General features: G+C 45.7%; 1 protein-coding gene and 1 long non-coding RNA gene across 4 annotated transcripts; one reads left to right on the top strand and one right to left on the bottom strand.

The window, feature by feature from the left end:
* Positions 1 to 34012: 34012 nt before the first annotated feature.
* SIX2 (SIX homeobox 2) lies at positions 34013 to 38228 on the bottom strand. Of its 2 annotated transcripts, none has more exons than XM_065929347.1 (2): positions 37404 to 38228; positions 34013 to 35295 (listed from the first exon to the last, which is right to left on the bottom strand). In XM_065929347.1, the coding sequence occupies exons 1-2, from the start codon at positions 37967 to 37969 to the stop codon at positions 34965 to 34967; spliced, it is 897 nt and encodes a 298-aa protein (XP_065785419.1). In that variant the 5' UTR covers positions 37970 to 38228; the 3' UTR covers positions 34013 to 34964. The 2 variants fall into 2 exon arrangements, with proteins under 2 accessions (XP_065785419.1, XP_065785420.1); XM_065929348.1 differs by having other exon boundaries at positions 37410 to 38228.
* Positions 38229 to 39327: 1099 nt separating this feature from the next.
* Positions 39328 to 111123, top strand: LOC136164421 (uncharacterized). 2 transcript variants are annotated; one of them, XR_010662351.1, is made up of 3 exons: positions 39328 to 39551; positions 40515 to 40581; positions 107995 to 111123. It is a non-coding gene; the product is annotated as an uncharacterized lncRNA (long non-coding RNA). The 2 variants fall into 2 exon arrangements; XR_010662350.1 differs by lacking the exon at positions 107995 to 111123 and adding an exon at positions 55121 to 55712.
* Positions 111124 to 144179: the final 33056 nt, after the last annotated feature.

Below are 144179 nucleotides of genomic sequence, written 5' to 3'. Positions count from 1 at the left end.
CCTCTTTCTGGAGTTCCCCATGCCAGGCCCCTGCAGGCGGGAGAACCATCACCCCGGCCTTCCCCGCCCGGCTCAGCAGCAGATGCAGGCACCTCCTGCTTTGTTTCCCATCCTTGAGACGAGCAGCTGCCGCACTAATCGCCACCAGCAGGGGGTCCCGGCCGAGCTCACACCCCTCCTGCCGCTTAGGAGGCGGCCCAGGGGGGGAGGTTTTCAGGAGCCGAGTGAGCTAAGCCAGCTTTGAGCATTATTCCAGGAATTTTAAACACTCGTTAAAGGCTTTGCCGTGTCTCACTTCAGTACACATCATGCTCCAGTTACTGCTCGGAGCCGCAGGGGCATCTGCCTGGGCAGCACTTATCAATATTTTAGCACGAGAAAGGCAAATGATGTTGAAACATTGAACTATATTTCCATCTGCTCAAGCTGAAATGGGACAAGCACAGCTCAGGAAATGGAATACCTCCTCCCCAGCTGCCTCGGAAGCAGTGATACCCACCAGTCCGGCTTCTGCCCCTGCCTCAGTTTCTCCTTCACCTCCCTCTCCCCTTGGTCCTCTGTTCATAGCTTGTGGGCAAAGTTTAAGGCGCTTGATGTCAGGTTTGTTGGGAGAACGAAGAATCCGAGAGTGTGCCCTCCTGTTGTTACAATGTGCCTCACCCATCGATTCAGAGAGAAAAGCAGGGCCCAGTGTCTCCTGCTCCCCTGTGGTGTCAGGGGATGATATTTCCGTCCCTTATGTTGGCCTGGCTCAGGTGCCTGCCGAATGCCCTCCTGCAGCCAGACCCACAGATGGGTGGTTAGACCTGAAAAAGGAATGCACAGCATAAACAGGTGGACACAAATAAAGCCTTTTTAGTATACTCTCCTTTCCCCTGGAATAAAACAGAACTTACTGGCAGGAAAGAATCTTGAGAAATATTGATGTTCTGTTGTCTCAAAGGATTTGAGAGATTTCTAGGGTGTGGAGACCAGGGATAGCTGTCATGGTCCCTGAGACTGGACATCTCAGATGATTTAGTGATCCCCTCAAGACAAGGCGCATGGAGTAGACCCACTAGCAGGGGCCCCGAGAGAGTCACAGGATTCAGGGAAAATGGAATTCCCCACTCTTTTTGTCCCTAGCCCTAAAGCAGAATGAGAGACTGCTTCCTCCCAGCTTCCCTCAGACTTATCTTTTTGCAGTTTCTCCTCTTTGAGGCCGTTCTGTTTAATTGGAGTCATCTACAGGGCTTCCCTGTGGGCTCAGATGGTAAAGGGTCTGCCCACCATGTGGGAGACCCAGGTTCGATCCCTGGGCTGGGAAGATCCCCTGGAGAAGGGAAAGTCTATTCACTTAGGTATTCTTGCCTGAAGAATCCACGGACAGAGGAGCCTGGCAGTCTATAGTCCATGGGATTGCAGAGAGTCAGACATGACTGGGCGATGAAGAATTACTTACACACAGATGTAGGGATGGTGGGGTGGTGAAGGGCATGTGGCAAGAGGTGGGGTCAGAGCCTGAAGCCCCCAGGACTCACTCTGCTGAGAAGGGCACTGTGGACTGGATTCATACCTTAGGGCTTTCGGTATATACTTTTGTCTCGGGGTTTAATTCTCCCTGGCTCCCATGTGGTGGTCAGGCTGATGGTAACTTGAGAAGGGGCTTCCATTGTGGCAGCGGCAGCTGAGGATTAAGGCCCATGGCTATCGTGAGAGATCACGGGCTATGAGAGCCAAAGACCCACTGATTTTATCCATCCCTCTGCTGGCAGACAAGACCACTCACATCCCCAGCCAGATGGAGGAAAAGTGGTTTTCAAAGTCTTCAAAAATGGGTCCTCTTCCTTGGTCAGGGAAGAGGACAGAGGAGGAAAAATAGCTAGGAGCATTTGAACCAAATGTGCAAGTGCTAAATGACATCACCAACAGTCACCTCTGAGGTCCGATAGCCAGTAGTCAAGGCCATTGCTAACATCCTGGAGAAGAAAATTCTTTGCAGGCATTTGTGCCTGGGTGAGCCTGGTGGGGCGGTGACAAATGCTCAGCCCTGCAGGAATTTGGAGAGGCTGCCCAAGCCGTGTAAACATGAGGACCTATTTGTAAATTTTAAAATGTACTGTGTTTACTTCTATCAGGAAAGAGTGCTCTTTATCCTCACCGTCTCTCAAGACCTATGATTAATGTTAAAATGTTGAAAAGACCTAGCCTCTTACCCTACCTTGATCATAGGAGATGGGGCTGGTAAGGGGGCAAGAAAAGAGTGCCCTTTGGAAGATGTGCGAACAAGCCTATAACAGGGTCATGGTGGGCCTTGGTCTACAAGGGGTCCACCCAGCATGCCCCATTAAGGCACCAGGCAGAACGCTTAAGAAGGACTCATAAAAGAAGGCAGAGGGAATCAGTCAGTGCATTGGCTGTTGACAACCTATGTGAACCTGAATTGGAATATAGCATGAGTTAAGATCTGAGTTATTCAGAGATCAGAAGGTTACTCAGGGTTGCAGGCATCTTGAGAATCAAGTTATATGGCTGCCGCCTTAGCAGGCGGCATCCATCACTAATAACCTCAGACCATTTTTTCTATAGGCACTAGGGTCACAGAGTCTAGCATCTGTGACAATGTTTAAGCTCTTAGCAAATCTAATCAGCCCTGAGAAAAGGGCCCAAGGTTTAGGAATAGGAGCACTTTGATCCACTCCAACTCCCCGTCATTCCCCACTGCAGGGAATATGCAGTCAGGACACAATCCTTATTGCACTGGGGCTCTCAAAATGAACTCCCTTTGACCTTCACCTCTGATCTGGGAGTCAGTCCATTCCTCTTTCCAAAGGTTGGAAGCTGCTGGAAGCAAACAAGGCCACAGAAGCATGAATGAGCCACACCTGTCCACCCCCAGATGTCTGCCTGTCACTGCGAGAAAACAGCTCCTGCGGGGTTTTCTGAACACTCATCAGCTTGCAAAGTGACCCAACCCCAGATGCCCAGGCTGGTACAGGCTTGGAGGAGTTGGTGCAAGAATGCAGGGCAAAAGTTCTGGGTGAGGAAGGAGAGAGGGGATCTCTGGAGAGTCACTAATCCCCCACTGAGGCTGTCCCTGGAGCCTGGCTGATGTGTGGTTCTATGCTGGGCTCTGGAGTGGTGGCTCATGGGGTGACTGGGACCCAGAGAATTGGAGAAGTCATCAGTCTGCTGGCTGTGTGCTCTCTCTCCCATGTTCCTGTCCTCGGGAGCTAGCATGGAGCAGTAAACAGCTCCATGGGATGCCCGTGAACCTGGCCCCCTTGGTGCCCCCTGCAGGGCAAGCATTCCACAGCGATGGTGGTTCTGGTTCCAGGGTCTCCACGTGCCATGCTCAGTCACTCAGTTGTGTCCGACTCTGTGACCCCATGCACCATAGCCTGCCAGACTCCTCTGTCCAGAGAATTTTTCCAGGAAAAAATACTGGAGTGGGGTGCCATTTCCTACTCAGGGGATCTTCCCGACCCAAGGATCGAACTCACATCTCTTGTGTGTCCTGCATTGGCAGGCAGATCCTTTACCACTAATGCCACGTGGAAAGCCTTTTGCTATGGGAACCTATATTTTTAATAGAGATGAGCCTCAAAGACAAGGAATTTTGACAGGTAAGTGTTAGTATTTTATACATCTTGGAGGTGATTTTGATGGGGGTTTCCATTAGGGACCCTTAAGTCCTTAATACATACACTCTTTTGCCTGGGAAGTGCTGACTGGCAGTTCAAGGTTTGTTCTGAAGACCAGATGGACTCTCAGGTAGGACAGGCAGAGGAATGAGTTGGAAAAGTGCTAGAAAATCCCCTCTGCCTCCAAAGATTCCCTTGCCTAACCTGCCATCCCCTCCTTAAATCCCACCATGGAGCATTACCTAAGTCTTTGGGCAAATGTTGTCCTCTCCAGAAAATCCTAACAAGGCAGCTCTCTCTGTAGAGTCCATCTCTCTTTCCAGAGGTTGGAAGCCGCTGGAAGCAAAAACTGTCATTTCATTCCACCCAGGACCCACCTGCCTGTGAAATGGACTGCACCCCTGTACCTTCCCACTCCCAGGAGCCCAGTCCTCCCCCTTTCTCCACAGGCCAGTCCAGGGCCACCAACTCCTATCTTCTGAAGCAATCCTTTGGGAGAGTGAGGGTGACATTTCCTCTTTCTCTTTCTTTGCCATCCTGCTGCCAGTCTCCTCCCAGCCCAGAATTTAGGGAAAAGGCATGGGGAGCCAGACTCTCTGCCCCCTCCCGGCGCTGTTGCCAGGAAGTGTCGGGAACGGCTATGCCGCCCTGCCCCTCGCGCCAGGCACTAGGATGAAAGAAACCCCAGAATGGCAGTTTGGGATTATCTAGTGCCCTGGGCCAGAAAGGCTCCCTGTGAGGATTAGTGGCTTCCTCTTGAAAAAGCCGCAGCCACTCTCTCAGACAATACCTCCTCTTTTGCAGATCTCCGGCCCCCTCTCCTAACCAAGGAGCTCTGGGTCCTCTGCTGTGAATCTGCAGAGGACAGCTTATCTTAGGAGAGGTGATGGGGAACTCACCACCTCTGAAGGTAGCCCACTCCATCTCCAGTTTTTCTAGACAGTTCTATTATTTTTGTACTGGCTGATGCAGAAACTCTGCTGTTTTTCCCATGGGTCATGGTTCAAAGCCTGCAGCTCCATCCAGGGCAGTGAAGCTTTATATAATCCTTTACTCCAGGGACAGAGAAAGAGTGCTTGCTCCAAGCTCCCCCCTCCACAGAATTCTGGAGCACCCACTGGCCACAGGATATCACTCTTCCTAATGAGGGGAGACTTTCAGGATTGTTGTCCTCAGTAAACCTCCCACCGCTCCTCCAGTGGCCCCTGCTGTTCCCTCAGACACCTATCAACTTTCTTTTCCATTCAGCCATCACTCCAGCCAGGTTCATGTCATCCCAGGTGCTTGTGCACGTACTGAGTGTGGCTTCTGTGAGTTTCCTCATAGTCCCTGGCACTCTGAACCCTCAGCCACAAGTGCTTGTCCTAGAACCCCTCACTAGGTTCTGCTAAGCCCCTCTACCTCTTTCCCCATCAACTTAAAGCCTGGGTCCCAACCACCAGCCCAGCCACTGCAGGGGCAGTGGCCCGGAGTCCATAGCAAAGGGCCAACAGGGTATGTCTTTGGAAGCAGAATCCACAGCCTTTCTCACTGAGCCTGTCTGAACCCCAAACTTCAGAGTGTGTATTTTTTTATTGTGGTAAAATATATGTAACATAAGCTTCTCCATTTGAATCATTTTTCGGTGCACAGTTCAGTGACATTGAATACATTCACAATGCTGTGCAGTCATCACCACCATCCATCTCCAGAGCTTTGTCATCACCCCCCCTCTATATCCATGAAGCACTGACTCCCCATTCCTCTCTTTGCCCATTCCTTGGCAACCATGATTCATTTTGTAGCTCTGTGAATTTGAATACGATAGGCACCTCTGCAAAGTGGAATCACATGGTGTTTGGCCTTTTGTGATGGGCTTATTTCACATGTTTTCAAGGTCATCCATGTTGTAACATGTATCAGAATTTCACTCATTGTTAAGGCTGAATTCCAACATTCCTTGTGTGCGTTGTATTCATTGTATGCAGGTATCACATTCTGTTGATACCTTCATCCACTGATGGACACTTGGGTTATTTGCACCTTTTTGTTATTGTGAATAATACTTCTATGAACTTGTGGACAAGTATCTGTTTGCAACCAGAGTGTGTATTTTACATGCTTCCCACAGGGCCCCTCCCTCTGCCCCTGTAACATACACTACGTTCCTATAAAATGGGGAATTCTCCCATGGCAGGGCAGGAACCTCTTCAATGATGGTAAAACTTGCGCTGCTTTGCATCTTGTCAAGGGCTTCTCAGGTGGTGCAGTGGTAAAGAATTCACCTGCCAATGCAAGAGATGTGGGTTCAATCCCTGGGTCAGAAAGATCCCCTGGAGTAGGAAATGACAACCCACTTTAGTATTGTTGCCTGGAAAATTACATGGAAAAGAGGAGCCTGGTGGTCTACAGTCCATGGGGTCACAAAGAGTCAGACGTGACTAAGAACACACACACACACACACACATAACTCTTTTTAGGGAATTAAAAAAACCTACTGTGTATTTAAAGCCTATCAAGTATAAGCCCAGTATTGGAGTAGATATACAAGCTGCCTGTTTTCATATGTGGCACTTTTATGTATTATGTTGGGATTTTTTTCTAGATTGGACTGGTAGATACTATGCTTGAAGTTGGGCTGTCATTTTTATAACTGCCTTGGTATTTTATCATCATATTTATCACTTTGTATATATAAAATCAGATACATATATTTATAGAACAGTAAGAAGACATATTTAATGTGTCTTATTTTTAACTAAATAAGAATACATCAATAAAAATGATTAAAATAAAAAATCCAAGCATCCAATGTATTTATCATTCCAGTACTGAGCTTACACTTGGCTTTCTTTAAAAACACAGTAGGACTTTTTGACTCCCCAAAATGTGTTGATGTAATGCCAATGTCCTCATGTTCTTACCTCCTGCCTTCAGAATCTTCATAAGGGCTTTGATTAATCAGTGTGTGATACCAACTAGGGAGTCTGGCATTTTGCATGGGACATCTTAACCCAAAGCAATGGATCTGCAGTGAAGGAATTTCAGACATTAGCTCTGGGCAGAAGAGAGGTTTGCAGTGAAGAGTTCTTCTCAAATTGTGCCTCTTATTTTGACAGACCCAGAAATTCCAGACTAGGGGAGCAATAAGGTTACTTATTCCATCCCCTCTTTCACCCCCCCAGTTCTCTTGATCTCACCTTCCTCTGCCTGAATACCTCCAGTGCCTAAGATATACCATCACCACTGAAGCCAGCCCACAGCATCTCTGGACTCCCCTCTGAAGAGCTCTTCCTTCCCAAGTCAATGACTCTTTCCCTGTTGCTTCCATTATGGGTTCATTATCTACTCCTTGGAGCTCTTTGGGACTGTCAGCTCCTTTTTCCAACCACAGCACCCCCTTGCATGTTACAGGCCAGTACCCAGTTGCCCTGAGGCTGAATGTGAAAGTCTTAGTTGCTCAGTCATGTCCGACTCTCTGGGACCCTATGGACTGTAGCCCGCAAGGCTCCTCTATCCATGGTATTCTCCAGGCAAGAATACTGGAGTGGGTTGCCATGCCCTCCTCCAGGGGATCCTTTCAAACCAGAGTCTCCTGCATTGCAGGCACAGAACATCCTGTTTTTCTTAAATGTTAATTCTAGAACTCCATGCCCAGACCTGACTTAGGACTTCAGTCCAGCAGCAGCCACAGGGATCTGGTTGGCCCTGTTCCACTCTTAGTCTTGAGAGTGAAAGCAGTGCTGAGAGCAGGGTGTGGGGGAGGGAGGGAAAGGCACCAGCTGCTGTTGACTGCCAACAGTTGTTGACCAGGCTCTGCGATCAGCTTTGTACATGTATTATCCTATTTAGTCTATTAGGCCCACTTCTTAGATGGGAAAACTGAGACTATGTGAAGTTAAAGTTCTAAGACTCCTGACAGGAGTTTGGGGTAAGCACAAGCCACTGCAATCTCACTTTTTGAATAAAAGTAGCAGTAACTCCTCTATTTCCCTAAAACAGGAAGTGAAGGGAGAGAGAGTAGGTGGTCCTTATATCCTCAGAAAACCTACGGGACTCTCTGAGATGGGAGTGTGGGAAGGGGGAACTGCACTGATTCAGGGAGAAGCTACTGGCTGTTGGCAGGACCCTACCTGGTGTGGGCTGGAGCAGCCCCCCAGGGCTGGTCTAGCCTGTCTCCCAGACCCCGTGGGAATCCAGCCTCTCAGCCTGGCCCTCAGGGACTGTGGAGTCAGCTGCCTAGGTTGTTACCTGGCTTTCAGCTCTGTTTTCAGCATATCTGGCACTTGTCTCTCTGAGCTGGAGCCAGAGGAGCTCAGGAAATGTTAGAGGTAATACACACATACGTGCACGCGTGCACATACACACACTGGAAGATTCCTTACTGGGTGTGGAGTTGGGGGGGATGTCCACATTTGGTTGGGGCTTGGCTATTGTACCCATCAAGTTAACAGGAGAAAGAGCAGAAAGTGGGGGATATTGAGGCTCCTGTCTGGTTCCTATCTCTTCAACGCCTCTGTGTCCCACTCAGTAATGGGTCAGGGTCCTGGCAAGGATATATAATTCCCCAATAAAGTAAGAAGAGGGTCTGGGGACTTCCCTGGTGGTCTATTGGCTAAGACTCTGAACTCTCAATGCAGGGGGCTGGGGTTCAATCCCTGGTTGGGTAACTAGATCCCATATGCTGCAACTAAGACCAGACACAGTCAAATAAATAAAAAATTTTTTAAAGAAAAGGATCTGAATAAGCTGAACCGGAATCAGAGTTGCCAGGCTATCTCCAGGGGGAGAGATGCCCCTTCTGACTTTCTGGCTGCCTCTTTCTTGCCCGCTTTGTGGGTGACTCACCCACATTGTGGGTGACCCACTGGGGTGGATGTGGACCTATAGCCTGGACCCAATGAGCTGATTGCCTTGTTTCCCAGGTTGGGACGTTCTCACTGATGCTCATGATTCTGCTTTTCCTTGTTCTTACAGATGGAGTCACTGAAGAAGCTAGGAGCCAATTTAGGAGGGGACAGCAGAGGGGCCGTTCAGACCATGGTGGCTGGTGTTCCCTCGGCCAGCAGCTGGAGTTAGAGTCTTCCATGGGATCCTGCATGGGTGCTCACTGGGTCTGCAGTAGGGCTTGCTTGGGTTCATGGTCCATCTGCTTGGAGATGCAATTTCTTCTTTGTAAATGAGAGTGATGATTCCCACCTTGTGGGTCTGTTACTAATAGGAAATGGAGCAAAACACCAAGCAAGTTCTTAGCACTTAGTAGGTGCTCAATAAATAATGGTTATTGTGATTCTTGTAACTATTATTTTTGCTCTGTCTATTATTATCCTCTGGCACATTCTGTCTTTGGGGATGACCAGGGAGGCCCTGGGTTCAGGAGCTCTTGTGTCACAATTTCCTAGCTCTAACTCCTTCTGACACCTGGCACATCTACATCCTCATGGATTATGTATTTTTTTTTTTTGGTCTTTGGGCAGTGTAATTACTCACAATTTTTATTTTCACAAGTTTTCTGATATATAGATTAGTTTCATAATCAGAAAAAAGGTTATCACAACATATTGCTTAACAAAAACAATTGTAAAACTAATATAGAACATTTGCTGTTTAAAAATATATATGTACATAAAAATACTAAGATAAAAATAAAGTGCAAAACTACTTTATTTGAGTAGTGAAATTGTAAACTTTTATTGTTTTCTAAATTTCTTATAATAAAAACATTACCTTTGTAGAATGAAATTATGTAAAAAGGGGGAAGGTTCTTGCCTGCTTTACCAGGAAGGGCGTTGTCCTTTGTGGCAAGCCTGCTTCTTCTCCTAAGTGCCCCAGTTTGGCTAGTGGTCCCTCGTCCCCCAATATGTGGAGTCACCCCGGATCCTCCCTCTCCCTCCGCCCAATGTGAGACCCACCTCCAAGTCCAGCTGCCCAACTGCAGGAAGGGTCAGTCAGTGGCTTCCCTGCACCTGGAGTGTTTTCACAAGAGTCCTGAACAGGTAAGTATTTAGCACAAAATTTTTGTTTATAGACTTCCCTGGTGGCTCAGATGGTAAAGAATGTGCCTGCAATACAAGAGACTTGGATTCGATCCCTGGGTTGGGAAGATCCCCTGAAGAAGGGAATGGCTACCCACTCCTGTATTCTTGCCTGGAGAATTCCATGGACAGAGGAGCCTGGCGAGTCACAGTCCGTGGGGTTGCAAAGAGTCGGACACGACTGAGCAACCAACACTTTCACTTGGGACTTCGCTGGTGGCTCAGATGGTAAAGAATCAGCCTGCAATGCAGGAGACCCAGGATTGAAGTCTCTCTCTCCTATATGGAGGGCCTAAGGGCCACATTCTCTGCTTCTTTTAAGGCAGTTATCAAGGGTGGATGGATAGGCAGGAAAGAGGCCATGGAAAAGCACTGTGGCTCTTTGGTCTAGCAACAGAGCCCTCACCCTCTCTAAACTTTAAGTGAACCTTCCATCACCCCTCTAGAGCACTCAGGAAAACGGAGGGACCGTGTCTTCCTTCCGTAGGATGTGTCGATCCCAGGCCCAGAAAGGATAGGGGACTTGCCTAAAGACACAGAGCGCATAAAAGGATTAAAACATCGGAATGCAGGACATTGAGGAAACTGATGTTGCCAGGGCCTCCTAGTTCTCAGACAAAGCTTCAGTGTGTTTCTCTGGAACCAGAAAGAGCGGGTGGGGTGACAAGGGGATGACACAGAGCTTTGGGGGCTGCTCTCAAAGCCACAGGTTTGGGAAACCGGTCTCAACACCCACACATAGGAGAAGGGAAGAAACACAGTCAAAGCGAGTCCCAGACAATCTTTGGCTAAGAAACATGTTGGAACAAATATCGTATATTAATGCATATATATGGAATCTAGAAAAATGGTACAGATGATCCTATTTGCAGGGCAGGAATAGAGATGTGGATGTAGAGAAAAGGACTTGCAGACACAGAGGGGGGAGGAGAGGGTGGGACGAATTGAGGAGTAGCACTGACACATATAAACTACCGTGTGTAAATAGCTAGCTAATGGGAAGGTGCCGTATAGCACAGGGAACTCAGCTGGGTGCTCTGTGATGACCTAGAAGGGTGGGATGGGGAAGCCGTGGGAGGGGGCTTCCAAGGGAGCGGCTATAACTATACTTATGGCTGATTCATGCGGGAGTCAACATAACACTGTAAAGCAATTATATTCCAATTAAAAATAAAAGAAAAATATGATGGAAAGAACTATTCTAGGGAAGATTTCTATATGACACTGTCTCCTCTGACGAGGCACTGCGGCGTCCTCTGTTCAGGCAGGAAGCCTGGCCCCTCAAACGAGGCATAATCAGGCCCTCTTTGGCGAAGCTGAAGATACCCAGTGAGCTGTTCATAAATGCACAGAATTGGGCATTGCAAGGAAGGAGATTTAGGAGGAGCAAGAAGACTGGGGCAAGGGGGCAGAAGATGGAGGAGGTGTGGTCAGGCAGAAATAACGAAGATTGACAGGGAGGGAGAGGGTGATGGTGTGTGGCCACTGGAACAAGGGTAGGTGTAAACAGCCACGATGGCTGGTGTTTACTAAGCATCCAGGGGGTGCCAACAGCCATGCAAAGTAGATACTATAGTCATTTTACAGATGAAGAGTCAGGTTCTGGGAGGTCAAATAAATCACCCAAATTCACAGTGGCAGAATCAGTGTGGAGCTCAAGTCTAAGTGATCCCAGACCCCAGGTTCTTCCCTCAATGCCACATGGAGAAAAACACTGGGTTTGGATCTGGGAACCACAGTGACAGGATCTGTGAGCCTGGAGGGGGGATAAAGAAGGGTTTTACGACATGGGCAAATGTTTCAACTGCCACCTCCATAGACACACACCCTCAGTCCCATTCCTTCAAATGGTTGGAAAATGCAGGATTTGGGAGTAGAGAAACCAGCTTCATCTTCCCAATTGTTGAGTGGACGACCTCTCTGTCATAAAATTATTACCTCCATCAAGTCTCCCAAATAGTGTATCACACACGTTAGTCCTTAATAAACCATCTGATGCCTGAGAGAAGTTAATCATGTTTTTGATGATATATCAACATCACTGTTGATATTGTCACTGCTTATTCCAAACTGAGCTGGTGAGGTTTTTAAGAGGCCTAATCTAACCAGAGTGTGAACAGCATAGATGGCCATTTTGTCTGAAGCTTACCTCTAGGTCATCACCCCATCCACACCTCTCCTTGCCCATCCAACTGGTGACATCACTTCTCTCAAACTTTCCCCTGGAAGGAAACTCTGAATTCTTCTTGAGAATGAATTGCACACCCTAAGAACAAGATTTGAGCTGTTTTTTTTTTTTTTTTTTTGCTATAGTTCCTGCTTCCCATCCCTCTTCCTTCCTCTGCAGCCTGACTAACATTTTCATGTTAAAAAAAAAAATGCAGGGGACCTCAAAGGAAACCAATCATGTTGAAATACAGTGATCAAAATGTTTTTTAAAGTAGTGATATAGTAGTATATGTACTTCTGCATTAATCGATTAAATGATAAGATCTTCCAGCAGGACTAACAACCATTGGAGTTGAAGCAGTGATATGTATGGAAGATACTTGTTAGACTGTGATGGGATTTGAAAGTATCTGTTATCATGGCTACTTGTCTGCTTATGTTTGTAACTTAAGAAAAGGTGGAAATCTCAATGAGAAGTTAGTGAAGATAAAGATGTCATTTTTTTCCGCCGAAGTCAAAGACTCCTTGGAATCTTATCCATTAATCTCTTGTCGGGGAGGGAAGGAGGGATCTGTGTATTCCAAGTTTGAAACGTCTGTTTTATAGTGGTCTTTTCACATGGGAACCTACTAAAAATGCAAATCTCCCCTCAACTCTGCCCCTCCATGAAAATTTAGTGAGTCAAAAACTCTGGGGTGCGGAGATTTCCCTGCTGATTAGGAGTCTGCATTTTCAATGCAGGGAGTCTGGGTTTGATCCCTTGTCAAGGAACTAGATCCCACATGCTGCAGCTGAGACCTTGTGCAGTAAATAAATAAAAATATAATAAATAAATTTCTTAAAAAAAACAACCAGCATGGGACCTGTCAGTATGAGTTTGAACAGCATTTGGGTGGGTCTGATACGTGCTCATGTTTGAGAACCCCTGTCATAAAGTGGGAGTGAAAGTGAAAGTGTTAGTTGCTCAGTCATGTCTGCGACTCCGGGGACTGTGGCCCACCAGGCTTCTCTGTCCTTGGAATTCTTCAGGCAATAATACTGGAGCAGGTGGCCATTCCCTTTTCCAGGGGATCTTCCCAGCCTAGGGATCAAAGCCAGGTCTTCTGTATTACAGGCAGACTCTTCATCATTTGCACCACCAGGGAAGCCTCGTCATGGAGCTGGGAAGGACACAATTTCTGAAGTGGACTGCATGGCCAAGGTGGCCCCTTCCCCACGATCAATCCTCCTCTGTTTTCTCTGTCTGCTTCCTCCAGACCAACTCTTAACCTGAGGTGAGCTGGTGGTGTGGAGTTTAAAAATCCAAGATTCTTGTTAACCCATAACGAAGGGCTACAGTGCAGCTTCTGTCACAGTGCAGAATAAAATACAGCTATAGGAACAGCAGCAAAGATTTTGCTCCTTTATGTACATAAAAAATAATTGGTCTTCTGATTATCTCCATAAAAGTGAGAAAACTTGGTTGGCTTATAAGCACCTTTATTAGCACTAGGGAATCATTAGATACCCTTAATAGCTTTCTAATGATCCTTAGAGGAGGGAACCATTTTCAAGGCATCTGCTGGCCGTTACTGGGTCATTATGGAGCCTTTTGGACCTGGTCCAGACAGAATGGTGCACTGGCAAACTGATCAGGGTGGGTATGGGTTTTGGATCCCTTGCTGGTGGAGGCGATCCATGGCTCACCAGTTCGTCTCTTCCTTCAGAACCACAGATGTGTCCTTCCTGAAAACTCAGAGAAGAGGACCCTGACCATGGTGGGCTCACAGGGAGGGCTGTCTATTTGAGTTGAGGGCAACCTCAGAGGAGCTAACCCTCCTCTGGCCCTACCTTGTTTTTAAAAAAAAAAAAATTTTTTTTTATGTGAACCAATTTTAAAGTCTTTATTGAACTTGTTACAATATTGCTTCTGTTGTTCCTGTTATGGTTTTTTAGTGAAGCAGGTGGGATCTTAGCTCCCCTACCGGGGATCAAACCCATACCCTCTGCATTGGGAGGTGACGTCTTAACCTCTGGACAGCCAGGGAAGTCCCTGGTCCTATCTTTTTAAGGGAGGTGGGCATGTTCATCCTATCCCCATCTCCTTTGAGAAGGTCTGCTAGGTCTACAACATTAGTTCTCCTGCCCCAAGAGCCCAGGTTTTGAAAGGCTGAAAGCATATTAATAAGCTGGACTGTGGTCTCCCACCTGTCTGGGATGTGGCTCCCCTGCAGGCCTTGAGTCTCTGGGAGACTGAATTTTAGGGCAAGTGTATGAGGAACAGAGGAGAAGGCAATGGCACCCCACTCCGGTACTCTTGCCTGGAAAATCCCATGGACAGAGGAGTCTGGTTGACTGTAGACATGGGGTCACTAAGAGTGGGAAACGACTGAGCGACTTCTTTCACTTTTCACTTTCATGCATTGGAGAAGGAAATGGCAACCCACTCCAGTGTTCTTGCCTGGAGAATCCCAGGGACGGGGGAGCCTGGTGGGCTGCTGTCTATGGGGTCGCACAGAGTCGGGCAGACTGCAGCAGCAGCAGCCGGGAGGAACGGAACCAGCAAGCAAAGGGAAGCAAGTCTATGTTTCTCCAGCAGGTGGCACCATAACTTAACCTTCTGGTGCTTCCATGGACAGCGAAGGTTGCTCTGAATTTGCAAACCAGGAATGTAAGTCGCCACCTGGGACTCCCCTTCTCAGTATTTGGGGCTTTGATAACCCTTAGGACAGCAAACTAATTCCAACCAGCTTTCTTCACATCACTCTCCTCCCCATACCCGCGATATTTCTGATTCGTTATCTCAGCTTCATAAACAAACCTGTCAAGAAATATTTATTGTCTTAAACCTCCTGAAGCCCTGAGGAGGAATTGGGGCAAGTCCTAACTATGCTCTCCATCACCCTAAAATTCTGGAGTTTTCTCCCGAACACCCCCAGTCTCCCTGTAGAAAGATCTGCTTTCCAGATGTAGAGTTTCAATCTAATTTTCAACTTAATAATGAGACCGCTTGCGTGGCTGACACTCTCACATCCTGGGGGCTGGGGAGGCGGCGAGGAGAACATGCCCTGGATTGAACTCTGCCTTTGGGAAGATGAAACCCTGACCAACCAGTCATCCACAGCAGCATACATTTATGCCATGTTACGTCAAGTACAACTCCTCCTCCTTTTATAGAATCTCAGAATTAATTCACCTAACTCAGCTGTTCAACCAACGCATGGTTGTAGTGTGATAACTCAAGGGAAGTTGAGTCCCTTTCCAGTTTGCAGATGATGTCATATATCTTTAAAAACTTTTTAAACCATGGGAGATACATGGGTGAAGAGACTTGCCCAAGGATTCCCAGCTCCTCTGTGGCAGGATGTAAGCAATGACACCCGACTTCCAGCCGAGCCCTCTCCCATGACCAGCTCCTCCCAATCCCCCTTGGCAAAGTCTGTCCGGTTCTTACCTCTTACTGAACACTGCCCACAATCGTTCCCTTCAGTGTGGTCTGTTCCACTGTTTGGTAGCTATGATTTTTGAGAAACACTTTCCTTATTGTCTGGTTATTCTCTGCTGTATAACAACTACCTCCAAATTTAGTGACTTAAAAAAGTAACCACGTTGAACCCTTCTACACTGCTGTTGAGAATGTAAATTGGTGCAGCCACTAGGGAAAACAGTATGGAGGTTCCTTAAAAATTAAAAATAGAGCTATTATATGCTCCAGCAATCTCTCTCTTGGGCATATGTCTAGTGAAAAACAAAATTCGAAAAGATACATGTACCCCAATGTTCACTGCAGCCCCATTTACAATAGTTAAGACATGGAAGCAACATAAATGTCCATCAACAGATAAATGGATAAAGAAAGATATGACATATAAATATACATACACACACACAGTGGAATACTATGCAGTCATAAAAAGGAATGAAATAATGCCATTTGCAGCAACATGGATGAACCTAGAGATCATCATAGTAAGTAAAGTCAGAGAGAGAAAGACAAATATCACATGACATTCCCTTACATGTGGAATCTAAAAAAAATGATACAAATGAACTTATTCACAAAACAGAAACAGCCTCACAGGGACTTCCCTGATGGCTCAGAGGGTAAGACTCCAAGCTCCCAATGCAGGGGGGCCCAGGTTTGATCCTTGGTTGGGGAACTAGATCCCACATGCTACAACTAAGAGTTCGCAGGCCAGAACTAAAGATCGTGTATGCTGCAATGAAGGCCAAAGATCCTGCATGCTACCACTGAGACACAGTCCAGACAAGATTGCAAAAAAAGAAACAGACTCACAGCCTTAGAAAACAAACTTAGGGTTACCAAAGGGGAAGGCTGGGGAAGGGATAAATTAGGAATTTAGAGGTAACATGTATATACTACTATATATAAAATAATCAACAAGGATTCTACTGCGTAGCACAGAGAACCCCACTCAGTATTCTGTACTAACCTATATGGGAAAAGAATCTGAAAAAGAATAGACATGTATACCTGGATCACTTTGCTACAGCAAAGGTATACAAACCTGAAACTAACACAACATTATAAGTCAGCCACGTGTGCATGTGTACTCAGGTGCTCAGTTGTGCCAACCCTCTGTGGCCCCATGGACTGTAGCTCGCCCATCAGGCTCCTCTGTCCCTGGAATTCTCCAGGCAAGATACTGGAGTGGGTTGTCATTTTCTACTCCAAGGAATCTTCCTGATTCGGGATCAAACCTGAGTCTCCTGTGTCTCCTGCATTGGCAGGTGGGTTCTTTACCACTGTGCCGCCTGGGAAGCCTCGATCAACGGTATCATAATATAAAATAAAGATTAAAAAACAACAGCCACATTCTTATATCTCATGATCTCATGTGTCGGGAACTCAGAGATCACTTGCCTGGCTGATTCTTCTGTTCCGTGTGGCATTGACTGAGGTCCTACAGTGGCATTTAGTTGACCTGTGGGCTGGTCTGCAGGGTGAGGGCAGCTTTTCTTGTATGTCTGGCTCCTTGGCCTGGGCTGGACCTATCAGAGCCCCTTTTGGGGCTCCAGCATGTGGCCTCAGGGAAATAGGGCATTTTACACCAAAGCTTAGAGCTCTACAAGTGAGGGTTCTGGTGATGAAGGTGGAAGTTTTATGGCCTTTTATGATCATAAAAGTCACATAATTCCCCTTCTACTGTATCCTACTGGTTGAAGTAGTCAGAGGCCCCATCCAGTTTCTAGGGGGAAAGGAGATAAATTCTGCCTCTTGGTGGAAGAGGTGTAAAAAAATTTGCCACCATGTTTTGAACCTACTACATTTAGTGAATCAAAATGAGCTTTTCTAAATCTGCCTCTAGCTCTACACTCCTTCTCTATTCAAATTACTCTGTCTTCAATTCACAAAATAATCCATTAGGGGTGAGACAAGAAAATAACAGAACTTACATTCATATTTTAATTTTACCTATAAAATTTTAAATGGAGCTTTACTAATATTTCACATATGGATTGAGGGGCTTCCCTGTGACTCAGTGGTAAAGAATCTACCAGTCAATGCAGGAGACACAAGTTCCACCCCTGATCCTGGAAGATCCCACATGTCGCAGAGTACCTAAGGCCATGCACCTCAACTATTGACTCTGTGCTCTAGAGCCTGCGAGCCACAACTATTGAGCCCATGTGCTCCAACTGCTGAAGCTCCCTGGAGCCCATGCTCCACAACAAGAGAAGCCATTGTAATGAGAAGCCAGTGCACCACAGCTAGAGAAAAGCCCACACAGCAATGAAGAGCCAGCATAGCCAAAAATAAATAAATCAGTAAAAATTTAAAAAATATTATATAGATTGAGGCTGGTACCTACCTTCAGATCTTGTTTCAGGTGGAGATATGTTACCTGCTGTCTACAAGATCCTCTGAAGGAAGAGCTGATGTTCCCCAAAATGATTGTCAGCAAGGCCCTTAATCATTTGTCTTCCTTGTGTTAGAGAAATGCTTGAGTGCCAGGATGCTCATTGCAAGATTTAAGCAAGTTACTCATGCCCAGTGGTTGAAGAAGCTCAAGAGAGTTTTGCAAATAATCTTCAGATTGAAAAACTAAACAATTAATAATGCAAGATAACAATGGGGGGAAAAGAAAACAACAATTCTTACCATTTGACTCAACAGTCATTCTCCTTGCTATTTACCCAAAGGAACTGAAAAATATGTTCATGCAGAAAACTGCACACGGATGTTTATAGCTACTTAATTCATAATTGCCATAACTTGGAAGCAACTGAGGTGTCCTTCAATGGGTGAGTGGGTAAATAAACTGTGGTACATCCAGACAATGCAATATTATGCAGCATTAAAAAGATGTGCTATCAAGCCATGGAGAGCCATGGGTAAACTTAAACTAATATTGCTAAGTGAAAGAAGTCAATCTGAAAAGGGTATACACTGCATGATTCCAGCTATATGATATTCCTAAAAAAGGAAAACTGTAACAATAGTGAAAAGATCAGGGATTGGAGGAGGTGGGCAGGATGAATTGCGGGAGTGCAGAGGATTTTCAGGGCAGCGAAACTACTCTGCATAATACTATAATGGTGGATACATACCCATATACACTTGTGCAAACTCATACAAAGTACAGCATTGAAAGTGAACTCTGAATGATGGGCTCTGGGTGATAATGATGCATCCGTGAGGGAGACTATGCTTGTGTTGGGGAAGAGAGTATGTGGGAAATTTCTGTATCTTCTGGTCAATTATATTGTGAACCTAAAACTGCTCTGAAAATAGTTTATTAAAAATATATATTCTAGGGACTTCCATGGTGGTCCAGTGGTTAAGACGCTGCACTTCCAATACACGAGATGCAGGTTCAATCCCTGTTTGGGGAACTAAGATCTCACATACTGAGGAGCCTGCCTGCCTTGGCAAAGACCCAGCACAGTCAAAAAAAAAAAAAAGAATAAAAAATTTTAATATATATATATATTCTAATGGCAAATCAGTGACATTTTACCTGATGACACTTCATCTGGTGACACTTCATCTGCTATGTTATTGGGTAAAAACAAGGATATTCTAATCAGGACAGAAACAATCAAACTTATCAAGGACTACTTGAAATATGATTTGTATCCATTATTGTTATTGATGTCTTGTTAAAAAATAAGATTTTTAGAACGTTATATTCAAATTTATACATCATTCAGCTCACATTATTTTTGTTTTCTAATGTACAGAATAAGTATACAATATACTTAAAATAAACAAATGGAGCATGATCAAATGTTTTTGATCTGATATAGCATATGAATAATAAATTTTAGAGACCAGTGAAATATATTTATGGAACATGTACTACATGTGCATACTATGCTAAATACTAATGATGCAAAAAACTTGTAAGGTCTTTGCTTTCATGCATTTTGGAAGGAAAGATAGGAAATGTTAAAAAAAAAGTAGTTGGGGTGAAGTTACATGACAGAATTGTTTACAAACTAGAGTAAGTGTAGGTCAGTTCTTGGGGGAGACTCAGGTAGGTCTTCACAGAGGAGGTGACGTATAATCTGGGGTCAGAGTGAAACCCTCAGCTCTGCAACCAATGGTAGATGGCAGATACCTGCCTTCTGGTTCCACCTCGTCATTGAACCTTCTCCAGCTGTTTTGGATTCTGGACACAGGGATCAATTTTGCCCACAGTGTGCCAGAGAGCAGGAAGGAGAATATTCCAACTCCCTTCATGGTGACACTTGGAGCTACAGCATACACCCCATGAGGGCAGGGCCTACCTCTGGCACGTGTTTATGAACTGGGACTTGGTACGATGCCCGGCACATCAGTGACTCTTGATCAACGTTGTGCAACTGAACTGCATTGACCTTCTTAGCTAGACAAGCTCATTGGTTAACATCTTTGGAGAGGAGTTAGTAATAATCCCTATGCCTTCACCTTCAGCTCCCCAACCCACAAATTTAGACTATTATGTACCTCCAGTCGCTTATTTGCTTGCCTCAGTTTACCAGTTGCTGGTCTGCCTATTCTTGAGCCTTCATGAGATCTTCCTGAATTTGTTCTCAGCCTCTGAGTCCTTCACTCCCTATCAGAGCACAGTGTCACTTGCAAAACTAGCAGCTTCACCATGGCCCTCCAGATCATTTATAAAAATGAAGTAGTTTTGGTATTGATTTTACAGCCTGGGAAATGTTCCAAAAGCTCATCACAGCCCCCACCACTACCATTGCTATCAAGGAACATCTGTGGATTTTTAAATCTCTTTCCGGGGTATGTCAGCCTGAGAAGGACCCGAAATAAAAGTGGGAACATATCTGGTAGCCTCTTGGGTCCAGACAAATTCATCTAGGCATAGGAGGAGCTGGAAATTTTCTTTTTTCTTTTTTGGAAACTTTATTTGGTTGCCTGGACTATGTTGAACTTATGCTTTCACAAGTGCATGCATGGGGACAGCATGCACTGGAGAACTATGAGTTACAACTTCTCAGTTAAGCCACTTCTTTGCCTTAGGCAATACTTTGAATGGAGTCATTCAAGTTTTCTGCACTTTTGTGAAATAGGCATGGTCAAATCATACTACACCTCAGAGATATATTGAAAGAAGAAAAGCAAACTACACAAGTAAAAGAGTCATAGGGTTCTGGGAAGGAATATTATACTCTCTGAATTTGGAAAGGTAGTTTTTAGTTAGAATTAGATATACCTACACATGTGAGAAACCCATGGGATTAGTCGCTTAAATAAAATAGGGATTTATTTCTCGTTTATATTAAGGAAATCTGGAGTAGGAGGTTTAGGGCTAGACTACCTACTCCAAAGTCATATTAGATTCAGGCTCCTTCTGTTTGACTGCTCCACCAACCTCAGCATGTTGCCTCATGGTCCAAGATGGCTGTGCTAACTCCGGCCATCGCATCTATATTCCTGTCAGCAAGAAGGAGGAAGGGAGAATAAAGGGATCATCTTCCTTGAAAAATACTTCCAAAAGTTTACATAGAACACTTCCAATAATGTTCGTTAGCCAAAACTTACTTATGTGGTATGTCTAGCTGCAAGAGAGGCCAGAAAATGTAGTCTCTATTCTGGGCAGCATTTGAGCAGCTACAGATTGCAAGTTCTATCACTAACAAAGGTGTGGAGACTAAATAACAAGGGTCAATAGCAGATGGTGCTGAGGTGGGAAGGTATAGTATATTACCAGAAAGTAAATGATATTAATAGCCTACTGGGCATACATACAAAGTACTAAAGAGTGTGAAAAATAATTCTTTATATTTTTCCCCTTGGGTCACCTGGTCAGTCTATCTTGGGCTTACTCTAGACAATCATCAGGAAGTGTAATATTTGCCAGAGTTCTCCAGAGAAAAAGCTGCTTCCCTGGTGACTCTGATGGTAAAGAATCTGCCGGCAATGCAGGAGACCTGGGTTTGATCCCTGGGTCAGGAAGATCCCCTGGAGAAGGAAATGGCTACCCACCGCAGTATTCTTGCCTGGAGAATTCTATGGACAGAGAAGCCTGGAGGGCTACAGACCATGGGGTCACAAAGAATCAGACTTGACTGAGTGACTGTCACTGTCATTGTCCAGAGAAACAGAATCAAGGGAGGCCATATCATATAAACAGATTTAGTACCCTCTGGTAACCACTACTCTGTTCTCTGTATCTATGTGTTGGTTTTCATTTGTTTTTTTCATTTATTTCATTTTTGGTTGTTCTTTATATTACACATATAAGTGAAATCATACGGTATTTGTCTTTTTCCATCTGATGTCTTTTACTTACCATATACCCTCAAGTTCTACGTTGTTGCAAATGGCAATATTTTATTTAAAAATTAAAAATTTTTTTTTATTTTTTTAATGACTGAATAATATTGTATTGTATATATATACCACATCTTCTTTACTCATTCACCTATTGGTGCGCACCTAGGTTGCTTCCATATCTTGGTATTGTAAATAATGCTGGGATAAACATAGGGGTGCATATACCTTTCCAAATAAGTGTTTATGGGTTTCTTTGAAGAAATATTCAGAAGTAGGACAGATGTATTATATGAGAGTTCTATTCTATTTTTTCAGGATCTCTATGCTGTCTTCCATAGTGGCTGCACCAATTTACATTCCCATCAACAATGTACAAGGATTCCTTTTTCTCCACCTCTTTGCCAATGCTTACTATTTCTTGCCTTTTTGATAACAGTCATTCTAACAAGTGTGACATGATAACTTACGGCCATTTCAATTTTCATCAGAAATAATGTTTATTCAGATATCTGTCTATCTTGTGGCCCAGTCAAGCTTCACATGAAATTAAAACCATCAGAAGCCTACCCTTTGTCAACTTGGCATATATATCTCCTTAAACCAAACTTAATGGGCAAGTTAAGACAATAACCAGGTCACAGTTCAAAGCATGATTCAACTATCCTGAGTACGATTGAAAATGCACCAACCCCATCCCCAAAGAGGAGGAAAAATCCTTGAACTATGTTCACTCCTCTCCTTGATATCCCATAACTTAAATACTATGATGTAAAGTTAACAAAATTTATAAGCTATAATATAGGTCAATGCATCTTATGCTATGTGATTAGGAAATAAGAGAGGAAAAAACCCAAAGACATTTGCTTAATATATATGCATGTGTATGTGCTCAGTTGCTCAGTTGTGTCCGACTCTTTGAGACCCCAAGGACTGTAGCCCACCAGGCTCTTCTGTCCATGGGATTTTCCAGGCAAGAATACTGGAGTGGGCTGCCATTTCCTACTCCAGGGGATCTTCCCTACCCGGGATCGAACCCGCGTCTCTTGCATCTGCTGCATTTGACAGGCAGATCTTTTATTACTGCACCACCTGGGACGGCCAGTATATATGCATGCATTTGCATGCTCAGTCACTTCACTTGTGTCTAGCTCTTTGCGATCTATGGACTATAGCCTTCCAGGTTCTTCCGTATGAGATTCTTCAGGCAAGAATACTGGAGTGGGTTGCTAAGCCCTCCTCCAGGGGATCTTCCTGACCCAGGGACAGAACCCATGTCTCCTGCATCTCCTGCATTGCAGGTGAGTTCTTTACCACTGAGCCACTGTGGAAGCCCAATATATATGCATATATTACACACAAAAATATGAATAGCAAAATAAGGATGAAATACTCTTGACAACTATAATCCTCATTTCTCTAACTGGTCACATAGTTGGAGCTGGTATTCATAATTACCTTCTTCCATTACCCATTCGAACCCTTTGCCTTCGGCTAGGACTTCTGCTGGTCATAGTTCTTTCACTGGTGGGGTGATTCCTCAAGGCTCTGGGCCCTTAGTAGTCTTGCCTGGTCTAGGTGGTTGTGGTTTTCCACTGACCTTAATTACAAGCCACGGTACTACTAAGAGATGAGCTAAGGGATCTGCTGTATCCCAGGACATCCTTTTCCTTACCTCTGGAGTGCGGGAGCAGTCCAACTTCCGCTTGGCAATCAGGACCAGTTACCACAGCCAGCACAGTAACTCCCTCCTTTGCCTGTTGATTCAGAGGCATGAGGAGCCCAAAGTGGGCAGGTGGCTGTCTTAACTTCCAGTTCAGTGGAATCGTTGTTTTGTTTCCTGGTGGAAGCATTTCTCCTTCTGGAAGTAAGACCTCTAGTAGAGCATCATGTTACGGAAACAGAAAGCAGAAACTTTCCTTGTGGGTCACTAGGAGGAAGAGTGAGTGGTGGCATTCCCATTTCTACCCCTTGATTCCCAGACCTGTGAATTCTGGATATGGGAGAAACAGCACCATAAATGGATGCAGATTCAGAGCATATACAGCTTTCTCAGGAACCTTGCCCCAGTCATTGCTATCCAGCTAGTGTTGTAACTAAATGTTCAAAGGATCATTCTACCTTTCTATCAAGTCAGCTTCTTCAGGATGACGGGGGACATGGTAAGGTCAGTGAATCTTATGAGCATGGATCTATTGCTGCACTTCTTTTGTGTTGAGTGTATTCCCTGACCAGAAGCAATGCTGCATGGAATACTATGATGGTGACTAAGGCATTCTACAAGCCCATGGATGGTTGTTTTGGAAGGGAAAGTAAACCCATATCCCGAGTAAGTGTCTATTCCAGTAGAACACTGTTGGTGAGAATGTTAACTGGTGCAGCCACTGTGGAAAACAGTATGCAGTTTTCTCAAAAGACTAAAAATAGAACTACCGTATGACACAGCAATTCAACTCCTGGGTATATATCTGGAAAAGCCAAAAACACAAATTCAAAAAGATACATGCACTCCAATGTTCATAGCAGCACTGTTTACAGTAGTCAATATATGAAAACAACCTAAGTGTCCATTAAAAGACAAATGGATGAAGAAGACGTGAGATATATATGTGAAAGTCACTCAGTCATGTCCGACTCTTTGAGATCCCATGGACTATATAGTCCATGGAATTCTCCAGGCCAGAATACTGGAGTGGGTAGCCGTTCCCTTCTCCAGGAGATCTTCCCAACCCAGGGATGGAACCTACGTCTCCCACATTGCAGGCAGATTCTTTACCAGCTGCCACCAGGAAAGCCCATATATAGTTGTTGATGTTTAGTCTCTCAGTCATGTCCAACTCTTTGTGATCCCATGGACTACAGTCCACCAGGTTCCTCTGTCCATGGGATTTCTCAGGCAAGAATCCTGGAGTGGGTTGCCATTTCTTTCTCCAGGGCATCTTCCTGGTTCAGGGATCGAACCTACATCTCCTGCATTAGCAGGTGGGTTCTTTACCCCTGAACCACCAGGGAAGCCTGGTAAATATATGTAATGGAACACTACTCAGCCATAAAAACAGAATGAAATCTTGCCATTTTCAGCAACATGATGGACTTGGAGGGTATTATGCTAGATGAAATGTCAGACAGAGAAAGACAAATACTATATGATATCATTTATATGTGGAATCTGAAAGATATAAGAAACTAGTGAATATAAACAACAACAACAACAAAACCAGTCTCACAGATACAGAGAACAAATTAGTGGTCACCAGTGGGGAGGGGAGAGGGAGATGGGACAAGATAGGGATAGGGGATTAAGAAGTAAAAATTATTCTGTATAAAATAAGCTACAAGGGCATATCGTACAACACAGGGAATATAGCCAATATTTTATAATAAATATAAATGGAGCATAACATTAAAAATTGCGAATCACTGTTTGGACACCTATAAAATATAATATTGTACAGGAACTAAACTTCAATTTAAAAAAAGATTCTTGGAACTTCCCTGGAAAACCAGTGTGTAAGACTCCACACTTCCATTGCCAGTGGTGTGGGTTTGATCCCTGGTTGGGGAACTAAGATTCTGCATACAGTGTATCCAAAGAGATTGTCTTGACGGTTTGATTATGATATGTTTCACTGTGGCTGTCTCTGAATTTATATTACATGAAGTTTATTGAGCTTGGATATGTAAATTAATGTTTTTCCTCAAATTTGGAAAGTTTTTAGCCATTATTTCTTCAAATAGTCTTCCTGCCCTTTTCTCGCTCCTCTTCTTCAGGGAGCTCCCAGTATGCATAGGTTGGTATGCTCACTGGTCCCCTGCAGGTCTCATAGACATTGTTCATTTTTTTTCATTCTTTTTTCTGTTGCTCAGACTGGATAATTTTGTTGGCTGATTTTTTCTCCTGTCAGCTCAAAACTGTTATTGACTCCCTCTAGTAATTGTTTTCATTTTATTTATTGTAATTTTCAATTCCAAAATTTCTATTTCATTTCTTTTTGTAGTTCTGATTTCTTTATTGATATTCTCTATTTGGTGTGACATAGTTCTCATGCTTTCTTTTAGTTCTTTAGACATAATTTCTTTTAACTCTTTGAGCATATTTCAAATGGGTGATTTAGGACTTCACTGATGGTTCAGAGGTTAAGAATCCGCCTGCCAATGCAGGGGACACAGGTTCAATTCCTGGTCTGGGAAGATTCCATAGGCCAAGGGGCAACTAAGCTCATGTGCCACAACTACTGAGCCCGTGCTCTAGAGCCTGGGCTCTGAAATGAGAGAAGCCATTGAAATGAGAAGCTCACACACTGCAACTAGAACGTAGCCCCTGATCTCCACAACTAGAGAAAGCCCAGCGCAGCCATGAATAAATAAACAAAAATTTTAAAAACAGATGACTTACAGTGTCCATCTTGTAAGTCAATGTCTGGACTTCTTCAGGGCAACAACAAAGTAGGAAGAGCTTGGGTTTGCATCAATCTTAAAATGCCTACATAGATGTTAATCTGCGAGAGAAATGATCTTCTATTATGCTTAAGCCACTCTGATTTGTTTTTTTTTTTTATCACGTTTAGCTAAACCTTGCCCTAATTAATATACTATGAAGCAGATGAGGAAACTGAGGCCCAGAGAAGTGAAGTGACCTATAATGTAAGAGTGGTATCTCCATGTGTATTCCTCACCCCAGAAAAACCAAGACAAGCAAGACAAAAAACAAAAAACAGTACTCTAACTCACAATTGTAAAAAAAAATAAATATAGATGCACGAAAAGGGAAAACTTACAGAATACAGATCTCTCTGTTTTAAAATCACTGAGGACTGACTAACTATAAAGAATCAGTAAATCTGTTTCCTGGGATATTTTTCTGGTCACACAGGTAGCTTCATTTCCCAATTTCCCTTGCAGTTTACTTGATCAAATGACTAAGTTCCGTTCCATGGAATGCAAGTGGAAGTGATGTGTACCACTCCAAACTCACCCCCTCACCTCACCCACCCCTCCCATGCCTGTCTTTCATGCTTCTTACCCATATGGCAACTGAATACAGAAGACTTTAAGGGTAGAGCCACCTGAAAAGGAAGGCTTGGTCCCTGAATCACCCCATGGGAAACCACCTGTTGCCCAGAAATGTCCTACTAGACTGTTATGTATGTGGATGAGAAATAAACTCTTGTTTTGGGATTTATCTACAAACATGTAATACAGTTTCTTTTCCTGGTCTTTGCCTCAGCTCCATCTGGATTGGAAGCTGGCTTGTGTTGGGTAGATTTTGAGCCTGGGGCACACTTTTGTTGACATAGCTACCAGGTATGGTGACATTTTGATTCTTTCCTGGTCTCAAGTTTGGTGCCCAACACATTCCAGCTGCTTCTGGATGATGTGGCATTACCTACCTGTGCCTCCCTGCCCCCTCTTGCTTCCTGATCTCTAGGGAAGGAAGACTGCCTAACCCTGGATACTGTGTCTTGGCTCCACCCATTCTGGACCTTCATCCTTTCTCTGAAGTCTTGTCTATTTAATATTCCTACTAAATATTTATCTGCCTTTGGGCTGATTGCTTAACCTAGTTCTTTAAAGAATAATAAGTAAATGATTTTATCTATAGCTCTGAACTGACACCAGGGTCTAGTCTTTCAGAGTAAATAGAACTCTTGATTATCTTTCCATTTTCTTCAGTTAAAAAAAAAAAGCTACATCCCTTTGGGGATCACCCACAAAATTCAGTATTCACCTGCTGTGGAAATCTCTGGCTCACAACTCATTTGCTGGGAGCCTTAACTGACAGGCCCAGTGAGAGAGCAAAACTCAAGTTCTCAGCTCTGCCTGCTTCCTTTGGGTAAGGTTTGGAAGTGGCCTGTCAGAACAGATCCCTTTCTTTCAGTGGTTAGGCATTCCTTTCAATGATTTCAGGGATGGTTTGTTCTGATTTTGAGATACATTTAAGTCTCTGTAGCAGCATCTGGAGCTCCATGATGATGGCCATCTCTCTGCACCCTTCCCCAATCCCAGGGGAACAATCTCTATTCTTTGGGCTGGTTTGGTGTCTGCTTTTTCCCCCTAAAGGAAATCAACCCTGATTATTCATGGGAAGGACTGATGCTGAAGCTTCAATACTTTGGTCACCTGATACGAAGAGTTGACTCATTGGAAAAGACCCTAATGCTGGGAAAGATTGAGAGCAAAAGGAGAAGAGGGCGGCAGAGGATGAGACGGTCAGATAGCATCACTGACTCAATGGATATGAATCTGAACAAACTCCTGGAGATAGGGAGGACAGGAAAACCTGGAGTGCTGCAGTCCATGGGGTCACAGAGTCGGACACGATTTAGTGAGTGAACAACAACAATTTCCCCCAAACTCAAGAAGCCACCTCAACAACAGAATGCAGAAGAAAGAGTCTCCTGTAACTGTGGGGCCTCAGGAAAGTCACTCATACCACCTTCCTTGGTCTCCCATCATCACCTGTCACCTGGGAAGAATTCCTTTCCTAGTTACTCATTTAGGGAGTGAACAGTGAACGGGAGACCACTGAGTACTGGACAAACACTAGCAATACCTGTATTATTTTGCTTTTAGAGTCGATTCTGCCTCATCCTGTTTCTAATCCCCTTCAGCTCCCTAGCCTGTCCCACCAGGGCCTGCTCTTCCCTTAGGAGGAGGGAGTGACTCATAGGACCAGACTGGCTTCCTTAATTAAGCTGAGCCCACTCATTCACTTGGACTAGCAATCTCCCTCCTCGGTTCAGGTGTCTCAGGGCAGCTTTTCAGGGTCGCCAGTGGCTCTGCTTGGGGACAACAGGGTATTGCACACACCTTATCTTGAAACTGACAGAATCACTTAGCTCGGGTGGAATCTGAGCGCTTGCACCATCTACAGCTCCGCGGGTGAAGGGAATGGGGGCTTCCAGGGGGGCTGATGGGTGTGCGTTGGGGAAGCGGGGGAGGAGCCGGACTGGGATGGGTCCGAAGCGCTCTGGTCTTTGAAAAAGCGTCTGTGCTCCGCCTCCTTTCTAACCTCCTTGCACCCCAGCAGTAAACCTGTGTTAATAGAATGATGCTTTTTATTTATCGCCCACCAGAGAGCCCAGTCTGCAGCACAGGATTAATGGAGGTGGGGCTGGAGGCGGACAAAGAGGAGAGCGTCCCACCCAACACTCAGGTCTCAGCCCTCAGGGTCCCCAATCAGCCTCACTGTCCCTATCAGAATGGCAGAGACGAGGCCCGAGTCTCAGGAGGGTGAAGAGGGAAGCGGCAGCAGATTGACCCTAGGACCCCGAGGATCTATCTTTTCCATCTAGTAACCCGCGCTGGTCGAAATCTGCTTTGAGGTACTCGACGGTGCTTCAAAACTACATGGAAGAGCGCAAGTGAGGGAACGGGGTAAATACGCAGGGGGTCGAGGGGATAAACGCTTGCACTGCGCTTGGGCGGGTCACTGGGACTGCGAACCCCGATGCCGCAGCTCGCTCCGGCGGCAGAGGGCTGCCTCCGATCCCCGGGAAGCATCTGCGACCGTCCCGGCCACCGGAGGACCCCGGGGCTAGGCGCCGCTCCAATGCCTGGCCCCGCGCAAACGGGCGCCGCATACTGGCAAGGACCAAGTTCAAATGCCGGTCCCACCGCTGTAAACGTGTCTGACTCTGGGCAAGTTCCCGAACCTGGCGTCTCAGTTTCATGTATCAGTAATAATAGCTTCTTTGTGTGGCCTCTGTGAGAATTAAACAGATACCAGGCGTGTAAAGTGCCTGATGCGGAGTGAGCGTTCAAGAAAGGAAAAGTATGACCTGTTACTCTGGGCACCAGGGAAGCCACCAACACCGATCCGCGTCGCCGTGGCCCAGGGCGAGTTACCCGGATGATTCTGCCAGCAATGAGCTTTGGAACTAATGAGAGGTCCTGGCTGGGAAGCCAACACAAACCCTTGGAAAAACCCTGAAGGAAGGGAGTCGAGGGCCCGCAGCTCTGCAAGGCCCGCCCCCGCGGCTGCTCTCGCTTTCCTGTCCGACCCGTCGTTCTCTTTACAGGACCTCGGGCGACTGGGCTGACTCCCCGGCCGGGGCAACCGAGGCAGCACAGCCAGCAGACTGCAGGATCTCAGGCGTGGGCTGGTCGGGCCTGAGTGCCCAGGCCCCGCCGAGGCGAAGCGCCCCGCCCAGCCCCCAGCCCCCAGCCCCCAGCCCCCAGCCCCGAGCCCGGATGTTGGTGGCGTTGCGCGTGGTTTTTATCGCCCGCGGTGCGTCCCCAGCGTTCCGGCTCCTGGGCCTACCCGCGCCGCTAGCTGAAGGTCCAGAGAAAGAGGGCTGCACAGTCCCGCGGGCCCCTGCTCCCCGGAGCTCAGGCCCCAGAGCCTCGTGTCATCTCCAGCAGCGCGCGGGTCACTTGTCTGCGAAAGCCGGTCGCGCCGGGCCTGGCATCAAGCGCGCGGCTGGGTCTTCGAAGGCCGCAGCCGCCCGAAAGCAGCTTGCCAGAGTCCCGGCGCCGCACCCTAGTCAAACAGTGAGGACGCACGGGGTACTGCGGCAGGGCCGGGCGGCTGGTAGTTCTGTATTTAGCCCTGGCCTTTGCCAGGGCTGCTAGCATCCTAAAGAAGGCGTCCCTTGTGCCAGCCTGTCGGGTTCGTGCGCCCTTCAAGAAAGGGAGCCTTTGGGGCGACTAGGGCGCCTGTCGGGCCTCGCAAAGGGGTCTTTCTTCGGGCGCATCCGCAAGGTCTTTAGTCTCTCACCTAGCGCGGAAGCAACCCTGCTTTTGTGATTGAGGAGCACCGGTGGGGAAAACTCACCCCCTTGAAGGGCACCCATTCAGATCCTCTCCTCTCCGATTCCACCCAGGAGAAACCTTTTTTTGAGTTTCAGCCGCACAGGGACCCACGGAGTTTCGAGAAGAGGCTCCGGAGAAGAGGCACGCGAGGCCTTGACCCTGACACAGGGACTCCAGATCTTTCCGGGCTCCATTGCGCCCCCTCCCCCGCCACCCCCGGCAGCAGCAACCCAGCCCCCCTCTTTTCCTCCCCACTCAGGCTGCCTGCGTCCAGCAGCGTGTCCAGGAATCAGGACCAATTCTGGCAGGGTTGGGTTCCCGCGGCGCGAGAGGAGAGGCGGGTTCTCCTCCAGCCCCAGGCGCCTCTATTCACAAGCCGCATTCTGGGCTCCTCCAAGTGCCGTGGGCAGCTCAGTGGCTCACCCACTCACCTATGTACGCAAAAGAGCTGCCGTCTCAAGGCGCACCGGCTCGTTTTTCCACCCTGTTGAGCTCACACACTCTTATGAGCCTTCTCACATCTGGCAGTACATCCTCACGCACTGAGTCGCTTTCCTCTCTAGCCTCTTTAGTCAACTCCGAGTGCCAAGGGTACCTGAGCCGCAGCGTTGGGATGGGTGACGCGAAAAAAAGGAAGGGGCCCAGTCATGAGCCCAAGACCTGCATCCTCCACCCACCCCTCAATATGAGAACGTTCAACACATCTCCTGTCTAAAGCCCTCTTCCCCCTCCTCCTGTCCCCCAGCATCCTTCTGGGCAAGAGGTGGGAGCTGTTGGAATCCAGGAGGCCAAATTCCCTATGTCCTGACTTGGTACCCCAACTTGGCTGGTCCCTTTTTCCGGCAGGTACTGAAATGGTGTGTCCTACAGGGACTGGGTTAAACTGAAGACTGAGTAGACTTCTAGTCTCCCCAGATCTCCCTGGCTCTGTTTAACCTTTTCTTGTGTGGCGCACCATCACCACCTGCTCCTTAGGTAGACGAGTCACTCCCTCGAGATGTCCTTCAGGGTAGGGACATCAGATCCAGGCCTGACCTGAGGCCTAGAGAGGGCTGCCGAGTGCCTGGCATGGAAGGAGACTGCGGAGGCAGCATAGCCAGCCCTCAGTTTCCCCTCTGCCCGCAGTAGCCCTCGGCTTTTAAGTCCCCCAAGCAGAGGAGCTGGCCAGCTGCTCTCAAGGCCTGAATTCTACCTTCTTCATTAGAGTTTTACCTTCAGGGGTACATGGGTATGGGACCTGGCTGGGAATAAATGAACAGCAAACACAGTTGGGGAAGCAGAAAGGGAGACTCATGCTTCTAGTTGCTGTGTCCCTTCAAGTGGCCTGAGCAAAACTCTCAGTTTCAGTGACTACTGGCAGAGGGAAGGGGTGACAAGTCATCGGGAACCCCGTTTGGTGAAGGCCCGGACAGGGAATAGTTGTATTCACCTGGCAACGTCTGTGCAAAAGTTATGTACAGTTGGTGCGGCAGGTCTAGTGGAGTGTGGAGTGGAGGGTTGGCTTGTGTAGATTTAGACAGTGGGTAAGTAGCTGCTTAGGTTTATTTTCAGAACTTCTGCATAGTTTCCCTTTTTAAATAAATATTTTCAGGCTTAACTTTCCAAGGCGAGGGAAAGAGGGAAGTTGCAACAAGTAGCACCACTAAGCCTGAATAAAGCTCCAGGACAGGTACCCCGCCCCCTACTGGCCAAATCAGAGCTCCCAGCTAACTCCACTGATCCCATCTGGGTCTGGAGAGAGAGGGTGCTGCAGCTGGGAGCCCTGGCCATCTGCAGAGATGATGGGTTAGCATCTTTCTTTGGGCCACAGCTTCTGCAGCTTAGGCTTTCCCAGCCAGCTGTGCTTCGAGGCTGTGTTCTGGCCCCAGCAGGTAAATGTGCTGGGACTGGCTGCTGGCAAGGGCACTGGCTATGAGGGTGGATATGCAGGTTTCTGGGGGGAAGCAGAGGTTTGTGTTCGCATGCGTGAATACATCGGTGAGGGAAGGGCTCACTTGTGTAGGTATCTCACTACATCTGTGCAGGAGAGTGTTTCACCTGAGGACAAGTGTTAGAGTGTCTATGTGTGTTTATTTTTGTTCGTGTGCATGTGAACATATGTATGATCGAGTTTTGTGTGATGGATTTCCCTATGTGGCCACCAAGTGTGAGTGGGTGAGTGGTTTTGTACTAGCCACAGTGCATGGCACAGTGAGTCAAATTGTAAATATGTGTGTGTCCTTGTGAAAGCTGGTGTAGAGCATGTTTGTCTGTGATTGTGAGTATGGAAAATGGGGGACAATAGGGGTGATTCAGGCTCCAGGACTCCTGTCTTTCCTCCCTTCCAGAAGTAATCACTGCCGGCTGACCCAAGACAGCTTCTCGCTCTCTCAAGCCTCTGTAGATCCTCAGCTCTACACCCTGCCAGGCATCGAGTGTGGGGCCACTCCCACCAAGGAAAATCTGAGTTGTCGGCAGAGAGCACAGCCTCCAGGAGAGGCCACAGGAGCTGCCAGGGCTGGACTTCCTCTTGGGGTGCAGGGAACTTTGGGCACTTGATGTGATCTCACCGTGCTGGGTAAAACCTGACTCCCACGCCTGCACAGAACGAAGTCTGGGGCAAAGCCTCCCGCTCCAAATTAGACACCCAGCTGCCGGAGTTGTAAGGGTCTCTACTGGGAAAGATCCTTGTTATTTAGAAAGTCGGCGCAAAAGGGTTCTCCTCTAGCGGTGATTTCACCAGAGTCAAGTGCCAGACAAGTAAGTCCCCGAGCTCCAGGATCACGGGTCGCAAGAGCGCTTCATCCTCTCCATCCCTTCTCACCCAGGGCCACCAGATCTCGTCACAAGTGTCCTGGTCACAGAGGAGGCAAGTATATTATTCCAACAGCCCCCCAAGACCTGACACGAAAAAGCCACAACTTCCCTGGAGAGAAATCCCGCTTGCTTCAGATCTGCCAGGACCGGCTTAGATGTGTTGCTGAATGGGGTGCAGGGAGGCTGGATCCCGGAGAGGGGAGGGGGCAGTGCAGGTTAATTTATGGCCGCAGAGGCACCACGCATGGCAGGGACTCCTCGATCTGACCAGCCAAGTCCTGGCGTCTGCTTGTTCCCTTTCAGAACACACGTTCTGAGAGCCAGGCTTGTCAAGTCTCCAGGACTCCCCTCCTCCCCAAGCCCCTTCTTCTCCACCCCAAACCAACAGATTTCTAAGTATGGAGACCTTTGCTCCATGGCCACACGCCTGATCCGGGCTTCATGGCTGGATCAGCGGCTGCCCTTTTGTCCAGCGAATCTGCCCAGTGCCTTCCACCTGGTTCTGGGCATTGCGATCACTGCTAAGGAGTCCGCCCTTTAGGAAAACTCCATGGCCCAACTTGTTCCCCAGCCCTGGCATCTTCAAACACAGCACCCACATTCCGCACACAGCCCCTCATTTCCTTCCCCCATCCCCAGGTAAGAGCCAGCTGAGGACACTGCTGGGCTGGTGGGGGCAGAGGAGTCCCCAAGAGCAGTTGCCCCTGCCTCGCTCCTGCGGGGAGCTTCTGGGACAAGAAAAGGGACAGAGGGCTTTGGGGCAGGAGGTTTCAGAGTATTCAGTCCCTTCACTTGGCTATTGATATAGGTTATGTATGTGGGAAGGCATCTCCCAGTTTCCGGGACTTACTGGGCATGGCTGCCCAGAACGGTCCACCCGGGGTGTTGAGTCCCTGTAGGGAAATCAGACACAGCTGCACATCCGGCTGGCAGGCCTTGTGGTATATATCCATATTTATATTTATGATTTCTAATTTTATTATAAAATAAAAGCAGAAATATTTCCCGAAGAACATTCACATGAGGGCATAACAGGGAGATGGCAAGTCCGCAGCTCCGGAGGCACGCTCCGCCTGGAGTCGGGTGGCCACTGTCCGGGGAGGAATAGGAGAGCTTGGCAGGGCCTCACCAAGACAGAGGGGCTGGAGGCAAGGGGGCGTGCAGGGGCTTCTGCTCCTTGGCCCGTTCTCCTTCACTTAAGTTACTGGGCGCAAAGCTGACACCTCGGGGAAGGGCCTCTGGAGAAAGCCCAGGTTCAAAGGCCCTGTTTTTTCTTCGCTCTTTCCCCTCCCACTCCCACCCCAGGAAAGTGAGGAATAGGTGGACCGCACGCAGATGGCCAGGCACAAGGAGAGACACTAAGGGGTACAGTTTTCGAGGAGCAAGAGGCTGGAGGAGAGGAGACAGAAAAAGAGGCAGAGTAACAGAAATCTAGTGAGAGGTGGCAAGTAAGAGGCACAGAGGGAAACATACAGTGAAAAGGGGGAAAGAAGAAGAAGGGAAAGGAGAAAAGAGAAGGGGGGAGGAAGAAGGAACGAGCAAGGAAGGCAAAGAAAGAAAGAGAAGAGAGGGGAGGAGAAGTCAGGGAAAGAGAAAGAGTAGGAGAATGGTGTATAATTTATTCCCTTCCCTGGTTCAAGATCGGTCCCGGCCTCCAAAGGACCTCCAAAGCAACTTGTTGGGAAGAAAAAAAAAAAAAAAAAGTCCCGAACAAAGACTAAACCAGAGAGCCATCCGTCCTACCCGGCCGGCAGTTCTTGCCCGCTCAGCGCGCGGGCCTTTCAGTACCTGGTGGGGCCGCCGGCGCGGGCCGCCCTTCGGACACGGTCCCTCTTGGATCCCCAGCGCCCAGGCCAGAAGGCAAGTGCGTCGAGGCAGGCGGGGCTCTAGGACCCCAGGTCCACGAGGTTGGCCGACATGGGGTTGAGGATGGAGTCCTGCAGGCCGTGGTGGTGCTGCAGAGGGTCCGCGCCGCCTCCGCCCGGCACGGGCACGGGCACGGCGCTGGGGCCCGGAGGGTGGCCCAGGCTGTGCAGGGACGGCAGCCCCGGGGGCGGCGGCGGGCTGAGCAGCAGCGCGGGGCTGGACGACGAGTGGTCTGGCGTCCCCGACGGCGTCTTCTCGTCCTCCGAGCTGCCTAGCACCGACTTGCCGCTGCCGTTCAGCGACGCCGCCAGCGGGTTGTGGCTGTTAGCGTTGGAGTTCTCGCTGTTCTCCCTGCAAGAGCAGGAGCAAAGCAGGGGTCAGGGGGGAAACCGAGGCTGCTCGGCGCAGCGGCGGGAGCCAGAGCCGCGCAGCCTGCGGGTGTTTTCGGTTTCTACCATTTTCTCCTCCAGGTCTGGGCTCTGGTTCTCTTAGTCTCTCCAGACCCGGTTTCTTTCTCTATACTTTCTCCCTGTATCATTTCTGCCTCCCCACCTCTCCTGCTCTTAATCTCAGGAATACCTTTCTGCTCTCCCTGTATCTGCCCTCCCTGCCTGCCCCCGCCGAGTGGCTAACCTTTCTTTTCCAGAGCAGAGGGGCAGAGGAGCAGGGACCAAGAGAAGGTGCCTGGATTTTCAGATCACTCCTGGCTGAAAACAAAGCCAGGGTTTGTTGCGGAGAACTGGGACCAGGAGAGTTAGAACCCTAGCTTCTAGGCTGAGGGTCCACTTGAGGACTTGAAATCTCACAGGTCCTCATCTCCTTTTGCTTTCCTTTGCTTGAGGGAAATCTCTGTCTGAGGGACAGGTTTCCAGAGCTAAGGGTCTTTTCCCTCTAGTTCCAAATGGTCCGGCCGCATTAGAGTTTTCCCTGTGGGGCCTACTGAACGAGGCCCGAAGGGTGCAAAGGTGCCCATTCCCAGGTGGCACAGTGGAAGCTTCAGCTGGGACCTGAGGCTGGGGGTGTGGAGGGTGGCTTCTGAGAGGAGAGACAGGGAAGGTTGCTAATCCTGGCCGAGAATCTCCCACCATACCAGAAACTGACTCTTCTGCCTTCACCTGGGCCTGGCCTGTGCACTTAGCTCTTCAGGATTCTGGATACGTGCCAGTCTGGGTGAAGGGGGGCCTCCACAGGGAGAACCCCCCTCCTGCAGGGTTCTCCATAGGAGAACCCTCCCTCCCTCATCAACAGCCCCTCACCCAGATTTGGAAATCTGAATTCTTAGGTAGATTCTCTGTACTGGCTTTCCAGGGCCTTTTCTTTCTGTTTTCTTTCTGTGGAAGAGAACTTTCCACAAGGCTGGCAGCTGAATCCTTACAACTGTGGATACCCCACCCTCATGGTCTTAGAGACCGGGGTCAGCCGGAAGCCTCTTCCCTACCTCCGATTACACTGTTCAGCACCCCCACTCTGACCGTCCTTCACTCTGGGCTGCACACACCCAGTACCACAGACCCCAGGTGTCTTATTTTGCTGTTACACTCAGGTTGGAGTCTGTTCCCACAGCTTCTCTCCATCTTCTCCTCCAGATTTGGGGTTCTGAGAGGCCAAAGCCACAGGGGCCTCATTGTCAACTGCAAGGCGAGTTCAGGAAGTCCTGGTTTCTCTGAGGACGAGTTGACTCCCAGCCCTTCTGTTGCTTTCAGCTCACCCTAGACCTACCGACCTACCCGCCAGAGAACGTAGAGCCTAAGGAGAGAGGAGCTAAAGGCTTGGCAATCCAGGGAAAGGCTGCTGGGTCCAACAAGGCAGAAAACGGGACATGTGTTTTTCTTCTCCCCGGGAGCTGACACTTCCTCCTCAAGCCTTTTGCCTCTTGGTCCTTTCAATGCGGGATAAAAGGCTTTCCCTATCATCCTCCTTATCCAGACAAGGAAAATTCTTCTAGGCCCCTCTACATCCAGGTTGTATCAGGCAAGTTCTAATCCCGGTCCTGACCCTTAATCACACGGCCTGGTGCTGCTGAGTGAGGCTGACTGAAAGTTCCAGGAAGAGCTGGTGAATTCTCGCACGCAGTCTTAAAACCCGCAACCCCGATAGTCCTCGCCAAACCCCTCAGCCCTCCGACTTTCGGAGAACTATCAGGCTCTGCCTGCGGTACCCGCCCCCCTTGCCTGGAATCCAGGCCTACTGTGTTGCCTTGACCCCGAGGCTCGCTGCTTCTCCACGTTTGCGCACAAGCGACCAGGGAGTGAGTTGACGACTTCCCGATTGCTTTGCCCGCTTTAGACAAATTTCTGATCTCCTGGTCCCCCGAAAGAGCAGTCCGGGTTAGATCAGGCTGCAGCAGGGCCCTGGCTGGGACCAGGGGCCCAGTTCAGACCTCTCCAGGGGCTGAGTGGACGTCCCGGGATCCCCTCTCCCTCGAGCCCTGGGGAAGCTGGTGTGGAAGCTCTACTTACTCGTACCTTTCCTTGGCCTCGGCTGCCCGGTCGCGCTGCCGCCGGTTCTTGAACCAGTTGCTGACCTGCGTGGTGGTGAGCCCCGTGGCCTCCGCCAACTCGCGCTTCTCGCGAGGTGAGGGGTAGGGGTTGTGAGCGTACCACTCGCGCAGCACGCTGCGACTCTTCTCCTTGAAGCAGTAGCTGGTCTCCTCGCCGTCCCAGATGGAGCGCGGCAGTGGAAACTTGCGGCGCACGCGGTACTTGCCCACCGCGCCCAGGGGCCGGCCGCGCAGCTTCTCCGCCTCGATGTAGTGCGCCTTGAGCCACAGTTGCTGCAGCTTGGCGTGGTTGTGCGGCGAGAACTGGTGGCTCTCCAGGATCTTGTAGAGCTCGCGGAAATTGCCGCGGTGGAAGGCCACCACCGCCTTGGCCTTGAGCACGCTTTCATTCTTGTGGAGGTGCTCGCAAGCGGGCAGCGACCACAGGAAGCGGCCCAGCCGCTCGATGTTGCCGCCCTGCTGCAGCACCTCGCACACGCACGCCACTTGCTCCTGCGTGAAGCCGAAGGTGGGTAGCATGGACATGGTGCCGGCTGCTCCCGCGCCCGCCCGCGCGCCCTCAGCGCGCCGCGCGGTCCGGCATGGGCGCCTCCCCGCCGGACCGTCCTGAGCCAAGAGGCGGACTGGGGGCCCCTGGCCTGGCGCTGGCTCCCGGCGAACTCGGAGTCACTGCAGTTCGTCCCCGCGCGGGCCGTGGATCCAGCGCCGCTCCGCGCCCCCGCCGGCCGCGCGCCTCGCCAGCGCCCTCGTCCAAGCCCGGGGGCCGCCCGCGGCGCCGCTCCGCATGCTCCGCGCCCTCCCGCCCGCCCGCCGCTCCCTCGTTCGCTTCTCGCTCTCTCCCTCCCGTCTAGCTTGCTCGCTGCTTTTTTAATAATATTATTCTAAGCGGGCATGAGGCGCTGCGGCCCGAGCCCTGATTGGTCTGGTTATCTGACCCGGGGCCTGCCCGCGCCAGACAATAGTCGGAGTCAAATTATTCGCCATGGAGACGCTGTCAGTCACTGGTAACCCGAGCCCCGGCGGGCCAGGCGGCTCCCCCCGGCCGGCTCCGCTGACAGATCGCCGGGCTCCGCGCAGAGCGGAGGGCGGCCCGAGACAGGAGCCGGAGGCTCTCCAAGAGCCCGGGAGGAGGTGAGGGCCGGGCTGGGGCTGGCGGCGGCGGTGATTGACGGGGCGGGCGCCCAAAGAGCAAGGAAGGTGCTGGATCGGGGTGGGGTGGGGGGGCGGAGAGGAGACGCGCGGAGAAGAAAAGGGGAGGACCATGGTGGGGAGGGAAGAGGGGAGAAGAGAAGGCGGAGGACTGTTTAAGGGGGTGCCGGGAAGAAGGAGACGGGGAGGGGCGGAGGGAGCCCCGAGGGGGAAGAAACTTTGGACAGCTTTTCGCAGGGCCTCTCCGGATGACCTCCTGGGTCATCGCGCCGCTCCTGGGGCCGCTGTTTGCCGGGTGGATTGTGCCCAGGAGCCGACCAGTGGGGTGGAATAGTTTGGATGCTCTCGGGCGCCCCTCAAAGATTTGACTTTTCCTGCTGACAGTGCTCCACCCCCATCCTAGGAGCTCGGGACCCGACCAGTCTACGAGGGAAAGGGGGAGGGAGTAAGAGAGAGAAGTGGGGAAATTTTGGCAGTGGCCACAGGCAGACGCCTGACAATCTACTTCTTGGAGGATCCCGCCTTTCCTTCGTCTCCTAACCGGGCCGGCTGCCCCACGGCCGGTACCGCCCCGCTGAGCGCTCTCTGCTTCTCGCTGGGCGGGGACACAGACTTAACCCCACGGGTCCCACCTCCCGAAATGCGCCCGGCACTTCCGTGCGGCCTCTACGGAAGTTAACTCCGGTGGGCAGCGCCGGTGGTCTGCCCACGGGAAGGCGAGGGCAGGGAATCTTGAATTCGTGGTGCTTCCCCTGTGGGTGGTCGGGGAGGATCGAGTGGAGGCAAGATCCCCCACGTTCTGGCCTCTCAACTCCGACTCGGCTCTGGCCAACTCCAACATGAGAACCGGGTCGCTGAGCTCCGGGATGAGGGGCTTAAAAAGGGAATCTTGCTTTTTTACTTCTTTGTCAGGACACATATGTAAACACGTGCTGCTGGTTCTCTGCGAGAAGGGCAGGCAAGTAGATGGAAGAGGTGGAGTGGAAGAGGAGGGTGTTGTGGCTGTTCCTATGGTTTTGAAAAGCCCCGGGGTTAGATCCTTCACTGAGTGGTCCTTTCCACCTCCGCTTCGCCTGGAAACCGAGTCTCGCTGGCTCCCAGTGTCAGGACCGAAACCAAAACAGCCTGGGCTCGGCATTCAGTTTAGGACTGTGCAGTCTGTGTCTAGGTCACGCTTCTCGGTTCCTACTCCTTTAAATTTACTCGGAGGTTGGTGCTAGGAACACTGGAATGGGGGGTCCAGAACCCCTGGTTCAGGTTTTGACTTTGCTTGGTGTTTTTGAGCAAGGCACCTATTTATTCGTCTAACCCTTGGCAACGTTTCCCAAAGTTCCCTACTCTAGCGTTCTAGCAGTCCTCTGGGGAACTTGCAGGCATGAAAGAGTGGAACCCAAGTCTCCCTAAGACTTTTGCCTCTGGGGGCTTGTCCAGGTGTCCTGAGACCACAGGGTTATCAAAGTATGTTCCAAACCAGTGGCAGGAACAGCTCCCTGCAAAAGTTCAGGTGGCATGTTCAGAGCCTGCATCTGTCTGCTGGGAGGAGCCCTGCTGTGTCCAGGCCACTTTACCCAGAATCTTGTGTGCTGCCACACAAGAGTTCACCTCAGAGTCGGGCTTAGAGGACTCTGGAAAACATGGGGAAATACACATCCCTGGCTGTACTGAGGTCCACAGCCCACTTTACGTATCCCAAGAAAGGGCAACCTACTCTTTCCAAGACCCCTTTCTCAGTCACAGGGTTAACAACTGGTAGGCAGGTCCCAGCTCTGGCCATGGCCGTCTTAAATCTTGGCAGGATCAGGCTGTAGCTGTGGGGGAGCAACCTGGTCTGGTGCAAGCGGGTGGGACTGGGCAGTAACTTCCTGGCATGAGACTCTGGGCCACTTTACAGCCTGCTCCACCTCATTCTCTCCACTACTAGGTGAGGCCGGTGTGATCTGTCAGGTCCCTGTTGCTGGAGTGAGTCTAAGAATACTAACCTTGAAAAGGTGAGTAAACTGCACCCTCAGCCACAGCTTCTACTGGGAATATGCCCCTCAGTGGCCCCTTGGAGCTGCAAGATTGAACTTCCTTTGGGACTGGGTCCTGCCCATGTTCAGCTAAGGCAGATTTTCTGGAGCTTCAGACTTACTACCCCTTCTAGTGTTGATCTCTTTGTGGCCTCTGGGTGCTGAGCCCAAGAGTCAGACCTGCCAGGAGTATACCTGTGGCACCTGCCATCTTGGACAATACAGTGTGTGTCATATGAAGAGTAAGCACAGAAATTCTGTATCACCATCACCCAATGCACGCATATATGTCCATATGCCACTCTCCCTTTCTTCATGTTTGTAGGAAACTGGTTCTAGCAGGTCTGGGCTAAAACCTCTTGCTAACAGTGGCACCTGAGTGCCTGCCCTTAAAAAGTCTACTGAGGTCAGCTAGGGCCTCTTTACACTCTGCATCCCTCCCTGCCAGCCTTTGTCCCACAGGATAGAGCAACTGGCAGGTGTTTGGGTCCTCCAGGACTTGATAGATGCCAGCCTGACCCTAAGACAATCTCAGCCCCAGGTTCCAGTGCTCAGAGCAGCCACTGGAGTGCCTGAGGGTGTCAGATGCCTTGGGTCTACCTCCCCTGCCGCCTCCTGCAACCAATCCAAGGAATCTATGAAATATGCAATCTGTTCCTCCCCTAAGATGCACCTGAGAGTCCTGCAGAAATCGGAGAAGGTCCATGGGTGCAGAAGAGAAAACTTTTGTAGACCTCTGGAAATTTGGGTCTTATTGAAATGTCTCTTTCACCTCCAAGTAGGCTGGGAAATCCCCTGGGATAGACTTTCTGGAAGGGAGCAGCAGGTATGGATGGGTGTTCTTTAATGAGCCCACACTGACCAAATGCCCCTGCCCTGACTCTTGGTCAGGGACAGTCTGGGTCTGGGCACCCACAGATGGCACCCATTGCCCATCCCAGGGGTGGCGCATGGCCCACTCCTGGGACTTTCGGAGAAAGGGAGAAAGCATAGGAACCAGCCTCCCAAGGGCTCCCCTCACTTTGAGTTGGAGCTTTTCGGAAGGAAGGAGGTGCTAAGGAGAGGGAAATGCTAGCTGGATATTTCCAACGACCAGCAGAGAAGGGGCAGGGGTTCGGTGCCAAACCAGAGGACTAGAACTTTTCTCTATTTTTCCAGCCTATACAGACTGCAGAAATCCGCTGGGCAGACAGGGGCCCTTGCGTCGCCCGCCTCAGGCCTTCCCGGCGGTTCTGAATCTCTGGGGCGTCGGGGCTGGGGTTGGGGCTGGGGAAGCAGCGGTGGGCAGGCCGCGGCGGCACTCTCGCCCAGACCTGGCCTCCTGCTTGGGCCTCGCTCTTGTTTCGTTGAAAGCGGGCTCGCATCGCCTCGCCTCCGCCTGCCCTCTGCAACCAAACCCCCTCCACGCCCCGCCGCACCCCACTATTCTCTGTTTTGGCCGACGTTTGGGGCAGGTCAGGGCCCGGGAATTCCGCTCGCAGGAATTCTCCGTTTTTGAAGACGGTTGCCGCGGCGCCCCGAGCCCGGGTGCGGAAGCAGGGCACTGGGCTCCGGGTGGCCGCTCTCGCGAAACAGCGCGAATCGGGGCGTCGCCTGCACCGCACGTGGCTGGCCCGGCCCGGGGCTCCCAGGGCCGGAGCAACAGGATCCAGCGGGGACCGCCGCTGCCCCTCCGCTCTGCCGGCCTTTCTCTCCGGACCCACGCGGCGGCCTGGAGCGCCCTCTCGAGCAAACGGTTTGGAGGCCGCGGGCTCACAGGGGATCTTGCTCAAACGAAAAGAGCGAGAACTTAGAGCTCGGGGCTGGTGTGGAGGCCGGTAAACCCGGGGAATCGGCCCGGGGTGGCGCCAGGGCCGAGTGGGACTTGAGACGGGTCCCCAGGTCCCAGGCGCAGCCCGCCTGCCTACGACACTCGGCCCGGCTCGGGGTTTTCCGTCCCCGCCCGCGGTCCCGGCTCGGTCTCGGAGCCCTTCCTACCCGCGCGGCGCTCCCTCCCAGGCTGGCAGGGGACAGCGGGACCCTTTGCCTGGGAAGGGGTTGCGGGGCGCGGAGCGTCGGGCATCCAGGTGAGGGGGCCAGGTTCTAGGCTTCGGGATAAGAAGCCGCGGAAGTCCGCCGCCGGCTTTCTCCCGCGGAAGCGCGAAGGGCCCGCGTACCCGGCCCTGCCTTGCCGCCGGCTCTGCCTGCGAGCGCCCCCACGCGGGAGGTCCCAGAGTCCCGGTCGGTGGGTCGGTGGGTCCGTGCGCGGTTTCCCGTAGGCCTCTAGCCTAGCCGGGAGAGGTGCCGGGGGAGGGCCGCCGGTTCCTTCCTGCTCACCACCCCCGGCACTAACCGGCCGGTCGCGCGGGCAGACAGGGCACGAGATGTGGGGCGCGGCCGTGCAGCGCGCTCCGTCGGAGACTGACACACACCCGTCCCGGGGCGCACTGAGTTGCCAGGATTTGATCGCATGATCCTTGAGGGACTGTCACTGGCTTATCACCGTCGCATGTGCCCCCTGGAGACTCTGGATCTGCCTGGCACACAGTGGGCGTCCAGGAGATGTTCGAACGGATGCCTGAATGACCAATGGGATTAGACTGTCAGCAACAACTGGGAAGTACCAGGTCAATAAGAAAATGGCCCTCTTCTTCCTCTTTCCTCCCGTGCTTTGCTTCCAGCCTGCTTCTTTCCCTCCCTCCTTTGCAGGGGAAGACTCATGGCGTTCTCCAGCCACAAGTCCTGGGTGCTGTAGCCTCCCAAGGGCTACCTAGAAACTACAGACGCAACGCTGTGCTCTTAGCAATTCAAGATCTAATTGCCTATAGCAGTACCAGGTTCCCCTGGGCTGTAGGAGAGTTTCCCAAGTTGAGCTATTCTCATTTTTGTGGGGCTGCTTCTTTAGTTGCATTTCCTTAGTTACTTTACAAAAATCCTCTGTAGGCAACGTGTATATCAGGTTTCCTGTAAGAAGTGACTTTTTTTTTTTTTTTTCTTTCTTCTTTCCATTACCTGTGAGAAATTCTATCTGAGAGTAGGGATTCCTGGCTTGGCACTTCTCTCTCCTGCAGTATCTATTTTTATTACCATTAATTACAATGCATCAGCCCCACTCATCAGTGATACCCCCTTCCCCTGGCTGGTGACTGCTCTTGGCTCTCCTGACTTGGGTAGCTATGCCTGGGCCAGAGGGCACTCCCACCCAACCATTGAAGGCAGCCACACAGGGCTTTCCAGTAAGTATGCGTTTGAAAAGGGAACCTGGAAAAAGCCACGATTGTTCTTAACTTGGAAATCCAATACTGTATTTTGTTGTCTCTGTGAATTAAGGCTAAAATCCAGGGGCTGTTTCTTTTAGAGGAATGTGTGCTAATTAATTTATGCACAGTACTGTGAGAATGCTTTAATAAAGTAGGTAGAAACAAGATATAGCCCTACCAGGGATGGCACGTAGCTCAGGGAAACCGGTGCATGAGACCACTGCAGAGGGACTAGGTCAATGTCAGCCTGTAATAGATGTCCTGTGGTAGGTAGCACTGTAGCATTCTGTTTTGGGATGACAGGTGTGGGTTGGCCCTCTGGAAATTACCATCTTTGTTCCACCCATTCTAATACAGTTGCACTGTTAGTAAATGCTCTCATATGGGGAAGGTAGGCTGGGTGGGGCAGAGGACATGGGCTTTGGCAGCATACAGGCCTGGGTCCTTGGTCCAGACTCGCCATTTTAGTAAGTCACTCAATCTTGGGACCTTATTTTGCCTATGAGGATAACAACCAGTGCTTGGCACACAAAAAGCATTCACCATTTGCTTATTGAATACAGTTGCACTGGGGACTGGAGATAAAGTTTGTGAACACCTGGTTGACAGTAGATGCTCAGTAATTGAGGCTGTTGTCATTGGGATGATAGGATGGTGTGTTTATGCAATTGCATATGTTCAGGGTGCTTTCAGAAAGCATCTGATTTAAGTGTCTAAAGGCAGATTTAATTTCAACGTGACAAGTGTTATCAAGCCCCCCTCATTTCCCAGACCTGGGCTAGGCATCATGGGAAGTGCTCAGGTGTGTGACAGGAGGTTCTGGAGCAGTTGGAAAGACAGGAGCTTGTACATGAACAACTCCCTTGGTGTCAGCAGTTCACCACCCATGGCAGCCTTGGAGAGTGTGGGCTTTGGTGTCAGGCTATCTGGGTTAAATCCTGCCTCTGCCACTAAGTAACAGTGTGACCAAGGGTAAGCTGTACAGTGTTAATGGAGTCAGTGTCCCAGTCTAGGGGGAATAAAAAGTAGGCGTAACAAACACCTTTACTTTGCTCCCAAAGGTTGGGGAAAAGGAAATGAGCTAAGCATGTGAAAAGACTGGGTCTTGGTTCAGAGAAGAATAAGAGAACTTCAGCTGCCATAATATTTTGCATTATCTTATGGCATTCCTAGGGTTTTCATCTCATTAAGACAGTTCTCAAAGAAAAGATAGCTGCATAAGGGTGTGACATCGCATGTTCCTTTGAGGTTGAGACTGAGGCTTCTCCCCCTGTTGTGTTTGTTCTCAGCCTTGAGTGCAAAGCAAGAACCCACAATGAAAGCTCCTTGGGTGGATGTGAACTGTGTATATGTTACCTAGAGTAAACAAAGCAACTCCTCTCCTCTCTCTAACTCCTTCCTTGTCAGCCCCATGCTCCTTGAGAGAGACAGCCAGGAGTATCTGTTCTAATGTCTTTGATGGGTAGAGTATCTTCTATATAAAAAACAGTATGCTAATGCAGAGTGGGTACCATAATCCTATATACTGGGTAGTATTAGCATTTTCAAAGGAGGAGATAGATAGTTCAGAGGTTAAGCAACTTGACCAAGGTCATACAGCTGATAAGGAGCCTCTGCAATTTCAGTTCTTGAGACCAAAATCCATAAAGCCATAAGCCTTGCTGCCGTTAGTTCGTTTTCAATAGTAAAAGTAATATTAGGAAGCATTGTGCTAACTCACATCATCTCAAAACACCTCCACAAGCCAGGCATAATTACCTGCTCCATTTTGTAGGTGGTGACACTGAGGCTCAGAGACATTAAGTCCAAGTCCAGCAGCTATGGCAGAGCTGAGTTCTTGAATCCAGGCTGTTTGTCTGCAGAGTCTGTGCTCTGACCTGTATCACTGAGTGATACACTGAGTGCTTTTTCATCAAATTCTCCTCTCTTATCCCCAAGCCTTTTTCTCTCTGAGCTCAGGTTCCCCAGGCATTTCCAGCTCTCAGAGGCTAGAGTTCCCTGTAGGTGTCAGGAAGATGGGTCTAAGCTCTAGGAGAAGCCAGCTCTGCCTGCCTCAGGTTTCAGCCTCCAGACCCTGGGGTTTGTGGCCTTTGCTCCCTGAAGCCCCTCCAGGGTAGGAGACCACTGTGACCAGGGCAAACTGTACAGTGATAGTCTTAGCCCCAAGCTGGTAAATTCTGATATGTACTCATGGCCCCCAGAGTGCCTGGGCTGAGTGCAAGCTCAGAAATCGCTCAGACCAACAGAAGAAACAAAAGAATGAATTTCTTACAAGGATTCAGGGCGTGCACATGGATTGAAGGGCAGGGAACACCATTGGCCATAAGCGGGGTGGAACCAGAAACTGGAAAATAGCTATCAAGGCAACACTTTTCCTCCCTCTGGGTGGCAGAAGGGTCTCCTTTCTCTACTTCTGTCTGAGGATCTTTTATCTCTCTGGGAAGAGCAGCTTTCTCTGTTTCTTCTCCTTTTAATACTTCCCTACCTTTTCATGTGTTCCCCTCTTTGGGCACTCAGGAGGCACTCCAAGATCTCTGCCTCTGTTCCTAATTCTAGAGAGAGAGAGAGAGAGAGAGAGAGAGAGAGAGAGAGAGAGAGAGAGAGAGAGAGAGAGAGAGAGAGAGAGAGAGAGAGAGAGAGAGAATGAATCTTATAGGCTTGTCTTCAGTCCAGTGATTCCCACTCCAGTCAGGGATGCTGGGTGGATGGGTGGGTGCTATATATATAGTCCTGGGCAGGACTATATGGCACCATGCCCAATCCCCCAGGACTGTGAGCCATGCCTTGGGAGAATGAAGTGCTTGGAGGGCTACTGCTCTAGTTTGCAATGGAATGCCCACGTCTAGGGCCTGCTACATAGAGGCATTAAACAGATTAGTTCCTTTGTTTCCCTCTTCTCCCTACTCCCCAATGTGGTGCCTTCCCCAGTCCATCCATCATAAATCAGCCAGAGCTTCCAGATTAGAATCTAGATATGATTGTCCTATTCTCATGTTTAAATTCCTCTAATGGCACCCGTTAACCACATGATGAAATGTAGACTCCTTAGCATGGCTTAGGAGACCCTTTGTCATCAGTCTTTGCATGTGTTAGCTTATTTTCCATGTTTTCCAACTCTTTCTGAAGATTTCAGCCATCTGGAGTGATTTCTACCCACTCTTCCACTTCTCTGGTAGACACCCATCACCACCTGCTTATACCTTATTGACCCTGGGCTTGGTCATGAGACAGGCTTGGACTGATGCAATGTAAGTAGATGAGCAGATGCTTCTAGAAATATGGCAGGGTGGCACCAGGACTCTTTCTTCTTTTGCCTGTGTACCCCAGATAGGCGCAGCTCCAGCCCATGTCATGAGATGAAAAAGAAGATGGGACAAAGCCCACCCTGAAGCAGGGTCACAGGCGGCCTGCAATCTACCATGTTTGGTAAAGTTTTGATATTGTTACAAGTTTATTTGGCCAGAATTAATGCCGCCTAGGAAGAGCTTGCAAAATGGACATTGGGCTGCAGGTACAACCATATCTTCCACAGTCAGCCCCTACCCTCTGTTCCCATCATACCCTTTCTTTTTTAAAGTCTAGTCTATCCTGTACACTTCTCAAAGACCCTTCACACTGTCCCAGCAGATGAATGTATAGTGACGCCTTTACAAATCAGTGGCAGACCCCCCCATTAGAGCTGGCATGATCTGGGTTCTTGAAGGTGCTCTTTTGAACTCCTTACTACACATGACTCAATTTTAGATTCCATAAGCTGAGTCTGCTCCATAGTTAATCTATGTAGGCTGAAGTCCCAAAGCATCTAGCCTTTTGGTGTGTTTGAAAACAGAGGTCATGGGGTGTTGCCCATCACACATGTGCCCATGCACCTGCACACACACACACACAGAGGCACACATGTTCATGTCCTGGAGGTGTCCAGGCACAGGAAATCACATGCTGTTGAACACATATTCCTAGTCACGCTGGACACAGTCCTCCAGCATTGACCCTAGAAGTTCAGCTCTTTTCATGGTTAGGTCTGTGATGAGCTATGAAACCAGCAGGTAGTCATCTCCACCCATGGCTGTGCAACTCATACCTCCTCCTCTCTCCTGCTTTCAGCCTCTGATTAATAATTACAGGCGCATTGGAGCTCCTGATTCTCAATAGATTGGTACTACCAGCTGACATATTTCTTCCTCAAAAAATATGCACTGTAACTTTCTACATAGAACATTAATGTAATGTGGATACAAGTGAAATAGGAGTGGGTGAGTGTTCCTTGTATTCAACTGAGGTTATAAGAAAAGGGGAACAGCGGGAGCCAGGGCTAGGACTGGAGCAGACCCGGGAAAAAAGCACTGAGGTTGAGATAAACATAGAGAGCAGATTCAGATTGTGAAGTCCATGAACATTTTATAAAATGAGATTTCCTCATGGGAAAGGCTTAAATTAAACCCACAAAGGTTATTCAGCAATATATTTTGTAGCCTTAGCAGGAGTTTAATTTAGGGTCTTTGTTCAAAGGGTATGTGGAGGAATTTACACACACACACACACACACACACACACACACAAAGACTCAAACAGGAGTGTGCACATACATATAAACAAATGTATATATAGGCAAACACCTATACATACACATATGGACACACAGAACACACATATATTCATGGGAAATGATGAATACACACATTCATGCTCACATGAGGAAGTAATTCTTGAAACCATGTGGACCATCTTACTCTCAATGCAGTTTATATTTCAAGGTTACCCTCAAATCAGACTACCATGAGAATTGGTTCATGATTTGGAGTTTTGAGGGGATAGAGACCTCAATAGAGGGGTAGGAGTTGAAACTAGAAAATATAATTACATTTAGTTACTGAGCTTTTCTCCTTCTAAATAGCGAGCATTCTTAATTAGAAAAATTTGTACACTCAATGCATTATAAACTTTATGGATAGTTAGCACGTGGCTGGAGATGGGGCCAGGCTTAAAGAGTCCATAGTTTCTACTGGGATTTTTTTTTCTAATTTATATTTAATCTGAGATGTTTCCAGAAAGTCAAATGTCACCTATATCAATACTGAAAATGCTGACCAGCGACTCAGTTCAGTTCAATCTCATTCCATTCTAGTCAGTGTAACAAATATACTTCTTTTCCTCAAGTATCAGATCTAAGGAGTATTATTAATAAAAGGACTTCTACTCCATGTCCAACTCTGTGCTAGGCTCTGTGAGGGGGAGAAAAGAAAAGTGAAACTGCTCTGCCTTCTAGAAGTTTATAGATGGGTCGGGCAACAGAACCAATCTGTATGGAGTAGGAGATAACAAGACCACACACCACTACTTATCAGTATGGCTGGGGTGAGGGGGTCAAGATGGAAGAAATACTGCGAGACTGGCTGGAAAAGGAAGGCTTCTTTGAAAAGATCGTCTTGATTTGGACTTTGAACATCAGAGAGAATTAGGATGGAGAGAGGGGCATGAGTGTGATGAACTCGGAAAGTCTCATTGGGTGAGCACGGGGCTCACTGCTTGGATGAATGCTGTCTTCCTGACCCACCTTAGCTAGGAAGGCCTCAGAGGGTTTATGTTCATCACCTATATCCCTCCAGCTCTCCAAAGCGAGAGTGGGATTTCTGGGAAAAGCCAAAATATGTAGAAAAATACAGAATTCTACATATTTTGTACAATAGAATTCTACAATTTTACATGGCCCTATCAAGTGACAGCCATGGATGGCAAATGCAATCATGTTGCAGAAAGGGAGTTGGTGGTCACACTGTAGCCTGAGAATCATGCAGAGCGGGACAAAGCTAATTTGAGGAGCAATGGTTCTCAACCTTGGGGGTCAGAGATCCCACTGGAGATGTGAGGAAAGTCCTCTCTCCAGGGACACGCACATACCCACAAAAGGTGGCGTTCTGTTGCAGGCTGTCACTGTCCTGAGCTCATGCCTGAATCTGTGGTGTGTGCTGGGCAAGGGCTGCTGGTGCACAGCCAACCCTTGGAGGCCTTGTGCCTCCTTGGAGTTTCTATTAATAGCACCCCTTTGGGGTCAAGGACAAAGCTTTCCTCTCCCTTCAAAGCAGCCCTCAGCCTGACAAGCAAAAGAGTGGAAGAATCTTTGCACTCACTGGCTCCATCGCACGGCACGTGAGAAGAGGTCTCCTCATCAAGGGCAAGTACTGTTTTCAGCCTTTAGTAAATATGGGCAATTTCCTCACACACCAATATCCCCCTCATAGCAGTTCAGAGTGAACTGGGTTGAAGAATTTCTCCCAGTAGCACTTGCCCGTGTGTGGTCATGGGCATAGTCCAACATCTAACAAGGTGCCTTGGCCCAGAATAAGCTCCAAAACGGTTTTTGTTAATTCAACAATAATAGCTATATTTTCTTGAATGCTCTTATGTGCAGACAGGAAGCCAAGGGCTTTACAAACAAGATTTCATTGACTTCCCCGACAACTCCTATGAGGTGAATACTTTCAATAGGCCCATCTTACAGATGATAAAGTGCTGTACTTGCGATGCGCGGAAGGTTCAATTAGTGAAGCAAGCAGAGGAGTAGGTTGAACCAAAGTTTGCTTGCAGTCTTGCAGTCTGGGCATGTCACTATGTCCTATGTTACTACTCTGAGTAACATACCTGTTGCTTAATGTTGATACACTGTCCAGGATTTGGCAGGGACCAAAGGGAGGAAGGGGATTTGAAACCCGGCCTGGATGCCAGGCGGGTTAATCGAGGCCCGCACCACTGAGCGCTGTGCAAGGGGACGCTCCCCTCCCCCGTCCTCCCGGCGGGTCCTAGCGGCAACCTGAGCTGGGAAGCAAGGGCGAGCCAGTGCAACACCTTGCTGGTATTTTATTTCAGCGATGGCGGGGGCAGGAGGGAAGGCGTCTCATTGAAAGAACTGGCTCTTTCTGGAATGGAGATTCATTTCCGACTGCCCCCTCCCGAGTCTCCTGAGCTGGCTGATGTCGGAGGGAGGATATTTTCTTAAGGATGAACTGTTCTTGATCGTTTCCTGCCGCAAAGGTCTCCCCCTCAGCAGTCAGGGTGCCTGTTATCTAACACTGCCAGCTGTTTCCAAACATATTCTAATGAAAATAAAGCCCCTCTAGGAAGAGCCCGGGGCTTTCCTGGTGGCTCAGTAGTAAAGAATTTCCCTGCTGGAGACACGGGTTCGATCCCTGGGTCAGGAAGATTCCCCTGTAGAAGGGAATGGCAACCCACTCCAGTGTTGTTGCCTGGAGAATCCCTTGGACAGAGGAACCTGGCAGGCTACAGTCCACCTGGTCGCAGAGTCAAACAGACTGAGCGACTAAACAAGTATCAGTAACAAGGAAGCACCCGAGATTTGAGAGGTAAGAACAGGTAGGGTGTGCTACCCACTCCCCCGCGCATGGTGGGAGGGCTGAGAAGCATTTGATTCAGTTCAGGACAGATTTTCTTGAGTGTGTGGAAGTGGGCTGACCACTTAAGTTTGGGACGATGATGCCAGACTTTTGTGTAGGATCCCGTCTTTAAGTAGTCAGTTTGTGAAAATTCGAACTAATGGGTCCAGGGGACAGCATTCAAGGTGTCTGTGAACTTGGGTGGGGAAAAAATTGCATCTTCATTTTGACTAACCTCTAGCCAACGTTTAGCAACTCCTCCAAGAATGCAGGCATCAACAATGGCAGTACTGGGCAATACTGGTGACTTTTTAATTCATTTATTTTTAATTGAAGGATAATTGCTTTACAATGTTGTGTTGGTTTCTGCCCGATGTCGATAGGAATCTGCCATGGGGATACATGTGTCCCCTCCCTCTTGAACCTCCCTCCCACCTCCCACCCCCGTTCCATCCCTCTCTCTTGTCACAGAGTGCTGGGTGGAGCTCCCTGTGTCATATAGCAAATCCCATGACTTCTTCACTGGCAGAAACCACAGATATTTTTCTGTCATAGTTGGTGTGTGTGTGCATGCTAAGTTGCTTCAGTTGTGTCCAACTCTTTGTGACCCCATGGACTGTAGCCTGCCAGGCTTCTTTGTCCATGGGGTTCTCCAGGCAAGACTACTGGAGTGGGTTGCCATTTCCTTTGCCAGAGACCTTGAAATACTTATGCTCATCAGTACTTTGGAATTATGGTACTGATCAGACCTACTGCTAGATCTTGCAATTCAAAATGTTTAGGACTTCTCTGGTGGTAGGGTGAATAAGAATCTGCCTGCCAATAGAGGGGACATGGGTTCGATTCTTGGTTCAGGAAGATCCCACATTCCACGAATCAACTAATCCTGTGAGCTATAACTACTCAGTCTGCATGCTGCAACTACTGAAGTCTCTGCGCCTAGATCCTGTGTTTTGCAACAGGAGCAGCCACTGCAATAAGCCAGTGCAATGCCGAGTGGGCCTGCCTGCTGCAACTAGAGAAAGCCTTAGCAGCAATGAATGAAGATCCAGTGCAACCAAGAAAGAAAAAACATTAATAAAGACACACATACTTTATCACTTTAAAAATTATTTTTATAATTATACTTCAATATGATTGGTTTTCTTTGCAATCATGAGTATTTTGTGTTAGAAAATATTATTCTGAGAAAGAATGTGTATTACTCACCAGATGCCACAGACACAAAAACTGGCCCCGTGTGAAACTGATGTATATTTAGGGATCCTCCTTTCAGTACAGAGTTTCGGCAGTTTTGAGGAAGAGTTACTTCTTCATCTTTCGTTTGTTCAGAGAGGGCCTTGCCAGATATCAGGGAGAAAGAGGAACAACCTGGGGAACCTTAACAAGTTTTGGTATGTTTGGGCCTCAACTTTCCATCTATAAAATGGGGTGGCCAAAGCCACCAACAGGAGGTGCTCTTTCCTCATTGCTGACTAATTAGGAGGTTGGCAGAGCCCTTTGAGCTTCAGGCGCCTGGATTTGAAAAGCCTGGATGCAGAGCCTGGCACCGTGGCTTCACAAAGTCAGCTGGACCCTGTGCCCTTCCTGCATGCCAGGTTGAAAGGAGATTTTTTTGTTTTTTCATTTGGGATCCAAGATGCTGAGTCATTGGCCAGACCAGAAGAGTAGTTTTTGTTATAAAACAGCCCAAGAGGCCTATTCCTTAACCCCTGCCCAGAAAACTAGGTAGGCCTCAACCCTGTTTTGGTTCTGAGGGACTGCTTCCAGGAAAACTCTGCAGAGGGTGTGGGTCTGGGTGGGGCTTAATGGAACCAGTTCTAGGGGGAAAGCCCAGGTTTCAGAGTTTCCTAGGGGTGAGGCCAAGGCAGGCACTTGTCCTGGGGTTGCCTCGCATTTACTTTGTCTAGAGTCTACGTTATTCCTAAAGTCTTGTGCGCTCAGCAACAGGCTCCCTCTTGGGGACTCTGATAGGGAAGACAGTTCCCATTTGTGATGCCCTAATAAGCAGAGGGTGGGGGAGATAAGACAGGCCCAGTAGGTATAGCAGACCTCCCAGAAGAGTTTAGGTGTGTGCCCAGGCAGGCCAGGAGGAGAGGCCTGGGGGGAGCAGAGTGTGCTAAGTGGAGGAGCAGATGGTTGGCAAAGACTCAGAAGGCACAGATGAAGGCGTGCTAGGGAGGGGTGTCAGCCTGAGCACAGAGCACGAGGGGTTTTGACTAGTGGTGGTGAGGGGCACTATGGTATAAGATTAACTTGGATTCAAGTGAAAGGCAAATATTGGAGCCGCATAGGGTATGGGAGGGAGGACTGGATATTCACTGAAGTTGTTTTGAGCAGGAGAGTTGATTCTGGTTGTGTTGCAGGCTTGCCAAGAAGGGCAGGACTCCAGGTTTCTGCATCCAGGCCCTAACTTATTCCTGAGTTATGGCTCTCTGATCTTTCTAAAAGGGGCTTCCCAGGCGGTGCTAGTGGTAAAGAATCTGCCTGCCAATGCAGGAGACACAGGAGATGTGGGTTCACTCCCTGGGTTGAGAAGATCCCCTGCAGGAGGGCATGGCAACCCGCGCCAGTATTCTTGCCTGGAGAATCCCTTGGGCAGAAGAGTCTGGCAGGCTACAGTCCATAGGGCTGCAAAGAGTCAGACATGACTGAAGTAACTTAGCAGGCACACATCTTTCTAAATGTAGCAACCTTACATCCATCCGTTGACTAATTATCCACACATCCAATAATTACTCATCCATCCACTTATTTATCCACTCATTCTCATATCCTCTGCCTTCCTCCCATCTCCCCTCATTAGTCCAGAGATTGTGTTCTCGGCTGTATTTCTGGTTTCTAGAGTAGTTCCTGGCACATAGTAGGTCCTCAAAAAGTATTTTTGAACAAATTTGCCCCCTGAACATTCACTAACAGTTCACATTTTGCATAGGATGTTTCTCCTCCTAGAACATTGAGTCCTTTTGTCCCTGCTTATCCCTGGAGCCACATCTGATTTTTTTGTTGTTGTTGTTAAAGATGAATCCTTATTTATATGTTTTAAAAAATATTCATTTTTGGTTGCCTGGGATCTTAGTTTCAACCTGCAGGATCTTGATCTTTGTTGTTTGCCCCGGATCTTAGTTGAAACACACAGGATCTTCAATCTTTGTTGTGACTTGTGGGATCTTTAATTGCATCATGTGGGATCTAGTTCCCTGACCAGGGATCGAACCTGGGTTCCCTGTATTGGGAGCAGGGAGTCTGCCTCTGGACCGCCAAGGAAGTCCCACATCTGCTTATTTGGACGCTCTGCTATTCCAACAGAGTCTGAGAGTCCCTTTCTCCTCTAGTGTAGCCAAGCACCCTGAACTGCTTGAAAGAAGACCTGGGTGCTGCACTCAGATCCACAGAGACAGGGTACACAGCCTCAGACATTACCATTCCTCCTCTTTCCTGGGCAGAAAGATGAGATGAGCTTGGGCAAGGAGAATTTTGAGATTCTCCAGATCCTAATGGGCTATGATTTTACAACTCTAACTCATCCCACTGTAGGGCAAGTGAAACCTTGCTAAAAACTGCTTGAATTCAGTCAAAGGGAGGTTTCCCCAGAGTCAGTGATTTAAGGTACATTTCTTGGCAACAGAGATGCCCTAGTGGAACGGCTAACCATTCCTCAGCCCTAGGAATCAATTGTCTTCTGATAGTCCCACTATGAATGCATTTACCCCCTTCATCATTGGGAGGATCCAGCAGTGCCCAGAAAGGGACTTAATTACTCTGAGATTACGTTACTTTCCTGATTAAGTCACTTAATAAATGACCACATCAAGTAGCCTGAAGCGAGGCATTTCCTGAGAGGACCTAAATTACTTTTAATTTTCAGGGCTGTGTGTTTTCCTTTTGCAGCCTGGAGCGGTAGTGCCCAGCTTGCCATCTGAGAAACATTTCTTCAAGGTGTCAAAAGGACGTGTCATGCATTTGGAATGAGAACTAAATTAAAAGGCCATGCAACACATCGTTATATAAATACTGGAGCTGTTTCCAGTATAAACTACCCATTTGGCAGTCTTTTCTTGAGCAGAAACAACGTGTAGTGGGACACTTGCTTGACATTTACATCCCTACCAGCACATACATAAACAAGTATACACACGTGTACATATATGCATAGGCATACACGCGCACAGTCAGGAAGGGATGGGCAGGGCTCCTGGAACACCACATATCAATTAGCCACCTGGATTTTGCTGCTGCAGAAAGGAGGGAAGATCAGTGACCGCTAACTTAGCACTTCTAGTTTTCATGCCTGTTCTGAGAATGGCCCTGGTACTCTGGTCTCCTTGCCTCTTGAGAGAGAGACTTGATTTCTATCATGAACTCATATAACATGTTCTATTCCTTACAGAGTGAAGTAAGCCAGAAAGATAAAGACCAATACAGTATGCTAATGCATATATATGGAATTTTAAAAGATGGTAACGATAACCTTATATGCAAAACAGAAAAAGAGACACAGATGTACAGAACAGACTTTTAGACGCTGTGGGAGAAGGCGAGGGTGGGATGTTCAGAGAGAACAGCATTGAAACAAGTATACTATCAAGGGTGAAATAGACCACCAGCCCAGGTTGGATGCATGAGACAAGTGCTCAGGGCTGGTGCACTGGGAAGACCCAGAGGGATGGGATGAAGAGGGAGGCGGGAGGGGGGATTGGGATGGGGAACACATGTAAATCCATGGCTGATTCATGTCAATGTATGGCAAAAACCACTACAATATTGTAAAGTAATTAGCCTCCAACTAATAAAAATAAATGGAAGAAAAAATGTTCTATTCCTTAACTCAGGGCTTCCCAGGTAGCGCCAGTGGTAAAGAACCTGCCTGCCAATGCAGAAGATGTAAGAGACTTGGGTTCCATCACTGGATTGGGAAGATCCCCTGGAGAAGGGATGACAACCAACTCTAGTATTCTTTCCTGGAGAAGCCCATGGACAGAGGAGCCTGGTGGGCTACATTCCATGGGGTCACAAAGAGTCAAACATGACTGAAGCAACTTAGTATATGCACGTGCATATGCACATACACACACACATTCCTTAACTCAGAGGTGAGCAGAAACTTTAAGTGATTTCATCCAACTGCCTCAATTTTAAAATGAGGGGAACTTTCCTGGTGGCCCAGTGGCTAGGACTCTGTGCTCCCAACGCAGGGGGCCTGGGTTTGATCCCTGGTCAGGGAACTAGTTCCCACGTGTCGCAACTAAAAATTGTGCAGGTTGCAACTAAGACCCAACACAGCCAAATAAATAAATATTTTTTTAAAAAATAGAAAAATTGAGGAAACTAGTGCCCAGAGAGGTCTGGGGACTTGCCCAGAGACACACAGCCAGAAGGAGCCAGAGTCAGGATAAGGACTGAGGTTTCTTGGTTGGTTGTTCCACATAGCCCTGCTCTCTGAGGGTATCATTTACATTAGTGAGCAGAGTGGCTGTCATTGTCATTCTGCTTCTGCTCTGCCTGGAAGCTGGGCTGATAGGCAGCCTCCACCAGCCCCCTCCACTGCCCACCCCTGGCTGGTGTCGTCCCACCCCAGCCTCAGCTACACAGCAAGAATACTCTGGTAGCTAGTTCTCCCCAAATACACCCCCACCCCACTTCTCTGCCCTGAACCTCGCCTTGCAGAATTCATGCCCCGGGGTAGTCTTTCCAGCACTGAATCTGGGCTGGCCCTTTTAAGCACTAGAGTCAATGGAAGTAACGCAGTGTAGCTTCGGGGTCCGGCCATTGACAGCTTTGCAGCTTTCTGTCTTGGACTCTGGAGACACATTATCTGGAGAAAGCGGCTATGGTGTAAGAAGTCCACTGCTGTGAGACCACCATGCTGTGAGGGAGCCCAAGTAGCCCCATAGCAAGAGTGTGTGGAGGTGTCCTCAAGCTGTTCCTACCGTCTGGGCCTGGATGCCTGACACAGGCATGGCTGGTTGAGCCTTGAGATGACTGCAGCTCCTGCTACCACCTGAAGGCCATCGCAGGAGAGACCCAAAGGAAATGCTTCCCTGCTGAGCCCAGAAACATGAGGAATGGAAACAAACTGTTGTTTGAAGCCACTGCGTTTTGGCGGTGGTTTGTTATGTGGCAATAGATAAAAGGAACTAAAAGGTACGGGCAGAGACACGTGTCAGGGTTTCTTCCAGCTCTGCCAGCTCCTCGTTAGGGCCTCCTTCACCTCATCCCCTCTGTCCAGTCTCCCTCTCCCTTGCTCTGAAGTTATTCCACCTTAGACAAGTCATAAGGCAGATAATTGAGAGCAGGCTGCCTTGGCCATTGATTTTACCCCAGGGAGAACTAGCACTGTGGCCAGCTGAGAGGTCCCAGCTGCTCACAGCATGCTCTGACGCTCTGGGCTGGGGAGAAGCTGTGGGCTTCCCTTCTGTCTCATGAATTAAGACAGCATTTTCAGTACCTGACCGCAGCTCTCAGATATTTGAACGTTCCAATTTGTAGTCTTTGTCTAGCCTTGAACGTGGCTGTTGTTTGTTTTTCATTGAGAAGTGTCACCTTTTTGTCCAGTTAAACTCTCACGGGGCAAGATAGCCCATAGCCAGCCCTTCCAAGACAAATGAGGGTGAAAGAACTCAACTGTCAACCCACGAATGAGCAAACTTCCAGGAAGAGAGAAAACTCCCAAGCACTCTTGGGCTTTTCCCCCAGACTCAGTAATATGCTTAATCAATCTCTTTCTGGCCCCATGGGACTGAGGGCCCATCTGGGGTGAATGGACCAGAGGTTGATGCTTAATCAATCTCTTTCTGGCCCCATGGGACTGAGGGCCCATCTGGGGTGAATGGACCAGAGGTTGAGCTCCAGAAAGCCTGGGTGTAGGGGTGAGAGGGCAAGGTGGCTTTTCAGAAAACTACACCCAAACAAAACGATTTATGGGCACCCAGTGTTGCCAGAAAGCTCTGGGTGCTTTCTCATCATGTAATTTACTGAAACTCTCTAAGATCCGAGAGCTCCGTCTCTCTCTAGCACCTGGAGATCTATCATCTCTTGCCCATGGAGAGACTAAGGCTCAGAAGGGGGACTCCACTGGGGACTTCAGATCCTGAGAAGGACTTCCCCATCCCCATGTCACCTGTGCGGCTGCCTGATTTAGCAAATAAAAAGACGGGACACTCAGTTAAATTTGAATTTCAGATTAACAACAAATGCTTTTTAGTATAAGTACACCCCATGCATTACTTGGGATAGTGAAAGTTGTTTGGTCGTGTCGGACTCTTTGCGACCCCATGGACTAGATGGTCCATGGAATTCTCCAGGCCAGAATACTGGAGTGGGTAGCCTTTCCCTCCTCCAGCTGATCTTCCTGACCCAGGAATTGAACCAGGGTCTTCTGCATTGCAGGCAGATTCTTTACCAACTGAGCTACCAGGGAAGGCCCATTACTTGGGATATAACTATGTTAATCAATGATTCAATGTTACTTGAAATTACTCAGATTTAGCTTGAGTAGCTCTTCTTTTACCTGGAAATTCTGATTTATGGGGCTGTAGGTATTTCTTCATTTGAATAAAGAGGTCTGCTGCAGAGGAAAGTATGTTTACAAGTTATTGATTTAGATTAATCCCCTTGATTATTTTCCAAGAAAACCCAGGGAAGAAAAGTGACTTTTCCAGCTCCCCCAGGGAGCCAGCCCTGAGCCAGGCTGAAAGCTTCGTTCCAATGTTACCGTCTCAATGAGCCTGTCCCTGATTGCCCATTCAAGATTGTAGACCCACCTGGTGGGAATCTTCCTTGTTATATTTTTCCTCCATATTATCTGTTTTATTTACTTCTTTTCTAGTCTCTTTCTGCCTACTAGAGTGTAAGCTCCCTGATGGCACAGATCTCATCTGTGTCTTTCATATCTGTATTCCCACGTCTGTGTCCTCAAGGGCCTGGCGGTTTGTCGGTTTGCAGGAAACATTGGTTGAATTGGATGAATGAGGGAATCTGAGACTCCTGGCTTACAGTCAGATGCTGTCCTTCTGAGGCCGTCTGCTTTCCCTGTCATCTCCTTGCGGCCCTGCAGCCTTCTTGGAGCCAGGGAATTTATGCAACAGCTGCTTCTGGGGGATGCATGAGGATGCATGTTGGGGTGGGCTTGGGGAGGGCAGTATTTTAAGCTGTGCTCTGAAATCCCAGGCACTCCTGCCGTCCTGCTGGGTATCAGCAGGTGCTGGTGTCAGGCAGGAGAGTGAGCAGAAGGACTCCCAGGAGGGGCAAAGGGTGTGACTAGTACGCCGAGGGGGCGCTCTCTGCAATGACGAGAGCTTAGCCCAGAACATTGCCTTTTCCCAACAGCGCTGCTTTCTGCTCAGAATAGAGAGGCAGAGGTATTCTGGAAAGAGGTCTGGACTAAAGTAACCCAATGTGGCAGAGTACCTGTCTCTGCTCCCCCGGTTACTGCCTACTGAGGGGTGGAGGATGATGGGAAACTGGCCTTTCCATCTCATGCTTCCAAATCACTGCTGACCTGACACCCTCACAGGTGGGGGTGCTGATCCCTGTCCCTCAGCCTCCTTGGCTCGATTCCGAGCACCACCCTGTCATCTGCCCCATGGAACTTCACTGGCCACTGAACCTGGATGAAGGTTCGTCTCACTGAGCTATCTCACAGCCACGTGGAATGGATGGGTCAGGAAAAGAACTGCACCACACCCCATTCCCCCACCCCCCCACATTACCGAAGATATATCTCAAAGCACCAGTCCAACTGGGGCAAATGTCTTGTTTCAGAAAGATAGTGTCAAACACCTCTGTCAAGTCTTTGACTTTGTGAAAATAATAAAATAGATTCTGGAGGAGAGAAGAAAGAGAATTACATATAACTGGAGCACAAGAGACCTTTGAGGTCTTGTGATCAGACCCCACTTACTGATAAAAAAATGAAGATGCAAGAGGCTGGGTGGGATGGGCCCGGTTCCTCTCATCACCCTGAAGAGGAGGGGGTGGGGGTGATGAACTAGACCCAGACTCCCTTTCCATCTTGCTACCCTCACACATCTAGAAGTGAATGCTGTTGGGTGACTCTGGGTCTCAAGGGGTCTATCGTTTGGAGAGTTAAACAGCACCGAGGGGCTTAGCCCTGAGGGATTTTTCCAGTAGTCATGGATGTGAGAATTGGACTATAAAGAAAGCTGAGTGCTGAAGAATTGATGCTTTTGAACTGTGGTGTTGGAGAAGACTCTTCAGAGTCCTTTGGACTGCAAGGAGATCAAACCAGTCAATCCTAAAGGAAATCAGTCTTGAATATTCATTGGAAGGACTGATGCTGAAACGGAAGCTCCAATACTTTGACCACCTGATGGAAAGAACTGACTCATTAGAAAAGACCCTGATGCTGGGAAAGATTGAAGGCGGGAGGAGAAGGGGGCGACAGAGCATGAGATGGTTGGATGGCATCACTGACTTGATGGACATGAGCTTGAGCAAGCTCTGGGAGTTGGTGATGGACAGGGAAGCCTGGCATGCTGCGTCCATAGGGTTGCAAAGAGTCGGACATGACTGAGCGACTGAACTGAACTGAGGGGCTTAGAGTCTTCAAAACAGGAACTCTCTAGGGTTTCTGGTGCTGGTTTCTCCAGGCAAGGAAAGAAGGCAGAGCCTTGTTGCAACAGTGGCTGTGGGCTGTGGGATTTATTTGCTCTTTTGCCATGACCTTGAGCAGATCTTGTTAAAGAATGAGATCCTTGGCTTCCAGGAGCTTCCGTCCTTAACTTGATGGGTGGGTGTGGGGTTTTGGGTAAGCTGCTTGCATGTGAGAGGGAATGAGGGATCAGGGAGCCGGGAGCAAAGTCAAGGAGGGCCACTGGGAGGGACAGGATCCAGGAACCTTCCTCCACAAGTAGGGTTGGGGGTTGGAGAGGGGGAGGAGCTTGCCCAGGGTTCCACAGCTAGAGATTCCCCACACTCTCTCTTGACCTCCCCTCCTGGACTCAGCAAACAGGAGAGCAGCATCTTCCTTTTACTGAGTCCCTGTGAAGGCCGGCAGCAGTGCTAAGCACATATTGGCTTATGTACAATTCCAGCGGCAATATGAGTGACAACTTGTCATTCGATCAGTGAGTTGTGTTTGACTCATTGTGACCCCATGGACTGCAGCATGCCAGTCCTCCGCTATCTCTTGGAGCTTGCTCAAATTTGTGCCTATTGAGTCGGTGATGCTATCTAACCATCTCATCCTCAGCGGTCCCCTTCTCTTACTGCCCTCAATCTATACCAGCATCAGGGTCTTTTCCAATGAGTCAGTTCTTTCCATCAGGTGGCCTAAGTATGGGAGCTTCAGCTTCAGTATCAGTCCTTCCAAAGAATATTCAGGGTTGAATTCCTCTAGGATTGGCTGGTTTGATCTCCTTGCTGTCCAAGGGACTCTCAAGAACCTTCTCCATTGCCACAATTCGAAAGCATCAAAGCATCAGTTCCAGCTTATTCCCGTTTAATAAATGGGAATGGAGATCAAGTCTCTCTTGCAGAGTCACCCAGCTAGGAAGTTACAGTGGAAGAGGGAAAAGCCTTGGCACCTAACTCCACTTTTGTGAGAAGGGCTTCGCCTTACTGTGAGGTGAATGTGGAGGCCAGAGAACCCCACATTTTTCCCCTCTGTTGCTTAAGGACCCAGCTGTGCGTTTGTGTGAACCTTCCCAAACCTCAGCCTTATTGGCTTAACATGCCAACAGATGCCACTTTAGTTTTGCAGTCAAGGGTCCTGATTTATTTTGTGAATAATTCTATTTATTGGGAGCTTCATTAACATATTCTCCAAGTATCCAGATTACAAAGTTTATAAAGAATTGTTTTCTTAATTGAAACATGTCAGGAGAGTACAGGTGAGAGGCAGTTAATTATCTTTCCTTTCTAAATGGAAATTGACCTTAATTGTGAAATATTAATCCACACGTTTTATGCATTACATGAAACCCCCATTTTTGACATGGTGAGCAAGGAAAGCAGGTCTAAGGTTACATAATTGTTTTTAATGTAAGTGCATCGGTTAATTAATGCTTGCAGAAAACTCAAGGTTTTTCAGGAAACTTACAATTAAAATCAATTTAAATGTACAGCTACATTAATATGGTGACAAGTCCAATAATAAAACTTAAATGATTGCAGGCGAGTGCTGAACAGATGTGTGAATAGGCAGGCAGGCTCTGAGTTGAGTGTCAGATGGAGTTGAAAAGCAGAGCAAAGACCTCTGACTCCTGGGCCCCAGCCTCAGCCTCCAACCTCAGCCCTAACTGCTGTTGCATGATTGTGGAGCTGGCCCCTGAAACGGGACAAATCTGCTTGCTGCTATTATGATCAATATACAACGCACGCATCTGGCACTGATGTCCTCATTTTATTTTTTTTTTCCTTAGCGAGCAAAGAGAATTATTTCTCAGCGCCTTTTTTTTTTTTTTCAGTTTCAAGGAAAAATATTTTCTATTGAATGATATTTCTTCCATTAAATATATATATATATATATATATATGTAATCACTCAGTCACGTCTGACTCTTTGCAACCCCATGGACTGTAGCCTACCAAGCTCCTCAATCCATGGAATCTTCCAGGCAAGAGTACTGGAGTGGGTTGCCATTTCCTTCTCCAATTTCTCAGCGCCTTGACAGTGGGCACCTCTCAGACTTTGTTAGAGTCCAGAATGATGTGAGGGGTCCAAGGAATGCACTGAAGCAGAGAAGGCCACTGGAACAGCTCCTTCTTGGCCCTGTGGCCACCTTTCTGTAGACAATCCATTCCTGGATCACCCAGCAGTTGCCAGGGAGGAGGACGACACTGCACAAGAAGCCGGGGGTACCCCTGTCCCTTCCTGGTACCTTGTGTCTCTTCCTGCCCGTGACCTGTTGGGCAAAGCTGACTGATCCAGATGTACACTTGGCTACACTGGTATAGCCTGCCTTCTTTTTTCTAGGGTGTAACTTGGAGCCACTGAAGGGAGCTGGCACCAAGTGCCCTGAAGAGAAAGGCCCCCAGCCACCCTGTTTCCTTATGGCCTGGGGGCAGAGCTCTTCACTGGATTCTGAGGGCTCTTCTAGAAATCTTCCAGTAAATGCTAAGCCATCTCCATACCCCCTTATTTCTGTATTTATTTATTTAGCCAGCCGCTGTTGGTGTCTGGTCCCAGTGACCACAAGAAACTTAATGAGGACCAGCCACTGTTACCGTGTGGCTTCGTGGTGAGGCAGCCAAGCTTGTGTGTGCGTTTGGCCTCCCCGGCTCACCAGCTATGTGACTCTGGGTGGATCACTTTCTCTGAATCTCTGTTTTCTTATCAAAATAAGACCGAGTGCATACATTTATTCTGAGGACTTTATGAGATAATCTATGTCTGGCATGCATTATGTTCTGAAAAAATAAACAAGCAAACATGTTAGCTGCTGTTATTATTACAGTTTGAGCTTAAAGGGTTGGAAGCAGGCCGCTGGAACCCTGAGTTCCCATTTACCATGCTTGGTGGAGCACTTAGACAACAAACAAAAGGCAAGGGGTTTCACACTGATCTTTAAGTGGCCTTTTGACTTCCGATGGAAGGCACTTGACCCCTGACAGCAAATTAACTTCTTGAACAGGGTCCCAGCCTTGGTGTCCATTCATGGTTATCCAGCTCTTTACATCACAAAAGAAGAGTCTTGTGCGCTGCTCTGCACTATTGGTTGGAGCTAAATCTGAGATGATGAAGCCAACCTTTGAGCACAGAAATCAGAGAAATGCGCTTTCAGACCACAGGCTGCACCTTTCTTTAGCTAGTTAGTATGTGCTATGGGTCATCTGGGGACCTGGGAGAGAGTGTGGATGTCTCATAGAACCCTTCACCACTGCTAAAAACAGTTCAGAGTGTTTGATTCAGCTAAGCATGAGACAGGGATTGTTAGCCAACTGGAGTATCAAAGACTGGGGTATCTGGGGTGTGAGACTTGGAAAGGATGCGACAGAATTCTGCCTTTTGTGGTAAAAAAAGATTCTCCAGGTGGAAGGAACAGCTGGGACCAAGAGGCCCTGGTCTGCAGTGTGAGTGGTCCCTGGGGCTCTCTCATCCTGATCCCCACCACTCCTGCCTTGTTGACCCCAGGGGTGGGGGCTGCTCTTCTAATGGCCCAGCCCAACTGGACACAAATCCTCTTCTCAACTTGCCTTAGCTCAGCTGTGACAACTGAAATTTCTTTAAGAAGGCTTCTTAAAAGAGGGCAAAAGGGAGATAAACCAGAAAGCAACCAGTCAAGCTTTAAGAAATCCAGTCCCTTCAGCCCTGTCTCATTCCCAGGAGGGTCCCACAGTGAGATTCTCTCCTTTATCCTCATCCCAAGGGTTGGGCAGGCCCCTTGCTGACTTTCCTTCTTAGCACCAGATCCCCAGTACCATCCAGGAGGGCCCCCTCTACATCCTAGCTCTCCCCTGGTTCTGGCCAATGTCTCAGGCTCCCCCTTAATCTGCAAGACTTGAGGGACCCAGGAAGAAGCTCAGCTCTCAAAAAAGGCCCTGTGTTGCACAAACAGGAGGCAGCCTGACCCTGTTCAGGTCCGCTGTTGCAGAAACATCTATACAACATGTCAGGAGGGGAGGTTTCTCATACAGGATTTACCTCCTCACTTATTTCACAGGTGAGAAAACTACTAATAAAATTCAAACAGAGTTAAATGACATGCCCAGGGTTCCTGATTGATGTGAAGATCAGGATTCAATTCATGTCCCCTCATGCCAAGCTACCTTCTCTTTATTTTGTCCACACAGCCTGCTATTTTATTATTTCATGCCTTTCGTCCCCACTTCTCTTTGCTCTCCCACCAAAATTCACCATCGCGTGACCAACATCACTGAAGCTGCTTTGATTTACAGATGGAGGAAATGTTAATAGGCTCAGCAGACGCACAGCAGGTCCTGGTTGAATTACGTTGACAGAAAGAGTCCTTGATAAACGTAGTGATAGTCATGAAACTAACTGATGCATTTTCAAGGGGGATAGATCTTTCATTGAAAGGAGATAAAAAGAGAACAGTGACTTTAAATCCAATGACTTTGCAGGGCCAAGGGAATTTTTCCTGGGGTTATGTTTCAGCTCCATGTGGAGTTTGGTTGGAGGATATACCTGTTTCACAGAAGTGTGGGGGAGAACATAACAATTACCATTAATCGTTTCTCTTCGAGGATTTTGCAACCGAATGACTAGAAACAGCAAAGAGTTAGTGTGAGAAGCTGAGGAAACATGGCCGTAGGAATAACAACATTCACATTTAATTGATTTAAATGACAGCCTCAAATACAATGCAATTAAAAACATGCAATAAACATGTGGTGGAATTTAGAGCATCTGGGTCTGTTTAAATTGCTCTTGTTTTTCAAGATCAAGGGTATTATTGATAAAAACAAAAATCTTTGTAATCACTAAATTTAATCCAACTAACGATGATGAGAAGACCGTTGTAAACATGAAACATAACTTGAGAACTAAAGCTTACATATTTTCCTCCTTGGGAAAGGCATGTTTTCAGTCATGTGCATTGGAGCCATCGAGGCAGGCCTTTTGGACTACGGGGCTGCCAGAACAAGCCCCGAGCCAGCTGGTGCTTTGAAAGGGTGCAATCATTGGTCACAGTGAAACTGAGCAGTAGTCGGTAATACCTTTGGTCTCATACAACCCATAGAAGAAGGAGAAGCAAGTGTGCATTGTAGAAGGAAGAAACTGAAAATCAGTAGAAGGAAAAAAACAATGCCCCCTGGGGAAGAACTGTTGCCTAAAGATAAAATATAAATGAACCTGATCTTCTCTGTTTCTGCCTTACCCCTGCCTCCTAATTCACATATTTTTGCCCTGGTCGCAGTATCATCCCTTAATAAAATAGGATTCTTGGGTCTTTGTAAGGACAGCAAAGGATTAATTGAGAAGATCCAAACTTACACGATGGAATAGAACACAGAGTTGATTAAACAGTGAACCCAAGCACATCGATAGAAACAGTAAGTTAAATATGACAGAAGTGTATCATAGCAGCCATGCTCTGGTGGTTAATACGGCCTCCCCCAAGCTCCCTAATGCTCTTTCTAAAGAAGAGGTGTCCAAGGCAGCGTTCTGTCCTGGTTTTCTGTCCTTGTCCAGTCTGCTTCTGGGTCCCAAGTCGGTGTCTGTGTTGAAGTGCTCCTTCCTTGAATCCACGGTAATATATTATTGCAAAACATTCTTATTATTGATGTCTCTCACGCTGAGGTCCAGTTGTTGCTGGTGGTTCTTTTGGTTATTCTACAACCTCCATGATCCCATGTTCTCTGACACGGGGTTGAACCCATGCCCTGGGCAGTGAAAGCATGAAGTTCAAACCACTGGGCCACCAGGCAATCCCCCAAGTTCAGTCTTATAAACAATATTAATGGTACTTCTACCACATAAACTATCCACTTTGTTACCATGAAGACCCATGAAGTACTTAACTGTTGGAAATGGTATGCTCTCTGGATATACTAAACAGTTTAGAAATGTTTCCTAGCACAGATATCTGTATAATTTTTTGAATATGTATATTCTGAGTGGGGGAAAACCCACCAACTCATTAGAAAATGGGAAAAGAACATTTTCAGAATCTTGCAGAAGAAATCAATAGAAGGTAAATTACACATGTTTAAGTCTTATGTAAGGCAGCAAAAGAGACACAGATGTAAAGAACAGACTTTTGGACTAGGTGGGAGAAGGCAAGGGTGGGATGATTTGAGATAATAGCATTAAAACATGTATATTACCATATGTAAAATAGATGGCCGGTGCAAGTTCAATTCATGAAGCAGGACACTCAAAGCTGGAGCTCTGGGACAACCCAGAGGGATGGGGTGGAGAGGGAGAAGGGAGGGGGCTTAAGGATGGGGGGACACAAGCACCTGTGGCTGATTCATATCGATGTATGGCAAAAACCACTATACTATTGTAAAGTAATTATCCTCCAATTAAAATGACTGTTACTTTAATTATTATATAATTGTATAAAATAATATATTAATATATATTAATTATACAAAACAATAATTAATTGTTACTTATAAATTAATTTAAAAAAGAAAATATTCTCGGTCTCTCCAATCTCATATAAGGCAAAGTAAAACAATAGCAACTTTTAAAATTTTCTATCAGAGTAGGAAATATGACAGATACTGCTAATACCCACTTGGCAAATGTGTGTGGGAAATAGACACTTCTGTGCTGGAATGGAAGAGTAAATTGGTACATTTTTTGGAAAGCAATTTGGTCTTGTTTATAAAAATTAGAATGTACATATCTTTTGAACCAGAAGTTCCATAGATAAGAATTTATCCTTTGGAAATACTCATACAATTGGGGAAGAAATAGATACATTCTTTACATTATTTATAATAGCATAAAGTTGGAAACCCCCTAATGATGAATCATTAGGGAATTAGTTAACCAAATAATTATAATTCCATAATCCACACAATGGGATCCTGTGTGGTTATTGAAAAAAGTTGAAGTGAATCTGTTTATACCCATCTGAGAGAAGGTTCACAATATGCTCAAAAATAAAAGAAAAAAAACCACCTTAAGCTGCCCATCAGTGTGTATACTTTTTTTTTCCTTGAAAGAAAGTGAATTGTGTTTTCATGTGCATAGACTATTTTGGAAAAAATAAATGGTGCTTTTCTTTAGGGAGAGAGGATTTACAGCATGCTTTCACTTGTTACTTTAAGGGCTTTTGCCTTATTTGAATCCTTTTTGAAAAACAGGGAATCTGAGTATAACAAAACAGAAATAAACTCATAGATACAGAGAACATACTAATGGTTACCAGTAGGGAGAGGAGCAGGGGGAGGGACAAAATAGGGGAAGGGGATTAAGAGGTACACACTACTAGGGATAAAATACATAAGATACAAAGATGTAATGTACAGCACAGGGAACATACCCAATATTTTAATAATAACTTTAAGTGGAGTATAATCTATAAAAATATTGAATCATTATGTTATACACCTGAAACTAATATAAGATTGTTAACCATACTTCATTTAAAAAATTAAAAAAACAAAACAAGGAAACTCTTACTTATAAAATTATAAAGCACACAACAGTACTTTAAAAATAAAGGTCTATGGGGGCTGCTATGAGATGAGCTTGTGTGTTAGTTGCTCAGTTGTGTCCGACTCTTTGCGACCCCATGGACTTTGGCCTGCCAGCCTCCTCTGTCCAAGGAATTCTCCAAGCAAAAATACTGGAGTGGGTTGCCATTCCCTTCTCCAGGAGATCTTCCTGACCCTGGGATTGAACCCAGGTTTCCTGGATTGCAGGCAGATTCTTTACTGTCTGAGCCACCCATGAGTCCACCCCTAACCCCACCCCAACCCTGAGATTTAACGTTCTATAAACTTGTCTCTTTCATTAGTGGCCTGGTTGCTCCAACTCACTGTATTTCTGAATCTTTTGGTATATCTTCTCCTTTCTCCTCCTGATAGCTCTTCGAGTCTGGCTTCTGTTACTTATAAATTTTGCTTCCAGGTAACTTTGACTTATACTAGATTATCATGGCTTCTCTGGTTTCTTCTTACATCACAAACTTTATGTTGTAGCCTTATGGCTATATCTGGCCCTTGTCATTTCCTGGTTCAAAGGCCATAGGAAAAGAGTCTGATGGGTACAGATTATTTTTTAGATTGGGTGTTGATTAGGTGTCTTCCCCTGGTCCAATCAGCTCTTACAGTTCTGGAACCGTGAGAAGAGTGGGCCATTAAGGCCCAAATATGGCTGCTTAAAGGCTACTCATAACACAGATGTCTTCTGAGAGAGCAGCATTGAGGGTGTGGAAGGCTTCCGTGGCTGGTTTTGCCCAGTTTAGTTTTGTAATCCTGTCCTGTCTCTGGCTGCTGCATTGGGAACCAGGAAACCAAGTAAATGTAGGGAAAGTCAAGAGAAAGAACCTCCTCATTGGTTGAATTTCAGTCCTCTTATAACATCACCTCCTCCTTCCCCCATCATCTTCTCACTAGATGCTGAGAACATTTCCCAACATGAGAGGTATGAGGGTGGGTGAGCTAGAAGGAAATCAGCAAATACACAGTCCTAATACTCACGTGAGGAAATGCTATGCATTTTGGAAGTGAGAACATCAAACTTCACTAGGAAGGTCACAGAGAGAAAAGTAAGATAAAGCCATCAGGGAACTTGATAGCCAGCCAACTCAGAGGATGAAATAAGCCAAGCCCTTAGGATGCTGAAATGAGAATCTAATAAAATGGCAATTGATGTAATCAAGCAGCTTTAGTTATGAGAGTGCATTTTAAAGGACTGAGTATTGACTCTCCAACGCTGTTATAGTTGACCAACAAAGAGGACACACCCTAGCCTTTCTGTCTGCAACTTCAAGCGAACTTTATAATTGCCAATGGATTTGTCTTTTTTGCACTGCAGGAATTTTCTCTTGGCGTGATTATGAAGCTATTTTAAAAGATGAAAGAAAACTTAGCTTCAGATTGTTCTGTATTTAATTTTGATTTTTTTCTTTTTGGTCTCATCGTGTGGTATGTGGGATCTTAGTTCCCCGAACAGGGATTGAACTGCACCCTGTGCAGGTGAAGTGTGGAGTCTTAACCACTGGACCACCAGGGAAGTCCCCTGTTCTGCATTTAGAGGCTACTATAAACCCCTTTCTGCCCCCGCTTCCCTTCCACCCTTTCCTTTTCCTTCCTTCCTTTCTTCTTTCCTTTCGTATTTATGAGCATCTTTTTCATCCAAGACTTAGTATGCACAGTTTTTTACTCAGCAGCATGAGAAATACAAATACATATGGTACCAAATGAAATCTATCAGTTATTGAATGCTTACCACATATCAGGTATTGTTCAAATCTCTTTACACAAATGAACTGTCAGCCTTGAAGGTAGGTATGAATACTATCCTCACTTGTAAAAGGAAGAAACTGAGATACAAGTTCAATAACTTTCTCAAGATCACAGTCAGAAAGTTGGAAACCTAAGCATTTGGCCTCAATGCTGATGGAAACCTAAGCATTTGGCCTCAATGCTGATGGGACTATGAGCAATGTTAGTGGACCACTCATGCAATTGCAGGATGTGGAAAGAGGGAAGCTCAGTGAGGGGGGATGGGGAGAGAAAGAAAAGGAAAAGTCTGTTTGTCAGCTCACTTCCTTTTCCCTAGGATGGTTTTCTGGTGGTGGGGGGTGAATTTTGGGAGAGGGATGAGGACCACAGGATTAGTGGGTTAGTCTACACAGGTGCCATCTGAGTCATTAAGAAACATGAAAGCAGCTGATGGGGAAAGCCCTGGAACATGAGTCCTGAATTTGAACTCTCCCTTTACTGCTTCCTATCTGTGTGACCTTGGACTAGTCTTTTACCTCACTTTCCCCTTGGTTATGAGCAACCAAGCATGCCTTTTTTATACTGTCAAGGGCCATTCTAATGTTATGAAATGTCTATGGCCAGATGGGATGTATTTGAGCAGAACTAATTTCTGTGCCAGAGGCCAACCTTTGCTTTGTATTGTAAGCACAGGACTTGGTCCTCAGCCCTCACCTGAAAGGTAGTCACTTGCATTGACCTGTCTCTCAGTAAAGGTGAGCACCGACAAGGATGTGGGGTCTGGAGGAACTGCCCTGAGAAACGCTTGAAAAAAGATAAAGACTAATGGCTTTTCTTAGGAGAATTTTCTCCAGGACTATTACCATCTTTCTCAGACTAGTAACTTCTAGACCTTCATAAGATATTACTGAGACAAGTTGGCTTGTGGCAAAATCAAAGGGAAGAGAAGCCACACACAAATGGCTACATAGTGTGTGATTCCATTTACATGAAGTTCCCAGAAAAGGCAAATCCATAGAGACAGAAACCAGATTAACAGTTGCCGGAGGCTGAGAGGAGTGAGGAATGGGGAATGATTGCTAATGGGCATGGGTTTCTTTTTGAGGGTGATGAAAATATTCTGGAATTAGATGGTGATGATGGTATGATCTTGGGAATATACTAAACATTGATTAGTACACTTTGTTTAGTTTTTAAAAAATATTTATTTATTTGCTGTGCCGGAGATCATAGTTGTGGCATGCAGGATCTTTTGTTGCAGCATGTGGGATCTAGTTCCCTGACCGGGGATCAAACCTGGTCGGGGAGCCCTGGTCAGGGCCCCTTACATCGGGAGCCTGGAGTTTTAGCCACTGGACCACCAGGGAAGTCCCTGACAGCACATTGTTTAAAAGTGTGGATTTCGTGGTGTGTGAATTAAATCTCAGTTTAAAAATATGAAATTAAGAGAGGAGGCTCCCAGCAAGGTTCTCATTGACATAGAAGATTCCTCATTGTGGCCGTCTCTCTGACAGGAGGTGAAGCCAAGGGACCCAGAGCTTCAGAGAATGCCTCCCACTGAGGGAGCTGACTGAGGACTAGACTCTAAGCAGATCCTTGCACTCCCCACCCCTGCACAAACCTCCTGTGGAGAGAGAGGCAGACAGACCCCCCCAGCCCCCCAGGCCTGTTCTTCACTGGGCAACCCTGTCCCCAGAAGACCAAAGCAAGTCAGCCGCTACAGAGGGCACCCTGGTGGAATTTCTGCCTTTGACAGCACCCCCAGGCACTTCGTGATGGTCCCTGGGAGAGGAAGCTCTGACCCAGACTCGGCACATATTTTGTGGTTTGGTGGTGGTGGTGGGAGCACTGGTCTACGTCAGTGTCAGTCTAGAGTTGAGGGATTGAAGACTCCTTTGACTCTTTGCACTTTCACTTGTGGCTTACCTCAAGCAATGCACTCTCTCCTCCCTGCTGGAGGAGGCCCTGGGAGGAGAGTACTTTTTTTCTTTTTAAAGAAAATAGAGCAAGTACTCATCTTGGTCTATAAATCCAGGTACACACACATATGACTTTATGTATTTTCTTTAAATCTGCTTAATTCCAGTTCTAAGCTCCCATCCTATGGGCTCATGGGGTCACTGCTAGCTCCACCTACCACCTGGACCCAGGCAGGACCAAGATCTGGGGAAGAGCCTTAAAGCCTTAGTGAATCAAACTCCAGGCCTGAGTGCTTCCTTAATGTCTGGCAGCATGGAATGAGGGTTTTGGATGCAGCAGAGACTCTCATCTTTTCTGCAGGGTCTTACCATGTCCCCCCAGAAGCTGCCTGGAGTTGCATGGGGGTCCCTGCTCCTGTAGGACCCGTCAGCCTCTTTTATCCATCAGATACAAATGCCTAAGAGTCAAGGGCTCAGAGAATATCTGATGATTGGAAGAAAGTCCATGGGCTCTAAAATCCAAAAAGAAAACAGCAAAATGGAAACAAAGAAATGTTTGTGTTTAAAAATCTAGTATTGTCATCTTCATCAGTTGTTAAACTTAATATTCATAAATACCACGCTCAATGTGAAAAGTTAATTGGTTTCTCTCATTTTGCAAGAATTTCTGAGTGTAATAACATTTGCTAAGTCAACCTTGATGAGGAAAAATCTGGCAACATGAGAGTACAACCCTAGAACAACCCAGAAGCAGCCTTCACACTAGGCCAGTTTTCTTAAAGCAGAGCTTCACAAAGGTTGATGTGCCTGGTGAGTCATGGGCATCTAGTTACAATGTAATTCTGATTTGGTAGGCCTGGGGTGGCACTGAGATTGGACTTTTCTAGAATAGCTCCCAGTTGGGGTAAAGCTGATGCTAGTTATCTCTAGACCACATTCTGCATAGCAAAGCTCTAAAACATGCTTTTTTTTTTTTTTAATTGTTTCTTATTCAAGAACTTCCAGTACCCTCAGCTGACTTCAGGGTTAAGTCCCAGGGTCCAGTGGCTCCATCAAATTTTGATACTTGGATATTGACCCATCTTTCTTACTGGGGTTCCAATGACCTTCTGTGTCCAGGCAACGCTTCCTCCAGCCCCCAGGCTTATTTCATGGCTCAGGCTGTCTCTCTGCCTATAATGCTTTCCCTTCTGATCTCTGCCAAGTGAGACCCCTTCTACCCTTCAGCCTCCAACCCAACTGCTGCTTTCTCTGTGAAATTTGTCCCAAACTTGCCTGCCCATATCATTTCCTTTCTCCTTCAAATTCAGTTTTTGTAATCCTTGGTTTGGCTCTGATTATGTGCCCTCTCATGTTATTAGCTAACTCTTTTGAAGATGCCTTTCTTCTCTGACTATGCTCTAAGGTCCAGGCGGACATTGCTAAGGTTTCTCACTCTTTCTGCAGTCTAGACGTGGCTCTGTCATTAATTAGCCACCTTATTTCTCTGGGCCTTGAGTCCCTCATTTGTAAAACGAGGAGTCGAACTCACTCAGAGACTGCTGGAAGCCTGTCTGCTTCTGAAATTCCTTGGTTCCATATGGTTCTAACTGCCCCACGTTGCCTAGGACATGGTTGACATCCAAGAACACACCTAGTGGATTTAATTAAATTGAAATTTTAAGCAAGGAAAGGCTATATGTCCCCAGAGAGGTCATGGATAAATGGCCCTGGGGCAATGCCACAAATCACGGCTGTAGGAAATGTTCATTCCTCCTGAGCCTCCCCCACGTCTGGAATTTGCCATCTTTTCCTGGTGCTAGGCGCTTCCCTCCTTCCATTCTTTATCAAGACCAAGGAGAAAATAAAACACAATGAGGGAAATGCTTAGGGGTGTGAGAGAGAGAAACAAGAGAGGAAAGGGGGTGGGAGAGAGAGAGTAGGGGAGGGAAAAGGAAGCGGGGAGAAGAGCAGAACATGAAGTCATAATCTGGAGGGACCAGACTTTCCAGAGATCATCTGTCACAGCAATCCAGCCACCAGAAGATGTAAATAAACGAAGACGGTAATTCCATCTTAGATTTGTGGTGCTGTGAACAGCCTGTGAAAGCTCCGCTCTCACGGTGTGTGATGTCACCCACATGCCTTGATGGAATTAGAGCCCTAATTTATTGATGGTTGGGGATACTCTATTCCTCATGGCATTGCGATTGTCTTTATTTTATAGGCTGCTTGAAGCAATATAATATGGTCGGACCCTGCAGAGGATGCATAACCAACAAAACTCAACAAGCGAGAGCTGGCTGGCTCCTCATGGACGGCCAGTGCCGCACAGCCATGCGAGACCTGATGGAAAATGGGGCTTCAGATTTCTCACCTTCCTCGTGGAACTCTCCCTCAGGAAGCAGGGACTCTCCAGTGGGATAATCAGGAGTAGTCAGAGTAGGGATATTCTTCTCAGAGACCTGGCCTCGGCAACAGTAGAAACAAAACCTTAGGATCCAAGAGGACTGGAGTTTAAGAAGACAGCTCCTTCATCCTTGGAGTGGAAGCAGGACTGTTCAAACCACTCCACAGCACGTATGGAGGGCCTGGCCCATCAAACAATGTGGGGTGGTGTAATGAGTTGGAGTCAGAATCCCTGCATGCACGTCTTGGCTCTGCCACTGTTTGTGTTGTCCTGGGAAACTCACCTAAACCTCAGTTATTACAGGTAAAATGGAAGCAATGTTTTGTACCTCAGAAGGTTGTTGAGAGAACCAAATGCTGACATAGGTAAAATGCTCGATCATCTGAGTTGTTTCATAGACGGTGGCTTCAAATCAGGGAGGCAACGTGTGGATGACCTCACTTGTAGCACGATTCCTCCCCCATAAGTTCTTAAACTCCCAAGGAAACCAAGTCTCAGGACGATAAGGTCACCTGCTGTCATCCTGAATCCCCCACACTTTGACCAACAGTCCTCATGGGTCCTGAGTCCTCTTTTGTTGAAGAACCCAGACACTAGATTTTGATGACAGGCTTTAGATTCTCATGAGCCAGGGGGTCCTTCTCCCTAGTAACCTTTCCTCTCATCCTTCTTTGGCAGGAGCAGCGCACATGCTTTGTTCATTTGATGGTTTTATACATTATTTGTTTTTCTTGAGACCATGGTAAGCATTCACTATATTCTGGAGCAACATATTTCTTCTTTCTAGATTCCAAGTTTCTAGAACATTCTGAGGTTTCACTTGAGGAAGAAAGAGCTAGATGCAAATAAGAATTGTAATTGAGAACTATATAACTTACTATATTCTAATTCCTCTGGGACTCAGCTGTATGCATTTAAAGAAGTAACCAAATGACAAAAAAAAAGAAAGAAAAGAAGGAAGGAGGGAAGAAATTTTATACAACTGTACATTTTAATATACTCTGTAATTTCTTCACCTGTGGAATGAAGAGTTTTGATCAAATTTCTCTGGCGGTCACATCCAGCTAATAATATCCTATAAACCTATAGTTTATTTCATCACTGGCAAATACATTACATAGGGTTCATTGCCCATGGTAGACACCATTAATTAGTTATAGTACTGTTCTTCTCTGCTTCAAACAGTACCTTCCCAAACTCATGTTACCACAAGATGAAACCCATTTTCCTCCTGGGTTTATTCATTCAATCACCAGTCTACTACTGAATAACTTTCAATTTTTTTTTACTTAAGATTTTTTTTATCTTCCCATCTTCCCTGGTCCCTTAATTTCCCCAGTGACCATTACCATGCAGGAATTCTATGAGAAAGATGCAGTGAGTATGATTTTTGGATGAACCAATGAGGAGCAGCATCATGGAAGAGGTGGCATTTGTAATAATATTGGAACAATGACACTAATAACCACTACCATTTAGCAGAGGGCCTGTTCAGTGACAGGCATTGAGCCTACCCTTGATCTTACTAATCCTAACAATGCTTCAAGATACTTATTATTTCTGCCATCTTACAGGTGAGGAAACTGAGGATAAAAAAGGTTTAAATCACTTGCCCAGGAACACACTGCAGACAGGTGCAGAGCTGAGATTCAACTTGGTAGCTGATGGTTGAGTAGGATTTTCACAGATTGAAACAGAAGGAAAGAGACAGAGGAGGCCCCTAGTCACACAATAAAGAAATGTAATATTTAGGTATAAATCTAACAAAGTATATTTGTACAAGATCTATATGAGGAAAACTATGAAGCTCTGATGAAAGACATCAAAGATGTCAAACTATGATGAAGCCTATCTCCTTAAAAAACAAATGGAGAGATATTCCATATTCATGGATAAGGAAGACACAATACAGTCAAGAAGTCAGTTCTTTTCAACTTTACCTATAGGTTCAAGGCAATTCCAGTAAAAATTCCAGCAAGTTATTTTGTGTATATCAACAAACCAATTCTTAAATTTCTATGGAGAGACATTTTTATGGCTCAGTAGAGCCAACACGAAATTGAAAGAGAACAGTGTTGGAGCCAAATAGACAAATAGATCAGTGGGACAGAATGGAGAGCCCAGAAATAGACCCACATAAACACAGTCAACTGAACTCTGACAAAGGAGCGAAGGCAAGTCACTGGAGCAAAGATAAAAAAACAAATGGTGCTGGAACTACCGGACATGCACAAAAAAGAGATGAATCTAGACACAGAACTTATACTCTTTATAGGTAGAATCAGAGGGAAGGGGACAGAAGAGGCCCAAGGAAAAGAAAATTGGATAACTATTTAAAACATTTTGCAGTTAATATGCAGGTGGCTCATGCGTAATGAGATCAGTGTAAGAGGAACACCCAAGGAAAACTGGCCCATTTGAAAGAAGGACCTGCATTCTAGAGAAGAGAGAGCCACCCAAGGTCATTGATCACTTGTCAAGCCAAAAGGAAGGAGCAGTGAATCCACTAGAAAACTTCTGGTGAGTTTGGTGCCTCAATTCCTGCACACTTGCTACAGAAGAGGGCAGGCCTCAGTGCTGGGCCCCTGTACCATCTTCTCTGAAGAGCCTGGAGGACAGATCATGACTGGAGGGGTAGGTTCCAGGATGGGTAGAAGAGTCCCTCCACATCATGGTTCATTGTAGAGAATAGAGTGCAGAGGGGTAGGTGGTGCTCCAGGCTCAGTCATCTCATCCTCTGATCTGTCCAGACCAGGGGAGAAGGGTGTGTCATTCAATGGTCCCTGTGAAGTCTGGCTAGCAAGAGGAGCCAGGATACATTGGTGTGGCGAGCCGTGCTGAGTCAAGTCAGTGGGAGGTTTGGGTTGTGTTCTGCCAAATAATTTCCTGAGGCAGCACTGAACATCAGGTGGGGTTGGGGTATGGTGGTGTGAGGTTCTGAGAGGGAAATGACAGGGCAGGATAATCCCGTGATGCCTTCCAACAGTCTGAGCAGGGAGTGGGGGTACCATGAGGAAAAACTGAGGGCTAGTTTCAAACTCAATGGTAACGATTCCAGGGCCTTCCAGATGAGGGAACAGAGCGAGGGGAGGGCTGGTGAATGGTGCACCAATTTTAGAGTGGTTGTTGAACATGATGGTTGGTGCCCTCCTCTGGGGAGGATGAGGGTAAGAGACTGGAGGACATTCCTTCAATGAATGAGGGCTCCCACAGTCAGGGTGTGCCTGCAATCACTTTGCATCCCTGGGCCACCGTTTCCTCATTTTTCTTCTTGAGCATTTTATTTATGTATTTGTTTGGCTGCGTCAGGTCTTAGTTATGGCACATGGGCTCTTTGTTGTGGCACTCGGACTTCTCTCTGGTTGTGACACGCAGGCTCAGTAGCCCCCTGCATGTGAAATCTTCCCAGTCCAGGGATCAAACCCGTGTCCCCTGCATTGCAAGTCAAATTCTTAACCCCTGGACTGCCACGGAAGTCCCTGTTTCCTCATGTTTTGAGTGAGATGCTTGGAGTAGAGGACTCCCTGGAGTGCCTTCCAGTGATAAATTCTGTCCTATGAGAAGATACAGAAAGCCCGCATCTTCAGGGAACCTCAAGTCTGAGTCAGGAGGTTCACACAGAGCGCAGTGTGGAGTTGAGTTGCACAGATGGTGAATGTGGAGAGGATGGGGGCGGGGGAGAGCCAGAGAGGCCGGAGAACTTCGGGAAGCTCAGAGCTGGGGCCTGGGGGCCAGGACTGAGCTGAACCCAAGCCTTCTGACTATGACAAGGGTCGGATACTGGCAGGGGTTGTGGAGCTCTTTCCCAGACCCCCAGCTGCCAGGCCTTACCCGATCTTCACAGCCCCCTCCCACCCGCTCAGAAGGGGCCGAGGCTGGGAGCTGCTCTCCCACCAGTGATGCTTCTTAAAAGCTCCGTGGCTTTCCTGGCTCTTGGGGCCACAGAGTCGCCAACCTGCGGGTCCTGAGAGGCAGCTTAGGCCGCATCTTGAATTCATTTTCCAGCGCGAGGGGGTCTGGTTTTATGTCACAGTCCAAGGCACGTGTTTACTCAGCTTCTCTGCTCCCCAGCCCAAGGAAAGATAACTGAACTTGATGGATAACCACTAATTGGATCATTACCTTCATTTTGAAATGATTGCCCCTGGCCACCGGGGGCATTAGTTCCGAGCTGGGGCCCCTCAATCTGGCCCCAGGCAGGCTGTGGAGCAGGGGACGGCTCCATCTCAGACCCTCGCAGGACTGTGACCCCACAGGGCTCACATCTCTGCTCCTGCGCACTATCCCCTCCGGCCGGCCCCCTCCCTGCTCCTCCTGGACTCTGCGCGCCCAGCCAGCAGGGTGTACCTTGCTCCCTCAGATGACTCCCCCAGGACCCCACTGAATTTGTTTCCAGTGTTTCAGGGAGCAGAGCTCCCACCAGACCATCCTTTCTGCCTTTCTGAGCACCGTCCCTCAGGGCACCACCTCTCTGGTCCTTCTTGCATATGGTGTCCCTCCCCACACAGAGAACAGGGTCCTTGAAGGCAGGTCAAGCCTTGTTCTCCCAGGTGCCTGGCACTGCTGGCGCTGGCCTGGGCACCCAGCAGTGACTTATTGTTGATTGATGTTGTGGGGCAGCAGGGATGGGCCGGAAGGGAGGGCAATTGATTCCAGCTGAGAAAGGAGGGAGGCGATGGATGCCAGGAGGGTGGGGGCAGGAGGGTCAGCAGCTCTGAAGGAGTCTGCCCCCCACCTTTCCCCTGCCCTGGTGGCTCTGACCTAGGAGCTTGGGCTAAAATATATATATATAGTTTACAGAAGTAATCCCTCTGAGAGTGATTAGATAAATTACCATAACTCCTGAGATGAAATATGACAGCCATTAAAAATGCTTTGAAGACTAATGATGTCGGATATAAAACCAAGTTACAGAGGATCATGTACAATAGATCCCATTAAAAAATGTGGAAACGCACATATAGGATGATGGTAGCTGACCTGTACTAGGCCCTTACAGCACAGCTTGCATCATGCCCTGGGCATCCTGTGTGTTTTCTCCTGCAGGCTTCATACCTGTCCTAGGGGCTAGATTTCGTTCTTATCCCCATTTTATATATGCAGAAAGCAAGGCACAGAGATGAAGTCACTTTCCCGACTTTCTCTCTTGAAGCCCTTGGAACTCTTGAATCTCTTATGCTGCCTGTAGAGCCCTTAGGGGAATCAGGTCAAAACTGACTGGTTATGTTCCAGGGAGTATGGTTGGAGGTCTGTTTTGTGGAAGGTGGATGGCTGTGTTCCATGTGTCCCCAGGAGATAAGGAAAGTGGGTGAGCAGGGAGGCAGCCTCTGGCTGACCAGAAAAGGAAGCATGACTTTCTAATACCTCCTGGACAGGGAGGAGCCCTGTGTCCCTGGAAGTGGTCAAGAATGAGCTGGGGACCAACTTCCTTGGACACTGGAGACAGGCTTTCGTACTAGGAGGACCTCTGAGGACCTCTACTCCTCACAGCCCATGAGGATTGCCAGCCTGGGGATGAAATTTAGGCTTTCCCTGCCCAGGTGCCTGGGCATGAACTGCTGTTTCTCCCATCTTATGGACTAAGTTTTGTTGTTCAGTCACTCAATCATGTCCAACTCTTTGTGACTTTTGTATCCCCTCAAATTTGTATGCTGAAATCCTACCCTCCTGCATTTGATAGTATTAGAAGATGGGGCCTTTGACAACTGTTTAGGGTTAGATGAGATCAAGAGGGTGGGGACCTCATGAAGGAGATTAGTGCCCTTCTAAGGGTCACAAGAGAGCTTGCTCCTTTTCTCACCCTCTCTGCCTTGTGAGGATAGAAGAAAACAGCTTCTTCTCCATCAGAGAAGAAGGCCCTCACTAAGAACCCCATCATGATGGCACCCTTCTCTTGAGCTGCTAGCTTCCAGAAGGATTAGAAATAGATTTCTGTTGTTTAAACCTCTGAATCCCTGGTACGTTGTTAGAACAACCCACAATGACTAACAGCACCCTCTGGGAGATGGGTACCTTATCCCGGCACTCGCCAAATTTCCTTAACAGAATATAAACCATGGTCATTCCTCCCAGCCCTCTCTGTCTCTCAAATATCCATGAGCTCCATGTGCTAAAGGCCCTGGAGCCCAAGATCAAGTTTCTCAACATTTCCTACATAGGGGCAACTGGGCAAGATTGGGCAGTGGATGCAAACATTCTGGAGAAAGGTCATGCTACAACAGTGACAGTGTTGTCCTGCAGAGAGGCTTAGGGTAAGGAGACTGTGTACTGTGGCCTCTTGAGACATTGTATAAATCTGGCTGACCCAGGCCTGAGAGGTTTGTGTGTAGTGAGGTGGGTGGGGACATGTCCCCTAATTGAGATCTTCAGTGTCCAGTTTTCCAGGCGACATCCTGACCTTTGAAAAAGGACACCAGGGTGAGAAATTCAACCTGACATCTTCCTGTTATCTCACAGTGCCCACTGGTGTTGATTGTGGTGTTTGGTAATAAATCAACGGAGTTCTTTTTATTGCCTGGTAAGCTTGTATCCAGCTTTGCTTTGCTTGTGTGTTTGTGTGTGTGTGAGGGGCACACATACATATCTGTTTGTATTTGAGGAGGTGAGGCATGAAGAGGAGGCATGGCCCTGCTCCGGGAGTTATTTGGACACAGGAGAAAACTGTTTATAGTAAACCCACAAAGCTGGATGCTACTCTGTTGAGTTGGGGGGACAAGGGTTGCTTGTCAGCCTGGAGGAGCTGAGCATGAAGCTGTTCATGCTGCAGTCCGAAAAACCCTGGAGTAGTCTGAAGACTTTTATACTTAACACCTTTTACTCTGTGTTTCAGAAGCGTTCACTGAGGGCCAGTGGATGTGGAGGGAGTTGATATAAAAGTTGTGGGCAAGTTGGCCGCCTCCTCCAGCCAAGCCCTTCCCTATCCCTCCCTCCTTCTACTTTTCCTCCCCATTTCCCTCAACCTTAACCTGTGGGGAAAATACTCTTCTTATTCTGCCCTATCCACAGCATCACTTTTCTTTCTGGGGGGATGCAGGGTACCATTTACTGGTATTGAGCACCTAGGAAGAGAGGACTTGGTGTGGGCACTGCTTGTTGGGGATGGAAGGTGAGTGAGACCTGGTCTTTATCCTCCCAGAACTCAGGAGGGGCACTGCAGAGCCACGGCCAGCCAGGGGGTCAAGAATGGCACAAGGCTCTATCCCCAACCCCCTTGCTGGGCAGCTGTGGATGTTGTGAGAAAGGTGGGGAATGAGACTAGGAGTGACTTGGGGAAAAGTGGGCCAGAGTGTGCCCAGCCTGACTTTTGAGGGTGAGCAAGCACCAGCCACATGCGGGTTGAACAGGCAGCAATAGAGTCTGTTGTCTGAGCTCCCAGAACGCTCGACCTTTCTCACTGACCCTGGCACACCTGGCCAGGCGGGGATGCAGCCCGACATCTGACTTAGTCTCTGTTCCTCCTTGCCCTACCCTTCCCAGAAGTCTGACCTCTTTCCCTGGACTTCTCTGGTTTGTTTTCACTGGGTTCCGTGGGAAGCATCCAGAAAGCCCGTGTACTCAGAGATGTCTACCCAGGGTGCGCTGAGAGCAGGGCAAGGCCTCAGGGCCTGGCCTGGTGACAGTTCTCCCTCTTTTCCCACTGAGGGGTTGCCTCCAGTGTGAGAAGGACCTTCTGGGATGCCCCCACCTGACTGAGGCTGGTTCTGCTGGCTCCTCTGATCTGGATGCTTCCTCATCTCCCCCCGCAGGGTCTGCCCCCTTGGGTCCTAGGTTTTCTCCCCTCGTGCTGACCTGGTGCTCCTTTCCTCGGGTGCCTCCAGCCCGGGAGGAGTTGGTAACTTCTTGGTGGTCCCCGCGGACTTGGTCAGTGCCGCCTCTGAATACACTGGCCCGGTTTAGCTGCAGGACACTAGTCAGTATCAGATTCTCCACTCTCCTGCAGGCAACTCAGCCCCTTTCTTTCAAAGGGTCTCTCTGTCACTCTGGGGGGTGGGCGCTGGTTCTGATTCGTGGCCGTGACTCTAGTCTGCTGACCACATGGCAGCTGCCATCTTGTGTCTTCCCCAGTGTGGGAAGTATCTTTAGCTTTCCCCACCCGCTCTGCCTCTTTCTAGCATCCCTCTGGAGAAGGGAGGGGCAAACAATGAGCTGAGTGTTTTACTTTTTTTTTTTTCTCATCTAAGCTCTCAACATTCCTCCTACACTCTGTTAGGCTTTTTCACAGAAAGGAGGACTCTGAGGCTCAGAAAGTGATTTCAGTTGCCCAAGGTTTTACCGGTGGTGAGGGTGAGCTGGGTGAGAAAGTAGTTTCTCTGGCTCTAGGGCCCCTGCTCGGTTTTTGTTATGGATTGAATTATGTCTCTCACAGACAAATATTGAAGTCCTAACCCCTGGTACCTGTGAATGTGACCTTATTTGAAAATAGGGTCTTTGTAGACGTAATCAAGTTAAGATGCATTCATGCTAGACTAGGGTGATTCCTAATCACACCTAGTTGCTGGTGTGATTATAAGAAAAGACAATTTAGACAGAGGCAGACGGAGAATACTATGTGAAGACAGAGGTAAAGATTGGTGTGATAGAGCTTCCCTGGTGGCTCAGAGGTAAAGAATCTGTCTGCCAATGCAGGAGACATGGGTTTGATCCCAATCCAGGAAGATCCCACATGCCAGGGAGCAGCTAAGCACCACAACTATTGAGCCTGTGCTCTAGGGCCTAGGAGCCACAGCTGCTGAAGCCCATGTGCCCTAGAGCCGGTGCTCCTCAACAAGAGAAGCCACTGTGATGAGAAGCCCGCGTGCCACAATTAGAAAGTAGCCCCCACTCACTGCAACTAAAGGAAAGCCCAGGCAGCAATGAAGACTCAGCACAGCCAGAAATTAAAATTAACTAATTAAAAAAAAGACTGGTGTGATACCTCTAAAAGCCAAGGATATTGGGAGATAGTCATGTTTTCCCTTAGAACATCCACGTGGAACCAGTCCTGTGGATACCTTGATTTTGGACTTCAAGCCGCCTAAACTGTGAGAGAATCCATTTCTGTTATTTTAAGCCACCCAGTTTGTGGTCATTTGTTATGGCAGTCCTAGGAAAATAATACAGTTTCTTATACTCCAAGAATGCCAAGAATGCCTCCTTTTCCTGGTCTGACACCAGTGGACTCCCTCAGAACCCGCTCTTAGATTCCTTCTCGCTGGTGCTGACTCAGATCTGGTTAAGAGCCTGTTGCATGAGTCTACCTGGAAGCTGCTCCAGGAGGTGAGAGAGGACAGTGCATGAGCAAGCAGCTTATTCTTACAGCCACCAAGGAAGGCTCTGTGAAGAGAACTTTCTCTACTTTGTGGTAGAGAACAGAAGTTGGAGATTGGGATGAAGAGCTATTTGGAGTGGGAAAGGAGAGCAGTGCATATAAAAGCCACCTGGCACAATAACGCACAGTGCTTATTACATAGTAGGTGATCATTAATGTCAGTAAAAGGACATTAAAGATGCAAGATATGATGAAAGAAATAGGAACCAGGTACGAACCACTGTAAATTATAGGTTTTAGGCAAGAGCATTGTTAACTAAACGGGGGTGAACTGTCAAAGGTGGACATTTAGTATGTTGGGGGAAATCCAGCCTCAGGCCTCAAAAGTTGTGAATTCTGGTTTTGACTCCTCTGCTCTCTAATTTCTGTCACCTTGGACAAGTCATTTCATCTCTCTGAGCTTCAGTTCCCTCAACTGTAGAACTGAGATAATAAATGTCTCTTGCTTTAGAGAGTTGCAAAGTTAGAATGGCAAATAATTTGAAAGTGCTTTGTAAACCACAAAGCACAAATAAGAACATTAAGTACTATTATTAATATAATTAGTAACTGGGCCATTTCTTTGCTGTCCTGGGAATGCCCCATACCCACTGAGTCTCTGAGTCTTTGGCCATGGTCTCTTTATCCACTTGGAAGTCCAACTTTGTTAGGTAGGATTAGATTTGGATAGAAGAACAGAAACCCAAGGCAACAGTGGTATGTTTCTCTCCTCTAATAGTCTGGAGACACTTCAGGGCTGGTATGGGTGACTTAGACTCTTCATTTTTGTTGCTTTGCTGTGCCTGGGTTGCCATTTCCAGGATCACCTTATGGCCCAACGTGGCTGCTAGAGTTCCAGTCATTACATTCACATTTCAGCAAGTAAGAAGAAAAGACAGAGGGAATCCTTTCTGTCTTTAAGGATATTCTCTGTCTGGTAGTTGCATATGCCACCTTTTTATATATTCCATTGGCCAGAAATTAATCACATGGTCATATCACCTTCTGGAGAAACTGGCAAATGTGATTTTTATTCTGTGTGGCCATGTGACCAACTGAAAATCAGGGTTCTATTTTTGCTAAATAAGGAGAGAATATTTAGGGGAGAGCTAGTATCTCTTTGAGGCTTCCCAGATGACTCAGTGGTAAAGAATCTATCAGCCAATGCAGGAGACTCAGGTTCCATCCCTGCGTTGGAAGGTCCCTTTGAGGAGGAAATGGCAACTCACTCCAGTATTCTTGTAGAAAAATTCCATGGATAGAGGAGCCTGGCGGGCTATAGTCCATGGGGTTGCAAAAGAGGTCGACATGACCTAATGATTGACGCAGTATCTCTACCATTCCCTTAATCTCATCTCTATAAGATCCATATTTCAATTTTCAAAATTAAGTCAAGTTCATCTACAAAATAAGGTGTTTTTTTTAGGGAGGTATGTAACTAGTCCATATGACACTTAATGCCAGGCAGTGTGAGCTAACTGCTTTACATGGTTTATCTCACTTAACTTGCACTACAGCCCTGTGGGCCAGGCACTATCATTGTGTCAGTTTCATAGATGAAGAAATGTGGCTCAGAGCTGTGAAATGTCACAGTCTAGGTTTCCTAGGAAACAAACCCTGAGACAGTGATTAGCAATTAGTGGGCAGGACATGTATCAGAGAGTGCTTTGGGGGCTTTGTGCCTGCGGCAGGGAGGGGATGGAAGCAGGATGGGGCAGAGGGAAAAGTTAAGCTGTGATACAGTTCCAAAAAAAGGTCTCAGCTGAGTCCCCAGGGGATGTGGAGCTGGGATAGCCCTGTGGAGTCTTTCCAAGTTGACCCTAGGAAAACAGGCCTTTAGGCCCCATTGTTGCTGTTTAGTTGCTAAGTTGTATCTGACTCTTTGGCGACCCAGTGAACTGTAGCCGGCCAGGCTCCTCTGTCCATGGGATTTCCCAGGCAAGAAACTGGAGTGGGTTACCATTTCCTCCTCCAGGGGATCTTCCCGATCCAGGGATCAAACCCATGTCTCCTGTGTCTCCTGCATTGACAGGTGGATTTTTTACCACTGCGCCCCCTGGAAAGCTTAGGCTCCCAGGTGATCACTTATTTTGGACTCAGGCTGCCCCAGGAAGGGGGCCTGACCTTGAGCAATCACTCTTCTGCTGAGGCAGTCCCCAAGGAGGCTGACAGCTGAGGGCTTTCTGCCTGCAGCACAACCTTTGGCTGCAAGTGTACGTCCTTCCTGAAGCAGGATCCTGGAGGGATCAGAATTCAACACATAAAATCACGTGATTAAGCTTGCAGCCAGTAGCCAGTGACAGAGACTAAACTAGTACCAGGCCATCAGTTCAGTTCAGTTCAGTTTAGTCGCTCAGTCGTGTCTGACTCTGCGACTCCAAGGACTGCAGCACGCCAGGCCTTCCTGTCCATCACCAACTCCCAGACTCATGTCCATTGAGTCAGTGATGCCAGGACATCTGACCCCAGCAATTATGTTCTTCCTTTGCGCTGAGGCTCTGTTTACTCAAAGTCCCAGCTAGCGACTAACGCCCACAATCCGTCCCCTCATCGACATTCTAAATCAATTTGCTCCTTTGCCTCCCTAGCATCTCCAATGGTGGTTCCTCCTGGGAACTTTACCTCTGTTTCCTATGTACTGGATTCTTTTTTTCTTTCTGAACAAACTCTGGCAGTTAATATTACTTTGGCGGAACTATTTTGAGTCACTCAGTCAAAAGTGTTTGTTGGTGAAGCGGGTACTTAGGGGCTCAACCCCCTGCCAGATGCAGTGGGATTCTGAGGGCAGACTCAGGCTGCTTGGAGAGCTGAGGCTGCCGCCCTCAGAGCTGTTGGCGACTGAGGCTGGACAAAGTGGCCCTGAGGGCGGCCCTGTGAGTCCCATCTGCTGTGGGGTTCAGAGAAAGGAAAGAGGGACCCAGGCTGGATTGAATGGCTCCCATCCATCACAGACTCCTAGGGCTAGCTTTGCCCCTCTTTTGGCTCCATCAAGGGCTAGTAAAGGGGAAGGGATTTTAGCATCAGAGAACCAGAGGAAGACAGTCTTATTTCTCTTCTCAGACATGAAACGCAGAGGCCCAGAAGGCAGATGACCTGCCCAAGGTAATGCAGTTAGGTGGTGGTGGCATGGCTAGATTAAGCACCTGGGTTTCCTCACCCCTGGCCTCGTCCACCACCCTGAGCTGCCCCAGCTAAGTGAGGGCCGAAGAACCAGACACAGACTTCAGGCTGACTCCTGCCTTCTGACATTCTCAGCAAGAAAGGGGACTGTGGAGAAGAGAGTACAAGCTTTCTATTTTGGGCTTAGCACGTGGGACTGTAGACAGTGTTGAGTCGAAGGAGAAGATTTAGGAGTGATTCCATAGGACATCAGAGTGTAAGAAGCTTTAGCTCAACAGTTCAATATACGAAAAGCTTTTACCCAGGACCCGAGTGGGGCTCCCTAATACATTGTAACCTGCATCTTCCCCCTGAAACATCTTAGCTCCACGAAGCAATAAAACAGTCTGGCCTAAGTGACTGAACTTCTTTGAAGTCCTGAAGTGGCCCATAAATAAGGTGGGTACTTTGGAAGGGGGCGTGTTTTTTTAGGAGGGATCCCTATACGACTCTTTCAGAGTCACATTGATTTGTAGCTGCCTCTAAGTCAATTTCCTGGGGTTCATAAATCTTGATTTAAGCAAAACGAAAATGTCATCAATATTTATTTGATGCATGTCTTACCACTCCATCGGAAAGGAAGGAAAAAAAAATGTCAGCATTCTCACCCTCTACCCCAGAGCAGGCATGGGACATGGCTGTTCCCGGCTCTTCGAGGGCTATTTCGTCGTGAGCCATAAACCCTGGGTAACAAATGTACCATTTCACGGTCAGCAAGAGTGGTAACTGTCACTGGAGAAATAAAACTGAGTTATTGTTTCCAGTTTCAAAAGAACAGCAACAAGTATAAAAAAAAAAAAAAACTGTATGTGATTCCTGTCCTCTTCCCGTCAGACACCTGCAGCCATCTAATGTTTCACTGAATCCTGCCACATAAATGCATAGCTTCACTCACTAATCCATATGGCTCCAGAGACCACTGTTACATGAGAACTTCAACTGATGGGGCCAGGCAGCCCAGGGCAGCTTAATCTTTTTTAATTCAAATCGACTGAGTCCCATGTGGCCGGGAGATGATACCCTATATGCTGCAATCAGACTGACCTAGACTTCTCGTGCTCTAAATGATTAATGAAACTGCCTCGAGTTTGTTTCTATGGTGATTGGAAACCTGACCCAGACAGAGGAATCTGCCATTCACAGGAGCACAGCCGAAAGGGGGGCACTGGGGACTCTGGCCGCTGGTCGGGAGGCAGGGATGCACAAATGCTTCCAGTTCTTCTCCCAAACTGCCCTCCCAAACACCTCACCGGGAGAGTGGGGTGAGGGGACAGGACAGAAAAGGGCCCTTTTAGGAAAGTTTTTAACTTGACTCAATTGCAGAATTATCCCCCTGCCCCCCTGCAAATCTAAAAGCTGTTTGCTTCTAAAGCATTGATCCAAGAGTTGAGGGAAGACAACTCACTTTTGGTTTCCTACAATAAATCCGTGAATAAACAAATGAAATAAAACCATGAAGTGTTTTGATTCCTTCTTTAGAACGAATGGTTTTATCCATTATGAACATAGGAAGCCTGCTGAGCCCCTCGCATCACCTGTTTATTCTCTGGTCATGGTAGTTTTATTTGTTTTTCCTCCTCATTTGAAATAGGTCCCATTTGGGCTTCATGCAGCAAAACTTTACTGTCAGAAGTGGCAGAGGTAGGCAGCGTGGGACTCAGTGCAGGATTAGATGCTGCTGAGAGAGAAACAAGAGGTATGAAGAGTTAGTGCCAATGGTCACCTGCTGCCAATGGTCACCTGCTGCCAATGGTCATCTGACTGGGTGGGATAGTTGGGTCCCGCTGCAGATGGAGTCCATCCTAGGTTTCCCATCCAAGTCCCCAAACCGTGCCCGGGTGCCTTAGGTCCATGAAATCCTGAACCTTTAGAGCATTCACGCCTGAAATGCCGGAGGCCATACCTTGTCATTTGAAAACCCAAGGCTTAACCCCATGTGGCCATTGACTGAGGGCTAATGATTTTATAAATGTGGGTGAAGGAATCATTTCCCTTCTCTCATTCTCCCCCCACTGCCCACCTCCTTAAATATGGTTTCCCACCTGTAAAATTCTGATGCTCCGTCTTCCCTAGAGAAGACATTCCAGACTTTAATAAGACCCATGGGGCCCTCCAAGGTTTTGCCCCACCTCCTGCTCCACCTCCGTCTTCCACTCAGCTCTGCCAACTGTTCCCTGAATGTCCTGCCTGAGTCTCCCATTCTCTGCCTTGGCTTTGCTGTCCCCTATGTCTGGAACGCCCTCCCCAAAGTCTGAGTGTCTTCCTCATGATCCAGCCCCAGTGCTATCTCGGCTCATGGGCAGCCCAGTTCCTCAGCACAGCCTTCCTACCCTCTCCTCCCTTCCAATATGTCTTTTTTCTTAGGGTGTCCTAGTCTTTGTCTTGTGTGCTGGGACATCTAAGTCTCAGTTGCAGGGCTTGGCACGTGGTGTTTGCTCAGTCCATATATGTTCAGTTGAATTTCTTCTTCCAACCTTACTCCTCGGCTCCTGACTCTGTCGCTAGCCAGGAAGTTCGTTTGGCTGCCGTATCTGTTGTCTCCCTGATGGTCAGCACTGGCTGTCCCCAGGTGAGCAAAGACTTCAGCACTTCGGCTCAGCAAACACCTAGGGGTGCTTCTAGGAAAGCAACCCAGAGCTCCTCTCGATTGGCTGTGCGCCACCCTTCTGACCGAGGTGGGGCTCATCTGGCCTGAGTTTCTGCAGCAGATTCTCCAAGCTGAAACCTTCCGTGCTGAAGGCCCAAACTGGTCACAACCAGGCTGGGTGCTGTGTAGAGAGTGTGTCTAGTCCAACCTCTCATTCCAGCCTCTGACTCATCCATATCGTGGTGCAGCGTCCTCCTTCTGCCCTTGGCAGGAGGAGGGGAACCCGAGTAAGAACAGGTCTCGGCCAGCCTCTCACCCATTCAATTAGACCTTTCCACAAACTCCCTGCTGATGAGCAATCCCTTGGCCTTATCTGACTCTTCCACAGGGGCAGGTATCATGTGTGCCTGTTGTGTTGTCTGAAGACACAGGTGGCAAAACTTGGGTGTGGGGCTCTGATGAGGAGAGAGCTATACACAGATGCCCAGGAACAGATAGTTGAGTGAGCAGAGGCAGGATGCTGCCTGAGTCAGTGAGCTGCCTGAATGTGTTACGTCCCCATGTAGTTGCCATTTCACCAAATTACAAACCCCACCAAGAACCTCTCATCTGGACTCCCCCCCACGCCCGAGCACAGAGCTCCTTGACTCTGCCCAGACATCTTTCCCATCTGTTCCGTTTGTTAAATGAGCATGGAAGGTCACAATCCCTGAGTCCGTTATGCTTTGTAATGGTAAAGAATATCTTTTTTCCCATTCCTTTTACCTCCCTTACCCACCACCCTGTCCAACCATGCTGGAGCTTGTCCTGGCTGGACAGTTTTTAAAATCACATTTTATTTTCAGAGGTTCAGAAAAGTCCCATCACTTCCATTTGGAAAGTTCTTCCCTGGATGCTGGGGGCACTCTGTCTGGGCTAGGTGGGAGGGTGGGGGCTGGTGGACAGAACTTGGAGGAAGCAGTTACTGAGGTAAGGAATGTGAGACGTGATGAGAGGGAAGCGAAGCCATGAATATTCAGACGAGGAGGAGAGTGGAATTCAACCTGACACTGATACACAGGAGGATTGGATTGATAGCAATAATCTAAAATTAGAAGCAGTCAGTCATGGGAATTTAGAGATCAGACTCTAGAGACAGACTAAGTTAAAAACTGAATTTGCCACTTACCAGCTGAATGACCTTTGGCAAGTTACTTAAACTCTCTGTGCCCCAGTGCTTCATCTGTAAAGTGGAGATAATAAAGCACTTCCTCTATGTGAATGTAGTGATGATTGAGTTCATGCAACAATACCTGACACATAGTACACACTCACTGCAGTTACAGTGGAATAAAGATCAACATCATGTACTTTCTGGAGGCTGCCAGGATCTTTCTTTCTTGTAGAGTTTTCTTTGTTTCTTTCCCAAACCCTTCCACTGTCCCTCCCCAATCTTTTAATTTGTTTTGAGGGAAAGGAAGGTCTAGGCTTCCTCTGTTCCAGAGGAAATACGATACCAGACACATAACAGGAAATTTAAAAATTTCTAGAAGCCACACTAAAGAATAAAAAGAAACAGGTAAAATTAATTTTATGAATATTTCATTTAACTTAGTACATCTAAAACATTACTCTTTCAACATGTAATCAACACACAAACTATAGATTCCTTGGACTGGAGCACATCTGAGGTGGGTGTTCAGAATTTCAGGTGTTGCCTTGTGCTAGCCCCAAGTTCAAAGTTATCCCCAGAGAGAACTGAATCCACAAGATTTTGGAGTGAAGCCCTGCTCCATCTTCGCTCAGTCATCTGTGAGGAGGTGGGGTAGGGAGCTCCACCCCTTTGGTTGCTCTTGCAGAGGAAAACTGAGTCAGGCTCTGCCCTGAGGACATTCTGTGTTAAGAGGTTCTGATCCACAGGGAGTAACTGATGAGATGGAGCAGGTGGACTTCATCTTCATCTTTTGGAAGTTAAACATTTCAATGAAGAAGCCAGATTATTCAGGTCTAAATCCTGCTTTGATTCTTAAGTTTGTAACTTTGCTCCTCAATCTCCCCATCTGTAAAATGGGGTAAAAAGAGTACCAAACTCAAAGCGCTGTTAATGAGGATAAAACAAGTGAGTCTTGCAGAGTGCTCAGAATGATGCCTCTCAGATATTACATTTGCCAAATAAATGTAATAATTTATGGGACTACCAACCACTTGATTCACTGCAGTATCTCCAGTCTGTATAGGTGCTCAGTAAATATTTGTGGGATAAAATAAATGCTTTTAAGGAGAGCTTTGGGAACAGTTAGAAGAACGGTTTGCTAAGCCACAAAATGCATGTACTCCAGCAACATGGATGATTGCTAACCTCTCTGGGGGTGATGAGGGGAGGTGAGTGTGCGCAGTAGAACTTACTTTGTGAATGGGGGGCAAAACTAGGTGCCTTTCTCTGCTTTTCATCCACTGCTCTTACTGTTAACTCCATTTGTTTAATGAATGCTTAAGGGCTGCCAGTTTCAAAAGGTGCCAGTGATGGGGCCCAGGACACCCTAAGTCTCTGTCTGACCCTGACTTCTGGCTTTGTCTACTTCTGAGTGGACCTTAGTATATGGCAAAGACTAGCTGGGCCACGTTAGACAAAAACTCTTTCTAGACAGTTAGAGACAAAGAGAACAATCCAGAAACACAGACCATTCGCTCTACAACATGGGAGTTGACAACACAATAAAATCCTCCCCTCAACTACCCATCCACCTCAACCACCGATGATGAAGGGTGAATTGAGTACAGAGAAAGAGGATAAGCTCTATCTGCCAACTTCCTGTCCCATGGCCTCCTGTACTTCCAAGGGAGTCCAAGTGGACTCTGAAATGTGCTTCCCTAGTCCTGCCCCCTTTTCTATGGGGAGGATATCATTAAAGAAGATATCATCTGTTGATTATCAATGAAGACAACATATAACACATAGTGTGACCCCCAAACAGTGGGGACACTGGGGATGTCTCAGAAGACTGGAAAGCCCATTAGGGCAGGTGGCACAAGAGAATTACAAGGAGGTGGGATGTTGAGGATGCTAGGGCTATTTTAGTCAGTCTGGAGTATCCATTTGTTTTGGCCAGTAAACTAACGACATCTTAAAAGCGATGAGGAATCACAACCCCCGTTTTCCCAACCACTCAGTACTCTGATTTTATCTCATGGGGACTCGGTGGCCTAGCCCTTCACCTCGGTTTCTGTACCAGCCCCGGCCCAGCCTCTGGCGTGCATGTGGGCTGCAGTCCGCTCCCCCAGACTGTAGACACTCAGGTTCCTGTAAGCAGCTTTGACAGGTTTCAGCAGTATTCCCAGGATGAAAGCTGTTTTCTTTTAAAAAGCAGATGTTGATGACAATAAAGTCTGAAGAGAAGGCTACAATATAAGTGGATTTCTAAATCACTTCTACTTAGAGGAATTTGCAGGACATGTTTTAAAAAATACAGTCCCCTATGTGATCCCTGTTACTAGTTCCATTGATGAAAAGACTCAGCCACATTTGCTTGAACATCCTTAATACAAAGGGGCACCTTAAAACACATTTCCAGATGAAAAATGATGTACGTTTTTTTTCTTTTCAATTAGGCCTAACTTTCTGTCAATGGCTCTCTGTTGTTACCTCTTTTTTTTTTCTTTTTAAAAATAAAAAAAAATGCAAGTAGTTTCATTTCTGAGACAATTAAAAAGGAGAGATGGAAAAGAAAATGATAATTTTATTGGTATTTTAGCTATTTTAAGAGGAAACACATTAATATGATTCAAACTCTAAGCAAAACAAAAATATAATCAACAAAACCCCTCCCACCCCACTCCAGCCACCTGTTCCCCTTCCTAAAGGTAGTCAGCATTATCAGTTTTTTGTTAACATTCCAGAGGTATGTCACTCATAAATGAATATATACCACCTTCTCTTTTTTCCTTTTTGCATGTCATATTCACATACTGTTCAATCGATTGTTTTTCCATTTAGTAATATATGCTAGAGATCATGCCTTTTCATTATATAAGGCTTTTCCATTTTCCCCAGCTGTATAGTAGTATTTCATTGTATTTATTTAATAAGTCAGCTGCAGAAAGACGTTTGAATTATTTCCAACCTGTCACTATTACAAAAAGTCTACAAACAAGTGCCTTGTATACATATAATGTTTTTTACACATTCTCTTATATCCATAGGGTAAATTCCTAGAAATGATAGCTTAAGGTCAAAAGACATGGGCATTTGCAACTTTGATTAACTAAACTTTCATTTAAAAGTCACTGATAATCCCTTCTCTCTCGTGAGTCATGTTACCATTTTTAAAATATGTAATTTCCCAGAGTTGCTCATTTAATAATCACTTACTGAGTCCCCAGGGACTGAATGTTCTGTTAGGCACTGGATATACTACACTGGAAACAACCAGCTTGAGACCAGAATGTTGGTACACGGTGGGCAGAGCAGCTGGTTGGAACTGCTTGAGACATTTGGTGTGAAAGAGTTATTCCCCTCGAATCCCATCAAATCTGGCTCTCAACGCCACCCATGCCATGGTCGGCATTAAGTTCAACGTTAGTTGTTGGGGTCATTTCCTTTCCCATGAATTGTCCCAAAATCCTGGGGTTTTTGTGGCTAGAAAACGGAGGCGGCTCTCGCATGCTCATCCCACTGCCACAGTCCCTGTGGTCCTCTGCTCTGGCTGCTTCGCGAGCATCTCTGGCTCCCAGCCTTCTGCTATTCCCATCAACCCCCCATGTGGGTTCCCACTAGCCCAGGCAGCTTTGGAGTTGGACGCACAGCCTTTCCAACCTCAAAGGAAGCCTTCACCCCCACTGCCTTCTGTGCCTGGGAATTACTCAGTTTCCTGGCACAAACCCCTCTGCCTTCTTTTCAAAACATCAGTTTCCATTCTTTCCTTCCCGTGCCTCCTCAGATATCCACCAACACCTGGGAGATGAGACCCTCCCTCAAACCTAGTCTTGAAATGGCAAAGGTCAAGCTGCTTTGAGAACTGGGGGACAGGAATCCCATTTTCTTTCCTGGGTTTTCTGTATCTATGGGAATAAAGCAAAAATATATACTATGTTTATGTCATCCCATTACATAAATACATAAATGAAACTATAATTGCCAACTGCAATGAGCTCTGTTTTCTTTATTTGCTCTATTCCCTGTACCTAGAATGTGTCGGACACATTGTATCTGTACCCGAAACACAGTGGTTTCCTTGCTAAGTCGTGTCCAACTCTTGTGGTCCCATGGATAGAAGAGCCTGGCAGGCTACAGTCCCTGGGATTCTCCAGGCAAGAATACTGGAGTGGATTGCCCTTTCCTTCTCCAGAGGATCTTCCCACCCCAGGAATTGAACCCAGGTCTCCTGCATTGTAGGCGGGTTCTTTACCAACTGAGCTACAAGGGACACACAGTAGGTGCTCAATAAATATTTGTTGACTGAAAGAATAAAGTATCATGAAAAAAAAAAGAGAGAATATCTGAGAGAGAAAATTAGAGTTGGTGGTGACTGCTTTGGACTGGTGGGTCAGATCCAGTTTCTCCAAGGCGATGACATGTCCGGTGATCCTCGAAATCAGAAGAAATCAGCTCTGTGAACTGCCTGGGGAGGGGTTATCCTGACACAATGTGGGGGCCCCCTCCCACAATGAGGAGGAAGGGCACTTGCGGTGAATCAAGCACAAGAAGAAGCCTTGGGCAGAGGTGGTTCAAGGAGGTGACAAAGGAGGGCTGAGGCTGATGGTGAGGGACCTTGGAGGGTGTATTAAAGAGTGTAGACTGTAAGCAAACTGTCATGCAAAAATGCCCCGTAATTTTAAGAGAAGGAATAAAAAATGTTTTATTCCTTAAAAGTAAAACATTTTGGAAGGATCTTCCCAGCAGCTGTATAGGAGTGGATATGAGCACTGGATCGAGAAGTGGGTAAATAAGATCCTTAAAAGAGGTCACTGCAATCTTCACAGCAAGAAGAGATGAGGGGTGTGGAGAGGATGGAAACGCGTGGGCAGATTTAAGATACATCTTGGGGACAGACTTGGACAAGACTTGATCTAGTGTGGGAGATGAAAGAGGGACATTCTAAGTATTGCTGTGGGCTGGGAATAATTGGGAGAGGAGGGGTGGGCAGGATGTCATTTAGCAGATGGCTGAGGGAGGCAGGCTGCTGAATTTGTGTGTCTGTATCTCTGGTGTAGTGCGAAGAATAAAGGTTAGACTCAAACTGCATGGGCTCTAGTCCTGTCTGCCAGATCAGCCACGGGTTACTAGGCAAGTGACCCACCCTGTGTGCCTTGATGTTCTTATTTGGAAGGGAATAAAGTAACTCCTTCTTACATTTTTGAGGATTAATTGATTAATAAAATGCTTATAATAGTGTCTTTAACATAGTAAATTACCTCATAAAATTTAGCTATTTTTGTTATCCACTACATTGTCATTGAAAACAGATGGACAGTATTCCGTTTTATGAATAAATTACTTATCCAAATCTCCATTTGTATTAGGTCCAATGCTGCAGCTTAGTAATCATAGCATAGTGGTTAAGAGCACAGACTCGGGAGCTAATTTGCTTGAGTTCAAATTCTGCCCATATATTTACTAAGTATATAACCCTGGCAAGTTACCTAACGTCTCTGTGCCTCAGTTTCTTCATCACCAAGGTCAGGATAATGATAGCATCTGTCTTGATATTCTATAAAAGTGGAGTGAGTTAGTAAGTCTAGATCACTCAAAACACATTAAACACCCCGTTAGCACTTGCTTTCGTCATTACGCGTCAGCTTCTCTTTTAAGAGTGTGACGTGTTATGCCCTCATTTAATATTTATAACGCCCCTGTGAAGTAGCGACCGATCTTATCCTGATGTTACCGATCAGAAAACTGAGGTACAGACACGATTTGAACCTAAATGCCAGAGCCCCTGGTTCTAACAGCTGCTATCAATGGCGCATCCTTTTATATTTATCTTCACTTACCTGCACAACTATTTTTTTTTAGCTTTATTTGTTTATTTTTATTTTTGACTGTTCTGGGTCTTCGTTGCTGCGTAGGCTTTTCTCTAGTTGGGTGTGCAGGTTTCTCATGGCAACGGCTTCTTTTGTCGCACAGGCTCTGGGGCATGTGGCTTCAATAGTTGTGGCGGTGGGCTCAGGAGTTGTGGTTCCCGGGCTCTAAAGCACAGGGCCAACTGCTGTGGCCCACGGGCTTAATTGCTCCGTGACATGTGGGATTTCCAGATTCGGGATCGAACCTGCGTCTTCTGCATTGGCAAGTGGATTTTTAACCATAGCCACCAGGGAAGCCCCGAACGACTATTTTTTTTTTAGGATACTTTCCAAGAAATGAAATTTCACGATTTAAAAGTTATTTTAAGGTATGGCTTTTGATATAGTAACACATCACTTCCCAGAGAGTTTATAGTAGTTTGCAAGCCCATGAAATTTATAATAGCTATGTTTTCTTGGTAAATTACTCTCTTTACTGTTAAGCAATTCTTATTAGTTCACTAGATTCAGAGCAGTGACCTTGTTGTTGGAAGTGACTCTCCGGGGCAGAAAATCAGGTAGAGTCGATGGCTCTCCTGGCCCGAGTTGTGGGGAGCGGTGGCAGCGGTAAGTAGGTTCCCATCTGAGGCCAGGCTTGTGGACAACAGAGACTGGAAACGGAGCGCAGGATTACGCCTCGTGTCTAGTGGTCATGCTCCTTAGTCCCCTCCGATCTGAGACAGTTCCCAATTCTTTCCATGGTCTTGATTTTGAAGAGCACAGTCCAGCATTTTGTGGAATGCCCCTCAATTTAAGACAGGGAATGACTATTATAAGTATGTTACAGAATTTATAGGAAAAGATGCATAAATGAGTAAAGAATTATATGAGTATTTCAGAAAAGAAATGGTTACTCTAATATAGAACCCAATGAAAATTCTAGAACTGAAAAATAAATAATTTGAATCATTCCACTTGATGGGATTAAAAGCAGATAGAACATTGGGTATTATAGAATGAAGGATCCATGAACTTGGAGACAGGCAATACAAACTAATCAAATAGAAGCAAAGTGAGAAAATATATGCTAAAAATGAACAAATCATCAGTGACACATGGAATAATATCAAATCATCTAACATACACTATTGGAGTCAGAAAAGAGAGAGAATATGACAGAAAAGTTTTCAAAAAACCACAACCAAATATTTCCCAAATTAGGTGAAAAACAATTTTCTCAAATTAGATGAGAAATTTAACAAACCTCAAATGACACCTAGACATATTATTGTAAAATTTCTCAAAAAGATATGATGGAGAAAATTTTAAAAGAAGACAAAGCAACAAAGATTACATACAGGGTAACTTGGATACAAATTATGACCTTTAAAAATTAGAAACAGCACAGCCCAGCCAGACCACAATGGAACAGTATATTTAAAATGCTGAAAGAAAAAAAAAATCTTCAAACTTGAATCCTAGAGCTAGTGAAATAATACATTCTTCAAAAATTAAGGCAAAATAAAGAAAGATATTTTCTTTAATAAGCAAAAGTTGAGAGAATTTACAGCCCGGAGACCCTGAAAACAAGAAGTGCTAAAGGAAGTTTTTCAAACGGAAGGGAAGCAATTCCAGATAGGAACACAAGTGAACAGGAAGAAATCAAGAGTTCCAGGAGATAGCAAGCATGGAGATAAATAAAGTTTTGTTTTTGTTTTTTTGTCTCTTTCTTCAATTTCTTTAAAGTATAGTTTAAAGCAAAAAGAATAAAAATAATCTCTCATGGAGTTTATGACATAAGTAAAAGTAAAATATATGACCACAATAGTACACAGCCCAGAAAGAGCTAAATGAAAATTTATTGTCGTTTAGTTTTTCACTACATGTGAAACAGCATAATACTGATAAATTCTAGTCTCTGAAATGTTAAAGTTACAAACTGCAATCCCTAGAGTAAGAATCAAAAATAAAACAAAAAGGTATAACTAAAAGTCCAATAAGGGGAATAAAATGGAATGCTAAAAAATAATCTCCAAAAAATCAGGAAAAGTGGGAAAAGTGAACAAAAACACAGGGACAATTAGAAAGTAAATAGTAAGGTGGTAGATGTAACCTAGCATAAGATAATTACTTATCGATAGTTCCATAAATGTAATTAGGCTAAGTACCTTATTTAAAACCTGAGTATCTCGGACGTATATCTGGTTCTAATAACATGGTTGGCCATTCGGTTTCTAATTCCCTTTTACTGCTTTGGTTTTAACTTTCTTTTCAAAAGCTCATTAGTGTGATAGTGTATCCAAATAATTTTTTTTCTCTCTTTTTTAGTCAACTATTTTTATAGTTGGATTTCCTTTGTGAATTCCCTCTTTGTCCTGAGATAGGCCAGGTATGAACTATATTTAAAGTATAAGCAGGGTGGTGCAGTGGTAAAGAATCCTTCTGCCAATACAGGAGACGCAAGAGACATTGGTTGGATTCCTGTGTTGGGAAGATCATCTGGAGTAGGAACTGGCAACCCATTCCAGTATTCCTGCCTGGAAAATTCTATGAACAGAGGAGCCTGGCAGGCTACAATCTGTGGGGTCGTAAAGAGTTGGACATGACTCAGTGCACATCACTGATCACTGAACTATATTTAAATCAGAAATCCTATGTGTTTGGAAGTAGGGTAGGAAATCCAGAGGCTTCTTATAACAGTTTAGCCCATCAGCTTTCTGGCAGCTTTATTTTTTAAAATTTAAATAATTAACCAATCCTGAATTTATTTGTTTTAAACAAACAGATAAGTTTCTAACTTTATAAATTCCTAGGCCACTGCCCTTATTTAGTAAATAATCTAGACTTTTCCCGCTGATTTGAGAAGTCTCTTTGCATGTATGCTTCTATCCTGTCACTCAGCCATGTCCGATTCTCTGTGACCCTGTGGACTGTAGAACACCAGGCTTCTCTGTCCATGGAGTTCTCCAGGCAGGAATACTGGAGTGGGTTGCCATTTCCTACTCCAGTGGATATCCTCAACTCAGGGATTGAACTCGTGTCTCTTGTGTCTTCTGCATTGGCAGGTATGTTTTTTACCAGCTGCACCTTACTGAATTTCCATTCTGTTACTATGATTGCTTGTTTTGTACTGTTATTTCTGCTTTACATTATTTCAGTTTTAGGGCCTGGTAGGTGAAGGCCCCTATCATCACCCTTGTTTTAATACATTGCAGCTATTCTATTTATATGAACTATAGGATAATTTTTTATTAAATTTAAACATTTTCTGTTTGGATTTTCTTTTGGGATAATGTTAAAAATGTAACAAAGTTGGTATTGAAGAGAAAGAATTGGTAGTGAAGCAGTATTAGATTTTTTCTCCTGGAAATGTGACATGCTTTCCCACTTATTCAAGATATAAATATCTCTCCAGCAAAGTTTTATAATTTTCTTTGTGTGGATTCAGTATGTTTTTCAGAAGGGTACTCCTCCATCCACATTTAGGAAATAGTTTTGCTATCTTAAATGAAACTTTTATCATATATGTTCATAAACACATATAGTTTTTCTTGTCTTGAGCTTATGTTTTTTCAAAATATAATTTAATTTATTTTTGGCTGTGCTGGGTCTTTGCTGCTGCAGGGGCTTTGCACTAGTTGCAGCCAGTGGGGGCTCCTCTCTAGCTGCAGTGCATGGGCTTCTCATTGCAGTGGCTTCTTTTGCTGATGTGGTGTGTGGGCCCAGTAGTTGTGGCTCCTGGGCTCTAGACTCAATAGCTGTGGCATGCAGGTTTTCTTCCTCAGTGGCATGTGGGATCTTCCCAGACCAGGGATCGAACTTGTGTCTCCTGCACTGGTAGGCAGATTCTTTACCACTGAGCCACCCGGGAAGCCCCCGAACTCATGTTTAACGAAATGAAGTATTACAAGGAAAGTTCTTCTTTTTAAAAGCTCATTAGTGTGATATTGTGTTCAAATTCTTTTTCTTTCTTTTTCTTAGTCAACTATTTTTATTGAAGTATAACATACATATAATCAAGTGTATAAATATTTTATCTTAAGTGTTCATCTTGATGAATTTTTCCACATATATACATATACCTAGGTCAAGATATGGATTCTTTCCTATTGCCTCAAAGAGTCTCATGCTCCTCCATCTACACTAACTCCTGAGGTAACTATTGTTCATTTCTCTATCAACAGGGAAGAGTTTCACCTCCTTGTGAATTTAATATAAACCAAATCATGAAGTATGAATTTTAGTGTCTGGATTCTTCCACTCAATATAATATCTTGAGATTTATTCACTTTGTTGCGCTATTAGTAGTTTGTATTTTTTAAATTATTTTGCAGTAGTCTCTTGTGTGTGTGCAAATGTGTATATGCAGATGTCTATGTTTGTGTGCATGTGTGCATACTAAGTCGCTTCATTAGTGTCTGATTCTTTGTGACCCCATGGACTGTAGCCTGCCAGGCCCCTCGTCTGCAGGGGTTAATAGTCTACAACCTGTTGCTCTGGCTTAGCCATGAGAAAATCACCATGGGAAAAGAATAAAAGCAAAATATAGCAATACTGCTGCTGCTGCTGCTGCTAAGTCGCTTCAGTCGTGTCTGACTCTGTGCGACCACATAGATGGCAGCCCACCAGGCTCCCCCGTCCCTGGGATTCTCCAGGCAAGAACACTGCAGTGGGTTGCCATTTCCTTCTCCAATGCATGAAAGTGAAGTCACTCAGTCGTGTCCAACTCTTTGAGACCCCATGGACTGCAGCCCACCAGGCTCCTCCATCCATGGGATTCTCCAGGCAAGAGTACTGGACTGGGGTGCCATTGCCTTCTCCAATATGGCAATACAGCATAACCCAAAAAAGTACATCGGGTTGATCAGTTGGGGTTGTCATGCCCTGCTAAGCTAAGGAAAAACATAGTGTGGACCTTGGAACGCAGGGTCAGTGCAAGTTCAGAACACTGCTTGTACACACACTAAGATGTTTTCCCAAGGCATATGTAGGTCTATGACCTCTAGGTGATAGCCCTTGTACAAGAAAATAACAAAGCTAGTTTAAAGTAATCAATAAAACAGAAGATGTGACCGGAGACACAGGAGGCTGACTTCATCATAGCACAACAGATACTTTCTGCTTGCCAAGACACCAAATAAGAGTGATGTGGCTCGAGGAGCAGGGCTCTTGACCCAAGAGGTCTTGAGTCCCTGGTCCCATCCTTAAACTTTAATTCTGTCTCTAGTTCCTTTTCCCCAAACTGTGCATCAACCATTTTTGATCCCTACCTGCTGTGCTGGCCGCAGCACTCATCCATGGGATTCTCCAGGCAAGAATATTGGAGTGCTTTGCCATGGCCTCCTCAAGGGGATCTCCCCAACCCAGGGATGGAACCTGTGTCTCTTATGTCTCTTGCATGGGCAGGTGGGTTCTTTACCACTAGTGCCACCTGGGAAGCCCCCAGGTATGTGTACACATACACATAAATATTTATATACTATATACCACAATTTATCCATTTTTTATCTGCTCTCATATTGACAGGTCTTTGGGTTGTTTCTGGCTTGGGGCTATTGAGATTAAAGGTATATGAAGATTCTTGTGCATGTGTTTTTGTGAATATATGTTCACCTTTCAGTTGGGTGTACAACTGGGTGTAGATTTGCTGAAATACAGAGTGTGCACATGTTTACCTTAACAGATACTATCAAATAATATTCCGAAGTGGTTATACCATCTACACTCCCACCATCAGTGTTTGAGAGGTCCAGGGGCTGCACATCCTCAGTGACACTTGGTATTTTCAGTCTTTAGTTACAGTCGTTCTAGTGGATGTGTAGCAATATCTCATTATCATTCTAGTGGGTTCACAGTGGCATCTCATTAGGGTTTTTTTTTTTTCTTTTCTGTTTGTTTTTTGTGTTCTTTTAGGACTCTTTAAAAAATTTTATTATTGGAGAATAATTGCTTTACAGTGTTGTGCTAGTTTCTGTTGTACAACAAAGTGTACAATGTACAGTCCTTCATACGTACAACCCTTACATATGTACAGCCCTTACATATGTACAACCCTTACATATGTACAATCCTTACATATGTACAACCCTTACATACGTACAACCCTTACATATGTACAACCCCTACATATGTACAAGCCTTACATATGTACAACCCTTACATATGTACAACCCCTACATATGTACAACCCTTACATATGTACAACCCCTACATATGTACAACCCTTACATATGTACAACCCCTACATATGTACAACCCTTACATATGTACAGCCCTTACATATGTACAACCCCTACATATGTACAACCCTTACATATGTACAAGCCTTACATATGTACAACCCCTACATATGTACAGCCCTTACATATGTACAACCCTTACATATGTACAACCCTTACATATGTACAACCCCTACATATCTACAACCCCTACATATGTACAACCCCTACATATGTACAAGGCTTGCTGATCCTCCCTCTTATCACCTCCCCCCCATCTAGCCCCTCTAGGTCTTCACAGAGCACTGAGCTGAACTTCCGGCGCTATACAACAACTATCTCATTAGGTTTTCATTTGTAATTACTTGGTAAGTAGTAACATTCAACACCTTTTCATATACCCATTGGCCATTTAGATATTCTCTTTTTAAGTGCCAGTTCAATATTTTTATACATTTTAAAATTAGACTGTTTGACTTTTCTTAATGACTTGTAGCAGTCTTTTATGATTCCAGATGTGAGTACATTGTCCTATCTATTTAAAGATATTTGTCTGGGGCTTGCTTTTTATCTTCTTCATGATTTCTACTGATGAATAGACGTCTCAATTTTAGTGAAGTTCAGTTAACCAGTTATTTTCATTTACGGCTACCGCCTTGTTGTGTCCTGATTAAGAAATCTTTGCTTACCTAAAGGTCATGAAGATATTCTTCTACGGTTGCTTCTAAAAACCTTATTGCCTTACCTTTCATGTTTAAATCTATGATTTATCTCAAATCAATTCCTGTACGTAGTATGAGGTAGGGGTTCATACTTTTTCCCCCAACATGGATATCCCAGGTTTCAGCATCAGTTGATAGAAAGATCATTATTTCCTCCACTGAACTACAATGATATTTCCTTGTGAATCAAGTGAGCATATAAGTGGGTCTATTTCTACACTTTATGTTATTATTAGTCAAGTTATCTATCTTGTCATTAATATCACTCAGTCTTAATTACTATAGATTTTCATCATTGTAAGACTTGAAATGCAATAATATAAATTTTTCAATTATGTTCTTCAAGATTATCTTAGCTATTCTAGGTCCCTTGCATTTCTTTGTAAGTTTTAGTATCAACTTTTCAATTTCAATAACTATAAACTTTCTGGGATTTTGATTGGGATTGTACTAAATTTATATATCATTCAGGGAGAATTAATGCTTTAACAATATTGGGTCAGCCAATCTGTGAGCCTATGTGTGTCATTTAGCTCCTTTTAATTTCTCTCGGCAATTTGTTGTTGCATTTTCAGTATGCAATGTGTCTTGCACATATTTTGTTAAATTTATCACTAAATATTTTATATTTTGATTCCATTATAATGATATATGGTTTTTAAGTTTTCATTTTCTATTTTTTGGTGGCTCTTTTATAGAAGTATAATTTTATAGATTGACCTTGTATTAATTCACTTATTAGTTCAAATAGTTTGTTATAGATTCTCTGGGGATTTCTACATATGTAATTGTGGCAGCTGCAAATAGAGTCTTAACTCTTCCTTATCACTTCTTAAGGACTTCTATTTATTTCTCCTTCTGAAAGAACTTCCAAATAATCTCTTTGTAGACTGATGGTCCTAATTTGAGTCACACGTAAGATGATCTCTAAAAAGTGTCAGGACAAAGAAGTCTTAGTTAGACAGAATATTAGATAATTTAATTGAAGCAATGACATGAATTTGATTCCTCACTGAATGCCCCTGTTGATAGAAAATGTTTACCTGCACAAAAAGATAAGAAGAAAATACCAAGAGAAGGCAGAGCAACAAAGAAAGATTTTATACAAAATAACATGGACATGAATTATGACTTTTTAAAAATTAGAGTACAAGCCAGACCACAATGGAACAGCATCTTTAAAATGCTTAGAGAAAAAAGTCTTCAACCTTGAATCCTAGAGCTAGTGAAATGATATATTCTTCATCAACTAATGCAGAATAAAGACATTTATGCATAATAAATATGCACACCAGCAACCACATGGTGAGGTAGGTGGTGAATCACCTTCATGGTAAATGCAAGAAAATCTTGTCTGAAGGAAAATTTTTGTTAAATAACTAAAAACGCTCAAGAGCTTGATCGAGAGGCCTCGAGACAAACTTTGCTTACGTCAAACTTTTCCTCTTGATCTTTTAAGACTCTTCTGAATGCAATTTTTGCTGTATTTATCTACCTAAGCACAGACAAGATAAAGGCAGGGTTCCTGTCTCCTATTCCTACTCTGTCATTTGCCAATTAGGTGTTCCATGAATGTTCTTTGAATGAGTGAATGCATGAGCAAATGAAAATAGTAAATGAGAGGAATTATGAATGAGAGAAGTCAGCCCAATCCTCAGTTCTCTTTGACAATCCACCCTGCTGAATTTCAATTTATCACCATTTTCTGTTGGATGTTCAAATAGCCCCAAACGTTTCCCGTTCACAACTTGGTTCCACTAGAGGAATATTCCCATTTATAGCAACTGTTTTCAAAGATGGCCATAGCAATCCTTCTCCCCCACCACTTCAATCCCACTTCTCAGAGGTTGCCAATGGGCACAGCCAAACAATAAAGCAGAAATGGATCTTGGACTGAATGAGGCCATTTTTAAAAAGCAGAATTTGGTTGCATCAATCTGTGTCTGTACATTGTGTATTTATGGAAGAGATGCCATAATTATGATCCAGCTTCAGTGAGTTTCAATCTGCCATCTGTCAGCTCTGGGAGGGAAATGAAAGACGTCCCTCTATTCCATCCTTTTTTTTTTTTTGGCTGTCCTGTGTGGCATGTGGGATCGCAGTTCTCCCACTAAGGATCAAACCCAGAACCCCAGCATTGGGAGTGTGGAGCCTTAACCACTGGACTGTCAGGGAAGTCCCATGTTGCATCTATTTTGAGCAAGTGCTTCCACTCTCTGTCCACATTCAACACTCCTGCCAATGTCTACCAGCCCTCCACCCCTCATGCTGAGAGTTTACTTGTTAATCATATTTATGTCCATCTTGTAATATAACCTCCCTAGATCCTACAGTGCCCAGCACAGAGCTTTGCAAAAAATAGGCCTTCGGAACAATATTACTAGATGCCCAAAATAAGGGAGGAAAAGAAGAGGGGGATAGGCATCAAAGATGAATTGCAACTAATCTTGGATATTACATTCTGCAAGGTATACTATACATACGTTAAATTACATTGGATTGCTTTCTAGTAATTACAGTGCTGGGCTTCAAATGGTTTTTAGAGAGGCATTAGAATTTCCTCCTTTAACTTAATCACTGTGTTTAGTTTTCCCTTGGAAGGCACTTTATTTATTTAATGTCACAATACTAAAATCATTTCATTCTGCAAGGTTCAATAAACAGAAAAAAAAAAAAACCCTCAACATCTATACTAAATTGTTACTAACAAAGTAAACATTTCTTCCCCAGTTTTTTCTGAGTTGATTAAGCACCAATATATTTAAAAATGTTTCCCAAGCCTGAGAAAAACTCCCTCTGAACATACAACTATTCAATGTAGAATGTTTTTCCTACCACTTGATTACAATTTGGCAGTAGTTTCTGAATAATTTACAAATTTTAAATTTCTGTGCCCCAAACACACATGTGTTGCAGCTAAACAGACTTGAAAGAATATGCAAATTGCACTTTTATGTCAAAAATGAGTGAATGCAGCTTCATGGAGAAAAAAAAGCTAACTGTCACCCTCATGTTTTTGTTTAGACTAATCTGTGTGCTGTCGCCCCCACATCAGACTGCATCAACATTTTCTTTGGGATATTAGACGTAAATGTTTATGGCTGCAGATAGCCTAGAAGGGATTGGCACTTATTAAAAACGACCCTGGAGTATTTTCTTTGGTTTCCACATAAATATCCCAGGGAAATGTTCAATCAAACAAGGCTGCCAGGTAGAGGGAAATGAACATTGCAGCAGAGCTCTTGGGTCCCTCGGGTCCTGTCAAGTGAGGGGCCCCATCCAAGAATGGAGTAAGAAGGCTGAGCCCAGAGAACTGGGTGGAGCTGGCTTCTTTTCAGCATGGAAGGTAATGCAGTTGCTAACTGGAAATGTCCCTTGCCGAGGCTAGGAACCCTCTCCACACCAAAAAACTTCACATTTTAAAGAGTCATCAAAAAAAACTATCGATACTATATGTGGATTTTATCGCATCTCTAGCTGTGAAGGCCAAGCCTGTTTGTGTTATGGAGATGGGACGACTTCATGGCACAATTGGCTTTATTCATGGGTTGAAGCAGGTGCGAGCCTGTTGTATCCTCACAAACGGTGGGAACTGGTTTGTAAAGCTGAGGCCTGGAAATGTCCATTCTTGAACCAGAAAAAGCTGAGAAGTATATTCTAGGCTCTCAGACACTGAGGACATACTTCTAGTTCTTCCTGCTTCAGCTAAAATGTATTTGAAATCCACTGCGTAAAGGCCCAGTAAGTTCTCCTGATGCTAATCACTTTAAAGTAATCTCCTCCAGCTTTTATCCTGCTGCTGCTGCTGCTGCTGCTAAGTCGCTTCAGTCGTGTCCGACTCTGTGTGACCCCATAGATGGCAGCCCACCAGGCTCCTCCATCCCTGGGATTTTCCAGGCAAGAATACTGGAGTGAGTTGCTATTTCCTTCTTCAATGCATGCGTGCATGCTAAGTCACTTCAGTCGTGTCTGACTCTATGCGACCCTGTGGACAGCATCCCACCAGGCTCCTCTGTCCACAGGATTCTTTAGGTAACAATACTGGAGTGGGTTGCTGTTTCCTTCTCCAGCAGCTTTTATCCTAGACTCCCTGAAATCTAGGGAATGTCATCCCACTCTCAGTGGTCTTCTGCCTCGCCTCATCCACTGCAATGGCTATCATCAAGGTCGCAAACAACCTCCACGAGCCTATCAAAATGAGCAATTTTCAGTTCCTGTTTTATCTTACCTCTCAACAGTATTGATGCGTGTGTACATTAGTATGCCACATCCAACTCTGTATGACCCTACAGACAGTAACTGGCCAGGCTCCTCTGTCCATGGGGATTCTTGAGGCAAGAATACTGTAGTGGGCTGCCGTACTTTTCTCCAGGGGGTCTTCCCCACCCAGGGATTGAAACTGTGTCTCTCATATCTCCTGCATAGCAATGCAGATGAATTTTTTACCACCAGAGCCACCTGGGAAGCCCCAACAGTAGTGACAGTCTTGGGTTATCTCTGTCTTGAAGCCTCTCTTCCGCTGTCTTCAAAGACATCACAGTCATTCTGTTTCCTTTTATGTCTGGCTATTTCTGTCACCTTGGCTGGCTCCTTTCTCTCTACACAGTCTTTTTATTTAAGTCTTTATTAAATTTGTTACAATATTGTTTCTGTTTTGTGTTTTGGTTTTGCAGCCATGAGGCATGTGGGATCTTAGCTTCCTGACCAGGGATCAAATCGGCACCCCCTGCATTGGAAGGCGAGGTCTTAACCACCGGACCACCAGGGACGTCCCCGACACAGTCTTCTTCAGTTGACAGACCAGAAGCCACATGATCATTTCAAGAGACACAAAAAACCACTTGACAAATTCTAATGCCCTTTCATGTTAATGACACTCAACAAATTTGGAATAGAAGGGAACTTCCTTAATTTGACAAAACACTAATACTCATTGAAAATTGATAGAGATTTTGATACCTGGAAGTGGAAGCTGCTGTAATGAATACCTAAAGATGTGAAAGAAGGAAATTTTTGCCATTTGTGACAACATGGATGGACTAAGGATACTATGCTAAGTAAAATAAACCAGAGAAAGACAAGTAACATATGATCTCACTTATACGTGAAGTCTAGGAAACAAAACAAATGAATAACCAAGCCAAAAAAAAAAAAAACAGAACGATACACATGAACAAACTGGTGTTTGGGAGAGAGGAAGGAGTGAGAAGCTGGGCAAAATAGGTGAATCGGATTAAGAAATATTAATACAAACTTCTAGGTAGAAAATAAGCCATGGGGATGTAATACACTGCATAAGGAATATAGTCAATAATACTGTAATAATTTTGTGTGGTGAAAGATGGTTGCTGGACATGTATTGATGATAATTTTGTAATGTATTTGATTGTCAGATCACTGTGTTTATACCTGAAACTAACGTAATATTGCATGTCAACTATACTTCAATTTAAAAAGTTTCTTTGTTCAGTTTTTTTAATGCGGACCATTTTTACAGTCTTTGTTGAATCTGTTTCAATATTGCTTCTCTCTCTCTCTTTTTTTAATGTTTTGGTTTTTTGACTGTGATGCATGTGGGATCTTAGCTTCTTGACCAGGGATTGAACCTGCACTCCCTACATTGGAAAGCGAAGTCTTAACCACTGGACTGCCAGGGAAATCCCTAAAAAGTTTTTTTAATTAGAAAAATATCTGAAAATGAAGAACTGGCTTTCTAATTGGGTAATGGGCAGAGGCTGGAAGAATTTTGAGGAACATGAGAGAAAAAGTTTAGACTGCCTTGAACAGACTGTTCGTAGAAATACAGGTGGTAATAACTCTGCTAACAAGGACTTGGAAGGAAATGAGAAGCAGTAGGGAAAACATCACTTGCCTTAGATAATACCTACATCATTACCAATAGACTGTTAGTAGAAATGTGGATATTAAAAGTGGTGCTGTTGAAGGTTCAGAGGGAATGAGGAACATGTTACTGGAAGGGAGGAAAGGGGATTCTGTTAAATCATGGCAGGAAGCTTAGCAGAATTTCATCCTACAGTTATGTGGAAAGCGGAACTGGTAAATGATGGGATTCAACATTTAACTGAAATTCCCAAGCAAAGTGTTCAAGGTGTGATTTAATTTTCTTGCTGCTTAGAGTAAAATACAAGAGAAAAGAAACAAATTGAAGCGAGAACTGTTTTTTTGTTTTTGTTTTTAAGAATCTGGGACTTCATGATTTGGGACATTCTCAGCTAAACCAGATTGCAAAAGATGCTAAAATTAAGAGATTCCCTTTCAGGGAAGAGTATTATTGGAAAAGAGTTAAGAGTGTAGCCGGATAACCTCTTGCTAATGCCTCAGAAAAGTAAAAAAGCTAGAATATTCATTTACACAGAAGGCTCTTAGAAATGAAGTGTATAACACATAGATCTCCTCGGCTATCCCAGCAGAAGTCATAAATAGAGGTGGGATTATTTAGGAAGAATCTAGTGAGGGACTTTTGTCTAAAAGGAAAGAGGCAGATTCTTGAGAATTTTATGCCAGCAGAAATACTGCCAACTTGGGTGAAAAGGAACAGAGAACAAAATTAAAGAAGGCTCTTGGACCCCTAAAATTCTGTAGGCAGGAAATAGGCTGGTGAAACTACTCAGCTGTAAACACATGTTACCGTTCATAAAAAATGAAGGATGACTCAGAAGATGGAGCCTCAGGCCCAGAGTGTAGAGCCATGGACCCAGAGGTTGGAACTGAGAGTCCCAGCACATTATTTCTAGGTCTTGAAGCCCAGTGAAGTTGGCCTGGGTGAATGCCTACATTTTGGGGGACCAGTGACTCTTTTTCCTTTCTCATTTCTCCCTCTTGTAATCAGAATGTCTTACCTTTATATTTTGGGAGCTTATAACTTGCTTCTTTAGGTTCACTTGTCCACAAGGAGAGGAACTCTGCTCCAGGACAGATTATACTGAAACTTCCTCATGCCTACACTGATGATTTAGATGACAGTATTTGGAACTTTTGAACTGCAGAGATATAGGTAAAGTTTTGGATTTGCTGATGCTGTAATGGGTTGAGAATTTAGGGGGTCTTGGGATGGGGTAAAAGTATTTTGCATATGGGGCAGACATGAATCTTTGAGGGTCAGAGAATGGAATATATGGTGAATAGAATAATTCCCTCCCATAGATGTCCGCACCCTAACCCCTGGAACCAATGAATGTGTTACTTTACATGGGAAAAGGAACTTCACAGATGGGATTAAGGTTACGGACACTGAGACAGAACCAGTTCAATCACTTGAATTCTTAAAATAGAGAACCATTCCTGATGTATTCAGCCAGAGGAAGAGCTTTTTCACTGTAGAAGAAAAAATGAGAGAGATGCCACTGTGATAGCTTTGAAAATGGAGAAAGAGGGCCTTGAGCCAAGTAATGTGAGTGACCTTTAGAAGCTGGAAAAGGCAGAGAAGACTCGAGTCAACAGAATAGAAAACAACCCATCTGACACTTTGGTTTTAGCTTGGTGAAGCCCATGTTGGACTCCTAAAATATAAAACTGAAAGATAATAAATGTGTGCTGTTTTAAGGCATCGAGTTTGTCATAATTAGTTACAGTAGTAATAGAAAACAAATACAGTTGTCTATGAAAAACCCACAGCTAACACCAGCTTATAATGAAAGAAAAGGATGAAGAACAAAAAATTAAGAACAAGACAAGGATGTTCATTCTTGCCACTTCTAGTCAACATTGTACTGGAGCTTCTAACCAGAGCAGCTAGGATAGAAAAAGAAATAAAATGCATCAAGACTAAAATGGGAAAAACAAAACTAGCAATGTTTACACGTGAAATGATCTTATCTACAGAAAATCCTAAGGAATTCATTTAAAAAAAACCCTTTAGGATAAATAAATGAATTCAGCATGGTTGCAGGATACAAGATCAGTATGCAAAAATCAATTAAATTTCTATAATACTGGCATGAACTATCAGAAAATAAAATTAGGGAAATAATTTCTAACAAGATCAAAAAGAATGAAATACTTAGGAACAAATTTAACAAAACAAGTGCAAGACATGCACTGAAAATTACAAAACGTCACCAAAGACTTAAAGAAAATAAAAAAGGAAAGACATCTCATTCCCATGTATTGGAAGACTTTATCTTGTTAAGAGTCCAAACTCTTCAAAATGATCTTCAGAGTCAATTCAATTCCAATAAAAATCCTATCTGGCTTCTTTTCAAATATAATGAACTTATTTTAAAATTCATATGGAAATTCAAGGGACCCAGGATAGCCAAAACTTGAAAGAGAACAAACTTAGAAGACTCACACTTTCTCATTTCAAAACCTACTACAGTAATCAAGATTGTACTATCTGCATAGAGATAGATGTGTATTGATAGATCAGTGAAATAGAATTGAGAATCCAGAACTAAACTTTTGTTTTTGGTCAACTGATTTTTGTCAAGGGTGTCAAGACAAATCATGGGGAAATAGTAGTCTTTTCAATAAACGGTGCTGAGACTACTGGATATTCACACACAGAGGAATGAATTTGGATCTCTACCTCCAAAACACATACAAAAGTTAAAAAGTATCAGAGATCTAAATGTGAGAACTAAAACTGTATCTTTGAAAGAAAATGTAAGTTTCAATCTTTGTGACCTCTGACTAGGTAATGATTTCTTAGATATGCCACCAAAACCATGAGAGGAAAAACAGGTAAGTTGAAGTTCATCAAAATTAAAAATATTTGTGCTTCAAAGAACAGTCAATGAAGTGAAAAATACAATCCAAACAAAATGGGAGAAATTTTTTTTCAAAGCACATATATGATAAGACACTTGTAGCAGAATAAAGAAATTTGTACAACTGAATAATAAAAAGACAACCCAATTTTAAAATGGGTGGAGGATTTGCGTAGACATTTCTCCAAAGAAGATACACAAATGGTCAATAAGTCTATGAAAGAATATACAACACCATTAGAGAAATGAGAATCAAAGCCACAATATGTCACTTTATACCTACTTGGATGTCTATAATAAAAAGAAAAACAATAACTAGTGCTGATGAGAATATGGAGTAATTAACTCATACATTGTTGGTGGGAAAGTAAAATGATGCAGCTGCTTTGTGAAAATGGTTTGGTTGTTCTTCAAAAAGTTAAACATAGAGTTACTTGATGATGCAGCAATTTTATTCCTAGATTATAAGGGAACTCAAAACATGTTCACACAAAAACTTGTTCAAGGAAACTTAATTATAACAGCCAAAAATGGAAACAATCCATATATCTATCAATTAATAAATGAAGGAACAAAGCATGGTATCTATATTATATATATATGTATATATATATATATATATATATATATATAATGGAATATTATTCAGCCATAGAAAGGAAAAAAATACGGCTACATGCTACAACATGAACAAACCTCAAAATCATCATGCTAAGTGAAAGGAGAGAGATATAAGTGAAACGTTCAGAATAGCAAATTCATAGAGATACAAAGTAGATGAGTGGCTGCCAGAGGCTGGGGTTGGAAGTGGAGAGTGACTGTACAGGGTTTCTTTTTGAGGTGGCAAAACATTCTGGAATTAGATAACTGTGGTGGTTGCACATGTCTGAGAATATATTAAAGTACCAAATTTTATACTTTAAAAAGTTGAATTTTAGGTACGTGAATTATTTATCTCAATAAAGTTGTTATATATTTTGGGGGGGCTTCCCAGTAGCTCAGTGGCAAAGAATCTGCTTGCCAAAGCAGGAGATGCAGGAGACACGGGTTGGATCCCCGGGTTGGGAAGATCCTCTGGAGGAGGTAATGGCAACCCACTCCAGTATTCTTGCCTGGGAAATCCCATAGACAGAGGAGCCTGGCAGGCTACAGTCCATGGGGTTACAAAGAGTCAGATAGCTGAGCAATTGAGCATGCACACACACATACTTTAAAAAAAACAAAGAACAGTTTATGAGCTTCAAGCCTTGGCCCTAAATCCTATTCTTTTCTATGCTCTCTCTAGGCAATCTCTTTTAAGAACCATGGCTCCAACTGAAATTGACATACCTATTAACCTTAAGTATATATCATATATCTCTTCTCTGAGTTCCTCTGAATTTCCTACTTGGAAGTTTCAAAATCACTTCGAATTTATCACTACCAAGACTAAATTTTGCTTTCCTATTTGCCATCAAAGCCTGGTCTTCCTTCAATGTTACCTGTTAAAAAAAAATGGCATCCACATCCACTGAGTGGGAAATATTATAGAAATGGCACTTCCTTTTCCCTAATGCCTTATTAGTACTGAGGAAGTCCAATAAATGACAGTCATTTTTTGCTCGTTTATATTCTATGATGTCAAGTTGATATGGACAAATATTTCAGCATCATTTTCATGACTGACAAAGTCAATACTGGAAAATGTAGCTTGGCTACATAGAGCCTGGTGATTTCTCAATGCCAAAACCCGGATGTAGGCAGACTGAACACCCATTCATGAGCAGAGCCAATTACTGCAGCCTCCCACACAGGACCCTGCCTCTGCAAAACTTAGGTTCTCAGTAGAAAATATACTTGCTTACTATGCACATTTCCTACTAAAGAAAGGTAGTTAATAAAATGTATTCAGGCTTGGAGCTGAACTTGAGTGAGTTTTCCTTCCAAGAGGCACGGCAGAGATGATTCTACTGTGACTGTTGACCTTCCTGGAAGATTTTGAAAACCCACACCTGCAGATGGGAAGGCCCTTTATGCTTCATGAGTGTTAGGTGAGTGACACTGAGTACTTGACAGTGGGGAGGTCTGTGCACTCTTCTATAAAGATTTTATGACAGTGACAACAGGAGGAGAGCATTCCTCACATGTGGCCAAGCAGAGGCAGCCTCTTGCAGCTCTCCCACGCTGGCAGCAATAAACCTTTTATGGCAGTCCTGCTATCTTGCACACCACATATATACCTGCTTGTGCTAATTTTGGTTTTAATTTACTCTCCTTAAAGGAGGAATACACACGTCTCTGATCTCACAACTGTGTATGTAGCTGTAAGACTTTTTAGCCTAAGCCCTCTTGAGGTTGGAGGTTTTCCTCCTCCACTTGTGGGGGCCATATGTAAGTTACGTGATTCCAGTCACTCACTGGATGTGTGCTAGGTTCCCATATGGGCCACATCTGGGATATCCTACCTATATCCAGTATCGCATGGTGTGGATACTTGGACCTGGCCATCTTCCACTATCTGAGCTGTAACATGCCTCTGCTTATTTTTAGGATGTAACCCAGTAGCAGTATCGGAGAAGGCAATGGCAACCCACTCCAGTACTCTTGCCTGGAAAATCCCATGGACGGAAGAGCCTGGTAGGCTGTAGTCCATGGGGTCACTAAGAGTTGGACACGACTGAGCGACTTCACTTTCACTTTTCACTTTCATGCATTGGAGGAGGAAATGGCAACCCACTCCAGTGTTCTTGCCTGGAGAATCCCAGGGACAGGGGAGCCTGGTGGGCTGCTGTCTATGGGGTCACACAGAGTCGGACACGACCGAAGCGACTTAGCAGCAGCAGCAGCAATAGCAGTATAAGCTACCTTGTGTATTTGCTGAAAAGTATAACATTCGGAGTCCTGTAGAGACACTATGCTTCCAGACTCACCATTCTGTCCTTCCTCCCAAAGCTTTGCTGGAGAAGCCTTGGACCAGGGATAGAGTGGGGAAGTATAGAGGAATGCATTTCAGAGAAGGATCGTTTTCTCCTTTCCTTCTCTGCTGAAAAGAATTGCTGGGTGTCCAGTTCAGCATGTTGCATCCTGACCTAGATAGACCCTTGCCCTTTCATGCTCTTTCAGAGCCTTTCTTGCCCTACAGTGGCTAAACACACACTGCAAGTTACTTAACCTTTCTGAATCCTTGTTTCCTCATTTGGGAAACAGATAATACCAACTCCCTCATGAAGTGGGGAGAGGAAGAAATGAGCTAATGTAGGTTAAGCAGAGTGCTTGGGACCTACAGGGGCCCAATAAATGTTGGCTGTCGTCACCACCACCATCATCATTAATCTTCATCATTGTCATGATTGTATTCAATAGTTTTAGTTGCAAGTGACAGAAGTCCATCTCAAATGACTTTAAGCAAAAATGAAAATATATTGCCTTAGATAATTGAAAAGTCCAGGCACAGGCTGAATCCAGAGTTTCAACAAGATCATCTGTACTCAATCTCTCTCTCCAAATCACTCTACTTTCCTCTATCTTAGCTTCACCCTCCAACAGGGGACTAAAGAACAGCTGGGGGCACTCTAGCCTGCAGAGGCCCACTTACCTTCTCTTCCCACCAAAACTCTTGTATATATGCATGTGGAAATTCTAGCCTACAAGGCCAAGCTCCATCCACAAAGCCACCTCCCAGCAAATGGCCTCCCTTGGCCACCCCTCCTCTGAAAGACAGACCCGGGGGAGGGCCTTCCACAGGCTCTGGAAATAGATTTAGGGCTGTTTGGGCAGGAAGGTTCAGGTTCCTGATATCAGGAACATAGTCTATAAATAGGAATAAGAAGCATGCAGACTCTAGACAGACTCTAGATGGTGTGCTCATTTGGTCCCACACAATCGTCACCCCATAAGGAAGGGTGGGGATGGATGAGGGCTGAGCAGAGGCTTCTAACGTGCAAGGGCTCTGGTTGCCAGTTCTAAGAAGGCTATTTATTTTTTATACAATTTTTTTTGTTGTTGTGTTAATTGCTCAGGCATGTCTGACTCTCTGAGACCCCATGGACTGTAACCCATCGGGTTCCTCTGTCCATGGAATGCTTCAGGCAAGGATTCTGAAGTGGATGCCCTCCTCCAGGGGATCTCCCTGACCCAGGTTTCCTGCGTTGCAGGCAGATTCTTTACCATTTGAACCACCAGGGAAGCCCTTTTATATACTATATTTATTCATACTATAGTGATTGTTGTGGAAGAGTCTAAAAACAATTCAAGACAGGATATAATTCAGTGCTGTGGAATTTCAGTGAATAGAGAGGATCACTGCTAGAAAGAAATAAGAAGGAGGCCTTGGAGAATGGGAAGATCAGGATAGACCAGGACATAGAGAAAAGTGTGCCGGGTGAGGAGAGCAACGTGAACAAAGGCCATGAGCTCAGATTGAGTCTACTCTTTGGGCCAATGAGGAGCTTAGCCTAGTAAGACAGAAGGCGTGGCTGGGAGAAACAGAAGGTGGTCCATGGGGCCTACGCTTTTTAGAAAAGGGGAGTCTAGGTCTAAATCTAGTCTAAAGAGGAGCCCAGGTCCAAATCTGCGGTAATAAGAACTGGGGAGACTTTGAAGGTCTGTGAATAGAGGATGATGGTTGAAAGTGGTGTTGGAGAAGCTGGACATGGCAACACCATGTTGGTGGACCAAGGGGCCCACCCAGAGCTGCTCTTTGGGGGAGTGGATGAAGAACCAGACAAGAACCATCGTGAGGATGATGAGTGGCGGGAGAGTGGGGAAAGTGGAAGGAGGAAGGTAGCTCATATACACGGTCAACGGAAGAGGCTAAGACAGCAAAGGGACCAACTCCAGAGCTGATGTCACCAGGAAAAACAAATCCCTATCCCCAAGTAAGCTGCATACAAATGTATTCTCAAAATGAGCTGTCAGGACAGGCGGGCTGGACTCATGTCCTAACTTACTTGTGGTTGTGATGACCAACTTAACTGTACCAGGTATTTGCTTTTCAATTTTTTTCCAGTCCCCTGATGGGCAGATGAGATTCAGTGAGTCCCTGTGACCTGGTCTGGCCCAGGTTTACAGCCTCTGGATGTCCTGTGAGCAGAGCTGTTGTCTCAGACTCAGGCTGACTTGTTGGTGAAGTTCCTGTGGGCAGACCTGAGGGCTTTTTTCCTGGCTGGTGTTGCTGGGCGGTTTGTAGGGCCCTGTCTGTCAGCCGGGGTGAATGAAAACTGGAATGTATTTGTAAAGGGGGGCTTCCAGGTCTGGCTTGTGCCCACCGGCTTCTCATCTGAGCACGGGGGACCGCAGGTGCCCAGCCAGGCACGTGACTGCAGCTGGGGGCCTTCAGGTCCAGGCAGGTCCCTGTGAAGCCGTGGCTCCTGGAGCATGAGGCACTCAGAGGTGCCCACAGGTATTCCTGGGTGAGAATAAAGTCATGCCGGGCTATGTGATTCCACCCCAGCCTTTAAGCCAGGCCATTTATAACTATGTGCTATCCATCAACCCACGTTTATTTATTGATTCCCTGTTGTGCCTGCATTGCTGGTGCCACATGAGAATAGAAGAAATTCAAATGACTTCTAGGAGTTTAAGTATAAAGACTTGGGTTCAAGGCCAGCTCTACCCTCTTCCTCATAAATGGATGCTAACAAGTCCTCTAACCTTTCTTGTCCTCGATTTCCTATAAAATGGGCACAGAAACACAATCTTTCTAACAATGTTGATGTGAGAAATACATGAGTTTAATAATGATGCATAATAAGCATACAGGTATTTATTCTAATCTAGTAAATGGAGATTAATATGATTTTTAATTTTACAATGTGTTTTTAAATAATAGAATTTGTTCTGAATTTCAGTGAGCTCTATGAAACTTTTCCTTGCTCTTACAAAACAAAAAAACTGATCAGGGAACTAAAACTAGCACACATGTGTAACAGCAATGAATATAAGACAAAGAAAGTACACCATATTTTGTGAAGAAGAGGCTAAGAGCCACTTGATATTTCCTCAAGTTTGGCCTAAATAAATTTGGTCATTTTCTTCTTTTCTTCTCGCTATCTCTTTGGAAGCATTCAGTTTCCCCATAAGTTCTTAAAGGTGGAAAATACCTACAGTTAGAAGTTACCGTCCCTTTAGCCTCTGTTTCCAGATGGGGCATCTAAGACCCAGGGAGGGAAAGAGCCTTGTACTGCAAAGACTGCACCTTTGGAAGTGGTAGGGCTGGGACTTGATCTCAGGACTTCTGGCTGTTTCCATCCACTTCTGACCTGGCAGTCAAACATAGTGTGTAAGTCTGGGTCACTGAAGGGGGATCACTGGCTCCTTACTCCTTCATTACAGGCCGTGTCTTGCTTTCCTTCCCTGGGGGAGTCCCTCACATATGACCACAGGGACAGAAATCACTGTCTTTGGAAATATTAATTTTGGAGTTAAAAAAAAATGCACACAGGACTTCCCTGATGGTCCAGTGGTTAAGAATCTACCTGCCAGTGCAGGGGGCACAGGTTTAATCCCCAGTCAGGGAAGACTCCACACGCTGCAATACAACTAAGCCTACATCCAACAAACACTGAAGGCTGTGTGCCTGGAGCCTGTGCTCCACAACAAGAGAAGCCCACCCACCACAATGAAGAGTAGCCCTCACTCATTGCAACTCGAGATAGGCTGACCACAGCAACGAAGACCCAGCAAAGCTGAAAATAAATAAATAAAACAAAAAACTTAAAACACCAGGGGAAACGTACACACTACCATATGTAAAATAGATAGCCAATGGGAATTTGCTGTATGGCTCAGGGAATTCGAACTGGGGCTCTGTAGCAACCTAGAGGGGTGGGGTGGGGTGGGAGGTGGGAGGGAGGCTTAAGAGGGAGGGGACACAGGTATACCTATGGCTGACTCATGTTGATATACGGCAGAAACCAACAAAATATTGTAAAGCAGTTATCTTTCAATTAAAAAATAAAAATTTAAAAGAGCCACCCCAAGCAATAAAAATGAGCAGTGGGGATTTTCAGATGGCAATGAAGTATAGAGACAGGTAAAACCCCCTGTAGTGCTTTTCTCCCCAAGGAGGGGCTTGTCCACTCTGACCTTAGCCCTTCCCGGTCCACACAACCCACAGCCCATAGTTGTAACTGCTCTCCGAGCAATCTCCAACCAGAAGAGAGCTTGCAAAAACACCTGACTCTGACCTATGTCTGGGAAGGATGAGGGTGGGGCTGTTGGGGCAGTTACAGCAATAAGGATGTGCCTTCAGCTGCTTCGGTGGTGGTAGTGGGAATCGAGGTAGAGGAGAGGGGCCTCCAGCCTCCGCCTGAGCTGAGCGCTAGAGCTGGGGGCGGCCAAGAACTCAGCTTGGGTTTGCCATTTTCCTATCTGGCAGGAGTTGCTAGCCTTTCATTACTGAAAATAACTTCTTGATCCAGGACCCAATCACCATGAAACCTCATATCATTAGGATGCTATTTCTTCCAATTCTGTATGGTTACTGATTTTCCTAATGATGTCCCCAAGGCCCTGCAACACCCTGGAATGTTTTCTGAATCACTAAGGGAGAATTCAGCTCTGTTCAGTCTAGTTTTAATGGGAAGTGATACTTACCTTGTTTTTCCAAATAATGGAGTGAAAGGCAACTCTCATGCGAACTACCCAAATGTTGGAGAGAAACTAAAGACACCTGTCTATGGGATGACAGTACATTTGGTCATGTCAGCCACTTCCAGGCACCTGCACGCCCACATCAATCCATGCGTATCTGCTTAGCTCTGCTTAGAGCTGTGATGCTTGGTGTTTGTTCAAGGGGTGTGAAGCTTGCATGTTTTGGTGTATCCTGCTCCCCTTGTTTGACTGCAGAGTTCTCAAGGGTAAGGAACATTTCTCATGCTTTCTTTCACACGTGTTTGTTGATGACTGTGATCACCCCAGGAGCTGAGTCCTGGGGCGTGCTGAGCTCATGGCAGGGTCAGATAACTGCCCATTCCTTGCAGACGTGTGTCATCTGCATAAACGTAAACCTGCCTCCCTCAAGCAATAAATCCTTGGCCCTTCTCCCGGAACTCGGTCTGCCAGCACTTCTCTCAAGGAGAGCTTCCACTCCCCAATTTCTGCCCGCTTGCCTCCCATGCTGCCTTAATTACACTATCTGCCTCCAGGGACCAGAGGTGGTGAATGGGATGAAGAAGACTGGCTAGCAGGGCAGAGGCAGTAGGAAGCCCTGGCAATGAGACAGTAGAAGGCACAGATGGGTGTTGCCCTCTTTCCATGAAGTGGCTCCTTAACCCAAGGCCCTTAGGGGAAGACTCTTCTGGGCCCAGTTCACCTTTCTGTTCTCAGCACTGAGGAAAGGGCTCTGCTTATGCTCGAGAAATATTTGCAGAAGGAATAGGGCTTGGAGTCCCAAGTCAGCTTAGGCTTCCATGAGCTCCGTACCTCATTCACTGTCTTCATCTCTAAACTGAGGACACTATTTTTGTAGTTCATTTACTGTATTATCTTTCACTTCATACAACTCAGAAGCATAATGCTGAATGGGAAAGGAAAGTAAGTAGTAGACAATGACCTGCAATATTATCATTTCTCAAAGCTCAAAAAACAGGCAAAAGAAAACGACGTTATCTTTAGAGATTCATTGGGCTTCTCTGGTAGCTCAGATGGTGAAGAATCTGCCTGCAATGCAGGACACCTGGGTTCAATTCCTGGTTTGAAAGATCCTCTGGAGAAGGGAACAGCTAACCCACTCCAGTATTTTTGCCTGGAGAATTCCCTGGATGGAGGAGTCTGGCAGGCTACAGTCCAGGGGGTCACAAAGAGTCCAACACAACTGAGTGACTTTTACTTTCACTTAGAGATTCATTGTATTTCATCAGCCATTTCCACAATAACGCTGCCTATCTCACTAGTCCGAACCTCAGCGGCTTACAGCATTCATGGATTCTCACTAGAGTATCTTTGGATTGCCTAGGGGTTGGTTGATCTAGTTTGAACTCAGTTGGGTTTGGTTCTGACTTCAGGTTGGGTCCAGGTCTGTTCATCCTCCTTGGATCAGCAGGTAAGACCTGGATCATGCTCTTCTTGTAACAAGGGCAGGCATATAAGAGGAGAAAGTGGAAATGTGATACCTCTTGAGATCTGGGCTCAGAATTAGCATCCATCAATGCCTACCACAATCTATTGGCTAAAGAAAATCTAACATTGTGCAGGGAAATGTATTTCACCTCCCATGGGAGGAACTGCAAAGTCATATGTCAAAGGGTATCTAAAGGACTTGGAACAGTAATGTAATTTGCATCACAAACATGGTTGGCAAAATTATGAAAATAATCAAGGAAATGATAAATGCAAAATTCAAGATAGTGGTTATTTCTATGGAGGAGGTGTGGGAAAGGAAGGGGAGGAGACTTAATCGTGATGGTCTAGTTCTAAGGGGGGTTGTGGTGGGTTCACAAGTTTTATGATTACTGGGTGTAGGGCTGCACCCCACAAACCTGCAAGCCTGTAGTTGCTCAGCTGTGAGACTGAAGAAAGAGCCTGGAGGCAGAGATAGAGATGTCAGTGGATTGTTGGATAGGAAATCTTACAACCTCTGAAGTAAAAGTTCTGGAGCAACACCCCACTGTGTACAGCAGACTGCAAGCAGGACAGGGCAGCAGTCTTTACTACCAGAGGAGGGTGGAGGGAGAAGGAGGCTACCAGCTATCGGGGGAAGTGATGTCGGGTTGGCTCATCAGTTACCAGGGAAACCAGTGGCTGTGGCAGAGGGCAAGTACGTAGGCAGTTACTGATCAAGTCCCATAATTAAAAGGATTGGATGGTCATGTGAATAGCGTGTAGGTGAAGCAGGGACTGGCCAAGCAGGGGTTGAACAGAGAGAGCAAGAGAACAGCCATTTTGAATGGCCTGACCTTACACCATGGTTTGCAATTTGTGTAGATATTATTCTGTCCATGTCAAATGTTACCTAATAAAATTGGTAAGTTTAAAGGAATACCAATGCCAACCAGTGATAGAAGCTCTTTCCAGTGCTGACACTGTATGTCCCACAATTCTAAGGTAAACAGGACGTGAGAGCTCTTCTTTGGTGATGGCAAACCTCTGAACATTCAACAGTCATCCTGGCTACACAGAACCCAGAAACAGCTCATGCTGGTTCTACCTCAAGCCCAGCAGGGAAATGGAGAAGGAACTGGCAACCCACGACAGTATTCTTGCCTGAGGAATCCCATGGACAGAGGAGCCTGGCAGGCTACAGTCCATGGGGTCGCAAGAGTCGGACACAACTGAAGTGACTTAGCACACACACAGTAGGGAAAAATGAGAAGATATGTTCCCTGCACTTAGAACTACAGGAAGTTTCTAGAAAACAATTTGGATGGCAGCTGTGAGGCAGTACTGAGATCCCTGGCTTTGACCTAAGATCTCACCTAAATCTTCGCTGACACACTCCCCAGCTATGTGACCTCGGGGGTGTTACTTAGCCCATCTGAGTCTATTTCCTTTACAAGAGACAACTATACCTTGGAGGGTCACTGTGGATGTTTGAATAAGTGAGTTTTTATTTTCTTTCTAATGTTGAGCAGAGAGGCCATGTTAGTTAATCAGTTAGATAGTGAGTTGTAAATTCTGATACCTGTGTTTGACTCTAACCTGTGCTGTTTATAATGATGGGTCCTCAGACAGTGATTTAACGTTTCCAAATCTCCGTTGCCTTCTGTAATGTGGTGACACTAATATTTTTCTTCAAAAGGCATGTTGGGTTGTTTAAATTAGATAGTGTGTATGATGAATCTGACTCGTATGGCGAGGGGTTCTCAATAAATGTTAATCCCCTTCCCCTCCTGCCTCCAGTCTCTACGCAGCTTCTTTCTAGCTGTGACTCAAAGAGGGTGGGGGAAAGAGGTCAAGTTCACGTCAGGTGTCTTAAGGAGAATCCCAGTCCTCTTGGCTCCAATGGTAAGGGTGTCTCAGGTGTGGGTACTGAGACGGGGGTTGGGCCCAGGGAGGGATTATGTTTTCCATTACCCAAACATCTCCAATTTCAGCCTCCAATTTTGGGAAGCAAAATCATTTTGGCCCCCCACACAGTATCTGTCTCTGGAACTGATTATCTGCTTTGTTAAGTTCAGAGGCATTCTGATAAGGGTAATTGAATTAGGCTTCTCGGGGCTCCTACAAGCAGGCCCGCTGCCACAGTAGGGGGTCTCTGTCCGGCCCTGAACGCAGGCTGTCCCTACACACTCCTCTCTGGGGCATGCCCCCCTGGGGTGCTCAGTGCCTTGGGCTTTGCCTTTGAAGATCTTTGCAGAGAAACCTCTCACACTCTCCACACTCGCAAAACCATCCTGCTTCCCTGGGGTCCTGCCCTGAATCTGTTCCCAGCCCAATTTGGAGGCCCCAGGTTAGGGGGAAGGGAGGAGAGACGAGTCTTCCCTTGAGGCAGAGGAATTTCTGGAGGTCAAGGTTCAAATGATGTTGACCGAAAAGTTTTCCCAATTCCAGAGAAGTTCTCTCTCAGGAGAACTTGCTTCCACATCTCCCCACAATCTTGGCAGGACTCTGCCCACCTGAAGTGAGAGAAGCCTGGTCATTTGGGGAGATGACTGTGAGTTTTCAAAAATCAGCAGGCTGAAAGAAAAGCTGTTTGACCCCCCAAATGTGTGCAGACTCAGCCGCCATTTCTCACACCTCATTATGGTCTCCACATCCCTACTCCCTCCCTGTTTCGTGACCAGCGCTGAGAAAATCACAGGATTGTTGTCTGTTACTACGTGCTTCTGAGGGTTGTTTCTTCTTCCTCCCACCAGACCAGGGTCCCATGGAAACTCAGCACAAAAAGGGTGACAGAGCAAATCGACTGCCAAGTTCGTCCCTCAAGGTCTCAGTTCCGTGATCTGCGGGTCCCACCTCACTTTAACTTCTGCTGCACCAACCGCCCTGTCTATCCATCTCCGGGTGAGCCCACTGAGCTCCCATCATTATTATAAACAAAGGTGATGCAGTTTTAGAGACCATTAGAAGAGATATGGGTTCGAGTCCTGACTCTGGAACTTAACTACTGGTGTGATCTTTGGCAACTCATTAATAGTAACCTGGGAAGACTGGCAATAAAACAGAGACTGTCAAGGCTCCTCAGGTTATGCTGTCCTCAGTATATCAGTCATCTTTTCACTGTGTCTCTAGTCCATAAGAAACACCTCAGAGTCCCATTTACTAAAAGTCGGAGACCAAATAGGAACCCTCCTACATTGTTGCTGGAAATATAGGTTTGTGCAGCCACTATGGAGAACAGTGGAGGTTCCTTAAAAAACTCAAAGTAGAGCTACCATATGATCCTACACTCCCACTCCTGGGCAATGTATCTGGAGAAAAATATAATTAGAAAAGATACATGCACCCCAATATTCATAGCAGCACTATTTACAGTAGCTAAGACATGGAAGCAACTTAAGTGTCCATTGACAGATGAATGAATAAAGAAGTTGTGTTGTGTGTATATATATATATATATACACACACACACACATACATATATGAATATTACTCAGTCATAAAAAGAATGAAGTAATGCTATTTGCAGCAACATGAATGGACCTAGAAGTTATTGTACTAAGTGAGCCAGACAAATAGCATATGATATCAATTATGAGTAGAATCTTAAAAATATACAAATGAACTTATTTATAAAACAGAAATAAAAACTCACAGACATAGAAAGCAAACATATGGTTACCATAGGAGGAGAGGGATAAATTGAGGAGAGGGAGAAATCAGGAGTTTAGAATTAAAATCTACACACAACTATGTATAGCATAGATAACCAGCAAGGACCTATTCTATAGTACAGGAAACTACACTCAATATCTTGTAATAACTTTTAATGGAAGAGAATGCAAAAAAAAGAATATATATATATATACACACACACTATATATATATATATATATATATATATATATATATATATATACACACACACACACACACATACACCTGAGGACTTCCCAGGTGGTGCTAGTGGTAAAGAATCAGCCTGCCAATGCAGGAGACTTATGAGATATGGGTTTGATTCCTGGGTCAGGAAGATCCCCTGGAGGAGGGCATGGCAACCCACTCCAGTGTTCTTGCTTGGAGAATCCCATGGACAAAGGCTACAGTCCATGGGGTCGCAAAGTGTTGGACACGACTGAAGCGACTTAGCACGCACACACGTATATCTCAATCACTTTGCTGTATACCTGAAACTAATACGACGTTGTAAATCAACTATATTTCAATAAAATTGTTTTAAAACATTAGGACCAAACAACATAAATATCTATGTCCTGACAAAATAGTAAACATATATATATATTTTAAATTATTAGTTTTATTTCACTCTTAGCAACAATTACTTACTAATGAGATGCATGCACCTCTTGGGTACTATACAACTTCTCAGACCTTACAGTCTGATGGGACCCTGTGGCTCTCATCCCTTGTTCCACGCTGATTTTCATATGGTTCTGGTTTATTTATTGCAGCTGCCACCAAAGACCCAGCTCCACAAGATATGACGTCCTCGAAAGGAATGCAGTGTGATCTCACGTTAAAACCGTGAACTACCTCAAGCTAATAGTTTGCGCAGTGTCTAACAGATATCGAATATCATTATGTTTCCTTCAAAATCTAAAAATACTCACAGTTTCCCCAGGAGTTTGCTTCAACACCCAGAGTGGGGACTACAATACCAATGTTTGAAAAAATGCCTAATATATTATAGGTGCTTTAAAAAAAGGTAGCTATTATTATTTCTCTTTAAACTTTTAGAATCAGTGTTAGTTGACTTATGACTGCATTGCCATGCCGCTAGACTATGGTCTCACCTGAAGGCTACTTTATCCAGCTAAGTAGCCTTTATGACTGGCACTTAGTGAGTGTTCAGTAACTGTTTCTAGAATGGATGGATGGATGGATGCCTTTTGGACCATCCATCTATTGTATCATTCATAGTAATATCCATCCATCCATGTACCCTGTGAACTGTAGAAAGCTGATTCTGCTCTTAGCTAGAACTGCCTCCCAACCCCTAGTCCCTCTCTAGTGGATGGTGTTGGCTCCCCCCTGCCTGCTGGTTCCTCCTCATGTTGCCTTGAAGAACCATCATTCTTTGGGCTTCAGCTCTGGAATTGTCCTTTCATGTATGTATCTTTTTTTCTCAAAAGTCTCTGCAAATTCCTCAAGGATAGAAGCATACTTTTTCTGACATGAAATTTTCCCTACACCACTGAACAAAAGATAGGTGCTCAGTAAATATTTGTTAAATGAATTATTCGATTTATGCTATGGCTCTACGCAACAAACCAAAGTCACCATTTTGGTCAGCTTGTCTATTGACTCATTAACAGCAAAAAATGGGCCTGTAGTGATCATCTCGTACATAGACGGAAGGAGGAATTGGGCGACATCAGCCGTCAGTGAGGGCTTCGCTAAGGAGACCAGAACTGAATGTTTAGTGGTGGGCAGGATTCAAAGGTGCTGAGGAAGGAGGCAGGCATTCAGAATTGGAATGGTGAGCACAGCATGAAATGGCCTGAAGGAGAAAATGGGCTTGGGGTGGGAGAGGCCAGTGAAGCAAAAGGTTTGACTGGATAGTGAAGGAATGAGATAGTGTCATGAGGAATAAAGATGGACTAACAATTTCTAAGATACTGAAAGCTAGGGAGAAGCATTTAGAAATATGAACTTTCATAGTTAAGTGGGAGGTATACCATAGAGTTGATTGTGTAAAGGTGTTTGCACCATATTGAATCACTTTACCTAGAGAAGAGGGACAAGGGGCGGGGGAAATTTCAAGTAATATGCCCTGTTACAGGAGACATCCAAATGAAAACATTTTGCTGGGGTCTAACTGGCCGTAGGTCTGATGGCTTTCTATCCACCACACAAGTAAATAGCTCAAGGGCAGGCTGCCCGCCAGGATAAACCTTTGTGTGGAAAATACTGCCAGTGTGGCTATGGAAAATGCCCTCTTGCTGACCATAATTATACAGAATGTGTGCAAATAAAAGCTGAAAGAAAACACTTTTGCAGAGGTGTATTTTTTCTGTTCTTATTTTGACAGAGTGGAAGAGAAATTCACAGACCATTTTCTCAGTCTCCCAGTCGGGGTAGAATGAGCTCATGCGTCAAGGCTGGGCTGGAGGCTGGGTTTCAGTGAGAGACCCCAAAGTAGCTTCTACACACAGACCTCCATTTATGGGTCTTCAAACCTGAGATGTCCTTGGGGCAGCAAGGGGATTGTTGTGGTGGGGCCTGAAGAGGCATTACCTTGTTTAGCTCTGCCTAAACCAACAAGGTTTGTTCTTATTCAGCCAAAGGGAGGTGGCAGAGGTGGGGTGTTCAAAGTATGATTCCCCACCTTTTCAGATTAACTTCAGTGGAAAGTAATTCCTTCCTGTCTTCAGCTGTTTCCTGGGGCTCCCATCAGGGGTAATAACCTCTAACTCCGATGAAGCCCAGAACACAAGAATGGCCTCCAAGTGAGTCCGCTACAAGTGGCAAGATGGCGGATTTTGTGCCTTCAAATTTTACATTGGCTCTTCCAAAAAGCTGCCCTTCTTCTTCTGACATTTTTAGAACTACTTGAGTGAAAACTCCTCCAGTGAAAAACCTGTATCTGTCAGTCTGACTGTGAGGCATTCACAGATTATCTGGTCCCTGATCAGGGCTGGGCTCCAAAGTGCCAAGGGGCAAGGGATAGACCATCAAAGAGAGACACACCCAAGGATGCAGCAGTTGTAGAAGGTTTGCTGCAGGAGCTTGTGCCCTGGAGCTAGAAATGGATCAGGAACTGGAAAACTAGGAGGAACTGAGGCAGCCCTGGAGACCCGCCCTCTCTGTCAACATTTGTTCCGTCTGTCTGTGTGTTCCATTCTCCTCTCTGCTCACTCAGAGTTTGTTACTTCATCTTGCCTATGGGCATCCCATTATGACTGCTTATTCGCTTAACTTGTGGCAACTCTTACACAAATTTTGGCCTCTGTTTCCAAAACTGGCTGGCTGTCTCTCTGTGTCTTAGAAACATGACTGGCCCAACTGGTCTTGATCATTTCTAGGGGTCAGGGCCTAGTGCCCTGGTTAGCCTGCAACTTGACTGCCCCTGTGTTGGGCACCCACTTAGAGTGTAGTCAGCTGAGGGGTGGGCAATGTGCCACCTAGGAGGGGAGACTGTGGACAAAGTAGACAACAATTGCTATCTCTAATGATTGCATTCAGATCATTGCTGATGGAGAAGGCTGTGGCAGGGATCTCTCTCTCTCTCTCTCACACACACACACATACACACACGTAGTTTTTACCAGTTTGACTAACACTTTTTTACAGGTAAAAATAATTATAGGAAGAGAAAACCTGGCTATGAATACCATGTGACTGTGATATAGTCCAAGACACATAGATGTATTTAAGTCCAATAAGATCCAAATAACTTGGCAAAGAATAGAAATGATTTAGTATCATGTTGGGAAAAAAAGAATACATTCCGTTAAAAACAAAGAAAAACTATTTGACTGACTGAATTTTTTAAAATTTGCTTTTTATTCAAGGGAGAGAGGAGAAATAGTAATGTTTAGGTTTCAATCTTGATTTCTTTTTAAACTTAACTTCCCAGGAGGACAACCCTTCTTTGTTTCAGCCTATACTTTGGGATACATAAATGTAGCCACGACCTGTACACATGCATTCAGCAACTCTGGACCCCGTGAGTGGCAGGTCCCCTCAATCATAGCAGATATGGTACTCAGGCATAGCAGAGGGACACATGAAAGGGTGGGTATGTCATTTAGGATTAGGTTTGGCTACTTTAACATACAAAATGGCAGTGGATTACACAAAGAAGCTCATTTCTTAAGTAAAAGTTCAGGACAACCAAGTGACTTTGCTTCACAAAACCCCTAGGAACCCAGATTTGTTTTGGGTTATTTCCATTTTGGGGATTTCCAGTTCACAGGTTTGTCCTCCTGCTATGGTTGAGGATGGAACACACCCTGCTATGTCTTTGGTTCAAGCAGCAGGAAGAAGATGGGAAGAAGTAGTAAAGGGCACATACCAGCTATCTTTTAAGGAAGGTCCTTTAGAATCTGCCACACAAACTTCTATTTACATCCCATTGGTCACATGGCCACATTGAGCTACAGGAGAGGCCAGGAAATGTATTCTTTATTCCAGACGGCCATTTACCAGCTCAAATTTCTACTCATATGTGTATTAGTCAGGGTTCTCCAGAGAAACAAAATCCATAGGATGCATTTATACATAAAAAGAGATTTGTTATAAGGAATTGACTCATGTAAGTATGGAAGATGGCAGGTCCAAAATCCTCAGGGTGGGTAGGTTGGAGAGCCAGAGGAGCTGGGGCTGGAGTTCCAGTTTGAAGGCCTGCAGGCTGAAGAAGTCTTTTTTGCTGCCAGTATTTCTGCCTATTCAGGCCCTCAACAGATGAGATGAGGCTCACCAATGTTATGGAGGGCAAACTGCTTTATTCAGAGTTCACTGATTTAAATGCTAATCTCATTCAAAAACATCCTTACAGAAACAAACAGAATTTGATCAGAATTTGATCAAACAATAGATCAAATATCTGAGCACTGTGGTCCAGCCAAGTTGACACACAAATGACACCTAGATGGCTACTGGGGGACAAGAGCAGTCTTCATAACATGGGAGATCAGCAACTTCGACTTTGAGCAAGCATGTTAAAATTCCTGAGGGTAATGACTGTGTTTGTATTGGTCACCGCTGTATTTCAGTGATTTTCATAACACTTTGCCTGATAATGGTGACCATTAACTGTTGAGTCAATATTTGTTATGTTAATAAGAAACAAAATTAATGGGTAGAGAGGATTAAAATGAGTTGGAACCATAGATGAGAACAGGATCAAAAAGTAAAAATGGCCGGAGAATAAATATTTTCAGTTTTGTGGGTCTGCCAAAGTCTTCCGCTCTGTGACTGTAGGTGAAAGTGACCACAGACAATATGTAAATGAATGGGTGTGAGCAGATCTGACCCATAAACAGTGGTTAGCCAACCCCTGGACTAGAATATCAGAGCTGGGAAGGACCTAGCCTCTCATTTTATAGGAGACTGGAGCTAATTGGCTTGGTCTAGGTTACACATGGGTCAATGGCAGCAGAACCAGGAATAGATCACAGGTCTCCTAACTCCTAGTTCAGAGCTCAAGTCCTATCATTTAAAAATTAATTTCTGAAGGTCAACAATGTAGAAGGAACAGCTCCTGCTCCTCAGTAATGTCACAGACCTTCGAAGAGCAACACTGTGCTATATGTGGTGGTGGTGGGGGTATGTGTGTGTGTGATACGTGTGTATGTGTGGTGGGTGGGTGAGTATGTGTTGTGGATTGTATGTGATGTGTAGGGTGCATGTGTATGTGTGTGTGTTATATGGTGTGTGCTGTGGAGGATTGTGTGCAGATGTGGTGTGTGTTTTGGTGTAGGGGGCTTGTGTGGTTTGTGTACATGTTGACATTCATGTGGAAGGACTATTATCCTTCTGTGGGTCTGAGAGGACATTTTTGTGCCATGACATATGTCAGCTTCTTTGTCAGAGGAGACAGGAATGTAGGATGACAAATCCATACCCACTTACTGAACTTAACCCAGTGCCTTAATGGGTAGACTGAGGCCTTGTCCTATCAGTAAGCAATCACATTAGCAGGATAACAAATGGAAAGAAGGTGCCAGATGGTGCATGATGAAAAAGAGAAAGCCTGATGCACTTCCCAGTCTGAAACTACAGAAGGCCAAGATTCTGCCACTGTGGCTATCATTATTACTCAATGGTTGAGCTATCTAACATGGTGGCCAGGAGCCATGTGAGGATGTTAAGCACTTGAAATGTGTCCAACATGACTGAAGAACAGAGTTTTAAATATATTTACATTTAGTTCATTGAAATTGAAATTTGAAAACTAACACTTAAGTTATTAGAAAACTTTTAAGTCTGTAACAACCTGTATATGTGAATCTATTTTTTCAATTGGATATTTAATGGAATCTAAATACTGATTTAGTTTTTCTAATAAAAATTTAGAAATGAATAGAGAATTAAGTATACATGGGTAGTAAGGGTTTCACAGGTATATGGATATGTCCAAACTCATCTCATTGTGTACATTAAATATTTTTGTGTCAATTATACCTCAAGGAAGTTGCTAAAAAATTAAAAGTAAACTACACATGAGGATCTCAAAGCTTTAATGCAAAACAAAAGAATTTAAAACATTTCACAAATAATTTTACATATTGATTATATATTGGATATGTGTTGATAATATAGTGTTGGCCAAAAATTTGTTGGAATTTTCAACAATAACATCTGTTGGAAAAACCCAGACAAATTTTTGTCCAACCCAATATTTGGGTTATTGTGTGTTAAATAAATTATTATTATTTTTAACATTATGTTTTTCTCAGAGTTAGTTGGGAGGACTTTTTTTTTTTTTAATTTTATTGGCCATACCACACAGTACGTGGGATCCTAATTCCCTGACCAGGCATTGAACCTGTGTCCCCTGTAGGGGAAATGCAAAGCCTTAACCACTGGACTGCCAGGGAAGTCCCTAAATATATTATTAAAATTAATTTCACCTGTTTCTTTTTATTTCTTTTTTCTTTTGAAATTTTTATTTCGTCTTGGAGTATGACTGATTACAAGGTTGTGATAGTTTCAGGTGTACAGTGAAGGGACTCAGCTCTACATATACATGTAACATGTGGTGATTTTTGCAAGCTATCCCACTGCCCTGCACTTCAGATTCCTCACCTCAAAAGTGACTCCTTGGACTCTTCTCAGGACTGTTTTAAACATAAGCATTAATATCTGAAGATAGCTGGAGAAAATGAAAATGTTATTCTAATATTAAATTAATTTGCATTCCAAAGTAGAGAAATTCTGCTCGAGCCAGCCCTCCCTTCCTTTTCCTTCTATCCATTTAGCAAGTGCTGAGTGCCAAATGCCCCTGTTGGGCCTGGGCTACACTGGGCTTACCTGCACTTCACAGACAATCTCCAGTACCTGGTTTGACTCCACCACCTTTCCTGTCTAGTGGCTCATGCCACCTCACCTCTTGTAATCACCTGCTGTTCACAAACACAACCTTGGGGCAAACAGTAGTTTACACATTTCATCTTCATCATCCCTACGTGACACCCTGAGGAAGAAATCAGCTCACACACTGCGTTTCAGGCCCACTGTTACCCCATATGATGAAATGTACACAGAGACCCTCAAAATTGGTGTTAAAAGCACATAAACCTCTTGGATTGTTGAGATTTCTAGCCCAAGCAGGGTGTGTGTGTAATATCACTAAAAGCAGGTATGATGGATAAAAATGAATGATGGCCCCTTCTCAACGTAAACCAAGCTGCTCATCCCTCAGAGTTGTTTATAAATAGAGGGGAGTCCATTTGTTCGGTATTCCACGGACAGGCCGGCACTCAATTTAGATAACGACCACATTTTGTGCCCAGCCATCACTCTCTGGCTTGCTGGGTGGTGATTAATCAAACAGTGTTTTGGTTTCTCCTGATATACATCTAGTTCTTCCGGTTTAGAGTGAGCTGAAGATGGCTTCAACAGTTTACAGAACAGCCCCGGGCCAGTACATTAGAAGGGCGTGAGGATGAGCGCCTTGGAGGGCCTATCAGGGTGGACATTCCAGTTGGAATTATGAGTTGAGAGCAGCTGAGTGAATATGGATCCCTGAAGTCTGGTCCCCCCGAGGCCTGGCCTTCTGGGGGCATCACTGACTTACTACGGTCAGTCTGAGAGAATAAATAACACTTGTCATTAAGATAGAGACGCATGAAGTTGAAGGAACACCAAAACTGGATTAATCGGAAGGTAGCATTTTCTGCTAACATACTCAGATACTGCCCCCAGACTCCTCAGCTCCATCAGCAAGAGCAAGGAGGGGTCCCAGATTCCATGTGCTCTTAAAAGACACTCCCACCCCAGCACTCATAGCCTTGGAACCATATTCTGCCTTGCAGAACTTTCTGCTCTTCACTCCTATTTATGTCAATCACCCCAAGGCATCCAGGACTCCCAGACCATCCTTTACTCCCTAACTCTCCCCTCCAGATAGATCCACTTTCTGCTCTTCACTCCTATTTACGTCAAACACCCCAACGCATCCAGGACTCCCAGACTATCCTTTACTCCCTAACTCTCCCCTCCAGATAGATCCACGAAGCCCATGATCTTAGCCTGTCTCCCACTCCCCCAATTCCTGAAGCTCTCTGGACCTCATGGTCCATCATGAGTAAAATCCCCTGCATCCTCTGCTGCTCTCTGATGCTGTCTCTTTGCTCTTGCTCTAACTAAAAGCTGGCCCTCCATTCAGGACACTGCTTTCTCCACACCCCTCAGTGAGGGCTGTTTCCTGTGCTCCATCCCTCATGCTGTGGAGTGGAGCTGGAGTAGCGGGTCCTCTCTGGTCCTCAGTGCTGCTTGGGCATCACTGTTTCTCCCCTTTCAACAAAATGCCTGCTGTGAAGCATTGCATCAGCCTACAGACTCTGCAAGAGTCTCTTGTTGCAGTCAACTATAGAGCCCCAGCTCACCACACTGTTTCCCAGACTCTAAAGTTATAAGTTTCACTGATTTCAACATATATCAAGGGGCTCCTTGATCCAGCATCTGGACATCTCAGTTCCTTGACAACCCCTTCTCCAAATCTCCAATACCTTGTCCTCTACCCTATCACAGACACTAACATCTATAACCTTCCATTACTAATGACTGCCACCCTCTCCCAATCTCAATTTCATCCCCCTTCTAGGATCATCACCTGCTGCCTTGTAGCATATCCCTCTAGTACTTGGTTCCAACCATCTTTTGACCTAGGGTTGCCATACACAGTTGTACATTTTGGGTACTGCCCAAAATTCCTTGGCCAAGGGGATGAGTGCACCTTGGTCTAAGCTCCAGAAGGACCTAGAACTTACTGCTCTCACTGCTTTTCCAATTCTTCTCATGCTTTCTTTCTCTCTTTTATAAATTTAGTTATTATTTATTTAAGTTCACAAAGGTTAATACATTTCCCTCTTATATAACACATAAGTTGAAATAATCTGAAGACATTTATTTTCATGACTTTCAATTTGTCTATTTTATAAAATTAATCACATTCTTTCAATAATTAGCAATTATTAGCAATAATTAGTCATTTCCTGAAATGAATAGATGTCTATCACCCTCATGCTCTTCCCTCCTTCCCCATCTTTGTGATGTTCTATAGCCCATATTCTCTGACTATAATTTCTTCTCTCTGGTACTGATGAACCTATTTGCAAGATAGCAGTGAAGACAGAGATGTAGAAGAACGGACTTGTGGACAAAGTGGGGGAAGGAGAGGGTGGGGTGAATTGAGAGAATAGCACTGAAACATACATTATGCATAAGTAAAATTCGATAGTCAGTGGAAATTTGCTGTATGAGGCAGGGAGGTTAAATCCGGTCCTCTGTGATAAACTAGACAGATGGGAGGGAAGTTCAAGTGGGAGGGGACAAATGTATACCTATGATCGATTCATGCAGAAATGAACACAATTTGTAATGCTGTTATCCTCCAATTAAAGATAATTAAATTTAAAAAATAATTTCTTCTTTCAGCTCCCTGGCCAGCTTTCTCCCTTCGTCATATTCTTGGCAAAAGCCCAATCCTTTTATTTATTTTTTGTATTATTCTTATTTTTATACTGGAGTATCATTGCTTTATACTGCTGTACAGTGATGTGAACGAACTGTATGCATACACACATCCCCTCCCTCTTGGGTCTCCCTCCCATTTCCCACCCCATATCCCGCCCGTTTCGGTCATCACAGAGCACTGAGCTGAGCTCCCTGGGCTGTACCGCAGGTTTACACAAGCTATCTGTTTTACACATGGTGCTATATGTATGTCAAACCTAATCCCCCAGCTCATCGCATCCTCCACTATGTCCACATGACCGTGCTGTATGTCTGCATCCTCCATGCTTATACCTGTGCAGGTCACTATGGCTACAGAGAGACTCACACAAGTTCACATTCACATTCATGAACACTAACTTCAGGTGGATCCTGAGCCCTGTCCGGGACTCCTAGTTTAGTCACTCTACAGTTTTCTCAGATATCCATCTATGGTCTATACCCAGGGAGAGCCTCGATCTCCATTTCTGTGAAAACACAAGTAGCAGAGACCTCCAAGTGCTCCGGCTGTGATGTCCACCCATGTGCCTGCATCTGTGTCCCGTACTTTGCCTTCCCTCTGCACTGTGGGTGAACTGTCCCTGTTCTTAACCAAATTCAGCCCCTCCACTAGTACATCAAATGTCTCCCTTTTGCCTATGCAAGGGCTTTCTGTAATATCCTGTAATAATCCTCTCTCTCACATTGTCGCTACTTTTTTCTCCTACAGATCCTTTACATCAGCATGCTAACAGGTTGTTATATCTCCTGTATTTTACTATTATTATTATTCTTTGGTCACACTGCACAGCTTGTGAGATCTTAACTCCCCAACCAGAGATTAAGCCTGGGCCATGGTCGTGACAGTGCTGAGCCCTAACCACTGGGCTACTGTGTGTGCTTAGCCGCTCAGTCATGTTCGACTCCTGGCGACCCCGTGGACTGTAGACCGCCAGGCTCCTCTGTCCATGGACATTCTCCAGGCAAGAACGCTGAAGTGGTTGCCATGCCCTCCTCTAGGGATCTTCCCATCCCAGGGATCAAACGCAGGTCTCCCGAATGGCAGGTAGATTCTTTACCATCTGAGCCGCCAGGGAAACCCACTGGACCACTAGGGAATTCCTTTTCATCTTCTGTATTTATAAAAACTCTCTCTTCACACTACAACCTCATCCAGCTACTACACCATTTCTCTGCCTCCCATGGTAAACCCCTTTCTCAAGAATGGATGGAACCTGCTGCTCGTTCCCATTTTCTCTCCAGTTCAATCCAGTCAGGCTTCTGCCCTCACCACTCCACCAAAATCTTTCTTGTCAAGGTTCCCGATAAATACGTTAAAAATCTTGGTGAATTCTCATTGGTCTCTGCCTTCTAGATGCTTACAATATATTTCAAGGGACCAGACTCAAACACTTGAATCTGTGAGTTGAAGTCCAGGATGTAATCACGTGTTCCAAATGCCAGGATGTAAGGTACAGACACGGGGGAGGGGGGTGTGGGGGCAAGGAGCTGGTGGGAGGCTTCCATCATGTAGAAGCTGTGGTGGTCAGAGGCATCCAGGGCCTGCCTGTCCAAGTTTGACTCTGCCAGGGCACAGGCTGTCGATACACAGTCACCTTTTTTTTTTTTTTTTTTTTTCAGCTGTTCCTTCCAAGGTTGCAACTTTCTGGAAAGGAAGTGCCAGCTGGACCCTAGAGCCATCACACCAGATGCATCAAGGGGCCTGCCCTGCATGCTTTGAGGATTAGAGTCCGTCTTATTTAACCATCTAATTAATGTTTTGATAATTTAACAATTTTGTATGCTTTCTGGAGGGCTTTCGAGGGGAGCGACCTTGGCAAATAGAGCCATATTTCCTTTCATTCTCAGAGATGCCTTTTCTGATCCTATTAATGAGAAACATCCTTGCTATCTGGGTTGGGCCAGGAGAGTGAGAACAGGCTTTCCTTCTAGCAGGATGGGGTGAAGGATCCCCAGGAGTGTGTCAGGCGAGGGGTGAGGAGTACGGGGGGCAGAATGGCCACCAGCCGTCCTCTCAGCCTCCAGTCACCCCAGTTTGAGGGCCAGCCCTGTTCACTTTCTACCATAGTCATCAGGGTGCAGCACCATGAGAGGTGCTCTGCCATCCCGCTGTGCAGCCTGGACTAGGTTTTTCCGCTCTCTGGGACTTCATTTCTTGGGATTTCAAATGGACGTGGTAATCCTCATCTCACCTGCCTCCGGGGGCGATGAGCCAGGCGCCTGGAGCAGCGTTGGAACCACGGTGCTGTGTGCTCAGTCGCTCATTCGTGTCTGACTCTTTGCAACCCCGTGGACTGCAGCCCGCCACGCTCCTCTGTCCGTGGGATTCTCCAGCCAAGAATACTGGAGTGGGTTGCTATGCCCTCCTGCAGAGGATCTTCCCAACCCAGGGATCAAACCCGTGTCTCCCACATTGCAGATGGATTCTTTACCCACTGAGCCACCTGGGAAGCTTGGGGAAGTTCAAATTACACCCTAAAACCCAAGGACAAAGAGTGTAATGAGGCTATTTAAGCTCTTTGTAGGATAAGGTGCCCTCCGCGAAAGGCACAACTACCTTCCTCCTTCCAGATCAATGCCCTGTGGAGCAGTGGTGAGGATCTCAACCCGGACACGAGGGTGGGGGTTCCAATCCCTGCTCCATCACAGCCTTGCTGTGGGCTGAGGGGGTGCAAGTTAGTTGGCCTCCCTATTCCTTCTCATCTACAAATGGGTACAAGAATAGCCTCACCCTCATTTTTCATAAAGCTTCCGTGAGAACCAAATGAGATGATGGCTAGACAGCGCTCAGTTTGCAGAGTTCAGCTAAGCATAAGTTTCAATTATTGTGGTTAAGTTCAATAACGCCAGTCCCAACAGCATGGTTCCAATTTCATTTATCACGTTCACTTAGCTGTGAGTGATTTCATGAAGAACAAACTTCTCTGCTAGCTCCTTGATCCACAGATCTCTAGGTGAATGACAGAGACTTATCAAGATTGGAGACCAACAGCATCACTTCTCTCAAAACCTGTTGCTGACTGGTCCTTGCACAATTGTCACTCAGGTCACACACACAGGCAGCAAAGCATGTAGCCGTGCTGCCTCCTTGGGTCTCAGTGATAAACCCATGTGATGATCACAAGGGGGAGCTGCCCAAGAAAAATTAAAATGCAGCAAAGAAATAAAAATGATAATGTTGGATGTGAAACTCAAATTCAACACAAATGGAGTCATAGAAGAAATAGCTGACCACGGAACTATTGATGCTGCTGCTGTTTGAGACTCTTGTATGCCACGGGAGGAGCAAATGAAGCCAAACTTCGTCACATAAATGGGGAGAGTGGCTGTGATAAAGAGGGTGAAGATGTCTCAGAGGAAGTAACACCAACAAAAATTTCACATGAAAGGAAATCTCAGAGATACTCCACAATGAAAGTGCAAATAATAACGTGTTGGAAGCTGATCCAGACTTAGAGAAAGGAATATGACTATTAGCCATTGATGTGTGCTCTGTATCATATGTTCTATAATAAGAAGGCGAACACTACTCAAACTTTCCTCGATAGAATTTTTTTTAAAAAGAGACAAAACACAGTATTTCTCAACGTTTCTAATGTGTTAAGTTACAGTGTACTAAGTAAATATTGGTTTTTACTACCTCATTTCATTTCAGTAAATGTTTATAAACAGAGTTCTAGGGGCTACCCCAATGGCTTAGCAGGTAAAGAATCCGCCTGCAATGCAGGAGACACAGGAGACTTGGGTTCGATCCCTGGGTCAGGAAGATCCCCTGGAGGAGGAAATGACAACCCATTCCAGTATTTTTGCCTAAAAAATCCCTTGGACAGAGGAACCTGGTGGGCTAATCAGTCCAAAAGTGTTGCAAAGAGCTGGACACGACTTAGCGACTAAGCCGCAGCAGAGAGTTCTTATGTTTTGACAAAAATTCTAAAGTTCACAGAACAATGAACATTTCCCCCATGATTATTAAGACGGCTTTGAAGGGTTTCAGCACATATGGTTATTTTATAGTACCTCACTATCAAGCAAAGTGAGGACTCCCTGCATATAAAGATAATTGATGATAGGTGATGGCTGTCCTTATATCACTATATTGACCCAAGGAGTCCAGAGGAGCAAGTGGTACTGACTCTTTCATTGCCCTTTCTACTCACCTATCAGGTGGGAACAGGACTGGGTGAGAAAACTCTGGGACAATGAGAGGTTATAATAACCCGGAGAAGGAAATGTCCTGAACTGGCAAGTCTTAGCCAAGAAATTTTTACTTGGAATGAGTAGATGACTGATCTTCAACCACAGGCAACACAGTCTATGGAAATTTGCAAAGGCTTGCTACCATCTTCAAAAATGCAGCTACTCCATATTTGGTAGAATCTTCAAATCCCACATTTAATTGAACTGACATTAGAAGAGATAGAAACTTTCTGGTTGGGTTCAAGAACCTGAAGACAACCCCTTCCTCAACCAACTCAAAAGAAAAGGTCTGTAGAGGGGGTGCAAAACTTAAGGCAAAGATTGGTCCTGAATTTCCAAGTCTCTCTCATTTCCCTAGTGAACTGGTCAATCTCAATTACTTAGTTTATGTTCCGCTCCGGGCAAAAAGAAGGTGTGTGAGATGGGGAGGCAAGGCTTGTAGATAATTTGCGCCTAACTGCCAGGGTTCAAATCTTGGATATACAATCTTGTATTTGAGGGACTGAGGGCGAGTTACTTAACCTCTTCATGTCTCAGTTTCTTCATTTGCAAATTAAAGATAATAGGAATGTCTTAATCAGCTCAGGCTGCTATAACAAAAATATCATAGACTGGGTGGCCTGAACAACAAACATTTATCTCTCAAGGTTCTGGAGGCTGAGAAATCTAGAATCAAAGGGCCAGCAGTTTCAGTGTCTGACAAGGGCCTGCTTCCTGGTTCACAGATAGCCATTCTCGTGCTGTGCTCTCACGTGGCAGAATGGGGCAAGAAAGCTCTCTTATTGTTGTTCAGTTGCTAAGCTATGTCTGACTTTATGTGACCCCATGGGCTGCAACACGCCAGGCCTCCCTGTCCTTCGCCATCTCCCAGAGTTTGCTCAAATTCATGTCCATTGAGTCAGTGATGCCATCCAACTGTTTCATTCTCTGTCACCCCCTTCTCTTCCTGCCCTCAATCTTCAGTGAACTTTGAGGGGGTACATAGATTCAGTCTATAACAAATAGTATCTATTTATATAGAAGAGAGGTAGGTCTACAAGTGATCACCTATACTAAGTCCCTTTCTCAATCTCTGGTACACAGTGACTTCTCTCTAAATTTTTTTTTTTTTTAATTAGAGAATAATTAGTTAAAAGAAACAAAAAGATTCACATTCAAACAGAAAGTTTCAGAAGATCAGATTTTTACTATTATCCAAATAAGTGAATTCTATCCTAAGTCACATGATACAGAAAATTTATGCTGCTGGTAATGAATAAGTAAGCATCAGAATAATCATAGGGAAGCAGACCTCCATGGTTCAGTAGAAGCTTCAAAGCATCACCCATCTTATGGGATCGGCTCTCACTTCCTCTTCGCCAGTATTAACTGTTCTCCTCTGAATGAGATGCTACTGAGTTATTTATAAGAAGAAGCTTCCCTTCATCTGTCTGCACCAGCAGGGACCATGGTGGCAGTTATTTTATTTTCTAGAATGGAGGACCTTCAGATTGTCTCCTGACCCTCTCCCCACCTACTTATCAGTGGCATGTTTTGGTGAGAGAGCGAGCTAGGGTTAGGAGTTGGGCTGTGGGAAGAAGTGGAGATTAGGTAAAAGTAAGACCTTGTCCATGAGGTTCTGGCGATTCCAGCCCAAGCTGAGCTCTTCCTTCTCTGATCTCCTTATTACCACTAGTCCTTGATACTCAGAGTATCCTACAAGTTTGTCCACTGTTGTTCAGTAAGGTGGATAATATTTCACTTGATGCTAAGATGCCATCTTACCCCTACACAGAGATTCTTCAGCAGCTGTAAGCAGTGAGTAAATGCTGATTGATTGAGAGGCAGGACCTCTCAGGGAAGCCAAGTGGAAGCTCCTGGGTTGGGAAGAGCCTGGTGGGAGGCTGAGGGTTGGACACCCAGAGCCTGCATCCATCTCATTTTTCTCCCTGTAACTGACAGTCAGGACAGAGTTTCTCACTTCCCCCAGTCTGCCTGGGAGTGTGTCTTGGGTGATTTAATGGTTCCATGAGAATGAAAGCTGGTAATGGGGGAGCTGCCCTTTCTGGAGCCGGTGGGAGGGAAGGGCCCCTTTAAGGACCATGTGACAAGTAGGACTGGCTAATTTGAGAGGCCCCGTGCAAAATGAAAATGTGAGGCTCCTTGTTCAAAAACTGTTGAGAACTTTAAGAGCGTGACAGCAGGGCATTAAACCAAGTGTGGGCCTGTGTAAGCACCTGGAGTGCTTCCTGGGGCTGATCCTGACTGCTGAGTATTTACACGGACCATGGTGTTGCCGAAAGAAAAGTGCTTTCCTATCACAGATTATTTTATTGAGCTATGTAAAATGGGTATCAATAAATATATTTACTCAAAAAAAAAAAAAAAAAAAAAAAAAAGGATGGGGCTCTGCAGTGCTCAGGCCTCGAGTCCTTGAAGCTTTCCCTGCAGTGAATCCAGGAGTGCTGCCTGGCTTGGGCACAGCACATTAACTCACCACCCACAGCTCCGAGCCCTCAGTGTCTGGGGATGGGGGGGTGAGGGGGAAGTACATAGTGTCCGGCTCCTTCCTCCCTGGCTGAGAGCAGGGATGGGAAAAAAGGAATGCTGGCAGGACTAGCGTGTTGTGTGCCCTCAGAAGAGGCCCCAGCGGCCCCACGGACGGAAATGTTAAACACAGAGTCTCTGTGTTTATCTCACCCCGTCGTCATGCAGCATGACTAAGGCCTGCCTGCAATTCTACCCTGGGTGTGCTCGGGGGAATCACAGCCTCTCCATGACAATATTTACTCCACTGTTGCCTGGGGGAGCTCTAAATTCAGAGAATCATGGTGGTTTTTCTGGAGATCTCCACCCTCCAAAAACAGCTGCTTTTGCCTGCTGAGATTGTTCTAATTTGGGTCAAGAGTGGGATGGAAGTCACCTTTGGGAGAAAACCCAGGGAGAACCAAGAACTTCCAACTCTTACCACGGCTACTGACTCTTGGTTCACTTTGTCCACCACATTTGACTTGTGAGTGGTTTTGTTTTCTCTGAACTCTTTGAGATGAAGACAGTGGCCAGGCCTTCTCTTTCAACTCTGGCCTCTCTGTACCCGAGGACCTCTATGTAGGTACTTCTCACAGAATGAAAGGAGGAAGGAAGGAAAAGGTGGGAGGCGAGGCCGTCTCTCCCTGTCCGAAGTGTGTTGGGCCTCAGGAGTTGGGCTAGAGGTAGTGCGGGAAGGAGGGCTGAAGAGGATCTATCTGCTCCTCCTGAGAACCGTCTCCTCCTCAGCTCCTCAAGGCAGTCCCAGCTGACTGGAATTCAGATGTTGACTTTTCCAAATACTTTAAGAGCAATGAACGCTTAACAGCTTTGTGAAGCTCCCCACAGAGGGACCAAGGTTTTCCTAAGGATTTAGCCTGTTGTGTGTGTGTAACACCTAAGAAAACTCTGCTTTTGAGGGTGATGTCCCAGAAAAGCCAGGTAATACAGGGAGATGAACCTCCTGTCTGCAGGAGCCTAGCAAATATAATATCATTTTGCTTCATACAGATACTTCTTCTGTTCTCTTTACATTATGGCAATACATTTCCTCTGGCATGATTTCTATATGTCAAACCTATCAACCTATGTTATTAGAACAATTGAACAGGTTTCGTATTTTTATCTTAGTAGCATAGGGCTTTCCTGGTGACTCAGATGGTAAAGCGTCTGCCTGCAATGCGGGAGATGTGGGTTCGACCCCTGGATCAGGAAGATCCCCTGGAGAAGGAAATGGCAACCCACTCCAGTACTCTTGCCTGGAAACTTCTATGGATGGAGGAGCCTGGTAGGCTACAGTCCATGGGATCGCAAAGAATCAGACATGACTGAGCAGCTTCACTGATTAGTAGCATAAACTAATGTATCTAACTGATGTAAAGGAGAAATAAGAGGAAAGTAATTTGTTGTAAATTGAATTGTTACTATTTTAATCTATGTAATATATATGTAAGTGCTATATATATTATGTTATATATGTTGTATATTATATGTTAATGTTATATATTGTATATTCTGTTGATTTCAGTTACTAGAGGTAATTTAGGACCCTTTCCTCCAGACTTTCAAATATCCAGATCCTTCTGGCTTAGTTGGTCCAGATACTTAAGGTTATTATAGGCATCAATCGAAGAGGGAGGCTAATTCTTTCAGTTGGTGGCTTCATCAGACCACTAGCCATTCTATATATATGGCACAATTACACTATTCTGTATGTCAACAAATGATCCTTTGCTCTGTATCTTTTCAAATAACTTACTGTTAAACATTTCACTTGCAAGAAGATTGGCTGCAAACTACTTCATGATTTTATGAAGTCGAGCCTTAAAAGTGGAATACATATTTATAGCTGTCAGTATCTCAAAGGTGACCAAGATGATTACAGGCTTTTTCAATTGTTTTAGCTAATTTTCAGTAAACAGAACTTGCTACAGGGTCAACTTGAGACTCCACTGCTTTCCATAGCGGCTTTACTTCCAAGTTTTCAAGCCTGGAAGGGTTGGGGGAATTTTCTTCAAATCATGGTATCTATGATTCCCAACTTATCCCCCCACCACACAACTTAACAGGTCATTTTTGCCCCCACAGTTGTCACTCACCTTACAGTAGAGACATTCTTTGCACACAAAGTAACAGACTCTTGGTGACCTCTCCAATATCAACTCTCTACTGCTTTCTGGTTAACAGCGATGATCTCCCACTGAAGGGTTAAAAATGGCTGCCTAGGCCTGGTCATGTGACCCAGTCCTGACAATGGGGCCTAAGGGGAAGTTGACCTGAGGCTTCTGGGAAATATTTTCCTCCTCAAGAGAAGAGCAAAAGAGAAATGGCAATTCCTGCCTTTGGGTGTGGAGTGCGGCAAGTTAAGAAAGTCCACCAGTGGAAGATGATGGAGCACAAAAATGGAGAAAGTCTGGGTCCTATGTCATGGCCGAGTTTCTGCAATATCCAGTCTGACTCCTGTCCAGCCTTTTAACTTCTTGTTTTGAGATGATAAATTCCCACATTGTTTAAGCCACATTTTTTTTCACTTTGTTAAGAGCTACCAAATGTATCCCTTCCAACTAACAGCATTCACTTGTTAATGGTACACATAGTAGATGAAGAACACTGTATCAGATACTAATGAGAAATTCAAGAGAAAGAGAAAATTTTTTTCCTTCAGTGAAATTATCTAGTTGACAGAAAGAAAAATATACTTACAA

Source organism: Muntiacus reevesi, chromosome 3 (genome assembly GCF_963930625.1).
Source record: "Muntiacus reevesi chromosome 3, mMunRee1.1, whole genome shotgun sequence".
NCBI lineage: Eukaryota > Metazoa > Chordata > Mammalia > Artiodactyla > Cervidae > Muntiacus > Muntiacus reevesi.
Note: the sequence above shows the minus strand (reverse complement) of the source record. Positions and strands in the feature narration are given on the sequence as shown.

Bases quoted from the DNA above. Each gene is read 5' to 3' on its own strand.
- SIX2 (XM_065929347.1), bottom strand. From the start codon at position 37,969: ATGTCCATGCTACCCACCTTCGGCTTCACGCAGGAGCAAGTGGCGTGC. The intron at 35,296-37,403 runs GTAAGTAGAGCT...CTGCTCTTGCAG, and splicing joins GAGGCCAAGGAAAGGTACGA to GGAGAACAGCGAGAACTCCA.